The sequence below is a fragment of the Mytilus galloprovincialis genome, chromosome 9, assembly GCF_965363235.1.
Source record: "Mytilus galloprovincialis chromosome 9, xbMytGall1.hap1.1, whole genome shotgun sequence".
Lineage (NCBI taxonomy): Eukaryota > Metazoa > Mollusca > Bivalvia > Mytilida > Mytilidae > Mytilus > Mytilus galloprovincialis.
Genome location: NC_134846.1, coordinates 51,684,159 through 51,790,259, shown reverse-complemented (window position 1 = coordinate 51,790,259; position 106,101 = coordinate 51,684,159). Strand labels below are relative to the sequence as shown.

The following is a 106,101-nucleotide window of genomic DNA, read 5'->3' as shown; positions in this document are numbered from 1 at the left end:
CAAGTATGGACAAAACATTCAAGCGTGATACAGCTCTGAATTTGGATTGTGATCAAATTTTTGACATTACATGGTTTTTTTTTACACAAAACAAATGTCAAGATTTTACAAATCAATTAAAAATTTCTTCTTCAAACTTTTTAAATCTAAAATTAAATAGTTGACACAGCATAGGTTTCTGACACAGAATGAATGTTACGTCTAATGAACTTTTTTTTTTTTTGCCTTTTGAGCAATTCACTATGCTGTTGAATATTAATCCTCTCAAAAAAATGTTTGAAGAAATTTTCTTTTTATTTATGAAATCTGAAATGAGAAAAATTTAAACCCCCCCCCTTTTTTTTCACATCCCTGTTTCCCTTTTTCCAAAACTGATATCAATTCAAATTTCTAATGAAGTTTGCAACAATAACTACTCTTTTAAATACATCATAAAATATTAAAATGTAAAATAAAGTGCTTGTTATCACTGAATGGTAAAGATTGGTTGGTAGTAAAAGTGAATATACATTGTTTATTGTATAAAACAATAAAAAAAACTTCATCAGCAACATTTTATATTGGCAAATTTCCAATGAAGTTATTTACATAAAGTTATTGGCAAATAAAAATAGAAAATGACATCATAGTCATGTCTGGCAAATGTCCAACATACATTATCTAAAAACATTTTAGATAAGATAAGGAAAAAAAGCTTCATCAGCAACATTTTATATTGGCAAATTTCCAATGAAGTTATTTACATAAAGTTATTGGCAAATAAAAATAGAAAATGACATCATAGTCATGTCTGGCAAATTTCCAACATATATTATCAACTACTATTCTATACAAAGAAAGATAACTCCAATTGAAAATTAATTGCTATTGCACAATATTGTGCAATTAGATATTTCATGCTATTGTGCAATACTGTGCAATTGAACATTTCTTGCTATTGCACAATACTTGATATGGAATCCTGATTTGGACCAACTTGAAAACTGGGCCCATAATCAAAAATCAAAGTACATATTTAGATAAAGCATATCAAATAAGCCCAAGAATTTACTTTTTGTTAAAATTAAACTTAGTTTAATTTTGGACGCTTTGGACCTTAATGTAGACCAATTTGAAAACTGGACCAAAAATTAAGAATCTACATACACAGTTAGATTTGGCATATCAAAGAACCCATTTATTCAATTTTTGATGAAATCAAACAAAGTTTAATTTTGGACCCCCATTTGGACCAACTTGAAAACTAGGCCAATAATTAAAAATCTAAGTACATTTTTAAATTCAGCATATCAAAGAACCCCAAGGATTCAATTTTTGTTAAAATCAAACTAAGTTTAATTTTGGACCCTTTGGACCTTAATGTAGACCAATTTGAAAACGGGACCAAAAATTAAGAATCTACATACATAGTTAGATTCGGCATATCAAAGAACCCCAATTATTCAATTTTTGATGAAATCACACAAAGTTCAATTTTGGACCCTTTGGGCCCCTTATTCCTAAACTGTTAGGACCAAAACTCCCAAAATCAAACCCAACCTTCCTTTTATGGTCATAAACCTTGTGTTTAAATTTCATAGATTTCTATTTACTTATACTAAAGTTATGGTGCAAAAACCAAAAATAATGCTTATTTGGGCCCCTTTTTGGCCCCTAATTATAAACTGTTGTGACCTCAACTCCAAAAATCAATCCCAACCTTCCTTTTGTGGTCATAAACCTTGTGTTAAAATTTCATTGATTTCTATTTTCTTATACTAAAGTTATTGTGCGAAAACCAAGAAAATGCTTATTTGGGCCCTTTTTGGCCCCTAATTCCTAAAATGTTGGGACCAAAACTCCCAAAATCAATCCCAACCTTCCTTTTGTGGTCATAAATCTTGTGTTAAAATTTCATTGATTTCTATTCACTTTTACTAAAGTTAGAGTGCGAAAACTAAAAGTATTCGGACGACGACGATGACGCAGACGACGACGACGACGTGCAGACGACGACGCCAACGTGATAGCAATATACGACCAAAAAATTAAAATTTTTGCGGTCGTATAAAAATTATCCAAAGCTAAACATTCCAGGAGGAATTCAGCTGCTTATGTTCTGAAGTTTCTGTCTTTCATATTTCTATTGTCCTTGACCTCATTTCATGGTTCTGTGACTTGTGATTTTATTTTAGCTCACCCGGTCCGTCGTCCTCGTTCACTTTTTACATTTTGAACTTCTTCTAGAGAACAACTGAATGGAATGGTACCAAACATGTCATAAATGTTTCTTATGAGGTGCTGACCAGGTGTTGTTACTTTGTAGCTGATCCATCATCCAAGATAGCCAACAGCAGGGGACTTAGTTTAACATGGGACCCAGTAGGAAATACATAAAAGTGTCTTCTTTTAGAGAACAACTGAATGGAATGAAGCCAAACATAGCATGAATGCTCCTTATATGGTGCTGACCAAGTGTTGTTACTTTGTAGTCAATCCATCATTCAAGATGGCTGCCAGCGTAGGACTTAGTTTAACATAAGACCCTACGGGAAATATTAACTAGAGGCTCTAAAGAGCCTGTGTCGCTCACCTTGGTCTATGTGAATATTAAACAAAGGAAGCAGATGGATTCATGACAAAATTGTGTTTTGGTGATGGTGATGTGTTTGTACATCTTACTTTGCTGAACATTCTTGCTGCTTACAATTATCTCTATCTATAATGAACTTGGCCTAGTAGTTTCAGTGGAAAATGTTAGTTAAAATTTACAAATTTTATGAAAATTGTTGAAAATTGACTATAAAGGACAATAACTCCTTAGGGTTCAATTGACTGTTTCCGTCATGTTGACTTATTTGTAAATCTTACTTTGCTTAACATTATTGATGTTTACAGTTTACCTCTATCTATAATAATATTCAAGATAATAACCAAAAACAGCAAAATTTCCTTCAAATTATCAATTCAGGGGCAGCAACCCAACAACGGGTTGTCAGATTCATCTGAAAATTTCAGGGCAGATAGATCTTGACCTGATAAACAATTTTACCCCCAGTCAGATTTGCTCTAAAGGCTGCGGTTTCAGAGTTATAAGCCAAAATCTACATTTTACCCCTATGTTCTATTTTTAGCCATGGTGGCCATCTTGGTTGGTTGGCCGGGTCACCGGACACAATTTTTAAACTAGATACCCCAATGATGGTTGTGGCCAAGTTTGGTTTAATTTGGCCCAGTAGTTTCAGAGGAGAAGATTTTTGTAAAAGATAACTAAGATTTACGAAAAATGGTTAAAAATTGACTATAAAGGGCAATAACTCCTAAAGGGATCAACAGACCATTTTGGTCTTGTTAACTTATTTGTAGATCTTACTTTGCTGAACATTTTTGCTGTTTACAGTTTATCTCTATCTATAATAATATTCCAGATAATAACCAAAAACAGCAAAATTTCCTTAAAATTACCAATTCAAGGGCAGCAACCTATCAACGGGTTGTCCAATTCATCTCAAAATTTCAGGGCAGATAGATCTTGACCTGATAAACAATTTTACACGATGTCAGATTTGCTCTAAATGCTTTGGTTTTTGAGTGATAAGCCAAAAACTGCATTTTACCCCTATGTTCTATTTTTAGCCATGGCGGCCATCTTGGTGGGTTGGCCGGGTCACCAGACACAATTTTTAAACTAGATAACCCAATGATGATTGTGGCCAAGTTTGGTTTAATTTGGCCCAGTAGTTTCAGAGGAGAAGATTTTTGTAAAAGATGACTAAGATTTACGAAAAATGGTTAAAAATTGACTATAAAGGGCAATAACTCCTAAAGGGGTCAACAGACCATTTTGGTCCTGTTGACTTATTTGTAGATCTTACTTTGCTGAACATTTTTGCTGTTTACAGTTTATCTCTATCTATGATAATATTCAAAATAATAACCAAAAACAGCAAAATTTCCTTAAAATTACCAATTCAGGGGCAGCAACCTATCAACGGGTTGTCTGATCATCTCAAAATTTTACAGCAGATAGATCTTGACCTGATTAACAGTTTTACCGCATGTCAGATTTGCTCTAAATGCTTTGGTTTTTGAGTTATAAGCCAAAAACTGCATTTTACCCCTATGTTCTATTTTTATCCATGGTGGCCATGTTTTTTGATGAAATGGGAATTAAAACACTAACTTTATTCTAGATACCCTAGGAATCAATCAGATGAATTTTGGTTTGAATTGGTTCGGTAGTTTCAGAGGAGAAGATCTTTGAAATAGTTTACGACAACGACGACGACGGACGCCAAGTGATGGCAAAAGCTCACATTTCCTTTTAGGAAAGGTGAGCTAAAAATGTCTTCTTTTAGAGTATCACTGAATGGAATGAAACCAAACATAGCATAGCACCAATCCATCATTCAAGATGGCCGCCAGCAGTGGACTTAGTTTAACATAGGACCCTACAGGAAATACATACAAATGTCTTCTTTTAGAGAACCACAGAATGGAATGAGATCAAACATAGCATGAATGTTACTTATGAGGTGCTGACCAAGTGTTGTTACTTTGTAGCTGATCCATCTTCCAAGATGGGTGCCAGCAAGGGACTTAGTTTAAAACAGGACCCTATGGGAAATAGTGTACATAGATAATGTCTTCCTGAAGAGAACCACAGAATAGAATGAAACCAAACATAGCATGAATGTTCCCTATAAGGTGCTGACCAAGTGCTGTTACTTTGTAGCTTTGAATTATATCTTTTTTTATGATTTCAAAAAACCGAGTCAAGTCAGGTGAGCAACACATGTTCTTGAGAGCCTCTAGTTTTTTGTAATGTAAAATTTTCACATATAACAATTAATAGGATAACTTTATTTGGTACATTTGTTCCTTGCAAGGTTTATGTGTGTCAGACAGGGTTATCCTGTCCCCAACCTCATTGCATGGATTAGTATATTAAATGTATTGAATGATTTTAAAGTATCTGTCCAACTGGCAAGTTTTATCTGACCATGATCTCAATTTCACGGTCCATATAATTTGACAATGTTTTGTTTTGTGGTTTGGTATATTTCTCATATATTATAAGAGGGTAGTAATGCCTTTAAACGTCAGGCGTCAATCAGTCATTTTCGGCTACCGTTGCATCAAATTGGTTAAAATTTTACCGTGATTCGTCAAAATATCCTTATCGAGACTCATCATAGGTCTCAAATAATTATCGTTACCATCATTTTTGGAAAAAAATGAACGCGATTGGTCAAAATCAGTTGATGTTTTTATCTTCTAAAAGATCGTGTACATTTTATCGTCATACTCTATAAATTACTGTCAATGTCATTTGGAAAAAAGTTTTACCGTTAAATCGTCATGAAGGTACCCCCATTACGACCCACTTATAAGGAATAGTTACTATATTTTTGTGAATGAAATAATTGTAAAGTGTACATGTCTGTCAGGTAGGTTTGATAAGACCTTGACCTTATTTTCATGGTTCATTGGTCAATGTTAAGTTTTTATGGTTTTGTCAATACAATAGGTCAAATATATTCGTGTATTGAATGATTGTAACATCTTGCAAGAGTTCATATGACCTTGACCTCATTTTCGTGGTTTACTGCTCATTTTTATATCTACTCAATTGTTGAGATTTTTTATATGCAACTGAAGACAATAGTGCAAACAATATAAGGGATGACATCAAAAGTTCAATGTAGGATAAAAAACTTAATTCACATAGTTTTTTCACTGACCCTCACCCCTCCCTCTTAACTTAATTCGGGAAAAATTGATTTACCCATAGGGATATATGTAAAAATCGATTTTAGATATACAAAACTTGCAGAATTTTAACCCCCCCACCCCCAAACTATTTGATTTAAGTTTTTTATCCTACATCGATCTTTTGATGTCGTCCCTAAGAAATAACTAAAAACAAAGAACTAAATTCTTATATTTTAATTTATATTCAATATGATATGATCACTCTTCTGTAGACAATATTAAAACATATGTAGCACCATGAATTACAAAGTAAGATCCACATTGATTGGACCAGAGAAATAACATTGTCATGACAACATTTCATAATATATCTAATCACAGTCTTGCTTTTATTGTTTAAATATAAATATCATTCTTTGGTTTAGATAAAAATGATGATTCTATTAAATAAAAGTAATTTTATTTCAATATAATTTTAATACAATGTAATATTTAATAAATAAAATGGTTTTTTTTGGCAAGAATATAAGAAAAATATAAAGAATCCCTTTAAAAAATGTTCTTAGAGTTATAATGATTAAGATTAAATACATGAATATAGAAATGTATTAACTATAAACTTTCGATTGATTATGAAAATACTACATGTTCTGTTGAAAAGTTGAGTATTGTATTCAATATAAAATATTTCTTGTTCAGAAGATACATTAAGCAGTTCATATGGCACTAATACAGGTTCCACAGAATAATAAATAAGATGAATCTCAAGGTTCACTGCCATCATATCATTTTATACAGTAGCTGATTTTCTCCTCATTTCAAAAATAATTTTAAAAAGTAACCTACAGTGTTTAAAGACAAACCTAGATAAGTAACTACATAAATTAGAACTGAGTCTTTAAAAGCATTTAAGATCAACTATAAAATGTCCAAACAAACAACAAACAGCTCAACTAACAACATAGATAATAACAGCACTAAAATTGCAACGAATATTGACCTAATTGAAATCTTCCTTCAACTGCAAGGAGGCCCATTTCTGTGTGACTTTAAGCCTTAAGATATTGTTCCAATTAAAATCTACTGCTTTATGTAGTTTTCCCTTTACCATTATTTCCGAATTTTTGCATTTTATATAGTTATCATATACTTTTTTTCTTTACAAGAGACAATTCATTAGAAATACATATTAATAGTGAAAAACACACATTTTGCTTTCGACCTTGGAGAGGTTTGATTGATTGCTGGTTGCTTAATGTCCAGTGGCAAATATTTCATGCATGTTCAGGACCTTAGAGAGGGTTCTCACTTGCAGTGTAAAGAGGTTAAGTATGACAAGCCTCTGAAAATACAGGCATCAATTTAAAATGTCAAAACTTTGCTTTAAATAAAGAGCTAAAATTAAAAGCTAGCGAAAATAATTGCTATCAAAATGCAACTTTTAATCAAGATGCTACACTGACAGTGGTTATTCGAAAGGTGCAAAGTAAGCTAGACAAAAATTATAAATTAATTCATTGAAAGAGATCAAGAACAAATCCAAACTCTTTCAAATCCTCGGAATGAAATCTATCATTTCTATCAGTAAAGCAGTTAACCAAATAAACCATCAGCACCTGAAACAAAAACAGACAATATAAGTATGAAATGTATACATGTACTTTAATTTTTTAATAACAAACAACTGAATTTTTTGTTTATTAAAGAAACAAAATGTGTAGATACGAGGGCAAGACTATGGACAGGTTTCCTCCATACTTAGTTCATTTGTTTTTTTCAAAGATCTTGATAATAAAAAAAAAACAGATGCTCCACAGGGCACAGCTTTATACGACTGCAGAGGTTGAACCCTAAACAGTTGGGGCAAGTACGGACACAACATTCAAGCAGGACTCAGCTCTAAATTTGGATTGTGATTAAATAGTTGACACAGCATAGGGTTCTCACACAGAATGAATGTGGTCTAATAAACTTAATATTTGTTTTTTGCCTTTGAGCAATTCACTATGCTGTTGAATATTAATCCTCTCAAAAAATGTTTGAAGAAATTTTCTTTTTATTTATGAAATCTGAAATGAGAAAAATTGAACCCCCCCCCCACAATTTTTTTTTCACATCCCCCTTTCCCTTATTCCAAAACTGATCTCAATTCAAATTACTAATGGAGTTTGCAACAATAACTACTCATTTAAATACATCATAAAATATTAAAATCTAAAAAAAGTGCTTGTTATCACTGAATGGTAAAGATTGTTTTAATTTATCAGTTGGTAGTAAAAGTGAATATACATTGTATATTGTATAAAACAATGATTTAAGTTGATTCAACTACTATTCTGGACAAAGAAAGATAACTCCAATTGAAAATTTCTTGCTATTGCGCAATATTCTGCAATTAGATATTTCTTACTATTGCGCAATACTGTGCAATTGAAAATACTTGCTATTGCACAATACTGTGTAATTGAAGATTTCTTGCTATTGCGCAATACTGTGCAATTGAAAATTTCTTGCTATTGCACAATACTGTGCAATTGAACATTTCTTGCTATTGCACAATACTTAATATAATAATTTTGGATCCTGATTTGGACCAACTTGAAAACTGGGCCCATAATCAAAAATCTAGTTACATGTTTAGATTCAGCATATCAAAGAAGCCCAAGAATTCAATTTTTGTTAAAATCAAACTTAGTTTAATTTTGGACCCTCTGGGCCCCTTATTCCTAAACTGTTGGGACCAAAACTCCCAAAATCAATCCCAACCTTACTTTTATGGTCATAAACCTTGTGTTTAAATTTCATAGATTTCTATTTACTTATACTAATGTTATGGTGCGAAAACCAAGAAAAATACTTATTTGGGCCCCTTTTTGGCCCCCAATTCCTAAACTGTTGGGATCTCAACTCCCAAAATCAATCCCAACCTTCCTTTCATGTTCATAAAATTTGTGTTTAAATTTCATAGATTTCTATTTACTTAAACTAAAGTTATAGTGCGAAAACCAAAAGTATTCAGACAACGATGACGATGCTGACGCCAACGTGATACCAATATACGACCAAAAAATTTTCAATTTTTGCAGTCATATAAAAATCTTTTTTTTTTTATTTTTGCCATGGGTTTCTTCTGAAGCACTAAGATCACTCCCGTCTTTTTAGGTGGGGTTAGTATCGCTGTCTTTAGTTTCTCTATGTTGTGTTTTGTGGGTCTTTTTGTCTCATTGCTTTTTGCTAAGGTGTTGACAGTTTGCTTTTCGACCTATGAGTTTGAATATTTCTTTGGTATCTTTTGCCTTTCTTTTACTTATAAATTTTTTTTCTGTCAGATCAACTATATACCTTCTTTACTGCTTATCTTAATATCTATTGGTTAAGGATTTGTGAAAAATCTGTAAATTTTTCCTTACAAGATTTGTCGAAAATTAAATGGTTTCGCTAGTGTGCTAGTAAAAAATCAATTGCCAAAATCTTTTGATGGCTTTAATTTTAAGTTTTTTCAAGGACCAATAAATCTTTGAAAATTCTAAATAATTTATGCTTATAAATATATAATGTAAATATTAATAACTACCAATGCTATTAGATCATATAAGCGTATCTCAATGAATTACAGGTGGTACTCCAACAATTGTATAGTTATTTCTTGCTGCAAAAATGTTTCTAGGCTTAGGGTTTACAATCATGCTATGAAATCGATGCTTCAAACATGATGAATTGGATGAAAACGTCCTAGGTTTATAATGATATATCTTCAAACATCAAACTGTTTAGTAATGAACTACAGATAACAAAGGTAGCTTCTTGATATAAAAAAAATCCACAGAAACTGAACAGAACTTATCATGAAAACTTCCTAAAATTTACTAGTAAATAGGTGATTTATTTGGGCCACTTTTACTTAAACTTGATAAAAACTTATTTCTTTTTTTTATTTGATGTCTAAAACTCATTTTAGAACATGAGATCTTGAATCCACTAGAACTGACTTCTAAGTTGCACTAATACCCTTTCATTCTGAATGAAGGTAAAAATTAAGGAATAAATTTTGATAATACAATGTATAAATTTTGACTTTTTTGAGGTTTTTAATGGTTGCAGATGAATGTGCATCCAACATAAATGCGAATAATAAACTTAATAGCCTGGAATAATCCTAACAATAATGCTGCAAGTTTTATGTAAATTTTTTGTAGATACTATAAAACTATTTAGGAGAAGTTGCGATTACAAAAACAAGTGGGAATTTCTTTAACATCAAAGATTCATATTTGGATAAACCTAGCACCCAAACTCAGTTTGAGTAAAGGAAAAAGGAGTAAAAGTACTAAAACAACAGCAGAAATATATGACATGTACATAATTCACTCTCTATTTACTTTAGTAATAAATAAGCAGAGTAGTGGTTAAAACAAACAAAGTCTAATAGATTGCACACACATGCATTCATTACCATGTATGACTAAAATGTGGACCTTTACCTGAAAATGAAGTAATATTAAGTCGTATGGACTTCTCCCATTGATATGTATATATTTATTTTTACCCAATTTCATTTAAATGACATGAAAAAAAACAATCAAACTCATTAACATTGACTGATACTTGCAAGACCTTCATAATGAAGAGCAAATTTTACATTTTATTTAACATAAAATCTTAAAATCATATAAATGCCACTCATGAAGGAGTGCTTTTAAAATGTCTTAATCAACCATGTTTCAATCTCTTCCCTTTTACAAATACTGGTAAACTGAAATTTAATAAAAAAAACTTTTATGTCTGCAGTTTAGAATATCTTTTACTACACCTACACTTGAAACAAGCAGACTTCCACAAGACCACTAAAGGCAGTCTTCTGTCTTTCTATTAAATACCTGTTTAATTTACCTGGTATCTAGAATTGATTCTTTCATGTAAACTTTCTATTAATTCAATATACTTACTTCGAAACTTTAAAGAATTTTTTAGGTTTGTGAAACCAATGTACTTCAAAAAATTTGGATTTTGATTTGCGTTTTTCTTCTGACGATGACGTAGGTTCACCTTCAGATCCTGAGGATAATGGTCTTGGACTTTTTCCTGAGTAGCCTGAATCTGCCTCGCTATCCTTTCTGCCTTGAATTTGTTCTGAGGCTTGCAAGGACAAACCAAGGTCAAAAGATAGCATACTTTGTTGACAAAGAGCCCCAATGGTCTCTTTTTTCACTTTACCAGGTTTCTGTCCTATATGAAGTTTAACTTCTGTTGAATGTTTTGAGCTTGATGCTTGAGATGTTGAAGGTGAACCCTCATGATGATGGAAAATTTGGTGAGATGTACTTCTACTTTTATTCCAAGGTTGAATGGTCACAAGTACTTCTTGTTTCTCCATTGGACTTTTGACCCCCTGATCTGCAGCAGAATCACAAGTTGTAGTAGTTGCTGCCCTTTCCCTGTAAGATTGCTGGAGATCAGTGGGGTCCTCTTCCTGCACAGTCAGAAGAGGCATGGAGGAATAATTAATTGAAGAACTAACAGAAGTTTCCGGATGATAAGTTATTTCTGTGGCACCGGTGATACTAGTCAATGTTGATGTAGATGAAGATGAATCGTATGATACACTTTGAGAAGTTCTATCTTTGGATTTAGAAGTCACTATATGTGTTTTATGAGGAGATTCTGAATCAGATAAAGCACGTTCAGGTGTATTCCGAGCACTACCACTATCAAACACTTCGGCTAATTTTTTCACTTTTTTAGGAATTCCATTTGTGACATCTTTTAATGGAGATGATTGTGATCGAGTTTGGGGGGGTTGGTCGGCAGGAGAAGATAGTTTTTTCACAATTTGTTGAACAAATTCTGATCTTCCCTGGGGCGAGTCTGAACGATATGAGACATAATGTTTAGGAGTAGAATCCCCTGTGACTAGTATATCTGGTGTACCTTCACGAGATAATCGCTTCACTATTGCCTGGACATAGCCTTCGGCAATATTTTCCTTATCATGACTTTTCTGTCTTTCCATTAAAAATTTCCTTGATTCATCCGTCTTATATTTTTGAAGGATTCTACTCATATAAGCGGAATGACCCTTCCTGTAACGTTTACTTTCTTCCAAAAGTTCGTCCGCTGGTTTGATTCGATGTCCTGTATATGAGACAGTTCTGACCTTTGGCCAGTTAAAAGTTTTATCTGAAACTGGAGCCGTGTTCCTAGGAGATGTAGGAGAAGTCCTCTGTAATGTTCTATGACACAATTTAGGTGACAGTGTAATGGTTTCCCTATGTATTTCCTGATGAGCATCTTGTGATTGTTGATCATCAGAATGTTTTGTTAGTTTAGGTAACAGTGTAATCGTTTCCCTATGTATTTCTTGATGGGGAGCCTCAGGTGAAGGTCGATCATCAAGTTTTGTAACTCTGACAGGAATTTTCATTCTTTTATACTCTGTTGGTGTTCCCTCAACAAAAACACTATCGCTACCAACAGATATACCACTTTCACGTTTGACTTTGGTTTCATCTTTCGTCTCGTTTGCAGCATGAATCTGAAGCTCTAGTTCAGACAGTTCCATACTATTTTCTTTTTCCAATTTTCCTTTTGTCTTAGATCGGGGAATAAGAAGTTCTGGAAATTTGGCTTCTGATTTGTGAACTTTAGGTTCAGATTCAGCTTTCCTACTAGAATCGTCACTATCCTCCTGCCTAGTACTTCTTGGCACATTTAACTCCTGTTGTGAAATATCACGAGGTAGATTAATGTTTGCAGTGGGTAATTTAATTGTCAATGATATTTCCACGCCTTTCTCTCCTTTCATTACTTGTCTATCCCTAGCATTATCAGGAAGGACACGGACAGCATCTTCCTGTTCTTGATCTATAAACGGAATTTCCAAAGATAATTCTTTATGTAATTGTGTTTTATGTCTTTTTTGCTGTTGTCGCATTGGTAAGTAAATACAACTTTTATGTTGGATTTCTATTGGAGATTCGGGAGGTTCAACTGATTGAAAATCTAAAGATTCTTTATGTTGTTCATCTGAAAATATAGAAAAGTTATTATTAGAAAAAAATCAACATATTGCTTATAAAGAATAGATAATATTTTTGTATACTTGAATTGTTTTCATCTTTTGTCATACTAAATACTTGCATTATTTAGATTGGAAGATAATACCATGTCAGGTCAATAAACACTATTCAGTTTATTTTCAATATCTACTATTGATCTATATATTTTCCTAAGTATCTATTTTCTCTGACAAGATGGACAACAACATTAAAGATTTAAAAGACAAATGCAGATTATTTTGCACCGATACAATTTCCATTAAAAGCCTGCAAGAATAGTACTTACTCAAACAATAGTTCATATATAATTATAAAGCCTTGGAGGTGCACAATAGCATTATAAGGTTAAGAATATGAGCATGCTTAAATAAATGGTAGAGTTGCCAATTAAAAAATAGAACCTTCAAATAAAGCAATGTCAATTAACAAGATCTCAATTTAAGATTCATGGTACAAGTACATGTCATGGGGTGACACTAGTTTCTTTACCCCATTGTTATCAATGTGTTCTGTTGTAGCAGGTTATAACAACCAATGATTTACCTGAGTCTGGAGTGTCCATTACATCATCTGATTCTATGGTTGGTTGGGTTGGCTCTTTCCTGCCTTTGGCAAATCTTTTGTAAGGTGGAATACATTCAGCTTCTTGGCCCTCGACCTGAAATTAATATTTATATTTTTAACAACTTTAACACTTTATTTCCATTTCAACTTTAAGCTTGGTTTGTGGTATTTTTGATTTATTGTGCTTAACATTACAATCAATGACAAATATTTCAAGCATATGATAATATTTTACTTATACAGTGAACTGTGGAAACTCTTTAATTTAAAGTGTTTTGTCCTGTTTTAAAAGTGTACAAAAAGCTTACCTAACGATACACAGGTTTTTTTTTAAACTTTAATGTTTTTTTACAATCTTAGACCATATATGTACAGAAAAATACTTAGTAATCATTGAAATAACAATACCAGCTTTGAACAAGTACCGTTTGTTTTGGTGTTTTTTTTTTGTACAATGAAACATTGAAGAAAGCTTTAATAAGTACAGCAGTATGGTGACACATTGTCAATACTAATAGTATAATAATTTTTCTCCTTATATACATACTTCTTCCCCTTTCAGTTTTTAATATCTGAATTACTCAGCTGCTACTTTCATTCTAAACAAAATGTTGACACTTTTTAATTGTTTAAAAGGATCAACTACATAAGATAATTAAAAATAACAGAAAACAAATCTAAAATAAAAAAAGTTTGATAGATGGATGCTGTTGTAATCAGAAAAAGCAATAATTCTAAGTACTTCATTTGATTTCTTTATTTATTGCAGACATTGATTATACTTACATGAAGTTAGAGAAAGCTGTTTTCTCCTGATGCAGCATTAACAGAAATAACACATAACGTTTACACTTTTCCTCAGTCATATATTTAAAACTATACAATAATCTAAATTTATAAAAACTCTTTCCATTTTTTTCCCCTTGTCCAAAAAATGTAAAATGAAATGGCAATCATAGTTGAGTTACTCCCCTTTCTATGAAAACTTGGTTTTTCCTCTAATAAAGTGTTAAATTACCATAAATACAAATGTTGAATTTTTTTTAACTTCTGAAATTATAATTACAGAAAACTAGATTATTAGTTATAGAAATTATTTTCACAGCTGATTTATTAATTTTTTTTTTTCCAAATTAAACTAATGACATTATTTAAAAGGTCCTCTATACTTACAACTCTGCTTTCCATTCCTCCATAAGTATTCCACCTTTTGATTGGTGTACCTTTTCTTGCATGTTGTTTATGCCAGTTGAGTTCTGTCTCACGCCTAGCGATATCAGCTTGTAACAGCAGATTGTTAGCTTCCTGTAGCAACAACTGACGTTTCATTGACACTATTTCTTTATTTCTTTCAAGTTGACTCAAACGAAGGTTAGTTAACTACAAGAGAGAGAAAAATAACATATTCTATGTGCTGTGAAAGAAATTACGATGCTAGCAGTGTATTTTGTATAAGTTTCATAAAATTTGGTTGAGGCAAACTAAATTTGAAGAATGAAAACCAAACTTGGGACGTACATATGTAAGAAAAAGGGTAAAACTTAATGCTCCCTCCCCTTTGGCAAGGGCATAAAATTTGTTTTGAATTATGCTAAAATAAATAAAGAATATGCTCATGGGACACAGATTATGCTCCCACTTGCATATGATGTTATAAAGGGACAGGCTGTTTAGGACATTTTACACTAAATTCATTGGATGTTGGATGTGTACGGATTGATAGTTTAGTCTTAGTTGCATGATTTTTTTATTAGTTGTTAGTGGCTTTGAACTAGCTGTCAGATAACTGCCAGTACTCTCAGATCTGTTCATTGTGTCTATTTTTGTCGGGATGTATAAGTACCGGGCCACGTCCACTTGTATTTTTGTCCATCTGATGAGTTAAGCCTTTTTCAACTGATTTTTATAGTTCGTTCTTATGTTGTACTGTTATACCACTGTCCCAGGTTAGGGAAGGGTTGTGATCCCGCTAATATGTTTAACCCCGCCACATTATTTATGTATTTGCAAGTCCCAAGTCAGGAGCCTGTAATTCAGTGGTTGTCATTTGTTTATGTGTTACATATTTGGTTTTCGTTTTTTTTTTTTTTTTAACATAAATAAGGCTGTTAGTTTACTCGTTTGAATTGTTTTACATTGTCTTATCGGGGCCTTTTATAGCTGACTATGCAGTATGGGCTTTGCTCATTGTTAAAGGCCGTACGGTGACCTATAGTTGTTAATGTCTGCGTCATTTTGGTCTTTTGTGGATAGTTGTCTCATTGGCAATCATACCACATCTTCTTTTTTATATAACTCAAGAAAGGTAATCATGTCTCCACCCAAATTAGTACTTGATCTGAGTTATGTGGTAATAAGCATTCTTATTAAGTTTCATAACTTTTGATTCAAGTACACTTAAGTTAGAGAATGGAATCAAACAATTCTGCAATTATTCCATTTGTAAAGGGACATAACTCTAGAGCAGTAAAAGTGACGCCACCAAATTTATAACTAGATTTGTCTTTTGTGGAAATAAGCATTGAGTATAAAATTCATAACATTTGGTTGAGACAAACTATAGTTGGAGAATGGAAATGAAAATTCAGCAATTTTTCTTTTTGTAAAGGGGCATAACTCTAGAAAGGTAAAATGGACACCATACAAATTCAATCCTGATTTATGTTTTGTGGTATTAAGCATTGTTTATAAGTTTCATAACATTTGGTTTTGATAAACTAAAATTAAAGAACTGAAATTAATTTTGGATCCTAGACAGACAAGGGTAAAACTTAAAACTCCCTCCGCTACGACAAATGCATATAACACCTGTTCGTATAAAAAAACCTTTGCATCATCCCCCCACAAAAGATAAATGATCTATGTGTAATTTGATTTTCCTTTAATACATTGATGCACTAAAAACATTCTCACTTGGCTGCAAGTAGTTTAAGCGAAGAAGACTGTCCAAATGGAAAAAAATGCTATTTCTGGCTTATATTATATAATACCATTATCAAATTAGTGACTTACACTTTGAAATTGAAAACAATAATTTTGTTATAGATTTTTGTGGTCTGCTTATGTGTTATTCATTAATGTACTGTAAAGTAGTAGAAGAAAATATGACTTATAGGTGCCGATTTCACCGATACAAAGATTTATTGATTGATTGTTATTTGCTTAACACCAAAACTGATGATATAATCATAAAGTTGACTTTTATTACAGAATCAATATGGTCAATGTTTATTTTTGCAGTAGGAAATTGATAGTACAGATATAATCTGATGTAAGAGAATTTTATTATTACTTCTCCCTTACAATTATGAGGCATGTGACCACATTGATTGATTGACTGTTGGTGTTGAACACCAGTTTCAGCTCTCTTGGCAATGTGATAGAGGACAGTTTTATTTGTGGGGAAGGCAGGGAGAACTTAGATATTTGGCAGGATAACAAGCAATCTTATTCAATTAGGATTGGAGTCAATCATATTTTGCCATGAGAGAGGGGGGTAGGAGAGGTCCTGATCCCAGAATTCCTGGGTTTAAAAACACGAAATCCCAAGGTCCCGAATTTAAATTAATTTAAATCCCTACATCCATAAATTTGAAAAAAGAATTCCCAGATCCAGAAAGGGTTTAAATCTGAAATCCTGAGCTTAAAAAGACACCCGATCCAGGAGTCCTGACAAAGGTCCTATCCCCCCTCACGAGAGGGATTTGAACTCTCAACCTCAGTGTTGACGGGCTAATGATCACTGTTGATAAAGTATATACAGCCAGCATTATGATACAAAAGATGTGAAACAATGTCCTAACTATAGATACAGAATTTGGTTAGAAGTTTTGAAAACACAATTTTATATTCAAAATCCTAATTAGACAAGTGCTTATTCAAACTAGTAGTTTTAAATTATAGTCAATATAGTCAATAAACAAACAAAAAACCAGGAAAAAATGCTATTTATATATTAAAAAGTTCTTAGCAGTTTGCTATTGGTAAAACAAACCAAAAAATAATTTGTTTACTTATGATTTTGCTGTAAAATGCACTTGCTATTGATAAAAATTTTATTCAGTTACTAAAACACCTTGCTTTCATCAGACGAGTACTCCTTTATACTTTTCATTCAGTTAAATATTATAGCATCAGTTCATATGGAACATTTGCTATCACATGATTTTCATTTGAATATAGCATGTAAAATATGTCCATAATGAAATAATTGCTTTATATGTAGAAAAGAGAATTCCATGCCAAAACATAGTTACCATCAACATCAACGAATCAATGGTTTGCTAATTTAATTTTGATTTCGATATATTTATTAACAATGCTATCAGTATTGTTTACATTCTATAATCAAAACTCAATAATTTCTATGCAATGCTGAAATGATTATTGAAGGTTCTTTTGATTTAATCATAACTTTTCATCCCGTTTTGTGTACTGTCTTTTGAAGAAGGAGAAAAATCAATGATAATGTTATACATATAACATATTTGTAATCAGGAAATGAACCCTTTTAAGAGATGTTATTTATCAAAAGTGAATTATTTGTAAAAATAATGTGAGTACTCTTCTGAAATGATAGTAAAATTCTATTGTACAATAAAGAAACTTTCAGAAGCTGTGAATGAACTCGCATACTATCAGTATGTAACTAGATGTGTCACAGCGACACGAATGGCCCCGTCTCAGAAGGTTGAAAAATCTGCAATTTCAATATTACATGTGGATACAAACATGATGGTAGTCTCACATATCAAAAATCAGTAAATCTGGAGGGGTATAGAAAAAAAGTCTGTATAACTGTATCAACAATTTTCAAAGTTGTAAAACCCTTAATTTTGGCAAAAATAAACGGAGTGTAACGAAACTTAAACTTGATCTGTAACTTATCATGGTTAGCTCAGAAACCAAAAATCAGCCCAATATCTGAAAGCATTTAGAAAAAAGGGCCGCATAACTGTGATTTTAAAAAATTTATCAAAGTCCAAAGCACGTAATTACAGAAAAAAATAAGCCGAGCAGAACAAATCTTAAACTAATCTGTAACTCATCATGGGTAACTTACATACCAAAAATCAGACCAATATCTGAAAGCGTTTAGAAAAACATCTGTATAACTGTGATTTTCAACAATTTATCAAAGTCCATAGCTCGTAATATCAACAAAAATTACCCAAGCTGAACAAAACTTAAACTGTATCTGTAACTCATATTGGTTAACTTACATGCCAAAAATCATCCCAATATCTGAAAGCGTTTAGAAAAAAGTCTGTATAACTGTGATTTTCAACAATTTATCAAAGTCCAAAGCCTGTAATTTCGGTAAAAATTAGCGGAGCGGAACAAAACTTAAACTTGATCTGTAACTCATCATGGTTAACTCACATACCAAAAATCAGCCCAATATCTGAAGGCGTTTAGAAAAAAACTCTGTATAATTGTTTGTCGCGGAATGACGGAATGACAGACAAGAGTCTATATGGCACAGACAACTTCATTGTGGGGCCATAAAAATTAAAAATTACAAACATAAAAGAGAGATGTGGTATGATTGCAAATTAGACAACCATCCACAAGAGACCAAAGTACATGGATGTTAAACAACAGCCTAACTGATGATGATCAATAAATGAAAAAACAAGAATGTGTTCTAAGTACACGGATGCCCCACTTGCACTATCATTTTCCATGTTCAATGGACCGTAAAATTGGGTAAAAAATTTAATTTGGCAGTAAAATTAGAAAGATCATACCATATGGAACATGTTTAATAAGTTTCAAGTTGTTTGGTCTTCAACTTCATCAAAAAATACCTTGACCAAAAACTTTAACCTGAAACTCCCACTTTCATTTTCTATGTTCAGTGGACCGTGAAATTGGGGTCAAAAGTCTAATTTGGCTTTAAAATTAGAAAGACCATATCATAGGCAACAAGTGTACTAAGTGTCAAGTTGATTGGACTTCAGCTTCATCAAAAAGTACCATGACCAAAAACTTTAACCTGAAACTTGCACTTTCATTTTCTATGTTCAGTGGACTGTGAAATTGGGGTCAAAAGTCTAATTTGGCTTTAAAATTAGAAAGATCATATCATAAGCAACAAGTGTACTAAGTTTCAAGTTGATCATCAAAAACTACCTTGACCAAAAACTTTAACCTGAAACGGGACGAACGAACAGACGAACGAACGGACGAACGGATGCACAGACCAGAAAACATAATGCCCCTCTACTATCGTAGGTGGGGCATAAAATTCAAAGGAAACAGTGCTAAGCATTACTTGTAATTTGCAGAAATAGTCATTTGATGGACAGATACGGTGAATGTTTCAACTTCTCCTACAATACCAACCTAAAGATACGATGAATGTTTCAACTTCTCCTACAATAAGAACCTAAAGATACAGTGAATGTTTCCACTTCTCCTACAATACCAACCTAACATTTGATGGACAGATACGGTGAATGTTTCCACTTCTCCTACAATACCAACCTAAACATTTGATGGACAGATACGGTGAATGTTTCCACTTCTCCTACAATACCAAGCTAAACATTTGATGGACAGATACGGTGAATGTTTCCACTTCTCCTACAATACCAACCTAAACATTTGATGGACAGATACCGTGAATGTTTCCACTTCTCCTACAATACCAACCTAAACATTTGATGGACAGATAAGGTGAATGTTTCCACTTCTCCTACAATACCAACCTGAACATTTGATGGACAGATACAGTGAATGTTTCCACTTTTCCTACAATACCAACCTAAACATTTGATGGACAGATACCGTGAATGTTTCCACTTCTCCTACAATACCAACCTAATCATTTGATGGACAGATAAGGTGAATGTTTCCACTTCTCCTACAATACCAACCTAAACATTTGATGGACAGATACGGTGAATGTTTCCACTTCTCCTACAATACCAACCAAAACATTTGATGGACAGATACGGTGAATGTTTCCACTTCTCCTACAATACCAACCTGAACATTTGATGGACAGATACGGTGAATGTTTCCACTTCTCCTACAATACCAACCTAAACATTTGATGGACAGATACGATGAATGTTTCCACTTCTACAATACCAACCTGAACTTGTAACTGCATGGCTTGGCTGTACAATTTTTCAAAAGTATAAAGTGCTGACGATTTCTGTGTTAATTCCTCTGTAAATAGATAACAGAGTGTCTAATGTCTAAATAATAACTTACAAAATGATAGTATACAATATTTTATTCTAATATATTCAAATATATATTAAATCCATTGTTTTAATCTCTAATGAACAAGCCAAATAAAAGTGAGATTATGTAGTAAGTGTTAATACATTTATGCCTTCTGGAGATAATATTCTTCTTACTTCAATGTTTTTTTTTAATTCCATTTGTGTTACTCTGCTGAATTGAAATAAGTTAACCAACAATGAGCAACCTTGACAGCTCTATCAGTGTTTCTTCCATATGCTTTCGTCAGTGTAAATATAGGTATTCAGAGATCAACATATGGAAATTGTACTACATGTAATAGGAGATAAACATATTCATGATTAATGTGGTACCTAACACTACAGGGAGATAACTCTGTAAAGTCAGCTTAACGTTTTAATTACGTTGTGTTGTAAAGGGAATATTAAGTTTCTCAATGATCAAAATTGGTGTTTGTCAAACTGCTATATAACCAGTGTAATTTTTCTGACAAAACGGTTGGTTCAAAATTTTTGAAATTTTATATTTTTGTTAAAGGGTCAAAGCAAATACTTTGACAAAATTTTATGAAAATTAAACGAGCCAAATTAATTTTAGTGAAAGTGTTGGGTACCACCTTAAATTCTGTAAGTCTGAAAAAATATATACTCATTTCAAATCTAATATAGGATTTTTTATGGAGAACAACATATCACCAAACCTGTTTGTGAAGCTTTATACAACATCAATCTCATCTTTTCTAAAAGTTCTACCAAACGTGTCGTGACCTTTTCTTCTCCTTCTATACTCTGCCATTTACACATCTGAAGTAAAAAGTTATAAGGAAAATTAAAGAAATGTACCACTTTTGTGCCAATAGTTTTCACTAAAAACATATGCATGTACTTTTTTCTGTGTTTTTATAATATCTTTTTCAATGTTATGTCATATTTTGTATGAACCATGCAGATACAGTACTTATCTAAGGATGATTTTTTAACTTCCACTTTTAATTTCCATTTAAAATGAATCAACCAAAAATTTTGATTTGTCTAAAGTATTGCTTTTAAAAAGTATGTCTAATAACAAAATTGATGAGGCAAAATACACCTATTTCAGCTGATCATTTTCATTGAAAATACAATGTATATTCTTTATCAACTAAATGTTCATATTTCTTTTCTGTTAATTTTTTTTCAGTGTAATGCAGGCCTTTGTGATTTTAGTCACAATTTTGCCATGAGAGTTTTGTTATATATAAATTTGACCGGTGTGAAATTCTGAGCCTAATTTGAACTGGACTTACAGCAGCACTTTCCATTTTTTGAGCCAGGTTGTCACCAAAACTCTGCAACTCATGGATTTTCAACTCAAGCTCTGCGAGTTTGCTACTCATTTCTTGTGTTAATTTTGGCACCTGGGCAGTTGTTCCACCTGCAAGAATTTCTTTCTTATATTGGTCTGTAGGAAGACACACATTCAAGAAACTATTAGTAAATTAGTAGTGTGTTATAAAAGATAGGTGCTCAAATGAAAAAAATATCTATGATTAGACAAGATAAATAAAGAATATATGCATGTGTGAAAATTGTGCAAAGTAAAAACTTGGTAAGATGTGTTAGTATTTAGAAAAATAAATAATGAAAAGCAAGCAAATAAAAAGATATAATTTCTATCATCAATAATAAATAGTCAGGCCATTCATTAGGAGGCGGTACCCGGTACTTTTACCCTCTTATGCTACTGATAAGTACCGCCTGAATTCAGGAATTTTTATATAAGATGTTCATTGAATACATTGTAAAGTACCACCTACAAATAGGAATGTACCGGTCAACACGAAAGATAATGAAACCCCTGAATAGTTCACATTCAATTGTTGCAATAAATAAGATAAACTGTGTCTGGCCTGTATGTAGTGTTGATAGTAAAATGCAAATGTTGAAATAAAAGCAGCATTACATTAACATGCAAACTATGCATAACCTTCATAGTCAAAGAACCATGACTTCAAGGTACAGCCTCAATAATCTCTGTGAATACACCAGTGCTATAGCAACTGTATAACAATATTAAACTGACCAAATCAGAAACTTTAACATGTAAACAATGCAGAAGTTTCAAAGTCAATTAACCAGGGGACATGGCCCTATAATCTCCATGGAAATGAATGTGTTAATGCTAATACAGCTGCTTACCAAACAAAACTATTTTGGCTCCCTTTTACTGTGGATTTATTTGTATTCCTTGGATACCAATTTTATTCCTTGGATACCAATTTTAATGGATTTCGTGGATACAGGGGAACAAATGACAAATTTTTCTATATGCTTATATGGAGACTTTTGCTAAACTATGAAATTAAATATCCACAAACATGCAAGTTTTCCCTAATCCATGAAAATTGATACCCACGGAAATGAATGAATGGACCATATCACAAACTTAAAATTTAAAATAGTATTAACGTCAATATACCATGACAAAAATGCAAGGCGAAATAATCTCTACAGTAATGAGATGTGCTAATACTATTACAACTGCATATAAAATACTATTGACCTATCATTAGTTGTAATAAAAAACTAAAAAATGGTTGACCACTCCGTAGGAAAGAGCATGCCAAAGTCTAGTCTCTGCAACTTTGTGTACCAAGTCTAACCAGATGCTCCGCAGGGCGCAGCTTTATACAACCACAGAGTTTGAACCCTGAACATTGGAGCAAGTATGGACTCAACATTCAAGCTTGATACAGCTCTGAATTTGGATTGTGATTAAATAGTTGACACAACACAGGTTTCTGACACATAATGAATGTGGTCTAAGAACTTAAACTTTAAAACTTTAAATTTCAAATTGGACATTACCTATTATGGTCCAATATCCAAAATCTAAATACATGGTTAGATTCAGCATATCATAGAACCCCAAGAATTCAATTTTTGATGAAATCAAATAAAGTTCAATTTTTGACCCTTTAGACCTTAATATGGACCAATCTGATAACCGGGTCCAAACATCAAAAATCTAAATATATGGTTAGATTAAGCATATATCAAAGAACCCCATATATACAATTTTTGTTGAAATCAAACAAAGTTTAATTTTAGACCACCATTTGGACCAACTTGAAAACTGGGCCCGTAATAAAAAATCTAAGTACATGTTTAGATTCAGCATATCAAAAAACCCCAAGAATCCAATTTTTGTTGAAATCAAACAAAGTTTAATTTTGGACCCCAATTTGGACCAACTTGAGAACTGGGCCAATAATCAAAAATCTAAGTACATGTTTAGATTCAGCATATCAAAAAACCCCAAGAATCCAATTTTTGTTGAAATCAAACAAAGTTTAATTTTGGACCCCGATTTGGACCAACTTGAAAACTGGGCCAATAATCAAAAATCTAAGTACATGTTTAGATTCAGCATATCAAAGAACCCCAAGAATTCAATGTTTGTTAAAATCAAACTTAAGTTTAATTTTGGACCCTTTGGACCTTAATGTAGGCCAATTTGAAAATGGGACCAAAAATTAAGAATCTACATACACAGTTAGATTTGGCATATCAAAGAACCCCAATTATTCAATTTTTGAAAAATTCAAACAAAGTTTAATTTTGGACCCTTTGGGCCCCTTTTTCCTAAACTGTTGGGACCAAAACTCCCAAAATCAATCCCAACCTTCCTTTTATGGTCATATTGAACCTTGTGTTTAAGTTTCATAGATTTCTATTTACTTATACTTAAGCTACGGTGCGAAAACCAAAAAAAATGCTTATTTGGGTCCCTTTTTGGCCCCTAATTCCTAAACTATTGAGACCTAAAATCAATCCTGACCTTCCTTTTGTGTTCATAAACCTTGTGTTTAAATTTCATTGATTTCTATTTACATATGCTAAAGTTATTGTGCGAAAACCAAGAATAATGCTTATTTGGGCCCTTTTTTGGGCCCTAATTCCTAAACTGTTGGGACCAAAACTCCCAAAATCAATCCCAACTTTTCTTTAGTGGTCATAAACCTTGTGTCAAAATTTCATAGATTTCTATTTACTTAAACTAAAGTTATAGTGCAAAAACCAAGAAAATGCTTATTTGGGCCTTTTTTGGCCCCTAATTCCCAAACTGTTGGGACCAAAACTTCCAAAATCAATCTCAACCTTCCTTTTATGGTCATAAACCTTGTGTTTAAATTTTATAGATTTATATTCACTTATACTAAAGTTATAGTGCGAAAACCAAAAGTCTTTGGATGCCGAAAACGGACGCCGACGCCAATGTGATACCAATATACGACCAAAAAATTTATTTTTGTGGTCATGTAAAAATGCTTCATCTTTTTCTTTAACATTTGTAGGCTAGTTTCCAGGTGTTAAATGTGTCAGTTCCACAGAATGACTAACCTATTTCTTTGGAATGTTGAACTCTAGCACTATTAACTTTTTCATTGAGATCTTGGACTTCCTCTTGCAGAGCTTCATATTCTAGTTCTTTGGCATGGAGTTCTTCTACTAATGACACATTGGCTGTCTCCAAACTTTAAATAATACAAGTAATCTTATATTAAAACATGATCACTAAAACTTTCACTATGATTTTGGCTGCTTGTTTTTCAAATTGCATAATTTTAAAATAATAATTTACGATTGATGGTTTGTTGGTGAAACTCCACTCTGAGCACGCTTGGTTATATCATAGAGGTTAGTTTTTTTAATGGTGAAGGAAGCCAAGTAAAACCAAAAGAACCACTGATCACTTATCATTATTTTTTGTACAATGGATAAAGGTCTAAGGTAATAGACTTTATATATATGGTCATTTCAGATGTATGGATGACTCTTTGACAAGAAAAGTTTGTTCTTTTATGAATTCATCAAGAAATTTGAGTTCTGTGTAGCCATTGAAAATCAGTGATTTGATCTGTGATAGCTCAAATTGAAACTCAGGCTATAAATTTTCACATTTCACATTCTGAGAGCAATGTGTAATACATATATTAAATAGCAAACTTTGTGAATTATTTTTGTGGTTTAATTTTTGGTCTCACACAAATATCCCTATCTTTTTGATAAATTCCACATAGGGATACAATTTATGTTAAGGGGTTATTTCACACTGGGTTGATAAACAGCAATTGTTACCTTTTGATATTGTTTTCTGTCATACTCTCCATAGTAATGGATGTATTATCATCAAAACTAGCATCTGATGACCTTGCACCAGGTGAGGTCTCCTCTGGGGAATCTAAACAAGGCTGTAAGGTCAAAGGTGGTGGTTTTTGACCTTTGACCGTCTTAGGTTCATTCCATGCCAGTTCATCATCACTGTCCTTTTGTCCAGAATAGTCTGCTTGCTGTAAATGATCTGCATGTCGAAGCTGTGATTCATAATATGTTGCCATAGAAACCGAAGAAATCCCTTTACGCATTTCCCATTCATGTAATTTTCTGGCAAAGTCAGTAGTCACTTTGTATTCTGCAAGGGGAGCTAAAATTGGGCTTTTGACCTTGGCATCCATATCAGGTTGACTCAAACGACCTTTCATTTTTTCAATTCTTGCCTCCCTTTCCAACGCTCTCAATCGTTCTTTTTCAATTTTCATTTTTTCTTTTTCTAATTTTTGTTGTTCTATTTCCACACGTCTCATTTCTCTTCCTCTCATTTTGCCAAGTTTTTCTCGATCTTTCTCAATTTTGGACTTTCTGGATTTTTGGCGATCTTCTTTTTTCATCAGTCTTCCTCCACTATCTTTACGATCAAGTGTTGGACTGGTACCATCCTTCCTATACTTCCGCCTTTCCCATTCTTCCATTTTACGGGAAAAACTATCTGACAACTTTTTTTGCATGTCATCTACATTGATTGATTGTAACGAGATCTCTAACGGAGTTGAGGTCCCGTCAGGTGACACGTCACGTGACACTGGGAGATCAGTTTCCGATTTTTCTTCTAGAAACAATTTCTTGGATGAGGTGGCTACAATACAAAGATATCATAGTTTGAAATACTACATGACGTGGTTATAGAAATTTATTTTACCGCAATGAAATTGTAAATTAAGCAGTTCTAATCAATAAAGATTACCCAGTACTGTTTGATTATTAAACTTCACAAAGTATCAAACAACAAATCTTACGTAACAAGAGTTCGGCAAAATTGAATTTGTAAGGGAATCAACCAAAGCAAACATTAATTGAATGACCATTTATCTTCTTTCGCAACGTGCCTTAAAGCTAATCAGTTATTTCCCACGCTCAAAAGAGGAAAGCTGTCACTTCAGAACAATACAATAATGACAACTTAATAATCTTTCTAAATATGCTATGATAAATTAAACAAGTGTTTTAATGTAAATGAAAGGAAACATATATGTTTTATTATTATCTGGTTAAAACCTCTCAATGCTAGCACTTAAGCACCCTTTATTGACCATACAAAAATCATATTCCCAACTAATAAGAATAAACTTTAAGAAGCTGGTCCAGAATATCTCCATGAAAATGAGACATGGTAATGCTTTTACAACTGCATACAAAATGTTATTAATTTGAAATTAGTAACAAAGATTTTGATGCACAGCCCCTGCAATGGCATTCATAAGTCTTCCCATTTAATTCTGTCAAAATGAGACAAAAATATGTTGACACATCAGAATGATAAAGATCGGTAAACAATCCAAACAGGTCATACAAAATGACAAAAGTTTTCTTTTTTGAATGTGCACTTATAGAATGTGATAATCTTCTCATCTGCCTGCATTTATATAAATATCAGAAAATATCATATAGCTATCCAAATAATTATGTCACATTCAATAACCTACATGTATAAGTATGCATTTTATATTGTACATTTCATACATATTTACATTTAATGCTTTTGGATCTTTCCCAATCATCCATCTTCTTTTGAAATTCGGGAGAAACGGGTCCAAAACTATCAGATGAAAACACTCCATCACTAACATCACTGGAATCCGCTGAAAAAAACAAGTTTTAACAAAGTTTAATTTTTGTTTTACAAAAAAATGAATGAGTATACAATTTACATCTGAAACTGTAAGGAGGTCACAATGACCCTTTATCTCTGAGCTTTTTTGTATAAAAGCCAAAATGTATTCTTCATTCTGACATAATTTTCTGCAACAAAAACCAATATGTACCAGTATTTAGACATTTCATTCAATCATATAGAACATACAATATTCACTCTTGTTTCAAGATATATATAAAATTCCATACAATTCAATGGAGATCTATTTGGTACCAACATTTATTCTACTAAAAGCCTGCAAGGTCAGTACTTGTGTCCAAATAATAAATATAGATATACCATAAATTAATCCTGCAGGAAATCAAATTCTAATTTACTAAGTCCTGCTACAACTAAAAGATGTGTAGTAAAATTACACTGAATAATGTGTGCTATAACGAAGATTATTGGTCACAATGATCAGGTGTAATATTTTTGCATAAAAGGAATATAAACGCTGCAGCCAAAATGGGCTATACTTTAGAGCTTATCTAAAGTGTGTCCCTAAAAATGTCTACTATATGCTATTTACATTTTGGTTTGCAACTTTTTACTGGTAGCTCAGGCCTGTAGCCAGGAATTTCCAAAGGGGGGTTATTTGGTCTCAAAAACTCGACTTTAACAGTCACAATTTGAACAGAATGTTGACTTTAATAGTCATCATTTGTTTTCAAGGGAGGGGAGGGGGGTTCATTCGAACCCCCCTGGCTACGGGTATGTAGCTTACAACTTTCAATTATCCAACAGTCCTAAATTACCAGTAGTCAACTGTCTGTTTGACCTTTTTAATATATGCTTCCATCCTTTTACCTTACTGTCTTTTCAAGCTTAGTCCATTCTCCTATGTTTGTGATCTAGTGATTTCAGTTTCATATTCAAACAAATTATACATTCACTAGTAACTAAAATTATAGCTGACTATGAGGTATGAGGTTTGCTCATTGTTGAAGCCTGTACAGTGACCTATAGTTGTTACCTTCTATATCATTTGGTCTCTGGTGGAGAGTTGTGTCATTGCCACATCTTCTTATTTTTCGATTAAACTGCTCAAATTCTATTTTTAATTGTGTACCTTTCAAGACTGCTGATGGTGATCGTTTAGTCTTTAAATCTTCCCATTGTTGCATTTTCTTTGAGAATTCATCAGACATGCCACCTAAATTAAGATGAATGGACATTAAATAACATAGTTTTATTATGTGGGTTTTTTAACAAATGCATTTGACGGACAAGTTAGTAAGGAAGCATAGTTAAGAGAATTTTTTCCCCCAAATGATTGCAAATATTGATCAATTCCTTTTCTCTAATCTAGTTAATAGCAATGCTTTCATCAGTTAATCGTTTACCAAAATATTTTTTCTATAAGATTTCAATTCATACTCTAGTGGAGAAATTTAACTGGTTGTCACTAACATAATAAAGGCTAACTTGGGAGAAAATCAAATTCTATTTCGTGAAAATTCAATTAAAGCTAGTATCTACCAGATGTAATAAGGAAAATCAGTTTTATTTTAATTTGGCATAGTAAGGAAAAGGTTGCAAAAAAGTACAATATGCTGGCTAAAATTCTACTTTCAGTTAATATAACAATCTTACAATTTGTACACGTTAGATAATATAAAGATTTGATCACTGTAAAGAGTATGATACAATATTTCGCTACTTTAAAGAGTTGAATATTTTCACTCCTAACAAATTGCTTGCTGATCGAGCATTTCAAATATTGAAAGAAATATCATATCATACTGAATACAAAGTTGGAATGACTTTCTCTAATGATTTTAAACACTATGCTAGGTTTTATTATCGTCACATACATTAACATATAGATATAAATGAGCAAATAAAGGGGAAGGCTAAAAAAAAAATCATGAATAACAATGCATGTTGTAATTTAATTTTGACCTATAAAGAACTGATAATAACCATTAAACATGTTGATTGTAAAAAAAAAGTTTACAACAAGTATTAGAGTAATATTCTGGCTAAAAATTTGAGAAAATTTTCTATAGTTTACATAGTTAGAAAACCATAATTCATCAGAAAATATCTCCACCCTTACAAAAAAGTCCTCTTCTCACAGCTCTTATCAGCCAAACAACTTTTTAATAAATAAATAGAAATGGGACACACTCAGATAATGCCCCAGCTAGCACATAACGTTATATATAATAGGGACATAACTCAAGAACAGTAAAAGTGACACGACCCAAACTTAAACTTGATCTGAGTTTTGTGGTAATAAGCATTGTGTATAAGATTCATAAAATTTCGTTGAGACAAACATACAGTAAATTGTAAAATGGAAACCAATTTAAGGATGTATGGACGTACATGGACATCCTGCCTGAAGGATGAACAGACAAGGGTAAAACTTAATGCCCCCAAAGCTACAATGGAAAATAACTGAAATCAGATAAAGAACTGGAAACAAATTATCACTGCAGCTCAAGCAATTGTGCATTTCCAGTTTATGATGTGGGCAACAGATATATAATCTTGTGATGTATCTGGATCTAAGTCTGTAATTCAATGCTTTAGAATGACTCAATTGCCAATACATGTCCAATGCAGTATATCATCATCTCATTTAGTTCTCGGAATTACATTTATATTGACTTACATAACAATTATTACTTGAAGCCCACACATCTTTGCACTTTTACTTTTTTACAGAATTATTTAGTCATCTTCATAAAAACAGAATTCATGAAAACAGCCTAAATGAAGTTTGCTGCCAAAAAGTTCAATACTGTAAATTTAGAAATTATTGCGTGCATTTATTATTGCGATTTTGTCATTATAGACTTAAATGCTATTTAATTTTTTACGATTTTGAGAAAAACCCTGTTTAATTCATATAAAATATTTCAAAATGTGAGTTTAAATTATTGTGTTTACAACTCTGTCGCATTTTTCGCAGTAATAAAAACCTCGCAATAATTTCTGAATTTACCGTACTTTTCTGTTCTCATACTTATTATAACATTGTAGTTTTAGTTATATTAAAGATGCAAGGTTAAGAGATTAATTAATAGTTTTGTTGTCTATATATTGTCAGAGATATAACATTACCCATAAGTGTAGATGGAGCTTAGGCCCAAATCAGGAAAATTGAACTAAAGTGTAAGGTATTACTGAAAGTTATTTTTTTGTTGATTTTTTTCTTTTTACTTTAAGTCACTGATTGATTGTTGATGTTTAACTGAACTTTCTGCACTTTAAGCTATATTGTGGCTGTCTGTTTTTCTTGTTGGAGGAAGCGAGGGTGCCCAGAGAGAACCATGACCACCAGAAAGAAAATTGCCAAAACTAGCTAATTACTGGTAAGATTGGAGTCTAGTGTACCTGCCATGTGGGGTTCAATATCACCTTAGTGTTTGAAGGCCAGTGATACAGTAGTTTAACTTGTAGACGACTACCCACAGAGGCCCCAGAAAATATATCTATACTTTAGCATATTTTGGATTTTTACTTTTGGCTGATTTTCTATTTCAAAAGAACAATTTATGCAAATTTCAGAAGAAAAATTTATGCAAATGTTTTTTTCTGTAGGACAATGCATTTTACAAATTTGGCCGATAAAGAAAAAGGAGTTATTCCATTTTCATTAATAATTTCTGTTCTATATAATACCTTGTTTTTTTCTAAACTACTTGACCTAACACTAACTATCTGTTGTAACAAACCACACAAGATTACGTACTACACCCAACATTCTGTACAGAATTTGGCACCTAGCTCTCACCACAAAAAGATTAACTATTAAGTCACGATTATACATCCAAAATACATTATTTTCTCTATTTCTCTGTATTTTACATCATAATTTGCACATATGATAAATTTTTGCATAATTATGATTCATATTGTGTCACACAAGTTCTGTCTTACAATAATCATACATTATAGAACATCCATTAATATGAAATATAAAAGATAAACTGCATGTATTACAAATTCTCTATCTTTATACAACTGCAACAAACCTTGAAGTATTCATAAGATCTATGCTTAACTAGGCTACATCACTGCTTATCAAAGAATACAGGACTATATCAAGCAAAATAGATTTTTAAATAATACCCCCTTTTTAGATATAGTGTAAATCTTTGAAATAAAACAAATGAAATGCATGTTAAAGCTTATACAGGTACAGATTGATATCTATCAACTTTAAAAATCATCCATCTCCTACCAGTTTCATTTACATAAATTTGGTGGAAATAACTGTCAAATAAAGGATTATTATGAGGCACAAATAACATTCTTAACTAAAACTGAAATCTTATAGTTACAAACTGAATGATTTCCTGAAAATTGAACCAGTCAAAATCAAGAACTTCCTACACCATCATCTACGATTTCATATTTTTGATTAACAACAATCAATCTTTAGTTATCCCATTTCTAGAACTTGCAAGAGTTGTCTCTCTTACCAGAGATTGTATTTTTCATTTTATCAATTTAAGGCCATTCTAGAATCAAAATCACACAAAAAATGTTCAACTTTATTTAAAACTAAAGAATCTTCAAAGTATCTATTCACTTAATTAGAAATAAATAAATGGAAAGAAAAATGAGCTAACTGCTTAAAAGGGTAGTAACTCTTAATTCTGAATGTGAATATATTTTTCTATCTAAATCAACATTTTATCACTCTGTTTATTTCAGCAATTTCATAGTTTTAAAACCTTGACAATTTAATAAGTTTTCAATATCTTTTTCTTCAATTTCTAACACGTCGATATATATAAAATGTATTTTAAAAGCCACCTACCATCACTTTCATTACTTTTTTTGGCTGATCTACATCCACAAGGAGGCCAACAGAAGGAACCAAAAAATCCTTGCATTATGACAACTTGACAAAGAAAGGCACAAATACTTCAAATCTTTACAATTCTAATACATTTGTGTACTAGAAAAATCCTTTTCTATAATTTGTTATGCCTCTAGCAAATAAAACATATTTATTTGAAGTCCATGGACCAATCATATAAACCAATCAATAAAGAATTTACATTACGAAACAGTAAATCGTAGAATAATTATTACAACTTTATGAAGACGGATAAAACCTTCCATATGATATTTGTCCCTCTTTAATCAATATGTGATTGCTAATTTATTTCAAATCCGACAAAAAAAACTTGCTTTATGGCCCAAACAATTATTGTTGCTGATCGTATTTCTTCCATTCTGAGCTAAATAATTTCCATATCAAACGATTCCAGAAAAACCAATTACTCAACAGAAGAGTTTTATGACAAGTCTTTTGCAGTTGCTTTTAGCTTTACGAAGAAAGCTAAAAACAGAAATGTCTAAAGGTTATTCATATAACTTGATTTAAAGCCACTTTTTTGGTATTGCAATTATAAAGATGCAATTAAATTGCTCAATTCATTCATATTTATACATTTCCATAAATGTAGATTAAAGTTATGATAAATAAACTTTTAATGTTAAACTGAACCCTGCCATAAGTTCATAATGACCATAATGTGTAATGAAGTAAAAAATAAAGTAATGACATTAAAGAAAAATTGATTATGATTGCAAAGATTCATACTTAATATTTGAAAGTCTGTGTGTCATGGTCAGTCTTCATTAAACAAACTGCAATCAGATATAAGGTCTTACTTGAATAATCTCAACAAGTGTGCTTTGTATAGAAACTGACCTAATTACAAACATTTATTGTGAATCTCTAGGCAACGAAAATGTAGTCAATCAAAATTGACCAAAGTTAGACAAATATGAATGCAGGACTGTTGACTTTATTGAGCAGACCCTCACTTGAAAATTCAAATGTTAATTGGTTTAAAGTTTGACTTCATATTTTCCAATATAAACATGAAATATTTGTGACTGCAAATCACATTGCATAGTCAAACTTGACTGATTCTAGTTATAAATGTATGATGACAGGAATTCACATTCTTTTATTTTTTTCTTGACAAACAAACTGTACCAGGAATTATCTCCCCTTACAAGTGTTTATTTCATGTTTATATCATATTTACATCACTTCTAATTAAAAAGTCAATCAAACCCATCAGACCACACTGATTATAAGATAAACAAATTAACTTCTTTGGCTCCTCTTCAAAATTTGTAAAATATGATTCATACAATACACAACTGAAGAATTTAGAACAAGTTCGTTTTTTCTGGAATACAAGACTCCATTATACTTAAAGAAAATCTAACTTGCATAATCAAAGACTGAACAGTTGCAAGAATTCAATATCATGAAAATCATGAAATGAGTTAAGAGTAACATAAAGATGCTGTAGTGCAGAAAGCAAACCACAAAATATATTGTTTCAAGGAAAAATCAAGTTTTCTATTTTAAATCATAAGGGCTTTGAAAATTTTCTTTGGCATTAGTTATAGAATACTGAAAAGTTATCTAGATGCTTAATGCTGTAATGTTTGAGTCCTGACTTATACACTATATACTAGAAATCTGAAACTCTTTTCAAGGTCAACATTTGTAGTATAAAAAAAATAATTAAATAACTGATGAAACCTTTTAAACAAATACATGTACTGTCATTCATTGCTTTGAAGACAGCATACTATCATAAACATTGCAAATATTGGGGCAAACACAGGACTCTATTAAGTTATTTAAAGGAATTCATGGTAATTTATATTACAGAAAATCTTTTTTCTTTAAATGGGTTTTTAAAATTACAGATCCTTGCCTTAAATATAGATTTTACTGTATGATCTACAAAACAGGTTTGTTACTTATAACACTGAACAGTACATTTCATAACACATTCATATTATGTAACAGATCAGAAACATTCCATCTTTTGTCTTAACTGACTTTACTTATTAGATATAGAACACAATATATATGTCTCAGACTGACATTAATTTGTCTCTTTGAAGAATCAAGGATTGTTTCAGTAAAAAACAATAGTTTGACTTTTCAGTACTGGATAAATAGATCTCACAGAGATAACTTCCAAAATAGCACTTGTCAAACTATAAAATGTCCAATTTACATAGATCCTAACCAAGTAATCGGTAGATTCCAAATCTAATAATATTTTAATAATATCAAACTATAAATTGCCTTCAGACCTTGAAACCTATTTATTACATTTTTTGCTGACAACATGGCATACAGTTGTATCAAAGTATGACAATTCTTGATTCAACTTTTTTAATTTTCATACTTATTAGCTGCCATTGAGTTTCATATAGAACTTTGACCTTTAATATTAAAAAAGGCTAGATTATATTACTTTCTAAATTGAAGCACTTTTAACAAACCAGAACTTTTGATGCCAATAGATATAGGAAGATGTGGTATGAGTGCCAATTAGACAACTCTCAATCCAAATAACAATTTATAAAAGTAAACAATTATAGGTCAAGGTACGGCCTCCAACATGGAGCCTTGGTTCACACCGAACAACAAGCTATAAAGGGCCCCAAAATTACAAGTGTAAAACCATTCAAACGGGAAAACCAATGGTCTAATCTATATAAACTAGAGGCTCTAAAGAGCCTGTGTCGCTCACCTTGGTATATCTGCATATTAAACAAAGGACACAGATGGTTTCATGACAAAATTGTATTTTAGTGATTGTGATGTGTTTGTAGATTTACTTTACTGAACATTCTTGATGCTTACAATTCTCTATCTATAATGAACTTGGTCCAGTAGTTTCAGTGGAAATTATGTTGTAAAAAATTTATGAAAATTGTTAACCAGATGCTCCGCAGGGCGTAGCTTTATACGACCGCAGAGGTTGAACCCTGAACGGTTGGGGCAAGTATGGACACAACATTCAAGCTGGATTCAGCTCTAAATTTGGATTGTGATTAAATAGTTGACACATCATAGGTTTCTGACACAGAATGAATGTGTTCTAATGAACTTAAAATTTTTGTTTTCTCTTAGAGCAATTCACTATGCTGTTGAATATTAATCCTCTCAAAAAAATGTTTGAAGAAATTTTCTTTTTTATTTATGAAATTTCAAATGAGAAAAATTGAACCCAATTTTTTTAATCACATCCCCCTTTCCCTTATTCCAAAACTAATCTCAATTAAAATTTCTAATGGAGTTTGCAACAATAACTACTCATTTAAATACATCATAAAATATTAAGATGTAAAAAAAACTGCTTGTTATCACTGAATGGTAAAGATTATTTTAATTTATCAGTTGGTAGTAAAAAGTGAATATACATTGTATATTGTATATAACAAAGATTTAAGTTGATTCTGGACAAAGAAAGATAACTCCAATTAAAAAAAAATCTTGCTATTGCACAATATTTTGCAATTAGATATTTCTTGCTTACTATTCTGGACAAAGAAAGATAACTCTAATTAAAAAAAAATTTGCTATTTCACAATATTGTGCAATTAGATATTTCTTGCCATTGCGCAATACTGTGCAATTGAAAAGACTTGCTATTGCACAATACTTAATATAATAATTTTAGATCCTGATTTGGACCAACTTGAAAACTGGGCCCATAATAAAAAATCTAAGTACATTTTTGGATTCAGCATATCAAAGAACCCCAAGATTTCAATTTTTGTTAAAATCAGACTAAGTTTAATTTTGGACCCTTTGGACTTTAGTGTAGACCAATTTGAAAACAGGACCAAAAATGAAGAATCTACATACACAGTTAGATTTGGTATATCAAAGAACCCCATTTATTCAATTTTTGATGAAATCAAACAAAGTTTAATTTTGGACCCCGATTTGGACCAACTTGAAAACTGGGCCAATAATCAAGAATCTAAGTACATTTTTAGATTCAGCATATCAAAGAACCTAACTGATTCATTTTTTGTCAAAATCAAACTTAGTTTAATTTTGGACCCTTTGGACCTTAATGTAGACCAATTTGAAAACGGGACCAAAAGTTAAGAATCTACATACACAGTCATGACAGTTAGATTCGGCATATCAAAGAACCCCAATTATTCAATTTTGATGAAATCAAACAAAGTTTAATTTTGGACCCTTTGGGCCCCTTATTCTGTTGGGACCAAAACTCCCAAAATCAATACCAACTTCCTTTTATGGTCATAAACCTTGTGTTTAAATTTCATAGATTTCTATTTACTTATACTAACGTTATGGTGCGAAAACCAAGAAAAATGCTTATTTGGGTCCCTTTTTGGCCCCTAATTCCTAAACTGTTGGGACCTAAACTCCCAAAATTAATACCAACCTTCCTTTTGTAGTCATTAACATTGTGTTTAAATTTCATTGATTTCTATTAACTTAAACTAAAGTTATTGTGCGAAAACCAAGAATAATGCTTATTTGGGCCCTTTTTTGGCCCCTAATTCCTAAACTGTTGAAACCAAAACTCCCAAAATCAATCCCAACCTTTCTTTTGTGGTCATAAACCTTGTGTCAAAATTTCATAGATTTCTATTGACTTAAACTAAAGTTATAGTGCGAAAACCAAGAAAATGCTTATTTGGGCCCTTTTTGGCCCCTAATTCCTAAAATGTTGGGACCAAAACTCCCAAAATTAATACCAACCTTCCTTTTGTGGTCATAAACCTTGTGTTAAAATTTCATAGATTTCCATTCACTTTTACTAAAGTTAGAGTGCGAAAACTAAAAGTATTCGGACGACGACGACGACGCAGACGAGGACGCCAACGTAATAGCAATATACGACGAAAAATTTTTCAAATTTTGCGGTCGTATAAAAATTGATTATAAAGGGCAATAACTCCTTACGGGGTCAATTGACCACTTTGCTGTAAATTATTGCTGTTTACAGTTTATCTCTATCTATAATAATATTCAAGATAATAACCAAAAGCTGAAATTTTTTCTTAAAATTACCAATTCAGGGGTAGCAACCCAAAAACTGGTTGCCTATTATGGTCTGAAAATTTAAGGGCAGAAATTGACATAATGAACAATTTTGTTTTTCGAAAGATTAGCTTGAAATGCTTTGGGTTTAGATAGATGAGCCAAGAACTGCATTTTACCCTATGTACTATTATTAGCCATGATAGCCATCTTGAATTGTGAGCGGGATCATCAAACACAATTTTTAAACAACATACCCTAATGATGATTGTTTACAACTTTGGTTAAATTCATCTTAGTAGTTTCCGAGGAGAAGATTTTTGTAAAAGATAACAAATTTACGAAAAATTGTTAAAAATTGACTGTAAAAGGGTAATAAGTCCTTAAGGGGTCAACAGACCATCTTAGTCATGCTGACTTATTTGTAGATCTTACTTTGCTGAACATTATTGCTGTTTACAGTTTATCTTTATCTATAATAATTTTCAAGATAATAACCAAAAACGGCAAAATTTCCTTAAAATTACCAATTAAGGGCAGCAACCCAACAACAAGTTGTCCGATCTATCTTAAAATTTCAGGGCAGATAGATATTAACTTGATAAACAATTTTACCCCGTCAAATTTGCTGTAAATGTTTTGGTTACAGAGTTATAAGCCAAAATCTACATTTTACCCCTATGTTCTATTTTTACCCATGAGGGCCATCTTGGTTGGTTGGCCGGGTCAGTGGACACATTTTTAAACTATAGATACCCCAATGATGATTGTGGCCTAGTTTGGTTAAATTTGGCCCAGTAGTTTCAGAGGAGAAGATTTTTGTAAAAGTTAACGACGACAGACGCCAAGTGATAAGAAAAGCTCACTTGACTTGGCCCTTTGGGTCAGGTGAGCTAAAAAATGAAAAACGGGAAACATGTATAAATTACATAAACAAACGACAACTACTGTACATCAGATTCCTGACTTAGGACAGGTGCAAACATTTGCAGCGGGATTAAATGTTTTATGGTACAAAACCTTCTCCCTTTTACTGAGACAATAGTATAACTTCACAACATAGGAAAACACACGATAAAATATCAATTGGAAGGCTTAAATCAATCAAAAAGGCTGGAAATTAATTTAGGTCAAACTAAAAATAAAAAAGTGTTATATAATGGGACATAGCAGTATTTTTGGACACTGACTATTGAGGCATTTTTGATAGCTAAAAAAAACAGCATGTCTATGCATGTACAAAGTTATCAGTAAAATTCAGAATTAGCAAAAGAGCATTTAAATGTAACTTTTAGCGGTATGTGTAATGATGGTTGTTGCTGCTTCATTGGCATATAACAAAAATCTTCCCTTATTCATATCTCAGAGATTCAAATAACTTCTAGATTTTCACTGATGTGCAATTTCCTACTTTATCTAATACCATTACTTTCTGCATGAGTGAAATATATATCAGAAGCAAAATTAAATTTCATTTTTTTAATTTAACTTTTGATGGTAAATCTGCAGAATACTCCAACCCACACACTTCTCTTTGTCATGATGAACAAATTATACAGAAATTATTTTTATAAGCTCTTTTAAATTGTCCAGGATTCTCAATTTATACAATTATTTGAATACCAGAATATATTTTTATTTGAAAATCAATATTCATTGTAAGATATAACTGATCTTAAAGTCAAATGATTCAACTTGTTTGACATCAAGAAAACGGCTATCAAAATGCCATTAATGGCCATCTCCAATCATTTGAATATTTACAAGAAGATTATTTGGAGATTTGGTAGTATTTTATAGAAGGTTAATCATCCAATATGTAGCTTTCGATATACAACTTGATGGATTTTCTACTTTCATAGCTACGTACTTAGTATTATAGCTGGATTCTTCTTTAAAGCATGAAGATTACATAAGGTTTATCCAAATATAGCATTTGGTATGCATTTAAAAACATAAAACTTTATTCCTGTAACAAAAAAACACTTATTCAAAAAATACTGATTTCTATATAAACACTGTCAAACATAGAATACTTTTATTTCACAATTTCATCTCTGACATTTTTTTGACAAGTACAGATATCATTACAATTTTGTATTGCAAGAGAACTACTAGTACAAACTACATCCTTGAATTTTTAACATGGGGATCTTATCAGAAGTGACTAGGAAAACAACATGATTGCAACCATCAAAATCTCAAAATCTAAAGCTTGCAGTTTGGACAATATCCCTAATGCGCCTTGAAATGAGGAACTCAAAAGTCACATGTAAACAAAAAATCTCTGTGTAGTGATATTTGACACTTTTCTATGATAAACAAGTGACTGAGCTTAACCATTGTGTTAATTTAGAAAGTAGAGGAACACAGAATAAATGTGTAAAATCTATGGACCTATTAAATGTGTTCAAAGTATTAAATTTTCAATGAACTTATTGTGTTAATAATGGGATTTTTTACCACGAGGAGCTGCATCACAAAAGGACACTCGGGTTTGCTAATTTACGGAAAAAGTAATCTCACTTCGTACCCCGAAAATTTAACCACATATGTGAAAATGTCTCAGCTTTGAAATGAGCCATCACACATATCCCACATATCCAAGTTAACGATATGGACTGAGCAACAGAAGAAAACGTTACCATTATCGCCTATGGAGAAACTAATACGCATCTTGACCCAGTTATTACCAAAGTATGAAGTCTAATTGACATCTATGATTTAACTTTCATTTCAGTAAGCAACTAGGTAAACATGGTAAAGCAAAATAATCAGTGATATTGGAGCTGAATAGCAGACATTATAATAGTCTAAGAGAGAAAACATAGTGGTTGTGGATATGTGTTGGATATAAAATAAGACAACATTCATAAGATTTCTGGGAAATTAACCTGTATCAAGACTTGATTGATGATTCTCTTCCTGATCCCTAACAGAAGATTATAAAAGATGACCTAAAACCATTGAGGAGAAGACCTATAAAATATCTATTTTATTTATAGAATTGCTCCAATAATTCATTTGGTAACAATATGTAACAACACTATTATTTCATGGGTGTTCATTGACCTAGAATTCCCATTAGGTCACACAGTAAACCTTTGGATTATGCCTTTATCTGCATCTAAAATAATTCAGTTTTCCATATAGTCAAATAGGTGGGAAATGTGGAATGGGTTTTGCTTATTGTTGAAGATGGGTATTACATCTTTGCTGTGACCCATAGTTGTAACCTTCTATGTCATTTAGTATCTGGTGGTGAGTTATCTAACCATACCTCATCTTCTTATTTTTTATAAGATATTTTGAGGAAATGAACACATAAAAATTGATTATGTAGTAGTATGTTTCTCACATATTGTATCATTTTTTGTCCTTATCAATTAATGCATTAAATAGCATAGATACATGTAGGCCAACATCAAATCATTAAAATTTGTCATGTTACCACTTATTCTTGACATGAGCATGTAATGTATTGGAAGCAATAACATTTTATGTTCTTTCTACAAAAACATGGAATGAATGGTGACCTGAACTTCTACAAATGATTTTAAATGACTAAGAAAAAATTATCCATATCTTTACCCAGTGACACACACAAGTCTCAACAACATTGATAATTCAGAGTTTTGAAAAAGTGGGAAATGCATAAACATAACCTTTGCATTTTTGCCCAAAAAAATAGTTGCAATACTACATACAATTTGGTAAAATTTTTAAAGCCATATGAAACTTCTTCTTTAAAAACAAAAAGTTGAACATGTCACCCCCAGTTTTTAATGGGGTTCGGGTTGCTCAGTCTTCAGTTTTCTATGTGTTATTTTTGTGTACAATTGTTTGTCTATTGGTCTTTTTCTTCTGTAGCTATGGTTGTTTGTTTATTTTCGATATATGAGTTTGAATCTCTCTGGTATCTTTTGCCCCTCTTGCTTGAATGTCTAAGTTTTACTATAAGTTATAACAAAAGCACGCCACTCATTCATTGACTTTCTTCAGTTTATTATTTGCAAATACCTGTTTCGTATGTAGTGACCTTGACCAGGAGTTAGGTTGAAATTGGTTCAGTAATATGACAAGAAAGTGGTTCAGTAATATCACAAGAAAGATCTTTGAAAAAGTTTATGAAGAATGAATACTAATAGATGAAAAATGATGGAAAAAAGCTCACTTGACAATTTAGGGGAGGTAAACTAAAAATAATTAAAAATTTCAATTATTTATCTGTCATTATCTGTTAACAAACTATGGTCAAAATCAATATGCATATTTCACATTTGAAGTGTTACATCTTCGACCTAGTTTAAAACTGATGCAATTATTCAACATATATTCACATACTAAATATTAATGTGCTCTAGTAACTGAATTTTTTATATGTTAAAAGTTCTGCATAAAAATCTTAATATTATATGAAAAGGCTTTGTAATCTATCTTTTCATTTTACCCTAAGGTTATCTACTCTTAGACCCTGATGACCTGATAATATTAAAGGTATATGATTTTTTCTGACTTAATATCGGATATTGCAGAGTTTAAAATATATATTGATAGACTAATTTGTATAAAAATTCTAGTCGAGACCCTTGATTTTGAATACTAAAAAGGCCTACATTTTCATACAAGTATGGTAAGGTTTTCCATGGATACATGTACTTTGTTTTGCGCTATTTAGCCCACTTTCTTGCAATTTTGTTTCCTGATTTGCAAATTTACTTGATATTGTAAAATAAGAAACTTTCCAAGTTTTAAACTTTTTCGACAATTCGTATTCCCTGTATTTTTCTTTCACTACAGTCGTAAAAAATAAATATCTAAAAATTAGTTGGTTTACAGTAATTTTAAGACATCAACAGGATTAGGTCAAGGATGACACACCTTTGGAATCACACAAAAAATATGCATGAATGAAAAAAATCATGCATTTTCTACCATTATGTTATGTCTAACAATACGATTAAAAAATTTACAAAAAAAATTAACATCCCCAAGCAAATACATAGTGCAAATTCAACTGGAGATACAATACATCATTACATGTGAAAACAACTATTTGTGAAAGTGATCCATGCAAAATTTGTGCTAAGTCACTCATGTTTTATTACTTTCAAAACTTGAGAGAAAAAATATATAAATTAAAATACAACTGCTATGAAAAAAAGGTTTCAATTAATAATTCTTGCTGAAAATATATTACCGCATTTTAGAAACCTTTTTGTATACAATGAAAGTACTTGTTTATAAAATATTTCAACATTGTAAGTACATGACCTATAGCCTACATTATGGGAAAATATAGATATAGATGCATGGTCAGTGTCCTAACTCATGGAAAAATACAGATTTGAAAAGCATATACTAACTACTGTTAATTAAAAACTGACTACCAAAAACAATACATGTACAATTAAATACAACTCTCTAAGAATATTATTTCTGACAAGACATAACATATACAATTTTACATACAGCATAAATCTTTCAAAAAACAAAAACAAAAAATGAATTAAACTATGATAAAAAAAATACATTGTAAAACCTCAAGGCGATATATTATTTCTTTTTTTATGATTTATTCTGATGTCTTTTGAACATTTGACATGCAGGAAATTGGAGGTTATAGTGAATATTGTCAAACAAAAATAAGTGCAAGGGAAAACAAGATCATATGTTGAATATAAGGAAGTTATAGTTTGAAAAACATAAGTAACATGCGAAAACTTGTAGATATCTTCAAATGACTTCATGCTGATCCAAGAATTCCTCATGCTTAATTAATTTTCCGATATACTTTTTTTTTGTCTTACTCACCCATCAACGACAAGACATCAATACTTGTTCCCATATGAGAAATCCATGTAGGTGGTAATTTGGAATCTATAGACTTTTGTCTCAGCGTCAGTGGAGATGTTTTTGGCGTTGATCTTCCCAAAGGCCCTTCTTCGTCATCAAAATCATATCCTTCGACCTTTAAATCATCTGCTTCGCTATGGGCGCTGGAACGTTTAGAAAGTTTTCTTTTCACACTGTGTTTACTCACCATGTACTTCATCTTGCTGAGTTTGGATCGATGTAATTTTTTGGGTGTTTTTGGTATTTCTGGAACATGAATTACCTCCCCCGTGGATGATCTCCCTTTGTAACTTGATGATCTTCTCAAATTCAAATATTCTTCCATTTCAGCAAGATCTTTCTCCTCTGATTCACTGTTGTTTTCATGTTCTAGAAGAGATGGACTGGACTTTCTTCTAGGAATGGGGACTTGCAACAAATTATCTTCGTTTTCTTCTTTACCTGCAGAACTTTTCAAAACTATAACTTCCTTATTTTCAATAATTGATACTGGGTCCACGAGATTCATTTCGTCTTCGTGTTCCTCAAGCCATTCTGGGGGTCCCATCCAAATTTCTGAGTCTAGATCGGCAAAATTTAATTTACTTGTAGGAGAACTCCCTGATTCACCCCCCTGTTGAGCATTAGATAAAGTGACCTCACCTGTGGATTTGCGTTGTCCTTCACCAGTATCAGCCTCTACACCACTTCCAACACCACTATCGACAGAACGATTTTCTATGCTGGTCACAGGAACTGACAGTTCTTTAGTACTTCCTGCACGAACATTTCCTCCAATTTTTCCTAGAGATTTAAAACTAAATCCAATATCTTCTGGAAGCTTTTTAGTTGATAACACTTTTTTAATCCAGGTCCAATTAGAAATTTTTGACTTTCGCTTTGCTGCGGGTGACTTTGACATTTTCCGATCCATTTTTCCATTAGTATGATAAATTCCTTCTTGACTATCATCTTCACCTGATTGTTCCATTATGTCGGACGGTATTTCAAGAGATCCTGTGGAAAAACTACGTTTGTGAATCTGAGCATGTTTAGGACGTTTTGGACTAGTGTCTGAAGACGATTCTAACGACTCACACGAATCTAATACATCAATGTCTTCAGCACTGGGTAATCTTGGTCGAAAAGTCCTTGATCTTTCTTTAGGAGATCGTTTAAGTTTTGATTTCACTGGCAGTGAATGATAACCTGATGGGATTGTAATTTCAGTTTCTACAGCGCTCTTAGCCTGCAAGAGAGTTTTGGTACTTTCCAAATAATCACATTTTTTCTTTAATTTGGAATTTTCATCTTTAAGGGTAGATAACTGTTCCATCAATTTCACTAAATTATCTAAATGATCTAATCCAACACTTTGACGTAAATGACTTGGACTAGTAGAACGGTCCTTTTTTACTTTTGGAACCAAAGATTTAGCTTGCTCTTGAAATGTCTTTCCTTGCTCTTCAAAAAATTCCAGTACATTTTCATGCTGACCATCTTCAATTTTAAGTGGAAATCTTGACCTACTTTCTTGATCACTTTGATCATCTGACCTTTCCTTCTTTTCCTTGCCATGTCCTTGAATGTCTATGACCTTGGAAACAACAACGCTACCTTCTGCACCAAGTGCCTTTGGATATTCTTTACCCACAATTCTCTCAGCATCTGAATCTTTCCGTTGATCAGTGTCTGTCACAGCAGATGACAGAGACTGGTCAAAGGGTGAAAAGGTCATCTTGATTTCTCTTCTTTCCAGCTGAACCGAAGGAATGACCTTTCTTTCCGTCTGCTCAACACTGACATACAAGTGTTCACGATTATCTTCATCTGGAGGTTTTTTCGCTGCCATTTAAAGACAGCCACATGGGTCTACATTTGACCTGAAAAGATAAAATAAAATTTAACAATACATTTAATAAACAGCACAATAACTTACACTAATTTACACTGAAGAGAGACAAACTTAGTTGTCTTTTCCACAAATTATTATGGTTTATATTTGACCTGCTGTATATCTTCAATTCGTTACAGTATAATGTACTTTCAATTTATTATTTTAATGATAATCCATGAAGGCTTAATCCTTAACCTAACAGAGATAACTTTGTCAGTTTTAAAATTTTTTGCACTTTAATGTTACTTTGGCAATAATATTTATATTCTCTAAAAGTCTTTTGCATGTTAGATAAGCTTAACTAAATTCAAATACCCATAAAACTGACCAGTTTAAAAATATTCTAGATAAACCCTCAATCTTCAAAAAGAAATGTTTATATAGAAATATGAACCACAATTTAGTTAAATGTCCCTGTCTAATGGATTAAATTCATTCTTTTTTTAGACCTGGAAGGCAGAAATTGTCATATTGGTCCCATTTGTAAGGTCAACAAAGTCCATTACACTAACAGTTTTATTTGACAAATGGTCATTAGTTTATGTCTATACATTGACCAAGAGTTCATTTCATAGACTTGTTATAATTGAATTTTTCATCCTCAATAAGTCATTATCTATGAGAGCTTGTATAAATTTGAAAGTCAAATGAAGCAAAGATTTATTTTATCCAATCTACCGCTATTTTTTTCCTTTCTTATTCTCTTAATTGATTATTCCAACTTTAAGCACAAGATAATTTTAAACTACTTTTAGTCAAATGAATAAATATCAAGCTTGCCATAAAAGAGATATTTATGTGGAGGCCTTTCATTAGTACAAGAAAACCTTGCCAAATTTGTATTCTGATATTTCTATCAAGTGAAAAGATTTAAGTTGAGATTTTTGGCATTGGTGGCCTACGGCTGTTGTCTGCTCTTTGGTAGGGTTGTTGTCTCTTGGACATATTCCCCATTTCAATTCTCAATATTATTATTTTTTCTGTCTAAATTTTTGTTTGACAATGATGATTTCTCTCTTCTTTTGAACTTATGCTTTTTTGATTTCCCTCCAATTTAAAACAAATATATATTTAAATTTTTTCTTCTTCTTCAAAATGATAAGCTTCAAAATGATAAGCATATAAAGTTTCAACAGAAAATTTAAAGTAAACACAAGACATATACAATACAACTTTAATATAGTAACATTTCCATAAGCAATTTGACATTAAGCAACCAACAATCAATCAACATATGACCTTTCTGTATCAGAAATATTTGTACTCAAGAAACCACCAAACATATATATAGTTCAACAACATTATTGCACATTCACACATTAATAATGTTATGACAGACTAAGTATTGACAGTGTTTTGACCACAAATATTTTGATATAATAGGATGATCTTATGAGAAGACCATACTCTATTTGTTTATCATCTACTAAACAGTGTAATATTCTTTTATGTAAATAATAGTGGGATTTAAGTAAATACTTAATAACACTTCATAGTTTATTGTCCCTGTTTTCATTCATCATTATCTTTCATAATGGTATGAACTTTTGATATTTTCTTCAAATAATGATGTTTTTTTATGTTCAATCAACAGGAATTTACCAAAAAAGATGCAATATCTTGTTTTGATATCATAGGCGGATCGAGTGGGGCCCCCTTTTGTGGGAAAATTTGGTTGATTATATAGGGAATCCCTGAAGGATGACTGAAGAGGGCCCCCTTAGGTCAGTCATCGGGCCACCTTTATGAAAAGTTCTGGATCCGCCACAGAATATAACCTGTCCTAAGTCAGGAGCCATTAATTCAGTGGTTTGACATTCATTGCTGGAGATCATATTTGTTTTTGTTCATTGTTTTGTACATGATTTAGGCTATAAGTTTTTCTTGTTTGATTTGCTTAACATTTGTCATTTCAGGCCATGTTAAAGCTGACTATACAGTATAAGTTTTGCTCATTGTTGGAGGCCATACAGCAAACTATATTTGTTAACTTCTATTTCAATTGGTTGCTGGATGAGAGTTGTCTCACAGTATAAGTTTTGCTCATTGTTGGAGGCCATACAGCAAACTATATTTGTTAACTTCTATTTCAATTGGTTGCTGGATGAGAGTTGTCTCATTGGTAATCATACCACATCTTCTTATTTATAAAAGAATGCCTTACAACAATTATTCAGACAAATTTCAAATCAATGTGGTATGCAGTATTCTGACAAAGAATTTCAATATAACAGCTAGTGGTTATATATTACTATAATATCATATAATGAAATTATCAAAACGATATTGACAATAGTTACATAACCTGAAATATATCACACAAAGTCCATAATCTTTAATAATTTCAAACCTACTAAGTAAGACCTGAAATTGTCACAGAAACCATAAAAAAGATATTATGTATGATAATGGTTCTAATTGTCTAACACAACTATTGAATTAGAAATTCTTTGTGTCTTTTGTCTCTACCCTTAATGGGTAGTAAAAACCTCTGTGGAATTATTTATTTCCTAAAACTTTAAAACTAAAATGGTCCATCTAATTTTATCAAACTTTAACATAAAATGCACACTCAATCAGCTGTACATTTTCAAAATGCTACAGTTCAAATAATTTCCATTTCTTTAACTGCAAGACAAAAGTAATCTATTTTGATATAAATCATGACCCAATTGAGAATTCTTTTTTACCAAAATAATTTTCTTCCTACAAAATATATATTCTTAATCAAACACTTTAGACAGTTTCAGGCTTTCCAATGTACTTTCAAAACCAATTTCACAGAAAGAATGACGAATGTTTATCATTAAGACATACTAAATGTCTGTTTCAACAATTCAAATTTGTAAAATAACAGGTCCATAAAATAAAGATGTGTATTGCCCAGACTATAAAGATCAATGTCAAATCTTTAGTAATTCAAAGTTGATCTTTGGATACTTAACTAGTCAGTATTTCATGATTTCATCTAGAAAAAGTCTAATCAAGATAGATTACTGAGTGAGTGAGTCTTTATAGGGTAAAATACAAATGATTCAAACTCAGTCGTTTTATAAAATTGATTTATAAATCCTTGAAAATGTTGTATTAAACAGAGTTTATGCTCTGTAAACGTGCTTCTCCATATTTAATTCTCATTTGTTTAAATCAGAGAATTAAACAAAATAAATTGATCTTTTTTCTTTGTTTAGAGTGCATCCACAAAACTGGCCTCTATCAGAACTATTGGCTTTTAACCAGCAAAAAACGCTACAGATATCAATTTATATTTAGAAAATCTTGAAAATCACCCACTTCACAGGGGGGGCGGAGGCAGGTCAAAGCTCAAAATTAAAAAAATAAACTCTCCTTTTTCATCTACAGGTACTAAATACCAATTTATCATTGTATAAGTTCCTTTCATTCATATTTTTTGCACAATACAACCTTACATGTTGGTTAGCTAATTAATTTCATCCATCATTGAATGTTGATTGTAAGAAATGTACTCTAAAAAAATATGAAAAAAACAAAAAAGTTAATATTCTGCTGCAAAACTCCCTATAATTCCCATGAGAAAATGGAGAAAACTAACTGAATTATTTTTTTAGTTTTCAAATACTGAAGATATGTTCATGAATAAATTTATTGTTTTTTGTTTACTTTTTTTTCAATTGCAAAATTAAGACCTCATGACCAATTACTACAAGAGATACCAAAAATATGACGGTTGTATAAAAACTGAGTTCACTAAAAGTTAAACATCAACGAACTGGACATGACAAATAAATTCCTCATCCATAGTAGAGTAGAAATTTACTATGTATGGACCAATTAATGTACCGTAAATAGAAAGAAAAAATGTGGAAAAAAATGACAAGCTTACCATGGTAGGTGTATTCAGGTTTGAATGACACATGAAACTTACATGGTGACATAGATGTCACTGTCTTGTCCATCATAAAATAGATAATAATTCTCACGTTATTAATTAACACAAAGATAGGGTGACAATCATGGCCTAGTTATTACCAAATTTGTGTTATGCTTCAAATAAATAGCTATTAAAACATTTGACTGCATCAATAAAATATCTTGTTTTTAAGCAATTAAATTTCCACTCAAATAAATACCCAGCAATTTATAAAAGACAAATAAATATGTGAGTCACTATGACTGAATTCATAGGACATTTATTACTTTTCCAGATGTGTTCATATATATGACCAAATATGACCCCAGTCTAACCTCAGATTACTTTTAAACAGACCTTGTGTAGAATTTGAAAGAGACATAATCATGCAGAAAATTTAGGTCAAACGGATCCATTTTTTTGAAAATTGCTACAATATGTTTCATAAAATATATTTATATTCTTGATCAATTTCAACAGTCCATAGCTTTGTATAGAAGAGTGCAAAATCTAACAATATGCAAAACTCAAATAATGTGTACAGCAAATAATTTTAGATGCAAATTTCATTTGATTCCTGCATTTTGATAGGTCAATAGTATTATAAATGAATATTTCAGGATTTAACAAAACTCACAATTATTATGTCATCGTTTAGTTCCCAAACTCTTACAAAATGATAGTGGGTCGAAACTATACACGCCCATAAAATGAATTGAATTCTTAAACTAAAAGGTTACATAACTTGAAAATTGTAAACAGAGTTGAAACTACATGAGATATATGCATAATTTTGCATAATTGAAAGTTACAAGATCCTATATTTTGTAAAAAATTGACAAGAATCATAATACAGCCAATTGTGGTGGATCCAGAACTTTTCATAAGGGAGGGGGGCGCTGACTGACCTAAGGGGGGGCCCCCGCTCCAGTCATGCTTCAGTGATTCCCTATATAATCAACCAAACTTTCCCCCTCCCCCTGAATCTGCCTATGGGCAATATGCACATCCTTGCTATCTTGTAGAATATTCTTCAACAAAAAGAAGTTTAGTTACTTACTAAGGAGTCTATCAAACAATATCATATCTACCCAAAATTTAAAAAAGTTTGAACCCTATGAAAAATAAAGAAAACGCATGCAGCTAAGTGACAATTTAGGATCTGAACAAATTATTCTAAAAATAAAAGGTTGTACAAGTAACATTGAAGTTTGAACAATTTTAAAGTCCTTGGTTTGACCAAACCAAGATAAAAATCCATGACTGACCTTCATTACTTGAGGTTGATATGGTCATAATGCTTGAATAAAAACCATGAAGGTTTATTGTCAATGACATGACAACCTAACAACACAAGTTATCCAACTTGACACCTTAAGGTCGCTTAATGGTAGTTCAACAACTGTCACACCATGCCAAGATCTCAACTGTTCCAAATGGGCAAGTTGGGAATTGATCAAAAGCAAACAGATACCCTAAATACTTAAAACTTATTTCCTTTCCACAAAATCATGAAGAAGCAATTTACAACCACTGTCAAGAGACTCAAGACTAAGGAGACTCTTGGCTTGGGATAGGAACATGGATGGCAAACACTCCCCTTCTTATATATCGATGTGTTGAAAAACAATTTAGTTAAAACACGAAAATTCAAAGCAGGATCTACACTTAGGAGCTCTTATAGAATACAAAAATACAAAACATAATACCATAGCACAGACTGCTAACACTTATAGCTGTCGCTGACAGAGGTAAAAAAAGTACTAATAATCCGTTGATTATGAAACCACACTTTTTGTCACTCTAATGTCAGCCACTGTACTTTTTAATATCTATCACTTAGCAATATCCTGAACAGAAGAAGTAAAAGAAAAACATAGTCCATAGTTCAAAATAAATTGTGTTTGCACCAGTGCTTTGATAGTATGTCATTAATAGTAGCTCCCCATGCAACTAATATAAAATTAAAATGTCATTAAAATTGACTTCTATCACATGAAATTGCTTGTAGGTAGAAATAAATTCATTTACAATTGAACAGGACAACAAAATCATCATGAGTAATTAATGATGAAATTGACAACCATATCTGTCCATCAAACCTGCAGCAATGTCAAATATCACCTGCCTCTTAATTAACAGTGTTAATTTCACAGGTAGTTACAACTAGCTGGTGGTTATAATAGATTTATGAACATATGTACAATATATTATATAATTAATCATAATTTTGGCATTCCCTTGTTTTATTGGGGAACAAAAGATCATCCTATCCACAACTTACAAAAAAAGCAATTACTATGAACAGTCATAAATAATCATTGTAAGTCCATTTGTCTGTTACATGAATTATTGCTAATTTTTCGCTGTACTTTTATGTGTTTTTCAGTGCATATGACCTACTGCACTTGGAATGTACAGGTCTCGTGTATAGGTTGACAAGCATTTTTTTCTGATGAAAAATTATGCATTATAAAAGCAAATGTGGGGTCTACCTCAAAGAGACACAGTTAATAAGATTTATTATCATTTTTAACCACTTTTAATTGGTGTTAGTTTGTAAGACAACTATATCCTTGATCTTAACACCTCACTTACATATATTCATATCGGTAAAATTGAGAATGGAGATGGGGAATGTGTCAAAGAGACAACAACCCTACCAAAGAGCAGACAACAGCCAAAGTCCACCAAAGGAGGCAGACTTGAAGCTAGCCCCTAAACAAAAGTGTGTACTAGTTCAGTGAAAATGGATATCATACTTAACTCCAAAACATATAAATGAATTAAAATTCAAAATCTTATAAGACTAACAAAGTCAAGGGGCTCCTGACTTGGGACAGGGGCAAAAATGCTGCAGGTTATAAACAGGTGAAGAGAGATCTCAACCCTTCCACCTATACCTCTAATTAGATATAAGAAGATGTGGTATGAGTGTTAATGAGACAACTCTCCATCCAAGTCACAACTTATAAAAGTAAACCATCATAGTTCAAAGAATGGTCTTCAATATGGAGCCGTAGCTCATACCGAACAGCAACCTATATAGGGCCAAAACAATTACTAGGGTAAAACCATTCAAATGGGAAAACCAATGGTCTATAGAAAAAATGAACTACAGGCTCTCAGGAGCCTGTATCACTCACCTGACTCTACCTGGTTTTTTGAAATCATATAAAAAAAGATAAAATTTGGCTGTAAAGTAACAACACTTGGCCAGCACCTCATTGGGAAAGGAACATTTATGCCAGGGGCGGATCCATGATTTCCAGTTACAGGGGGGCGCAAATTTTATTTTTTTTAAATTTTGGAGGTTTTTTTAGGTAAAATTATTGAAATATTCTTCTACAGGGGTGAAATGTAGGTATCTCGAACTATTGTGTGTTAAAATTAGCGAGGAATTAAAGTTTCACGCTGAAACCGCCTTAATCCACACCTGACAACAATCTACAGATAGACGGGCGGTCAGAAGGACGCAAAGTGAGACAAGACAGATCACAATTGCTCACCTGACCAATATATTTTTCAAACGAAAAGTTCTACTTTTACCAGCGATTTTTAATTGTCCTTTCATACTATCTGTTTTTTACTTTTTTTATTTTCAGAGGTCGTGCCAGACTTTACTGTGTTCGCCACAAACTACTTAAATCAAAATGAGATGCATTTACGCAGTTATATTTATTTTCTTGGGATCACAAGCATACAGTAATACGGTACAGAATTCGGCTAAATATTTAGGTTGCAAGTGAGAAATAAATATAGACACAGAGATACAAATTAATAAACTAACCTTTCGCTTGAAACAGTATTTCTATCTTTTATTACGGATATTATAAAAGAATCTCACCTGCGGACTGTTTTCTTGACCGTGTCATGATGAAATTGTGAAAGTGAGTAAGGGATGTTTTAGAACTTCGATTATCAAACAAATTGATTATAAAAACCGCAAATACAATGCACCCGTAACATTTGTTTTTACTTTAACTGCTAAAAACCTATTATATTTGTCATTAAACGCAGCTCCGCGTTTGACACCTTCCTTTGAAATTATTTATAGAACTTTAATAAAGCATAGGTCAGTTGATTAGTAATCACGTTGATTCTGTTAAACTGACTGTTTTATATACTTTGAATGTTAAAAAAGATTTAAATGTTTAATGGTCTCTTCTGATATTTTAATATGTTGAAGTCAACCCATGCTTTGCAAATTTTAGGGGGGCGCACGCCCGCCACGCCCCCACCTAAATCCGCCCCTGTATGCTTTGTTTGGTTTCATTCAATTCAGTCTGGTTCTCTAAAAGATGAAATTTTTATGTATTTCCGGTAGGGTCCTATGTTAAACTAAGCCCCCTGCTGGCAGCCATCTTGGATGATGGATCAGCTTTAAGGTAACAACACTTGGTTAGCATCTCATCAGGAACATTCATGCTACGTTTGGTTTCATTCCATTAAGTGGTTCTCCAAAAGAAGAAACTTGAATGTATTTCCCATAGGGTCCTTTGTTAAATTAAGTCCTGCCACTGGTGGCCATCTTGGACGTTGGATTGGCGACAAAGTAACAACACTTGGTCAACACCTCATAAGGAACATTCATGCCATGTTTGGTTTCATTCCATCCAGTGGTTCTCTAGAAGAAGTTCAAAATGTAAAAAGTTAACGCCGATGCCGGACGCCAAGTGATGAGAAAAGCTCACTTGGCCCTTCTGGCCAGGTGAGCTAAAAACGAGAAACACTAATGAACCACATCAACAAACGACAACTTTTGAACATCAGACTTCTGATTTGGATTTAAATGTTCTAATGGTACCAAACCTTCATCCTTATCTGGAATAATAGTGTAGCATTAGAACATAGAAATACACACTATACTATTCTCATAAACCTCAACTGAAAAATAAAAGGATGAACTTCAATATATCCTACTTTATTCATAATGGGAAAGAGACAAATATATTCAATATTAAAGAACATGAAATACCCATCAAACAATTTATTGTGTCTCTTGCCAATTACTTGAAACCCTGCATTGACCACTAGATGTCTAATATTTGGTTATTTATAAGGCTTTCCAATATTTTAACATTTTTGTGGTTATCCTAAGTTTTGACATCTTATTCATTCTTATTCACCTAACAAGATGATCTTCCAAAGTGTCACAGGCTGAAAAGTATCTAGAATCAGTGAATGCTGCTAAGAGAGGCTGAGACCCCTCAAAAAAAAAAACAAAAAAAAACATCCCATCTTTTACAGCATAGTATAATATATTTCTAGACATAATCTTTGATAAATCAACATCAGTAAAAGAAAATTAAGAGCAAATAAAGATGAAACATACACCAGCATTAATTTTTTTTTCATAAAATTAATAAAAAATAAAACATTTTATCCAGTATAAAGTTTACAAATTTCTTACCTGCGTTTTGAAAATAACATGATTGTGATTACACAATCAAAGATCTGACTCAAGCATTTCCTTACATCTGTTTTATTACCAAAACATGCCTTACTGAGGATGTGGCTTGGCCTTGTGGCTTATAAGGTCAACTTTCATTTTATGACCTCAGATATTAAACTTAGGGAGGAGAGCTATATAGTATCGATTTCTTTTATACTGACCATTCATAAAATTGGTTGAAATTTACATTTTTCACTTTAATCAAATTTTCAGGTGTTTACAGGTAACTAAATCAAAGATATTTACATCTATTTACAGGTAGAGATGTTAATGAAATTGATTAAGAATTCTATCCAGATACAATATATGTTTGATATCTCTTTAAATTGGTTTGTCAGGCAATATAGTTATTTTATCTCTCCAATAATAAGGAGAAAGGAATTCCTTATATGATGGGGTGCAGTGAGGTTTTTACATACCATGACAGTGCATGTATTTGTTGAGGATTTTCTAATACATTTTGTACTGACTATTTGTTGTTTTTTTTAAATTGTTTGTGGGTTTTTCAATTTGTAATCTTAACTGAGTCATGAGTACAATTTGCTTTTACAGTCTTTGGACCTATTTATTCCACGAATAATTTACTAACATTAAAAAATACTTCATTCTTTTAATAACATAGAAAAGAATGTAGTTGGAAAATTATGACATTTTAAAAAATATTTTATTAAGTTTGAAATTGTATAGTCAATTTAAGTTATAAGCATATTTTCATTTGAACTGAAAAATTTCTTAAACAAGATAATTAAATCAATGATTAACCAACTTTATTATCTTTATTGAACAAGAGTCTCTTACATTAGCCTAGGATAGGAGGAGAAATAGTTCTGGTTTGTTTTTTTGTTTATATTCATGAATGAGTCAATGATATGTACTTAAGCTTATCAATTCACACCAATTATACTAATTTAAGGTGTAGTCCTAAACTATTTGTTAAGTAGTCACATTGTCTTGTTATAATTACTCCATCATTACTGTAATAACATAAACAAAGGTATTATGAATTGCAAGTATTGTTAAATGAATTTGATAATGACTTCAAAGAGAATAATTAAATGTTTTTATATCATCTACAATTTACATGGCATCTTACTTGTTATATGTCATAAGTATTAAGACTGTAGTTAAGTTCAACTTCCTACTGCATTGAAATGCTGTCAAGGACGTATATTTTAATAATATAAATCATTAATGCTGTATATCAATCAATTCAATCATACAAAAAAATTGAGTTATCTCCCCTAGAATAAAAAAAATTGTACCTGTATATTCTACATTGAATTAATCCATAATCCATTTATCCCAACAACTGTACGAAAAATGAACTTTCCATCAAAATGAATCTACACTCACTTTTCTGACTAATTATCGATCATACTAAATATTCCATCAAAACGATATATATTTTTTTTTGTTCAATTAATTCAATTCTTTTAAATGTGACAATACCACATGGTACATATTTTGAATTAAGATATTTTATGAAGAGATATGACATCTATGATAACAAGATATCAGTCAGAAAAACAGCTTGTCATAGCCTGAAGCTTCAAATTAATGTCCAATTTCATCGAGTTGGGTCATAATACAATTGTAAAGTGAGGTAAAAGGAGCTCCAGCGATCACATAATTAAAATTTTACTTTTCATAACAGGATGTGTTGGAAATTAATAAATGCTACAAAAAGTAAGTGTAGAGGAAATGATTCTTTCCTTTTGAAGACCGTTGGCTACTAATTACTTCCTTAAATTGAAAGCGTTTCAATTAAAAGAGGAAAACTACTCTCAAAAAAGGTGCTTCTGAATTATATATGGAATAGTAAATATTTCATATATAGAAATTTTATTATAATAGGTAGAAAGTTCATGCAGTTGAATTAGGTCTGGATAAACCTGTTGTAGGATGAAAGTTTTACTTATTATCACCAATTCTAACATGACGTCCTTCAAACGCTTTCAAAACACACCCGTGGTAAAATATGAATATATTGTTTGGGTTGTTCCGATCGTACTCCCACGTCTTTCGCTTTTTTTATGAATTAGCAACCCGACGTAATAGAACGTTGACGTCAGAATATAGACATTTTACGGGAAAATACATGCTTGTGAAACCGAAAATCATCACAAGGAAACTTAAGCAAACGATGCTGAAATGTGTTATAAGCCATTTTTTGTATACATATAAAACATTTAAGTACAATTATCATTTAGATTCATCCTAACCTATCTCAATACGTTATTGTAAATAGTTTAAGTGTCTCACTTATTCAGTTTGCTCCCTCCTTTTACGTCAATAAAATAGTGCGTTTATTTATGGGAACGGCAAATAATGTCTTCACCTAGAGCGCTTCGATTCAAAACAATTGCCGTATTTGTCCTATTAGAATCGAAATAATTCATGGGGCTTGAATATATTGTGATTTTACCAGGGGTTGTCCCTTTATGCCGATCTTAACCAATGCATGATTAGTATGAAAATATCCTAAATTCAGTAATATTTGAGGAAAAGACATATCAATTTCACTTAATTTGCGGAAGGCGACATAATCTGAATTTTAGCCTTTTAAAGAAATGCATATTCTTAGATGTTCTGATAAGTTGCAAAAAGTTTATAGTAAAAAATTGATATATGTAAAATAAAATGAATCCACCTCATTCAAGAAGCATGTTTCATGCACACTGAAGTTTCTATTAGTGCAATGCCACTGCTGGTTGACTGGCATTCAAGAGAGTATACAATATATAGCTATAGCCTATACTGACGTCAAACTGGCATGATCTAGATGATTCACTTTAATCATAAATTAATTTTCAGTTTAAGTATTATGTTTGAATTAAAACAGGGCTATTAAATCCCTTAGAGAAAGTTTATGATGGTTTTGGCTGTCCAAGCTGTTTAAGCCCTTTTTTGGCTTAAATGTTCTTGATGGCCTCACAAATGCAAAAATACAATTTGCCCAGTGGCTTGTGATACAATACAGGCATGATTTAAACTAGATATCATTGAGATGGGAGCCATCTCTGTGGGCCCCGCTGTCAATAACGTGGGGTAAATAAGTTGTATGGATAATCTGATATGAAGCATTATTTGAAGTTATTACATAGTCTCATGTGTGATTTTGATCTAAGATTTTAAGTTAAAACTGATAAATATTCTCATCTTACTTTCATAGTATAATAGTGATATGACTGCATGATGTGAACTCATTGTTTACTACTCTAAGGTGACTTCTGGATATATGGATTGATGTTTGAACAATATGTTTAAAGGTGCTGCCAAATTGATATTTGTCACATATTTTTAGAATTATGCCTTCAATATATTATGACCCACCAAGTATAAAGTATGAAATATTAATGGTTCTCGAGAGGTAGAGCGGACACAATTTGTTAAGAACAACGAACGGATGGACAGACCGACAGACTGATCTTAGACCTAGGATGCATACATTATGACACATTCTCTTGTGTTGGTTAATATATATGTTAAGTTGAAAATGTTTGTCAGGTATAAAGTATGAAATAATAACAGCTGTCCTCTCAAAATAAAAATGTGTATCAAATTTGTTAGCGATGGACAGACCAACAGACAGACAGACCTTTGACCTAGGAAGTGGTACATACATCATGACACACCCTCTGGTGTTGGTTAAAATGGATGTCAAGTATAATATTTGAAATCATAACGGTTCTCAAGATATAGAGCGGACACAATCTTCACCACAGGACACAGGGTTGTCAACTGAAACCAAAGTTTTTTTGACGTTGACCTTTGACCTAGGAAGTTGTACATACATCATGACACGCCCTCTGGTGGTGGTTAAAATGTATGACAAGTATATACTTTGAAATCATAACGATTATCTAGATATGGAGCGGACACGATCTTCACCACAGGACACAGGATTGTCAACTCGAAACCAAAGTTTTTGACCTTGACCTTTGACCTAGGAAGTTGTACATACATCATGACACACCCTCTGGTGGTTGTTAAAATGGATGTCAAGTATAAACTTTGAAATCATAATGGTTATCTAGATATGGAGCGGACACGATCTTCACCACAGGACACGGGGTTGTCAACTGAAACCAAAGTTTTTGACCTTGACCTTTGACCTAGGAAGTTGTACATACAACATGACACACCCTCTGGTGTTGGTTAATAATCATGTTAAGTATTAAGTATGAAATCATAACGGTTCTCTAGATATGGAGCGGACACGAAAGTGTTACGGACGGACAGACGGACGGACGGACAGACGGACGGACAGACTGATCACTATAGGGCGACCCGCCGTCGGCGGGGCCCTAATAAATTCAGATAGCAAACTTTTAATTTATAAATCATGTCATTAAAGGTATACTAAAATTTGGATTCCACAATTTCACTCTGGCAAAAATAGCATGCCTTATAATAATAGCTGTTCTGGCTGTGTTGATCATAGTGTCAAATATTAAATAGATTGACAGTTTCCAAAAGTTATGGTCTTTAACCTTCCTCCAATAAAAGATAAGCACTTAAAACTGGTTACATACATTTATACTAATTTTCAATTCAGCCTCATAATAATTTTATAATAATTCTTACAAGTCTAAGAAACTACCTCCATTTCTATACATGACATGGTATTCTACATAAATGAAAAGCTAATATGCAGTTCCCCAAAGGAATGTATAGTGCAATGTACCTGATTCCTACAATAATATTCCTTTACTATCGGTACAAAGGAATAAAATCACTGCAGATTTATACATTATCATTCAATCATAAAGCATGTAACTGCAAAATACAGAAATCTGCAGTAATACATGCCTATGCTGCATTTGTATATTTGAGAGGCAGAAAGGGGGAATAAAAAATATGGAGCCTACTAGAGAAAACAAGAAAAAAGGCATTTTGCCATCTTTCCCAAACAATCTATCTTTTTGCCTTTTTTTTCATAAATCTAATTGCGCTAGGGGGGTAGGAACCTATCAGAAATGATTCAGCAGTGAGGAATGTTCACATGAAGAGATAAAATGCAGGTTTATATATAAACCATCAGTCACTTACAGACAGACTTTATCAACAGAATCGTAGATAATTTGTAATAATTTACAGTTCTATAGTGTAAACAGAATGTCATCTCTATACTACAAGATTATCATACCTTGTATGATCAGAGAATCATAGAATCAACGGACAAATCAGTAATTAAGGAGTACTTGTAGATTACAGGCACAAAATGTTCTTTGTTTGTAGTAACATAGTATATTACATTATTTGCATATGTAGAACACCACGAAAAAAATTCTAGAAGGCATCAATGTTTTGGACAAACATATTTCTTAATATAATGAAAGCAATTTGTAATTTTTATTATCTATCATATAAAATATCAAAAAGACAGAGTCAATAAACATGAATACAAAGTTCTTGCCAACAAACACTTGACCTATTTCGCTGTGACCTACTTATTGAATTCTTTGATGCTGCAATTTCAATATTATTTCTTATACAGTACATATATTCTTATAAAACACATCACCACCGAAAAAAAAAGGTTAAAAGCAACAAAAGAATACAGGATGACAACTAGTAGACAACAATGCCCTGCCTTTTATAATACAAAATACGGTTTCATTGATATTGCAATACATCAAACAATATGAATGTTTCTTTTGACATAAATTTTCCAATCTTACGAAATACTTACAGATTTATCAAACTAGCTTTTGGAACTTTAAATGAAGTTTGTCTATTTTCCCTTGGGAAAAAATCAAGGAGAAATTCTGAGAAAAACGACTTCATATGATGTATAACTCAACTGAATTCTCTCAGGCACACATTATATGCTAAGCTCAGGTTCTCTCCCCTTATTCAAAGTGTTGGAAAACAGGATCAAAATATCCCAACAGATCCAAAAGAGCTCACACATTGCAAGTCGTTTAAGACTAAATGTGAGATGAACAGTTTTAAGTTCATCTTTCAACACATTGGAAAAATTCAAGGAGTCAGTAGGAATTGTTGCCTGGCAGATCCAAAAAGTGCTCATTTAACTAAACACAGCTAAGTTACTGACTAAATATAGGGTCAAAATAACATGCAGTTAAGTAGAAAATTTGTTGGTTGGGCAATTGGTCAAACAGATAAACAACCAAACAGTGGAACAAGTGAATGTAATATAGCCCTCACTATGAGAGAAGGCTATAATATAATTGATATTTTACCATACATTAGGAGGAATGGTTATCAGAGAAAACTTTCAAGAACAAAGCTGATGATGCAACACTATATGCCCCAGGCCCGTAGCCAGGAATTTCCAAAGGGGGGTTATTTGGCCTCAAAAACTTGACTTTAACAGTCACAATTCGAACAGAACGTTGACTTTAACAGTCATTATTCGTTTTCAAGGGGGGGGGGGTTCGTTCAAACCCCCCGAACCCCCTGGCTACGGGTATATGCCCCTTCAATTGAAATAGGTGGTGCATAAAAAAGAAAGAAAAGATGCAAAGTATAGTGAAATCTAGTACATGTTCAGCATTGTGACTAAACACAATCAGTAGAAGTATGAAAAACAAACAAAAATTGATCACATAAACCTATAAATTGACATCAAAGATCTCTTTATACCTCTTGTTAATAAAGTGGCCATGTGTTTTATTTTTTTGTAGGTTAATGATCTCATGTATTTTAAGGACTTTAACTGTGTTTAATCATAAAGTCATTAGATTTCCTTTTTTAAGCTTGGCTATCATCTATTTTTATCTCTGTCTTAACCAATTATGATTGAAATATGTAGAGCTCAAACTAGGAACATACAATTATACATGTATGTGTCATTCATGCATGACCTTCAGTAAATCAAAAGATACATCACACATTTTTTTTTAAATTAAGGTTACAATATTTTATACAGTACATGTATTCTAACATTCAGATACCATGTAAATGATATAAAAAAAAACTTTCGTTTAATTTAAAGTGAATCGTTCTTTATTTTACTAGTATAGAGCACAAAATTAAAAAAAAAATGTTATTTTCTGTGTCATTTAATCTCTTTTGGAGAGGTGTCTCATTGGCAATCATACCCCATTTTCTTTTTATATATCATTTGAATGTGACCAATCTCCTTGATTTTTCTGCTCTCATTAAATTAAATATAAATCGTGATCAATGCCAAATGGTTTGTATGCTATTGATATATATATATATATAATGCATGATTCCCATTACATATTCAACTTACTACTAAGATAGGTGGATTTTTTAACCATAAAATTCAAAATTCAAAATTTTTCAGGAAGAATTTTCTTTTGTTTTCATGACCTTTAATCTCTGTGATCAGGAATACATATATATATATATATAAACAAGTCATTTTTATACATGTGCATGTAAAACAAATTTCTTTGTAGAAGGGTCTAAATACAGCACAAACAACATTTTCCAAAAGACCAAAAAAGTGAAGAAGTATATTTAAACAAAACGCATTTGACTAACAGGTCGAACAACTGATGTTCTTTACCCCTGCTGACTGCCATTGGCGATTGCCAAATAAAATTGATCACAAGATGTAACAAAATGGATCTTAATATAAATCTAATACTAAACAGAAAACAATTAACTTGTGGCCACAATGTTATGCCACAAACATAAGGTGTTAATATTTTTTTGTACACGTTTGGTATATATATAGTATTGTCTGTCCTAAATTTATTGTGATGTAAGGTTGCTGTCTCATTGACCTTTTTTCCCCAATACATGTATTAGAATTTGAAGTATACCTTTCATTGTTGGTCTCAGTTGATGCAGACATGGATTCATTCATACATGGTCATTCCTATGGTACAGACACTCAACACTCCTTTATAAACCTGTAAATAAAAATAAAACTATTAAATGCCAGACATTGATTAACTTGTCCTAGACCAAAAGGGCATGAATGTGATTTAACCCCCCTACTATCCTTCTCACAAATTTTATGAGAAACACACAATTGAGATACAAAGTACAAATGTATACATCTATATTCAAAAACATCAAAATAGTGATATATGAGGGCAAATTATCCAATGTCTGACCAGGAAGATACCTGAGGGTAAGATTTCCAATGTCTGACCAGGCAGATCAACCTGAGGATAAGATTTCAAATGTTTGACCTGGCAGATACCTGAGGGTAATATTTCAAATGTTTGACCAGGCAGATACCTGAGGGTAAGATTTGCAATGTCTGACCTGGCAGATACCTGAGGGTAAGATTTCCAATGTCTGAACAGGCAGATACTTAAGGGTAAGATTTGCAATGTCTGACCAGGCAGATACCTGAGGGTAAGATATCTGATACCTGGCAGATATGTGAGGGTAAGATTTCCTATATTTGACCTGGCAGATACCTAAGGGTAAGATCTCCAATGTCTGACTAGGCAGATACCTGAGGGTAAGATTTCCAATGTCTGACCTGGCAGATACCTGAGTGTAAGATATCTGATGGTAAGATTTCCTATACTTGACCTGACAGATACATAAGGGTAAGATATCTGATGTCTGACCTGGCAGATATCTGAGGGTAAGATTTCCTATATTTGACCTGGCAGATACATTAGGGTTAGATTTCAAATGTTTGACCTGGCAAAAATCTGAGGGTAAAATTTCCTATATTTGACCTGGCAGATACCTGAGGGTAAGATTTTCTATATTTGACCTGGCAGATACATGAGAGTAAGATATCTGATGTCTGACCTGGCAGATACCTGAGGGTAAGATTTCCAATGTCTGACCTGGTAGATACATGAGGGTAAGATTTCCTATATTTGACCTGGCAGATACCTGAGGGTAAGATTTCCAATGTATGACCAGGCAGATACATGTACCTGAGTGTAAGAATTTCAATGTCTGACCAGGCAGATACCTGAGGGTAAGATTCCCTATATTTGACCTTGCAGATACATGAGAGTAAGATATCTGATGTCTGACCTGGCAGATACCTGAGGGTAAGATTTCCAATGTCTGACCTGGTAGATACATGAGGGTAAGATTTCCTATATTTGACCTGGCAGATACATGAGGGTAAGATATCTGATGTCTGACCTGGCAGATATCTGAGGGTAAGATTTCCGATATTTGACCTGGCAGATACCTGAGGGTAAGATTTCTAATGTTTCTAATGTATGACCAGGCAGATACCCGAGGGTAAGATTTCCAATGTCTGACCTGGTAGATACCTGAGGGTAAGATTTCCTATATTTGACCTGGCAGATACATGAGGGTAAGATATCTGATGTCTGACCTGGCAGATATCTGAGGGTAAGATTTCCAATATTTGACCTGGCAGATACCTGAGGGTACGATTTCCAATGTATGACCAGGCAGATGCATGTACCTGAGTGCAAGACTTTCAATGTCTGACCAGGCAGATACTTGAGGGTAAGATTTCCAATGTCTGACCAGGCAGATCAACCTGAGGATAAGATTTCTGATGTATTACTAAGGCAGAGACAGGAATATCCATAGCAACAATGCAGTATTTAGTAAAGTAGCCCTTTATTCCATTTTTGTGCATCTTTTGTCTGGATTTCCGTCTTAAACTTTACCATCCAAATGTAATTTCCCTCAATAATAGCAAATTTTGGGTAAATTCCAGTGAGATAACTATCCAACAACACAAATAACAAAAACAGACATCTCTAGGTCACCATTATTCAACGATGGAAAAGCGCCAACATTGTAAAACAAGTTCTAAATCATCATGAGTTTACAAAATCAATACCAAAATCTCGAAAAGCCAAAACAAATAGTAACAGGAAGTGGGGGCGGTGCATGATCAAAGAAAAATGAAATTTCACTAAAATCCAGTCATCGAAATAAAAAAATTATGATGACTACCCTTTTTGTAGATGACGCCATGATTTGCTTTGGAAAACCATTAAAAAAAAAATGCAATCCTATAAAGTACTTACTTAATCAGGTTTCTTTGAAATTTAGTGACTAGTTTAGAAGTAGTTGCAGATACATTTGTACAAAGTGACCAGACAAATTTACAGATGATCAATTGTATCATCATATACTGGGGTACACACCTTTCAGCTAAAAACTTTAGGGTACAATCAGCAAGGTTCTGTCGAAATATAACTCTTCAAGTTACTAAAAGCAAGCCTAGAGTTCTAAGTTTGTGCAACAAGAAAGCATTTATTTGTACTCTTTATATTTGGCATTTTGGTACTTAGATGATGCAGTCTACAGTCTAGCTAAAAACAGAAGGAATCAACTAATAATTGGACAGGTGCAATATCCTCCCTGAGCCATTACCTATTAAAATAGTTCATAATTAGTTAATCATAATTTCAACAGTGGGGTATATACACCTGCCAAAACACAACTTTCAAGCTATGACCTACATATGTAAAATTTTGTTCTGGCATTTCTGATCAAAGCTCTTAAATTAAGCGCAAACATTTAGTAAAAATAGCTGCCGATCTTATCTTCCTACAAAAACAGTACATCCAACACCCAGGTTACGACTTCTTACTACAAACACTGGATTGTTTGGTGGAATGCCAATATTATCATTGCTGCAAATTACACAACCTAATCATTGCATAAATGAAGGAATCAGGGATCATTATATACACATAAATCAGCCACATGTGTTAGTTCTAGAAATTACACATTTCATCAGATTATTCTGACATGTGTCAATGCTGGACCTATTGCATGTACAGAAAAATGCAATTTAAAGAATATATTACCTTTATGTACCAGTATTATGCAAGACTTGATGACATTCCAGAAAAAAATGAGATTTTGTGTGTCTCTGTATAAAACATCACATGTTATCTGTAAAATCCTCATATTTAATCTAGCAACAATCTAGTCACGAAATAATTCCAGTCTTGCTGCTTTTTGGATTTTAAAACAAGCATTCAAACATATTAATCACATCAAAAGAATTAATGCAATTGCTAGTAGTGACACATCAGCTAGAGTCAGATTAGGGGTAAATTCAGTAAATAAATATACGTCATCAGGGACCGCCCATTTAGGGGAGAGCTTTCTGTCTAAAAGTGAAGTCATGTGCTCTTCTGATTGGTAGATAATGTTTGTAATTAATATTTTATGGTAGATGAATCAAAACTAGAGTTGAAAAAAAATAAAAAATAAATGCTGAATGTACTATTTTTTTTCCCTACAGGGTTGAAAAGTAATGGGGGTCAGTATAGGAATTCAGTGCGAATCTACATTGTTTGTAAACAAGGCAATGTGAATGCCCAAAAATGCCGCATGACCCTATGTTTTTATTGTTGCAAAAGATAGGGCTTCATTTGTACTTTCATGAATGATATATGAAAGTTTTTAATTTCTAAAGGTAAATCAGGTATAAATTTATTTCCACACATAGATTAGCATTAAAGTCAATGGGAGATTTTTTACTGAATTTACCCCTATAGGAAAATATGCACTTTTTCACTGTACTTGTCCAAGGCCACACAATAATCACAAAACTCATTTCCTGTAAATGTTAATGTAATGGAAGGATTTTGGAACCTTTTGAAGTTGCTTTTTACACAAATTTCTATCTTTAACTGCGGCTATCCAGGATGCACTCAGTGTACTGTGAGAGAAGCATGGAGTATATGGTAAAAATCAGTTTTTGTGTCCAGATTGAAAGAAACAATAGAAATTACACTTGAGAGTTATGATATCAATGAAAGGCATAAATATTCTCCCCATTTACATCATATTTTGCACATATTTCTCCTCATAATGTATAAAATCATATGAAAAAAATGGATTACCTCCCTTTGACATAGTGTGTTTTTTTTTAAGCTGTGTTCCCCATGTTAAGTTGTAGAACAAGTGTTTAATAAGCACTTTTCTAGTATTTTAACACTCGAATAATCTAACCGCATGAAGGTATTCATTTATTTTTACATAACGCATTGCGTTTCTTTATTTAAAGAATATACTAGAAAACTTTTCATGATTACAAGTCCTTCATCTATGAAACAAGTGTTGAAATGTTTGTAATTGGATTTTTATGTTAAATAATGGCTTTTAAATATTCTAAATTGTTACTTGAATCTCCCAAATGTAAAGTTTGGTCATACCTAATCTTATTTTTTCATATTTGGCACTTTTTTCTACTTCAGTTCTGGCTGTCTAGTTTTGGCGAAGAACCCATCCTGATGTTGGGGTAACAGGAATTTCTGCAGAGTGATTGTCAAAGACATTTTGTGAAATTTACAAGTAATTAAAACACAGATTTAGTATAATGAAACATAATTGTTGTTTTATTTGGTATGATACGGCTTAAAAAAGCCTTTGAAAAGTCTTTTTGTGGTCTTTTCATGGTATTTAATCAAAAACCTCCATATAAGGAAAAATCTAACTAAGAGTACACCAAGACTTTAGTTTCTAGATGTACTTGCAATACTGGTCAAAACAAACACAGAAAACAATTCATATTTATTAAACATAGTATTTTACACCATTCTTTTAAAAACAGTCAATGCGCAACTTTATATACCAAATATACATTGGCCGCAGTATGGGCTGTAGTATAAATTTTGCTCTATCTTTACAAATTCAGCATTTATGAAGGTTGTATTGAAACTGGAACTTGGAAATTGGATACATTACATGTTTATTACAAAAAAAGTTGGAAAAGAAGTAAAAAAGTCCCTTATAGGGGTAAATTCAGTAAATAAATATACGTCATCAGGGACCGCCCATTTAGGGGAGAGCTTTCTGTCTAAAAGTGAAGTCATGTGCTCTTCTGATTGGTAGATAATGTTTGTAATTAATATTTTATGGTAGATGAATCAAAACTAGAGTTGAAAAAAAATAAAAAATAAATGCTGAATGTACTATTTTTTTTCCCTACAGGGTTGAAAAGTAATGGGGGTCAGTATAGGAATTCAGTGCGAATCTACATTGTTTGTAAACAAGGCAATGTGAATGCCCAAAAATGCCGCATGACCCTATGTTTTTATTGTTGCAAAAGATAGGGCTTCATTTGTACTTTCATGAATGATATATGAAAGTTTTTAATTTCTAAAGGTAAATCAGGTATAAATTTATTTCCACACATAGATTAGCATTAAAGTCAATGGGAGATTTTTTACTGAATTTACCCCATTAAGGGGAAGCCTCCCTCCCCCTTCTCTTATGGAGCTACATATATTGTTAATGCATGACTTTTTACATGATTTTTTCCTAACATTCAGGGGTGGATCCAGCCATTTTAAAAAAGGGGGTCCCATCCCAGGAGAAAGGGAGGGTTCCAACTATATGTTCCCATTCAAATGCATTGATCGCCAAAAAAAAAATAGGGTCAAAACCTTGGAACCCTCCCACTGGATCTGCCACTGACATTGCATAGTTTAACCTTCGCAAACCTCCCTCTTTCAAAATCCTGATCTGCATCTGCAGTGTTCTGCACAACTACAATTCCTGACAAAATGGTTGATTTTTTTAGAAGTATTTTAAATCAAATCAAAATTAAGCTGCAACTCCCTTTTCAAGATGGAATTCCTGGAATCCCACTTTCAAAAAATTTCTAGATCTGCAAACTGTCTGTTGTCCTACCTTCACCACCAATGAACTGGTTTAGTGTCTAAGATAGGTCTAACTTCATCAATGAAACAATAATGTAACATCTTTAATTCATTCTTTAATTAACAATAAAAAAAAGTCCCATAATGCATCTGGAATAGTAATAAAATGATTAATAAACCAGGAAGCAGGCTGCAATAAGAAGATGTGTATTTCTACCTCTGACATATCATGATTTAAGAACAAATGCTCCTATCATCATTAATGATTCAGACTTGCACTATCATCAATGCTTAGTTCTGTGCCATATGTATTTCCCATATAAAACTGCTTTATTGCTTACCATTTACCAAATGTTTAAAATTGTTTCATATCTAACAATTCTGCTACTTTGTTTCTCTTTGATGGGTGTTCCTTTTTTTAATTTCATGTGCTGTTGCAGATTTAGGGGCCCAGGCCCCCAGGGTTTCACACCTTCCCCCTTAATGGAGCTACATTTATGGTAAATCTAGACTTTTTAGTGGTTCCACTTTAAACTTTTTCTAGTTTGCAGATCCCCTCTTTTCCAAAATTCTGGCTCAGCATCCGATGTGTACCAGTCTTTCATAAAAAAAATTAAAAAGCCAGACTATGATCAAAAGAATCCACTTCAAAGCAAATAGATGCACCATAGATGCACACCACTAGTTCAAGATCTGAAAATAGTAAACAAAATCGAAAAAGGTTGCCATCATTTTCTTCTAAAATCAAAAAGAGAAATTCAAACTAGCTCATAAAAATTTAATATCCTTACCAGTGTCATACTTCGAATAATTACAAATTATATCCAAATAGTACACCAAGATAAAAGTCATCTCAGAATTACCCAAGTTACTCAAGTTACGCCATCATGGAATGCATTGTAGCATTCTCTTCATTACTCCACATAAATGTATGCTACAGTTACATCTTATCAGAAAAACATGCACATTCAAGGACTTGCAAATCTATTTACATGTTCTGGATGGCTCTTCTAAATACATAAATGTAATAACTTTTAATCTACATAAATTATATCAACAATGCTTATCTAAACAATATTTCATCTCAATGTAATATAAACTGATTAATTTCAGAAATGTACTGGTTGAGGAGATAAAAAGAATGTAAGAAATATGTTGATGGTACTTAAGCTATTATGCAGACACTTTTGCATATAAACATTTTGGAATATTCAGAAAGTAAAGCCCAATGCAGTGGCGGTTCCATGGGTGTTCCTGGAATTGGACAACTAAGGTTATACCCCCCCCCCCTTTTAAAAATGGCTGGATCTGTGCTTGCAATATTCACCCATAGGTATTCAAATACAGAAAAATTGTGAATCATTGTTTTGATATATATAATACTGAGAAAAAGAAGGAATAAAGACAGCTGTTCCCTGACCTCCAAGCAAAAACCTTAAGGCTAGAAAGGGGCAGAATAGTCCAAATGGGCAATGAATTAGTCACAAGGTTGACAAACAAAATCATCAAGCCAAAAGATGAACATGTGTGCATTGTTTTTCTTACCTACCAGTCTGAGGGACAGCTGTTCAATAGCACTGCTGAAGTATAAAGGGACATAACCTGTGAACAGGGAACAGTGGTGAAATTGACACCATCCAAATTTGTATTTATTCTGTTTTTGGTGGTAATTAGCACTGTATAAGTCATAAGTTACACTTTTGATAGTACAGACATACAGACAAAAATGCACCCTTTTGCCAAAGAAGGGGCCACAAAAAAATATGGACCAGGATTTATAGCCAAAACTCTATTATTTTACACAAGGTCAAAGTCAACTTCAGGTGATATGGAACACAGCACATTGCAGTAAGGTTGTTTACCAACAGTATAAAATTTAAAGGTTTGGGTGAAGAAATATATGCTTGACCAAAGATTTATAAGCTAATTTCCCCCCAAATCAAAGGTAAAACTGTTAAATGTGGGGGGCAAGGGGTTTAACTGTTATGCTGTTATGGGGTAATTTAAATTCTTTGTTATCTGTTATTCTGAAAATATATTTACTGTTAGCTGTTATTGTCTTATTCCTTGTTAGCTGTTATAGGACTATTATTTTTACTGTTAGCTATTATTGTCTTATTCCTTGTTAGCTGTTATAGGACTATTATTTTTATTATTATCTGTTAGGCCAATTAAAATTAATTGATAGATTTTCATCCCCGCCCGCCCCTCTGAAATCGCCCCGCCCCGATTTTTTTTATTTTATAAAATTTACGATTTCCGGATTTTGTTCATTCCCGTTACCGGTAACCGTTAAAATTTCGTTTCATTCAATGCTTCCTGTTTCAAATTTCGGTTTTGTACCTCGAGTAAATCTAACCAAAATGATTAAGCCGACCTTTCCGCTGCTCTATGATGTCAACATCATCTTCCGAGAGTAAAGATTGATAACGAGAATGACATGAAATATTGGTGTTACGAGAAAAACGCTGTTTCCAAGAATGCAAATGATCCAAATCGCGGTATGTCACAAATTTCTGTGATTAGAAAACTGCGGACTTTTTTATTTATGCAATGACTTTGTCTCAGGAAATTTAAACTGTAAATGATACCCAAAGCACAAGATTCGTGGAAACCATTGATACAGAAAACATGACTGAATTATAGATATTGAAAGACAAGCACGAACTTGTCAGATTTATGACCTTTTATTGAATTTAAAAAGTCGACTAACATACGCATTTTATTTATGCAAGCCCTTTGATTTTACCCATGGCTGTCTTTTTATGTTGACAAACAGCAAATGTCCAAATACACCCAAAAAGACTCATTAAACAACAACTTTTTTTATTATTAAGTTCATGTTTTACATGATGATTATATTTTCATCTTGCATATAAAGTACCAACCTTATTATTTTCAACACTCTCTGAGTTTTCATTTTATTCTGTACTCATAATACAGTGGCGGATCCAGGGGGGGGGGTCCGGGGGTGCGCACCCCCCCTTTATTTTTGCCGATCAATGCATTTGTATCGGGACATATGTTTTGCACCCCCCTTTGCCCTGGGTTAGCACCCCCCCTTTCGAAAATTCCTGCATCCGCCCCTGTAATAATTGTGTTGCATTCCAATGCATTTGCTTCATTTTATGGTAATACAAACCATTGTTTAGAAACCAAAATACATTTTGTGTAGGTACATGTAGTATAACTGGAGAGAGTATTTCTCACACGTTTTTGTTGTTAAGTTTTTAAAGCCGCAATTAGATATATTTATTTAAGGATTTGAAATATTATGTAAGATTCCTCATACTTGTGTACTGTATACATGATATAAGCTTATTATTACACTTGCATATATGAAGAACTCGTCACAAAAGGGTTTCATATGAAATAAAATTTAAAAAATAAAATCCTCCCACCCGCCCCATTATTTTCAAAAATTTGGATGAAAATCTACTAATTAATTTTAGTTGGCCTTATTGTGAGATTGTATTTTCTGTTAACTGTTGGAAATTGGAATGTTAGCATTTTAACAGCCAATCTTAAGTAGAAATTGAAGAAAATTGAACATTGTGATTAGGATGGAGAGTTGTCTCATTGCATTGGTGGATCCAGGGGGTTCCGTGGGTTGGAACCCCCCTTTTTTTTGGCCGATCAATGCATTTGAATGGGGACATATAGTTGGAACACCCCCCCCCCCCCCCCCCTTTTTAAAATGGTTGGATCCGCCCCTGCATTGGCACTCATACCACATTTTCTTATTATCACTATTGGGGTCTTTCCACTGGTGATATGGAGGTCACGTATTTGCAGAAGGATTCCAGTAACATACATCGCATAAACATATTAAAAACAGTCGGGTTCAGGACCATTCCAGTATACATTATTATTATTCTTTGTAATAAATTCCATTGTCTGTGCCATGCTTTTAGATGTATAATTTTGTACAAAAAAAATAGATACAAATTATAGTTTGTTTTTTTACTTTGTACACATTTGTCTTACAAATTATGATTTGTATTTTGACTTTGTACACATTTTTTGTACAAATTATAATTTGTAAAAATAGCAATTTGTATAAAATTTGTATAAAATTCACTTATAACTTTTACAATAACTAATCATATAGATTTTGTTTTAAAAATAGCATTGAAACACCGTATATAATTTTAATTCAATGACCAAATAATAAACTTTATGTTGTAATGCTACACCACTGTTCAAAGTTAGGCACCAACTAGCATTTTTAACCCCGCCACATTCTGTATGTGCCTGTCCCAAGTCAGGATCATGTAATTCAGTTGTTGTTTTGTCTATTATTTTGAAGATAAATTAGGCTGTTAAATTTCTCGTTTGAATTGTTTTTCGTTTGCCATTTCAAGGCCTTTTATTTCCGACTATGCAATATTGGTTTGCTCATAGTTAACGGTGGTATGGTGAGCTATAGTTGTTAATTTCAGTGTCTTTTTGTCTCTTTTGGAGAGATGTCTCATTGGCAATCATACCACATCTCCTTTAATACTTATTTACAAAATACCAAAATAGTATATATGTATCCTCAGAGTATGTATCATTTGTTAGAGATGTGAGTGAAATATTGCCTTTGGGAATTACACAACATCTTTTGCTTTTAGCATTCACATTTAGAAGTGCTTCTCCTCCTCTTTGTATTTACACGAAAGAGAACCCTGACTATCAATTTTTCAAAATCTTTTTAAATGGTTCACATAGTGATAAGTGAAGCTCAAAAACTGTTGCCGCAAATAAAGATGTGTCTTTAACAGCTTCAGATATTTAATTTCTCGACAAAATATCCTTAAAATAAGTGAATATATATATATGTCTCTATTAAGGCCTAGCCAGATCCATACAACCAGTTATATAATAAGATCTACTGACAGTACTATATTGGTCCTGGACCGGACTGATTTTAAGATTCCATTTACTGTTATCTGTTATTGTTCCTTTTCAATTCCTTGTTATCTGTTTTAAGCATAATCAATTTACTGTTTTGCTGTAATTGGAACCCCCCTTGCCCCCCTCTTAAATTGTACAGATAATTTCTGTATCTACTTGTACTTTTATGCTGTTTGTACTTTTGTTGATGTAGATAAAACATGTAAACAAGATGTAAAGTATTACCGACACCTACTGTCACAAATATCAGTCATCATTCAATTACCATGCAATAAATCTACAGAGTGTTTTCATTGTACTTTATAACAGGAGCATGTCTTTAAAGACAATTCAAATTCATGTCCCATCATCAGGAATACTGTAAGTTCGGAAATTATTGTGAGGTTGTAAAAAATGCAACAGGGTTATCATCACAATAATTAAAACTCGCATTTTTAATTTTTTTACATGAATCAAACAGGATTTTTCTGAATATCACAAAAATTAAAATTACATTTTAGTCTAAAATGACAAAATCGCAATAATAAATGCACACTTTAAATGCATGAAACAATTTCTAAATTTACAAAATATATAAACATCTCTTTCCTCTCCTAATACTTCGATGCTTTGTTTTTTGTTATATAAGAGCCTCCCTTTTTTCAGAATAAAGATAACCTGCTGATCATTTATACTTGTCACATGTCCCCTAACTGCTTTCTTTTTTTAGATATAAGCCAAAACCTGCATTTCCCCCTATTTTCTACCTTCAGCCATGGCTTTCATGTTTCTAGGAAAAGAATACAAAAAAAAACTTTATTTTATCATAATAACCCTGAGGATCTTTCAGCCAAAGTTTGGTTGAAATTGCCACAGTTGTTTCATAGTACAAGAGCTTTGGAAATGCTTACACCATAGGTATGGCAAAAGCTAATGTTGCCTTCAAGACATTTTTAGTCCTATTAAACTATCATCTGTACACAACTTATTCATTCTAAAATTATTAAGAAAAATGTTGATGCCAGGACAGTCTGTCTAAATCAAACTACTTCATGAGGGACTTACATAACTGGATATATCCCAACTATGCCACACTTTTGTCAGAATATTATATCACAACTTCGTGCATTCTCTACAAATATTCAAGAAGAAATCTTCTCTAACAAGTATTTCTTGTAACAGACGCACTTACATGCCAATGTGAACTTGTTACTATGTTAACATGGTATATAAAAACTACAAGCAAACTTAAAACTGTTCTTAATTATCAAGTTGTATTATTTTGGAGATGCTCCCTTTATTTTTTATTATTTCAGTAAAGTGAGGCAAAGATCCAATAATTTTGATGAACAGCTGAGCAGGTAGTTGTGTGTATATATATCGATGATAATGATGCTTTTATGCTGACGTAGGTTTCTTCTGCTTGTAACATCCACTTTACCATGTCTGAGACTAACTAAGAATCTAAAAATTACTAAGAAGTCAAAAATTTTAAACATTTTTTCCTTTTTTCAATTACACAAAACTGATTTCTTATAATTAATGCAGGTTTTTATACTTTTAATTGAGTCATTTCAATAGATGGTTAAAGAAAGTTTAAATTTGGCCAGTCATGAATCAAATCCACTGACTAAGTTAATATTGAATGAAACAGAGATATTTTTCATCTGGGTGTAATTTTAATTAAATCTAAATGGCAACACCATGTAAAAATGTAAAAGTTTCAATGTCAATGATGAACCATGTCGGGTGGCACCAAATAAATGTCCTGGAAATGTTATTTGCCAGGCAAATACAGCAGCATACCACATATCATAGAACTGCCATGAATAGACTGTTTTTACTGACCCAAACACAAACTTATACATTAAAACTATGCAAAAGTAAACAATTCAATGTAACAAGATGGTAGTCTGAATAATCTCTTTGGAAATGATATGTTTCAATGCTTAATACAATTGATTACTAAATATCATTGACTGTCACTTATCATTTCCCTTTGAACTGATCTTATCACTTCAGCAATTCCCCCCCCCCCCCCCTTTTTCCTCCTTTCCTACCAATTTTAGAGCTGGAATCAGCAGGCCAAGTTTCATTTCATTGAAGCACTCTTGAATAAAGTATTATTAATTAACTACACTGTTATTGGACTTAACATGATGAAAACTGCCTATGCAATATAATGTGTAAACTAGGCCAATACAGATTTTTTTCTGTATTGGCCGAGTTATTCTATATTGGCCGAGTTGACACAAGTGCAGGAATTCGGAACGTCTCTAGATTTTACATCGAAAGTCACGATAAACACAAACTGAAAGTAAACAGTTGTTTTGAAGACGCAGTTGTCATTTTTTTAATAGTGATCTTAAACATGCTGAAAATGTCAGTATGGCATACATTTCAGGCGAAAGACGGTCACATTCATTTAAAAGGTATTTTGAAAGCAGACGATAGAACTATTTCAGGTTTGGGGAACGAGTAGATTATCACAAAGTTCATTTCTTGACGACCTCATAATTTCACGATTGTACACATCGATTTTAAATTAGTTTCTGCATAACACATGCAATGGCAGTACCTTTCCAATTACTATTTATGTGTTGCGTCTAAATTTAAGTTGTAACACTTTATAGTGACTGAAAAGGGTAGAAAAATTCATCAGATGAGAAAATGCTGAAGACACCTGGAAACAGCACCAGATCATTATGTATTGCATCTAATACAAAGAAACAAACTGAGATTTGGATAGTTCCACTTCAAGGTAAAAATATTTATCTCTTGAAATGATATTAAGAAAATATTGTAACACTGTAGTTAATTAATAAAGATATTATTACGTGTATTTCTGTATTGGCCTTGTTATTGGTCCTCGGCCAGCTGTATTGGCCTTCGGCTTCGCCTCAGGCCAATACAGCAAGCCTCGGACCAATAACAAGGCCAATACAGAAATACTTACGTAATAATATCATAATATAGATTCAATCATTTCAAATCTAGTAGAGTATATAAGAAATGTGGATAGCAACTGGCATATAATGTATATACTCTATTTCATTTTTTTAACCTAATCAACATATTTACTAAAAGCCCCAAGATGATAAAATCAAAATCTATCATCTTTGGCCAAATGAGCTAAAAAAAAAACATCATTCATATACCATCACATTCCTGGCTTGTTTTTATCATGAGATCTAAAGTACCATCTTTCATTTCTTGATACATCTAACAAATTTCTATCATGCCCTGCCTACAATAATGAGGAGCATTATGTTTTCTGGTCTGTCCGTTCATCTGTCCTGTATTAAGCTGAAGTATTTGGTTATGGTAGTTTACCGTTAATTTTTGTCACATTTTTGCAACCCCCTCCCCTCTTGGTCTGCTACTGTGATCTTTAAAATTTCATATACCACAATATAATTTTAACTTTAAAAACAAATATGAGGTTGTGACATCCAAAATTCTGGACTTTTAAAAGTTTATTACTGAATCTGCTAGTAATAATTACAAAGAATTATATATACACATGTAAATTAAATGAAACAAAACCAAATATGGTTGGGTTAAAGAATAGAATAATGAAATACCAATTTCTCGAATATTATATTGCAGAGAAAAATAATAGAGTCCAAGTGTGTGAAAAATTTGGGTCTCCTTTACATGTCATATTTCATTAATTATTGTTTCATATAAATGAGAAATTTTCTTTTTCTTTTTTATATATATCATGCCTGTTATATTAAGGTATATAGGAAATTTTTTTTCTGAGACAAGTGCCTGTGATATTATGAGCAAAAAATTTTTTTTGTCTTTAAAATATTTTTTTTTTTAAATGTACCGGTAAGTCAAGATACATATTGTAGCAAAACAAATGAGTGGAAAGTATTTGTATTGTATGAGAGAAAGTCAGAGAGCGAGGGAATATTACCAAATAAAACTTATATGAAACCTTAAGGTGGCACCTAACACCTTAACTAAAATTAATTTGGCTGTTTAATTTTCTTAAAATTTTGACAAAGTATTTACTTTGGCCCTTTGACAAAAATATAAAAATTTCAAAAAATTTGAACCAACCGTTTAATCAGAAAAATTACACTGGTTATATAGCAGTTTGACAAACACTTACTTTGATCATTGAGCAGCTTAATATTCCCTTAAGAACACAAAGTTATTAAAACGTTCTGCTGATTTTACAGAGTTATCTCCCTGTAGTGTTAGGTACCACTTTAAGTACTATACATGTAAAAATCAATTTGTCAGTGATATAAATTGTATACTTATTTTCTAAATGTAACCCCTTGATACCATTGTCAGGTGGTATTGTATGGGTACATGTATGTTAAATCCTGACTATTGAAAAACAAATAAAAAATCTGGACTCATAATAAAATACTTTTATCTTCATCCCAGTATGCCAAAAAAGATTTCAGAATATCAAGAAAATGAACAGCTTCGCCATGAGCTCATGATACCCCCTTGCTTTTTCATGGAATAAAGTTCAATAACTTCTCAATGTCATACCAGAAATTTATAAAAAAAGAAGTTATTGTCTGAAAACAAGAAAATCCTTCTATGTTAATGAATAAAAACCCCATAACTTGGAAATGCAAAATCTAAAATTTATAAAAATCGAAAAGGGAGCTCACTTCAATATACATAAACAATTTACCAAAGTTTCATGCAAATTGGTTTAAGTGTTTTTGAATTATTGTCTGACATGTTGATTTTGGACAGACAGACAATGGTATACCATAGTACAGGCGTATAAAAAGGATAGTTTTAGTAAATGTGTTTTCCTATGCCGATTGGTTAAACAAAATTGTTTCCAACTTTGGTCAACTATTGAGCTAATAGCATGAATATTTAAGTCTGAAGTTGGCGTCACTATGATTACAGCTGACTCTAAAATGTGAATTATTCAAATATTCACAGATTTATAGTTATATTTATCATTGTGACAACTGTCAGCATGTTCAGAGGAGACTCTCAGCACTTAAAACTATCAAGTATGTCAGGTGATCTACTTGTGCATGTCAGAAGCAATGTGTAAAACAAAAACAAAGTCGATAATTTGCTAAGTGAAAAATAATTCGATTCAATCATATAATAAAAGAAGAATGTGTTTGATGATAGGCATAGGCGGATCGAGGGGGACTCTGGGGGGTCTGGGCCTGGCCCCCCCCCCCTTTTTCGTGGGAAAAATTTGGTTGATTATATAGGGAATCACTGGAAAGATCTGGATCCGCCACTGATAGGAATCCCCCCACTCAAGCTATACAACTTTCAAACCATAAAGGGACATAACTCTAGAACAGTTAGTGACTTACTTCCCTAATTTGAACTCAGTCTGCAAGTTTTGGTTCTGAGTTTTGGAGTTTAAAATTTAGATGAGCAACTTAAAGTTTGAGTGCTGAAACAAAATTTGGACAGACAGAAGGATGGACATATGGAACACTTAACACCCTCTTTGCCTTAAGTGGCAGGAGCACAAAAATGAAGTGCTCAATGGCTTTATTTGGTGACAACCATTCAAAATTTAAAGAATTTCTTATAAAAAAAAAAACAACAGTATATTCAAATGTGTAAAAAAGAAGATATGATTGCCAATGAGACAGCTCGTCACAGGAGACCAAATGACACAGAAATTACAATTATAAGTCTCCTTAATATTGTGCTGCATGTGCACAGTAGGAGTGCAGACCTATGTAAAATTCCCAGAGTAAAATGCACTTATGTAAGATATGGATTAGATGGCTAGTTGAATTCTAATGAAAGCAAAAGATGGAATTTAGAAGACCTATGACAAACAAACTGAGACATTTGTGATTAAAAAATATGGCATTATATCAAGTGGCATAACTGAAGAGTTATATAATAGTTGTCTCAATGAAACACTACTGGCTTTAGGTAGTTCTCAACATAGTGTGAAAATCTGCAAAGGCTTTATTGACTCAACCATAGTAAAAGCAAAACAAATGAAACCTTCAATTTGGCTACTAACTACATAGATGTAAGTTACAAAACTCAGGCACTGCAAAAAGTATTTGTATTAGTTCAACTTAACATATACTGTAAATTCAGAAATTATTGCGACGTTTTTATTATTGCGAAAAATGCGACAGGGTTATAATGGCAATAATTAAAACTCACATTTTGAGAGACTGTATATGAATTAAACAGGATTTATCTCAATATCGAAAAAATTCAAATCACATTTTAGTCTAAAATGACAAAATTGCAATAATAAATGCAAGCAATAATTTCTGAATTTAAAGTAGTCAGTTGTCCCTTGAATAGTTCAACACTTTTACAATGAATTGCAGTGGCGGGGTTCTGGGGGTTTGAAACCCCCCCTTTTTTTCTCAATAATCAATGCATTTCAATGGGGACATATAGTTGGAACCCCCTTTTTAAAAATGGCTGGATCCCCCCCTGAATTGATTGAGGGTATGCAGTTACAGAACCCTCTTATTTTTCATTTTCATAACTAAGCAACTAGACATATTGAACTATGTCAAAGACAAAACTAATACATCATGTACATATTTAATGGTTTTAATAAAATCTTCAAATAAAATGAAATTATCTAACAGTAAACTAGCGAAGCGTGCAACCTCAAATTCAATTATTATTGCAGAATCATTGCGCTTAGTCATATATCAGGAACTACATAAATATTAAAACCAAAAAATATATCCTAATTTCAAGGCTAACAGTATGAGAGATAAAATGGCAAATGTATAATAATAATTTAATGCCCCACCCCCTCCTTTCCATTGTATTATGGTTGTGGCATAAACATCCATTTCAACAAACTAGTCTATATCAACCAGGTCTAACCGTCTTACAAGTTTGTATTTTATGAAAATATAAGGATAGGGAAAGAAACAATTTCATATAAACAAAATATGATAATCATACGAGTGTCTGTTCGTTTGTTACACAACATTCAGTAAGAACACACATAAAGAGCCCTTCCAATTTACTAATAAGATTTCCAGCCTTCAGAAAAACAGTTTCTATATATCAATGTGTTTATACATACGGAGGTGAAACCTTCATTATGGTTTTCTCATCATTGTCTATATCTAATGTACAACTTTCCACCTTTCTTACCAAAAAAGTCAATTAAAACATGTCAAAACACATCAATTAAAGAATAAAAAATAAATACTTACTGCAGTAGTTCAACTTTCACTTTCAAAAACTTTTCCGATGCTTTAAATTGAAAGAATTGTGGGTGCAGAATGATTATATCCCCAGAGTTTTTCTTCTTCAGGTAGCCGTTTACACCATTACAGCCAAGCTCTGTGTTGATGATGATAAGGCAGGGAAACCTGACACTTTCTTTAACAAATGAACCATATAACACATGCCATTTCTATGTTGTTAGATTTGGGTTAATTAAGGTCACTTGTGAATTAACTACTTAATGATTAATGTAAAATGGGGAAGCTGGAATTTATTATTTAAAGAATTTTGTGAATTTTTCGCTCTTCTTTGGATTTCTTGATTGTTTGGAAACATATACACTCTTTGAAAACAAATAATCTCTACTCTGGGGGTAACCAAATGGATGAATCATAATGTGAAATAAACCTTTTCAAACCTACATTTGTATATATGTGTATCTTTTGATCACATATGTTCTAGTTTTTTTTATCACTGAACTGATACTAGCTGTATATTAAATCGGCTTTTCAACATTATAGGAACATTCCAAAAATTAATCTCTCTCTAATCCTTTTCATAAATTCATCATAGATATATACCACAGTGGCGGATCCAGCCATTTAAAAAACGGGAGGGAGGGGGGGGGGGGTCCCAACCCAGGACAAAGGGGGGGGGGGGGGTTCCAACTATATGTTCCCATTCAAATGCATTGATTGGCCAAAACAAAACCCGGACTTACACAATATTTCCAAGAACAGAGGCAGATTTGGAGGGTAAAATTTGGTTGATTATATATATAGGGAATCATTGAAGCATGACTGAAGCAGGCCCCCTCTTAGACAGTCTGTGGGCCCCAACTTCTTATAATTTCTGGATCATAATAGACATTGTTAGGGTCACATTTAGGGTAAACAATTAAATATCCCCCAAAAAAATTGCATGATTTAAAATGGCCAAATGTTACAAAGTTAAAAGCTTATGGTATCTCACGAGTGGCAACATTCTTAGTGTTATGCACTTCAACCTTGTGCTTTTTACTTTGAACTAACAAATCTTGCACAATATAGAAATATCATATATACCATAGGTATAGGCAAGATTTTGGGTGCAAGATGAGCTAATAACAGAGGTTCCTTGGTTCAGTCTCATATAAAACAGTATGGAGTTAATTGATAACCTTACTGTCAAATACCAACCAAGTTATCAAGTATTGTTAATGCACCAAGACTACTTTCTCTCAAAACAAAATAAAACAAAAATATGTATCCTTAAGAACAGTGACAATATGGGCTCATAAAAAGACTTTCAATGACAATATGCAGTGAAATGTGGAAACTGGATCAAAACCCAATTTTGGCAAAGTTTTCCAAATCTTTTTTCTTTCCCTAGAGGTCTTTGAAAAAATCTGCTGGTCCTCATTATTATTTTTTATTGAAAAAATACAAAACATTTGTTGATCTTTTGCAAAATAGACAAACATTTTGTTAGTCCTTCGCAAAATTTTGGTGGTCAAAACCTTTAGATCACCACTTTTTGAGAAATCTGATTTTGGTATATAATTTTAAATATTAAAATAATGATGAATGTATGTACTAAGCTTCAATCTGATGTAATGTGACAACTTCATAGTAAGAATTAAAACAAGAGTGCACACACTGAAATCTCGCCTTCTTTACTAATCATTGATATTATGTTGATAGTCCTAAGTATAAAGCGTTATTACAACTGTCACATAAACTTAACATTAAACAAGATAGTTAAACAAAGACCAATGAACCATGAAAATGAGGTCAAGGTCAGATGAACCATGCCAGGCAGGCTAACAATGCTTCCATACAACAAATATAGTTGACCTATTACTTATAGTTTAAGAAAAATAGACCAAAACACAAAAACTTAACACTGTCCAATGAACCGTGCAATTGAGGTCATGGTCAAATAAAACCTGCGGGACTGACATATAGATCATAATATATTTCCATACACCAAATATAGTTGACCTTTGGCATATAATATTAGATAAAAAGATCAAAACTTAAAAACTTAACTTTGACCACTGAACCATGAAAATGAGGTCAAGGTCAGATGACATCTGCCTGCTAGACATGTACACCTTACAATCATTCCATACAACAAATATAGTAGACCTATTGCATAAAGTATGAGAAAAACAGACCAAAACACAAAAATTTAACTATAACCACTGAACCATGAAAATGAGGTCAAGGTCAGATGACACCTGCCAGTTGGACATGTACACCTTCCAGTCCTTCCATACACCAAATATACTAGCCCTATTGCTTATAGTATCTGAGATATGGACTTGACCACCAAAACTTAACCTTGTTCACTGATCCATGAAATGAGGTCGAGGTCAAGTGAAAACTGTCTGACGGGCATGAGGACCTTGCAAGGTACGCACATACCAAATATAGTTATCCTATTACTTATAATAAGAGAGAATTCAACGTTACAAAAATTCTGAACTTTTTTTTCAAGTGGTCACTGAACCATGAAAATGAGGTCAAGGACATTGGACATGTGACTGACGGAAACTTCGTAACATGAGGCATCTATATACAAAAAATGAAGCATCCAGGTCTTCCACCTTCTAAAATATATAGCTTTTAAGAAGTGAGCTAACACCGCCGCCGCCGCCGAAGCGGCCGCCGCCAGATCACTATCCCTATGTCGAGCTTTCTGCAACAAAAGTTGCAGGCTCGACAAAAAACTAGATGTGTCAAAGCGACACGAATTGCCCGTTTCAAAAAGTTGAAAAATCTGCAATTTCAATAACACATGTGGACACAAACATGATGGTAGTCTCACATATCAAACATCAGCTCAAAATCTGGAGGCATATAGAAAAAAAGTCTGTTTAACTGTGATTTTTAACAATTTTCAAAGTTGTAAACCCTTAATTTTGGCAAAAATTAGCGGAGCGGAAGTCAACTTAAACTTGATCTGTAACTCATCAGGATTAACTCACATACCAAAAATCAGCCCAATATCTGAAAGGGTTCAGAAAAAAAGTCTGTACAACTATGATTTTTAACAATTTATTAAAGTCTGTAATTTCAGCAAAAATTAGCTGAGCAGAACAAACCTTTAACTTGATCTGTAACTCATCATGGTTAACTCACATACCAAAAATCAGCCCAATATCTGAAGGCGTTTAAAAAAGAACTCCGTTTAATGGTTTGATGCGGAATGACGGAATGACAGAATGACGAAATTACGGAATTTCGGAATTTTCGGAATTTCGGACAAGGGTAAAACTATGTGGCACCGACAACTTTGTTGAAGGGGCATAAAAAGAAAGCTTTAACATGCTACCAGCTGGACAGACCGATGAACGGTGAGGAGGGCATTTAAAGCTCAAGCTACACTCATTTTACAGTACAAAGTACTTCTCTGTCGAGTTCTCTATACATCACACTACACTGAGTTTTTTTATTGTCAAACAAGAAATGTTCAAAGGATACTTAGAACTTAAATGTAAACACAATTTATAAAGTATGTTACAACAGAATCTGGCATACTGGATGAGAAATAATGTGTTGATAGTTCAATTTGAAATCTTTTACTACAATAGTGCCAGTGAGAAGTCCCATATGTGCTGTACTTTTTCGGTACTTGACATTATTCCAGAATTGCACTCAAAACATCAAAATTTTCAAATTATAGCGCTATCTATGTTCTACATATTCTGTACCTTGTTGACACCCATGTTTTATGAAAGTTTAAAACTACAAATTAAGCACTGAAAAAACAATAAATTTCAAGAAACACCTAGGTGGCCTACATAATCAAATGAAAGACAAATCCTAATAATTTTAAAATGTGCTCTAGATATGTGGACTGACAAAGTATTATTAATGTATTATTGATTAGATAATCTAGATTATAATTGCAAGAATAACATTAATTAATCATGCTTAAAGCATTTGTCATTGTAACCTTCCTAATATAATTTCTATTTGTGAAAACAGGTTAATATGGTCCTTTTTTATGAGATCTGTATTACCAAGATTCCTAATATAATGACAAATTGTCCTTTTTGACTTTTCTTGTTTAGAGAACAATTATGTCACTCAAATTAACAAGAATGTGTCCCCAGTACACGGATGCCCCATCCCCACTTTCATTTTCTATGTTCAGTGGACTGTTAAAATGTGGTAAAATCTCTAATTTGGCATTAAAATTAGAAAGATCATTAGATAAAGAACATGTGTAGTCAGTTTCAAGTTGATTGGACTTCAACTTCATTAAAAACTACCTCAACCAAAAACTTTAACCTGAAGCGGGACAGAGGGATGAACGGACGAACAGAAGGAAAGACGGACGAATGAACCAGAAAACATAATGCCCATAAATGGGGCATAAAAATCTAGGTTAAATTGACCCAATTCTTTAATTCATCTTCATAAGTGGCTGAGAAGTACCATCTAATAAATGACTTTAATTTTTCAGATATGGAAACCACAATCAACCTCACTTCAATTTAATGACATCAACCTTTCTAGAAAATATGAAATTTCAAAAAAAGTCCAGCTTTCATGTGTTCTGTGGTTAAAAATAACCTTATGTGCTTATAGTTTCAATCAATATACTTAAATATAAAGTACAGTTAAAAAATCTTCACTCACAAAACTTGTTGCTTGCTTTTAGTGGGGACATGTTGGTAAGATCACTGGCTGGGCCAATAAAAGATATTTGTCATACAAACATCCTGTGGATGTAAAAATCAGAAAAAAAGTATTTTATGTATTCCAGAAAATAGATATATTACCCTAAGAGCTGGTACATCAAAAATTTTACTCAGCATGTCATTTTAGAATAAATGTGTATACTTAGCTAGTACATGCATATTCATATGAAAATTATATTGTTTTATTTTCTCTCCAAAATGCTATGCAAACCAGCCGAACAAATTGTAATCAGCCATCATATTAAATAAAGGAGAAGTTGAACAGAAAAACATGTCCAACGATGAAAAATAAAATAACACAGAATTTAGAGAATTCTTGACTTCTTGAGAAAAAAATACATCAAAAAAAGAAACAAACCATACTTGGTTGGACAGCTTGTACGGCAAGGGTCAAAACCAAAAGTTATTTGTTTTAAAAAAAAATGGTAATAATTGCCTACCGGTATGTGTACTGACTTTTCCCTTTTGGTAGGCATGTGTACTGACTTTTTCCCTTTTAGGACACTGCATTAATCTCATAAATTGTTTGTGTTGAATAACTTGAAAGTTATGGTTCTATGCTAGTCTTCGGTAATTAAAGGATATAAAAGGCTACTCTGTTGAAGTGTACTGATTGATATTTTCTATCGTGGAAAACATGGCTCTATTTGTTAGTTGAAACCTAGCTTCAAGTAACTGTGAACACTAAAATGGGTCAAACTTAAGCAAGGGGTCCGTCATCTTTGCTAACCAAGGCTTATGATCCAATCCACTCCTCTTCATCCTTTTCAGAATAATCCAAGATTTGTGATTACAATGCTGATCCGTCTATGGGTATACAAAAGTCACCCCCATTTCGACATCCTCATTTTTTACCAACTGTAGCATTTGAACTCTCTTCAGTATGGAAGTGTAAAAACTATTGTGTGTAGTGTTTTCAAATTTCTTGAAGCAGAAACTGAAAAAAATATTTTTTGGCAATCTAACATTTGTGCTAGAAACATACCAAGGAACTCAAATTAGTTGATTGAGAACTTTAAAATTGCTGCTAAATATTGTCTTATGTTTTGGGGATGAAGGCTTGTTGTGCAATCAGCACATGGTAATTGTTTATTTACGTTTACTACAATAACAAATGGTCATCTTCAAGGTGCTTTAAGACGGGATCCAGTCAGTTACAACTGCAACTAATGAGAATCATTACCTCTTGGAACCAAATCTGATCCTAATCTGCCAAGCGTGGAGAGGAGGGGATTGGATTGTAACCCATGGATCCTAATCTGCCAAGCGTGGAGAGGAGGGGATTAAATTGTAACCCATGGATCCTAATCTGCCAAGCATGGAGAGGAGGGGATTGGATTGTAACCCATGGATCCTAATCTGCCAAGCGTGGAGAGGAGGGGATTGCATTGTAACCCATGACTAGCAGATTTGAGTCTGTTATTCAGTGGATATCCTTGGTTGCATTCTGCCATAATTGTTTAAGCATAAATCAGAGTTTGTTTTCACTTTTAAATTGTTTCTATATTGTATTCCAAAAAATATTAAAGCTTTCTGTATATGGTATGAGATTTCTTAATTTTTGATGGCCTCTATGTCACATAGAGACCAAAATTGTTTTCTACCTTGTCACTTGATCTTTGCTGGATAGTGGTCTCAGTATAATGAAATGACACCCTCCAAAAAATATTATTAAAAGGGAATTTTAGGAATGTAAGCATCAAGCAGACAAAAACTACTTATAAGTGATACAATTCTACTACTTAGATATGCATTTTTCCAAAATGCACAGAAATTGTTATCTGGGTAAAAGATGATGGAGTAATAATTATGAATTTCATGAGGCAATCTTTCAAGTCAATTGTAAACAGTAATTTGGCAGACGTTTGTTGCTAAGGTAGTTAACTGCAGCAGACAATATCTCCAGGCACAATAAATTTCTGTTTCTATTGGAATGTGTCCTATGTAGAAGAGATTGGGAATGCATTTATTGAGAGTAAATTGATTTATCATTTTGCACAATGCACAAATCACCATGTTCCCTTTGATGGTGAACTATAGAAGGTGAACTGAGGCATGGGTTTAATCAGAAATTTGATGATTTGATGAAAATATGATTAATTCATTACTTATCTTAAACAGAAGAAAGGTGAAAGTTGAGAGAAAAAATCATATACACCTATCACTATAACAGATGATGTGCCAACTTTAGAACTGTGAGAAAGTTTGATAAGTATAAATAACTCAAGGTATTAGATGTGTTTTATAAAGATATTACAATTAATGTAGTAGATGTGTTTTATAAAGATATTACAATTAATGTATTTGACATTCTACAAATGATAAGGAAATTATGGCATGTATAACATAATTGTTGAGGGTCCATTTTTGGAATTTTTCTATCCCCAAACATTAGCTAATCCTTGAAAATATAATGTTCATGTAATAACTCCCACTCAAAATAAAACTAACATATCTGCCAAACCTTTTGTCTGTGTCACTCTAAAAGGTTCCTGGTTAGATTCCCGTTAAGGATGGAAATTTCAGGAACTCAATTTTCGGCTCTCCCTTGACACCATCTGCGAGTATGTTCTTGAGGAAAAGATTATAGTCTGTCGGAAGGGGACGATAAATGGCTGACCCGTGTTAAGAGAGAGCCATATCTCTTGCACGTTAAAGACACCCTTGTAGATTTCGAAAAAGAGTAGGCTAATGCCGCTACAAGGCAGCACTCGCACCCGCAAAGTGGAAAAGGATTAGTATAAGTTGCAAAACTTGTTTCCCAATCCACTATAAATAAATATGTTTAAACTAAACTCTAAACTAAAAATCAGTATCAAGCAACTTCCAGCAGACCTGAAGCAATAATTTATAAATATCCTTGCCTAGTCAATCATAATTTTCAACAATGTCATGGACCCTTTATGAAAACTGCAGACTTAAAACTTCAAGCATGAAAAGGCTGACCTAATTGTATACAATAGTTTCAAAGACAACTCTCAATATTTAATATGGGCCCCTTTTGAATTTATTCAAATGCATACACATTGTGAGGTGCACATCTGCAAGAAAATATGAAGGCAATTGTGTGGAAGTGGGTCCATTTAACAATCACTATACTCATAGCCAGATTTGCACTTCATGTTACATGGCTAAAACCAAATATAAAATCATGATTCAGCAATTTAAATTCAAAATCTTATAATTCAAATGTGTATTTTTCATGTAAAATGGGAGATAACTCAATAGCAAGTTTTTTAAAATCAGCAAGGACAGATCAGTAATTGGCCCAAAATTTTTATCATTTCTATTATTTTTTTAGAAAGTTAATTAGTCATTCTGTTAGTTACCAAAACATATTTTTTCTTTATATAGAATTTATGCAAAGATGAAATTTGGGAATACATCAATGAGACAGCAACCTAACTACATAAAAAACCTAGACATATTGAGGATATAACAATGTCTTAAATAATTGACATTTGTTCATACAATACGTCAAGTTTAAAATCGTCCAGAAATTCGAAAGGTATGAAACAATCAATGATCTGCCATTCACACCAAATTTCCCCGAAATGACAAAAGACTGAAGATATTCCTGATTTTTGCGACAGGCACATGAACATGTGACATAAGCTAAACATCGATTTTCATTTCTCAATCTTTCCCCCTTTATATTATCAGTTTTAACATACAAGCACAAATATTCAAGTCTTACTCAATGAAAAATGCTCTCGAGAGCAGGCTTCCCATTGATAATCACAGTTTATTAAGAATAATGATTGGTTGCTTTTATATTTGGTGTTTACTGCTTCTTTTAGCGCCATTTGCTATTTTAGGGCAGCCAGGTTTTAATGATGGAGGAAGCCAGAGTGTTCTGAGAGAACCATTGGCCTCAGGCAGGAAAACTGGCTATCCTGGTCAATAAGATTTGAGGCAAAATCCACTGTGATGTATATGCTAAGTTTGAACTGACAGCTTCAGTGATGACAAGCCTGTGATACATAAAACATCAACCAATAAACACTTTTTTATATATGTTCCAGTGTTACTTACCATTTCTATTTTGTTTCTGTCACTACATCTTTGTAAGCACATATATCTGGAAAAAAGTAACAACAATGTAATCTAAGACTCAATACACGTATAAGTGATGTTTGCTTTAATTTTCTTGGAATATAACCAACTGTTACACATGCATAAATTGAAAAGAAAATGTTTTCACAGATTAAATAATTAAACCCCCAGATTTTCAGACAGTCATTCTCTGCAAGATTATTCAAATGTTTTCTTCTTTCTCATTTTCGATAATTTCTGACTTTTAACTTATGTATAATCAAATGCTCCTTTTTACCTAGACTACTCTTGTAACACAATTGTGACAGGAAGAGGGTTTTATTACACAATTTATACATGAGTCAACTTCAATTATTAACAACTTGAAGAAACATCTTCTTTTTAAAGGTTTTAATAACCAAAATCCAATGCTTAAGCAAAAATTTATTTGTTAAAGGGCAATAACTTAGATAAAATTTTGTTCTTAAAATTGTTTTCATAAAAAACAAATGCAGGTTTATGAAATTCTCACATAATTTCTTACAGGGGCATAATTTTCTTAAAAGTATTTTATCAGTGCTTATTTTCAACTGGTCCTCATCTTAGATATAAATTTCATAAAAATCTGACAAGAATTAAGTTGGAAGCTGAAAATGCTAACAATGCATTATTTCATGTAAACTCCAATATCACAAAAATAGATCATCAGCACTGATTTTCAGACTTGTGAAAAAGAATGCTGATTTAAACCATTGATACAAGTTTCATATGAATTTGACAAGAAATGTAGGTGCAATTTGCAGTATAATTAGCATTTCCAGACATAACTTCTGTAAAAATAGTTGATTAATTGGCACAGATTTTTTTTATCTGTCGAGACATTATTTGCACTTATATACATTATCAAAAATAAAAGAAACTGCCAATAATGCAGACAAGAGCACTCACAAAATCAAATGCAAGCATAGTACAAAAGTATTTCTATATCACCAGCTTCATGTTGGGGCTTGGGACGTTTTTTTTTTTTTACATTTTTATGTTATTTATTACAACAAGAGTATCAAATACTGTCATTCTGTCATTCTGTAATTTACTTTCCTCATATATATATTTAGTTAGTATGTTTAATTGCTGCTATAGATAACATATGATGCTACAAAATTACTGAAATATCTAAAGTCCTGTTCACAAGGCTCTTTTATTTTGGTCAACAAATTTAACATTGAATAAAATATTATTAATTAATTTTTAGTTTTGTAAGTTGAAGAATTAAATTTTATATCAATCTAAATCAGCCTTTTTACAGTGAACTTGTACTTCCTAAACCCTAAGACTTTCCTTATACATTAGTCTCCTCATGTTACTGGAATCAGAATACACTAAGTAAACAAAGAGTTATCTTTCTTTTTATATCAACAGAAACTGAATGTTACAAATTTGTCAATCAACATCTTATATTTTTTATTACTCATTACCATTATGCCATTAATGCATTGAATTGTTTCTTTTTATCATGTCAGGACATTTTTTATCCAAGGCTTTTAGTCATTGCTGAAGAACGCATAATTGCTTAAATCCACCTCATCTGAAACAGGTTGCAATCATACCACATCTTCTTTTTTATATATGCAAGTTTTCTCATTTGAACTGTTTTACATTTGTCATTTCAGGGTCTTTTATAGCTGACCATGTAGTATGGGTTTTGCTCAATTTTGAAGGCTGTACAGGGACCTTGTTAATTTCTTAAGTCATTTGGTTTTTTCTGGAGAATTTGCAATCATACCACATATTTTATTTTTATATATTAAAGCAACTCAATCATAAATAGTTGCATGTTTAAAAAATTTGTGAATAAAATAAACGGTAGACCTAATAATCTGTCTCTTCATGTTTAATTTTGACATTTCATGTTTCCTATTTATCTTTTTATTTTTAACAGGTGTCCAAAAAAAATACAAAAGGTCAAAATAAGGAAAATAACATATGGGTAGGGTAAAATATGGACACAGGAGACAGAAAAAAATCGGTCTAATCAAACAAATGCCATCAAGATTAACCAAATTCTTAAAAAATCCCAAAAGACCTTCAAGATATGAAAAACAAGAATGTGTCCATAGTACATGAATGCCCCACTTGCACTATCATTTTCTATGTTCAGTGGACCATGAAATTGGGGCCAAAACTTTAATTTGGAATTAAAATTAGAAAGATCATATCATGGGGAACATGTGTACTAAGTTTCAAGTTGATTGGACTTCAACTTCTTCAAAAACTACCTTGACCAAAAACTTTAACCTGAAGCGAACGGATGCACAGATGTACGAACGGACGGACAGAGGCATAGACCAGAAAACATAATGCCCCTCTACTGTCGTAGGTGGGGCATAAAATTGATAAAGTACTTAACCTTAGGACAGGAACATCAATATGTGGAGGGGTTCAACTTATTACTTTTTTTTCTAGACCTTCTACCATCCTTTCAATATTGAATAATTGACAAAAAGGTACATAAAAGAGCAAACATTAAAAAATCAGTACAGGTTTAAAAGAGTATGCAGTAAAAAAAAATATAAAACAAGAATGTGCCCATAGTACACTGATGCTCCACTCGAACTGTTATTTTCTATGTTCAATGAACTGTGAAATTGGGGTAAAAACACTAATTTGGCTCTAAAATTTGAGAGATCATGTCATAGGGAACATGTGTACTAAGTTTAAGTCGATTGGACTTCAACTTCATCAAAAACTACCTTGACCAAAAACTTAAACATGAAGTGGGACAGATTAAGGAACTAACAAACAAATGGATGAACGGACAAACATACAAACAGAAGAACCGATGAACAGACGAAAAGACGAAGGGATGCTAGGACCAGAAAACCTAATGCCCCTCTACTATTGTAGGTGGGACATTAAAACAATATCATGAGAATTGAGTATGTTTCTTTTAAATAGTATTAAAAATGATTCTTTCTTTTTTAAGGTAATTAATGGGAAAATATATTTATTGTATTTATTCTTTCTTTTTTAAGGTAATTAATGGGAAAATATATTTATTGTATTTATTCTTTCTTTTTTAAGGAAATTAATGGGAAAATATATTTATTGTATTTATTCTTTCTTTTTTAAGGTAATTAATGGGAAAATATATTTATTGTATTTATGCACTACAAATTAGTGTATTAATAAAACTTAAAATAATTACAAATTTAAAGCTACCTGTTTACCTTTCAGGTAATACTTGTTCTAAGAAAGCAACTCTTTTAATGCACAACAACCTATGCCTCTTCATATTTATGATTGCATAGTTAACCAATATCAATTTTTTAAACTTTGAAAATAAAAAGATCTAACAATTAAATTTTATGCTGAAACAGTTTTATTTATTTTATTTTATTGAATTATACATTTTGGTCTACGAGTATTTTTTTCCACTAGATATATTTACTACAAGATCAAAGCATACCTATATGATTTCAATTTGTAAGTTCAAGAAGTAAAAAGTAAGTCAATAAAATACTCACTACAGTATTTGGTGGTAGTATAAGTTCCGAAATAAAAAAGTACTCCTATAGTCTACACAAATGTTCTATGTAATACATGTACTGGCTATAATGCACACGACATAAAAAGCATGCTGAGAATGTGCCAACATGTATGATTACTGGTATCAATTTCCACCTAGAGAAGGTTCTATAATTAACTAATTGTTATGACATAATCTCACATGGGAGAGCCTGCTGTGTACTGTCAGTTGATGTAATATAACATGTTCCATTTAATATTCCGTTTCTCTCCCCCTCCGATATGTTTGGTCTCTCTTTTCCCATTGAATTATTTGTGTAACAACTTGTTACACTTGTTTTTGGATCCTTTATGAAAATGTATATTAAATTCTGGATGTATTTCAAATTTTACAATCTCAAGTGACTATTAATATTTGCACCAACTAAACTTAACATTTGGAAAGAAATTTTATTTGTTATCAATTTGTTAGTTAAAGATTATTAAAACATGAATTCAACTCTGAATATGTCAACTGTATGAATCAAAATTGTAATATCTTTTTAAAGATCCAATCCCCATATATATTTATCAACAAAAATTACAAATTCAAATAAAATCAATTATTTTTTTTTTTCTTTCTTACACATGTTTACATTTTATTACATATGGACAAATTTTAACATGATATTATACCTGGTATTAAAATGTATCTATTCCTTTCAACTTTATTTCTAGTTCAACAAGATGCTTAGATGTGAGAAATAGTTATTGCAGGACAGAGTATTAACCTTCTACTTTAGATTTTGCACCTGTGTATGAAAGTTACAGAATTTCAACACCTTGTCTCAGATTTTGTTTATTCTTTTTTTCAGTTCCACAGGTTGGTTCTATATCCACATCAGATTAACATGTTCTTGTCCTAAATAAAGCTGACAGATTGCCTGCATCTTTTCCATCAGCTGTTCTGTATTTTTCTTTCAGAGAGCCAAATCTGTGTTTACTGCTCAAAGGGAGATAAATCCTGACAATTTAGAACTTAACTGCAACAACACTTTTCCCCCTTCTTGACTTAAACAAGAGGATTCAACGAGCTTCTTTCAAAAATTAATTAGAGTGTTTTTCTACCCAAAGTACATTATTCATCAATAATTGGTAAAGATCAGATAGTTGATTCAAAAGATTTTTACTTAAAACAGTTCAAAAGATATAAACAAATTTTGTTCCAATTTCATTCTTTCATTTTTTGCTGTGACCTTGACCTTTGACCTAATAACTTAAAACTCTTTTTTACACTATTTGACCTTCTTCTTCTTCCTTCTTCTTATGGTCATCAGATTTTTGATGATTACTTGACCAATATCAATCAAAGTTTGGCACAAATGTTACACATGCGGTTCAAAATATGTCCTCTGGAATTATAATCATATTTTTGCTAAAATATCTGCCTATCAATAGACATTGAGCTCATGACCTTTGACCTTTGACCTAGTTGCATCAGAATCAAAAGTGGACTTTTTCATTTCTCTTGAGGCAATATTAAACCAAATTGGGTAAACATATTGTTTAAAGTTGAAAAAATATCGTCCTAAAATGGAAATTTGATCTCTGTGAAGAATTTGTCATGTTTATAGGATAGAAAGCACCTGAGTCAGGACTGGCCCAGGAGAAATTGCTTAATAGATGAAAATCCTCAGAAAACTCACACTGGACTTAGAAGCCTTTTGAATTTAAAGGATAATCAATTAAAGTATTACAAATAAAACTTCTGATAAAGCAGATACAATATCATGGAGATTTGATAATAAGAACTTTCTTTGATCTTAAATCAATCATGTATTCTCAGTATAACTCAATTACAAGATTTTAACAAATTTCCTCATAATTATTTCTTGCTTACATGAATAAAACACATCAAACGAACAATTAATTCTCATAGTCTGAAATACTGTTTACAAATCAATCAGCGCAGATTTAATGAGTATAGTTCACCAATGATCAAGGTTGTCTGATCAGAATAGATTCTGCATCAAGCCATACTTGCAAATAAAATGAGAATGGAAACTAGGAATGTGTCAAAGAGACAATAATCAACCAAAGAGCAGAAAACAGTCCAAGGCCATAAACACAGTGAGAAAATGACTTAACCAGAGGCTGGCTTCATCTTGCTCCTAAACTCTTTTCCTCAATGGAGATTACAACTATTTTTCATTGGTCATTTATAATATAACAGGACAATATTGAGCATATATTCCTCAGATCATTCAGTTTTGTAGATCCTTAAATCACTGGAGAGTCAAAAAGTGATCAATCCTTAAATCGTTTCATTTCCATTTTAAATCAAGAGCAAGTACTAACTCCTCAAGTATCTAAATGATGCCCAAGTACTATGATATTCTTATATAAAGAATGTGTCCATAGTTCACAGATGCACGTACACACATATTTTCTGTGATCAGTGGACCTTGAAATCTTGGTCAAAACTCTAATATGCCATTAAAATCAGAAAGATAAGAAACATGTGTACTAAGCTGCAATTTGATTGGACTTCAACTTCATCAAAAACTACCTTGACCAAAAACTTTAACCAAAAACTTAATCCTAGAACTTAAACCAGAAACAGGACAGACGTACGGACAGACGAATGGAAAGAGGAATGGACAACTGAACAAACAAACAGACGAATAGACCGAAAAAAAACATAGAAATAATCCTAAAACTAAAATCTGATAAAGCTTAGTGACAATAGTGGAATATAACACAATCTCTCCTAAAAAGCTAATCAAAACATTTGCAGAGACAGATACCACTATAACATTCCAACACTACTATATCTTGATGCAATCTGGGTAATATCACTTCTGGTAACAAATACATGATATATTCTTTATCTTAGGAATTTATTACTAAATATTAATAACCCTTTGCTATTATAACAATTTATTTGATTATTTTTATTGGCATGGTCTGTTTTTCTCTCTGTCAGAATCATTATATGATCCATAAATAATATTTTGATTGAGATCTGGTATTTACGATAACCTTTCAGTTAGGTTATGATCTATGCAAATGGAGGGAATTGTAAAGAATTGCAATATTCAGTAATTTGATATACCCATAGATATATATAATTGAGTAGGTTCATTACTTATAATCATATCAACAAATGGCATAAGAAATCAAAGCAGATGTGAGGAATAGATAAGGTCAGAGGGTACTTATTTAACTCTGTACAGTTACTATAGCTCAATTTTCAAAGCTTGTATAACAAATCAATAAATGTTATACCATTGTTACATATATCCATTGTTGATTGATTGAGTGTTGGTGTTTTAACACCACTTTAATTTTAAGCGCCACATCTGGGCTATTTCCTAACAGTAATTTTTTATGGAAGGGGGAAGCTGAAGTCCCCAGAGAAAACAACCAACCTTTGACAGGAAAACTGCCAATCAAAGTCAATAAAACTGGAGTCAAGTGTACCCACAAGAGCGGGGTTTCAAACTCACAATCTCAGTGTTGACTGGCTAGTGATTACAGTAGTCGAACAACTTAGACCACTAGGCTACCAAGGTCAAAGTTATTATTTGTAAGTTTCACTCAGAGTGATTTTTGGATGTGTGAAACATCAAATTAGATATTCCTTTCAAAATCATTAATTGAAAGAGATCTCTGAAAGAATATGATTTATTAAAATAGAATGTTTTTCCCTTCCAAGAAAAAACAAGTTTAGGTATTAGTTTAGATGACCATATATGAATGTATTGTGTCCAATGAAAAGTGTCATAAAAAACACTCTTAGAGTAGTGTATAAATTATAGCTCAGACCTAATATGATTCTTATTTAGATATAAGAAAATGTGGTATGAGTGCCAATGACACAATTCTCCATCCAAGTTACAATATGTAAAAGTAAACCATTGTAGGTCACAGTACAGTTTTAAACACAGAGCCTTGGCTCAGCAAGCTAGAAAGGGGACCAAAAATTGATTGGTGTAAAACCATTCAAATAATATATAATATATATTAGAAACTATAATTGCTACTTGAGCAACCTCCAATGTACAATGTGACCTTCAGGTGTCTTGGAGGATTCTAACAACTGGAACTAGTTAGCAGGTAGTATAGATATATCAAGCAGTTACGATTCTATTTCTGACAACTTAATTATACACCACAAATAATCTTATTACTACTATTTTACTACAGAACTAAAGGTTACAACAATGTCTAGACATCTGTAGAAATCAATTGTTTTCTCTATAAACTTACGTATGTAATGAACTTTGATGACTTCATATATACAAGTATTAACATGTGCAGAAATATTGTCAAAAGGAAGGATGATACTATAGAATAAAATTGAGAATGAAAATGGGGAAGTGTCTAATAGACAACATCCTGACTAAAGAGCTGAAAACAGTCAAAGGCCACCAATAGGTCTTCAACACAGCAAGAAAATTATAGGTCAAGTTACTGTCTTCAACATGGAGCCTTGGCTCACTCTGATCAACAAGCTATAAAGGGCCCCAACAAAATTACAAGTGTTAAAACAATCAAAACGGGAAATGCATATTAGACCACACTTGTTTTCCAGAAGTAAATTAGCAAATAAACAGGTACTTCTGATCTAAGCAACAGGGCAAATATGCTCTCCTTTTCAAATTTCATATTCAACCACCAGGTAACAGCTAGCCCCTTCTCTTTTTATGGTAAATTCTTCAATTTCAAGCATTCTTTGACTTGAGTTCAAATAAAGTGATAATTATTTTATTTCTAAACTATAATCTATCCTTGAACTTGTGCTTAAAAATTCAACATCCCTTTAAATGCATATTATAGCACACTAGTCCCCAAAGTCTGTTACTGTAGTACAAAAAAACAGGTACTAAATCTGATCTAAGCAACAGGGCAAATATTCCCTTCTTTTCAAAGGAGTAGGTGAGGTAAGGGCCGATTATGGCCTCAAATTTCAAGTTCATCTGACGAAAGATTTTGGACACTTTTTAAACACTTAAGTGTCTATTTCAGTTGATTCAATTAGTTTATGTGAAATATTTTGACTTAAAAACGCTCCGATTCAGGCTTTTTTTGAAAAATCTATCAAAGATGCCAAAAAATGTAACTTTTTAGATGGTTTTTTGTCAAAAATGAAAGTGGCCGCATCCGTGTTCATCCTCAACCTTTATATATGTTATGTATTATCATCAAATACAACTTAAATTTTAATATTAAGAATGAACACAAATGCGGCCACTTTCATTTAAGACGGAACCGTCAAAAATTTAACTAAAATGCTAAAATTGTGAAGATTTCAGTAATTTAGCATGAGTTAAAGATGCCAGTACCCGATATATGTGCATTGTATTGTCAAAAACAGCCCATATCTATGTAGCAGAAGCATTCTACTTTCCAATAAATAACTAAGTTTACATAACAATTTTGTAAAACTGCTATATTTTGGGGCCAAAAAGGGGTCTTACTGGACTTACTCCTTTCATATTTTTTTATTACTCAAAAGTTACTATAAACAAGGGTTCTACAGTGATTTCAGATCCTTAAGCTTTCATTTGGTACCATTACCTAATATGTTACTTATTGACAAAATTACACCTATGAGAAGGCAAATGCAAAGTGCTTTAAAGCACTGAAGGATAAAGATTGTTTTAATTTATCAGTGGGAAGTAAAATAAAATATTGCATTGGTTGTAGTTGATTTAACTGCAATTCAAAACAAAGAAAGATAACTGAAATTTAATAGAAAAAGTTAAGATGACTAAAACAATGACATCATTTATATTTTTAGAACAGATATTAGATGCACCTTGCAAAAGTTATGTCATTTTCTTGACTAGTGTAACATCATTTTGTGCCTTGAATATCTGAGCATATATTACATTAATAAATTTCTGGAAATTCTCATGGATAGAATATATAGAATGTTGTGATCAATGCACTATATTTTGTGTATCAAAAGGTAGTGATAAGCCTTGGAAGATTTAGATATCAAGTCAATCCCATAAGGTTTCGATAGCATTTCATGCAATCTTTACCTAAAAATTATATTTTGTTTAAAATATGCACTACTTTCTTATGCATGTCCTTTTTGACTTGGTTAAAATGACAAACTAGTAGTTCTAAATCTTCAACAGAATGCAAAAGAAACCATAGAATTATACTGGAAACTTACCCAGGACACAATTGAAAGATCACATCTCCTTAGCTAAAGTAACATAATACCATACTTTAGTACGTATCAGTATATAAATATGGTATTTTTACATTTGGCTGCTAGCTCTTATTTCATACATGCATAAAAATCTGCAGTATTGGTTAACCCAGATACACCAGATGCACAAGAAACATATTTGATGCACATACAAAACAAAGGAAGGAAACAGTTTGACATTAAGACACAGATTTATGGGATGAGCAGAAAACATCAAAGAAGGCTTTACCTATTTGCAATTCTTTGTAGATCAGCAATCTTGACTTTGTTTTCCTTTTATAATTCTTCTCTACTGACAAAAGGCCAAACTAAATATCCTATTCTATAAATACAATGATAAATACATTACTATGACAAGTACATAGATGGGTTCAAAAGATATCATATTAAACAAAATCTTTGATTAAACTACTACCGCCCTGATTCCATGACAACCATGACAAAAACTCAACAAATGAGGATTTATATCCTATTGACAACACTGGTGAAATTATTGTAAAATTTGATATTTCTCTGGCATGATTCAAATAATTTAAAAGCCTTGAGCCTTGCCCTACAAAATAAATGTGAATGAGGGTCAAGGTCACAATTCATTTTTAGCCTTGGTATCAAGAACTAGAAGCTCTAAAAAGCCTGTGTTGCTCACCTTGGTCTATGTGCATATTCAACAAATGACATTCTCCAAAGTTGTTGATGAGAACATTCACTCCTTTAAAATGTGACATCCTACAAACTATATTGGCAAAAATTGACTTGCTAGTAGATCTTGCCTTGCTGATAATTCCAGTGAATAACATTAAAGGGCAATGACTCCAATTCATGTGACTCAAACTTGTGTCTGATTCATTTGTCATTTTGAGCAATAAAATATGTTTAAACTAACAGGATTAATTTCCTTCATACAGTTTTAATTTAAGATCTCATCTTGCTGATCATTTTCACTTTTTTCAAGTTTCTAGCTATCTAACATAATTTTTAAGATATAATGCAAAAATGCCAAAAAATGGTAAAAATCGTCATCAAAAGGCAATAACTCCATTGTGAGTAGACATTTCTTAATTCTTATATTTAAGCATGAATATAGCTTAATTATGAGGTTGGTTAACACATATAACCCTTCTTTTTTCAAAAATTTGTTACACACAAAACTTGAGGGGTCTTTGCATATCCTAGGACATCTTCACCTGTATTTCACAGCATCTTAATTATTCCAGTGGATGTACAGTCTATATTTACCCCTTTACATCTTATACATCAATTAAATAAGAAAATCTTTTTTCAATTTGTATCATTTATGATCTGTTTGTTCAGAGCACTGACAATGTAAAAAGGTTAGATGAAAATGATACAACCATCCAACTGCAAAACCAATTGCAATCATTATGACACAACGATAATACATAGCTGACAGCTATACAAACAAACTCTAGTCAAAAAGGTGCAAAAAAATGATAACTTCTCTCATGGAAATCCTAAAAACATTTTGCTAATAGGTTTTAAAGCACCTTCCAGAAATACCAAGAGATATAAAAGCGATAAGTAAGTAAAATAATCTAATCTCTTTTGTTAATTCACCTTGTGAATATTTTTTTCCTTTTGCTTCATTTGATACTTCATGCACTGTCTTGTCTAAATAAATATTTATACAAATTATCCTCATCAGCAAAGACTTAAGCTACTCTTAAGATTTTTGCTTTAGATTTCATGCAAAAAATGTCAGAATCTTCCGATTGAGTCCTGATAGTGGTATATTTCGAGAAACTTGCTGACCTGCAAAGATTTTTCTTTTTTAAAGATCAAAAAGAATCAAAAATCAGTACCAATCAGTTCTGACATTGTTTAGTCTTGACTCATATTTCCCTATAACTTAATACATGTACATGTATTTTTTTTAAATAAATACATTTTTTATATCTAAAGTTTTCTTTGAAAAATGATCGAGGAGTATTAAAGATTTTCCTATAGAATGTCAATATTTTTTTTGGGGAAAACTTATTTTCTAAGCAAATCAGTCTGGGCTCAAAATTCAAATTCAAAATAAAAATAAAACAGCTTTCTACTTTTATATTTAGGTTCAAAATTTCATCTATTTCATCAAAGTTGGTATAACAGTTCAAATACATAATATCTGAATTTTTCTTTTATTATCAAGGTCAAAAGGTTAACAAACCCCTGAAAATGTATCTAACCTAAGGACTTTGACCTCAAAATTATCATATTCTTGTTGATAGATCCACTATTTTCTAGAACACTGAAATAAGTACAGAACGGTTACAAGGTGAAAACCCCTGGGAAGATGCTTATTATGATCATCTTAATTATAAGAGATTTCCATTAAGATCACAGAAAACTATGCTAGAATGTGTTAGGTTACTGTATACCGGTCTAATTACTACTGAGTGTTGTTCTGTGTTTAAAAATTCTTTATGATTTACCAAGATAACTGAACTTTCAAGATAGAGAACTTTCTGACCCAATAATATGACTTAGCTGCCCCTCTTTAATATTTCTATTTTTTAAATCTATACATATCAAGAATCTACCCCTCAATCATAACATCTTCATATTCATTGAACCTTGAAATCTGGGTCAAAACTTTACTTTGGCATATTTTTGGGGAAGTTTTTACCACAATGAATATGTTGGTGTGATCAAAAACTATATAATCCAAAACTTCAATCTAACACAGGATGGACAGAGTTACACACTGGAAAACAATGATCCCCTTATTTGATGAGAAATACCTTTCTGTGTGTTGAAAGGGGAACTAGATAAATTTGCAGTATACATCTGGTAACAATATATTACCCTTTTTATGTATTATATCATGCTGTATAATAAATAAAATGTCTCGCTACCAAGCATATCATTTCTTGTGTTTTGTTCCACACCTTTGGCTGAGGAACTTTCAATTGACCTGCCTTCTACCAAATAAATTCAAATACAAAGCAATGGTAGAAAGTTGTTGCATTGGCAATAATACCATACCTCCTTATGTTCATATATTTATATGTGCATTGCTAAAATATAGTATAAAACCATTAAATCCAATTTAAGGAACAAAGAAAGAAGTGCCACTTCAAATATTATTTTGTAAAGTTGATATCAAATATAACATGAAAAAAGATGGAACAACTGAACAGTGTCAAACAGAGGACTTTCACATTCATACGTTTTCCCCATACATTGCAAAAGTCACTACGAATGCTCATGTTATTTTACAGTAAGACTCGACTGTTCATTGATGTCATTTACCCAACTCATACATAACAAAGAAATCAAATTGGTACACATGTATTCTGGTACAAGTATGGTATACATGTGTTCTGGTACAAGAATGGTATACATGTATTCTGGTACAAGTATGGTATACATGTATTCTGGTACAAGTATTTTCATATTTCAAAGGCATGAGGTATTGCTTTTCTTTGTAAATTGTGAAACATTATACATGTAACTTTATCTAGTAAAATGTACATATGAATATAGACTTGTATGTTTCATAATGTATTATAGGATGTTGTAGTAGTTTCTTCTAACTAATATGAGTTACATTAAGTGTGATTTGGAAAATCATAATTATTTCCCTTATTTATATCCTGAACAAAAGACACCAAAAATTTGGTTGAAATCTATGTTCCTCTTGCGAAATCTACACAAATATAAATTTTTTGTTTAATATTTTTAAAATAAAAGCCAATTTATCAGCTTCAATCTATACAATTTGAACTTAATGAATTGTGTTCATTGAAAATGTAAAATAAAACTTTGGTAAATCATATTAAGCTGCAATTTATTTAGATAAAGAATAAAGATTCCCTGTAAATGCACCAAAACTAAACACATGCACATACTCGCAAGAATTTCTCCAAACTTCTATTTTTTGTTTTTTCTAAAAAAAAATTAAAATAAAGTCATTTATGATGGAAACAACACCCATTCTGCACCGTAAGTTGTAGATTTTAGTGGGAGATTACATTTTAATAGTCATTGGTACTGCTATATGCTCAAGACATATATTTCTTTTTTAAATTCAGATCAGCTTTAACAAAGATGCTTTCAATTTGAATGCACTTCTATTTTCTTTCTAATATTGGTAAAAAAAAAAGTAAAATGATACTGAATTCTTTACAAAATATGTTGCTTTTCATATTCATAGATTTAACTTTTAAATTCTGCAATAAGATATTGCTCTTTTTACAACCAAATCATTTTATATTTATAAGCTTTTCATTTTTTTTAGTACTTTTGTAAATATTTGGTTATTTTTCTGAATTATCATCATTCTAGATAAAACATAAATATAAAGGTACAGAAAGGGCAGCAAAGTAATAAAGTTATAAATATAAGAAAAAAGAATGAAAAATTTCTTTTTAAATTTTTGGATTGTAAAAAAGCAATCAATCATCTATTTTTTTTTTATCTGAGAACAAAACATTTCAAATAAATAAAGAACTTACCAGTTCTGGTAAAATCCAAGAAAAGAACCAGTATCTTCCAGGTATAAAAACTACAATAGGGAAAAAAATTCCAATGCAAAAACGTGAGAAAAAATGTATGAACTAATCAGTAAAATGACAAAATATGATAAATCTGAGATGCAATACACAATTTTTGACAATAATCCAGACCAAGAAGATAGTACACCTCTACTTTCACTACTTATCTTGTCTTTGATAACTCATGAATATTCATTGCTGCATTTTCTACAAAATGAGGCTACTAATGGGGAAATGAATTCTTAATGGAAAATATTTTGGATAAGAAAAAAATTGTGCAACATACTGCAAATATGCTTTACCCTGCTACATTCTTTATGTGCTTGTTCAAATTCAGGAGACATTATTCAATGATTGTTGTTGGCTGCTGATTAGCATATTTGTATTTGCTGAATGTTTTAGGCCTTGGGTTTTCTATTTTGAATTTTGATTGTGTCACACTTTGTCATGCTGAGGCATTTTTTAGGTTTTTATAAGGTAGAATTTTTTCTTATTATTGAAGGCTGTACAGTGACTTTTACATTATAGCTGTTTACATCCTAATTCTTTAGTCTGGTAGATAAGTTGTTTCATTGGCAACCATTGTGACAATGCACATTTTCTATTTTCTTACTGGCAACCGTTGTGACAATGCACATTTTCTATTTTCTTACTGGCAACCATTGTGACAATGCACATTTTCTATTTTCTTACAAGTATGTACTACTAAAATATGATTACCTTGTGCTCAGGCCATTCATTAGGAGGCGGTACCCGGTACTTTTACCCTCCTATGCTATTGACAAGTACCGCCTAAATGTAGGAAATTTTATATAAGCTATTCATGGAATAAATTGAAAAGTACCACCTAGAAATGTGGAAAGTACCAGGCAACATGAAAGATAATGAAACCCCTGTGTGCTGGACAACTATTTATGTGTCTATTTCCTCTTCACTTACTTGTAATGTTATTAGTTGTTTCAGTTTATATCAAATTAACTTCAGAGGCAGCTACATAAGGGAGGAGGCCAGGTGCCTAGGGCTCTGGTCCCCCTTTTGTGGGTAAAATTCGGTTAATTATTTTGGGAATCACTGAAGCATGACTGGAGTAGGCCCCCTCGTAGGTAGTCAGTGGGCCATCCTTATGAAAATTTCTGGATCAGCCACTGTTTATAAAGTGTTTCATTTCTTATAAATTTGAAATTCCAACAACAGTTTCCAAATACTGTGGATTCAATTATTTTCCAGGTTTGAGAGAAAAATCATATTTCTGTAGATATTATAATTTGTAGTCTTGTTCAAAATATTCTTATTTGAATATTCACCTATAGAAAAACTTTCATTTTGTTAAAAATTTGAATTCTAGGTTGTCCATTACTCACATATCAGTGAAAATTGGTAGCTCACAAATAAAAATTAATCCAAGGTAGTGGATTTAGAAATTTAGGGACACAATGACCAAATCCTTTCAACTTTGCCGCTATATGTATTCAGAGTTCTTTATCTTCTAATTTAAATCAATCTCAAAGTTTACTAACCTTCTGTTTATTGAACTAAAAAAGATCCCCATTTTGGCCTCTTTTTTTAAATAAGGAAGGATGGATTACAGGTGGTCTAAGGACTAATTAAATCTCTACCAATTAGTTCTAGATACCTGTATATGATAAACAGATATTACAACACCTGATTAACATTATGTTTACATCATACAATCGATGTTTTTTTTTCCTGCCAATTTGTTTTTGATTTGTTTTTCTTTTCACTAGTTCTGTTCAACCATTTATTAAGCTAATTTATGTATGATGATATAAACACTTATCTTTTTTAGTGGAAAGAGAAAATGATCCTTATCTATAGAATATACAATAGTTTTAACAATATATCTTACATGCCACTGAATGAACATCATTTGAACTCTGGAAGGTTGTTGTCTCATTGGCAATCATACCATATCTCCTTATTCATGTTTTTTACATATTGGAATTATAATCATCAATATGCTGTTTTCATGGAATGAAAATTTTAGAGGAAATTGTTTTGAGGCATTTATTAAAATTACCCTTTGAATTTTACTGCATGATAAGACATTAAAAAAACTTGTGAAATTGTCTTGCCTCTTATTTATGCATATACTAAATGAGTGTCAGATTCAATCTTCAAACCCCGTTCATATATGTAGTAAAAATGATTATCAACATATATTTTTAACCTATATATTATAAAATCAAACACACCTAGAAAAATCCAATTGCATGAGTTCGCTATCTATATAGAAGCCCAGGTGGTCTTGTGGTCTAGCGGGACAGCTACAGTGCAGGCGATTTGGTGTCACAATATCTCAGTAGCATGGGTTCGAATTCCAGCGAGGGAAAAACAAAAAATTTGCGAATAATTATATTTATAAGTACGTCTGAGTCAGTGACAACTCTTCAACAGATTTATCCATCGGATCACCAGCAATGATGGCGATACATGGCTGTGTACATTATGTATATACAACTCGTCTAAACATCAACCCAACAATGTTAGATCTGTAAATCTCAATCTATGAACCATTGAAAATTGCCTAAATTTGGTCAGATTGTTCATGAAAAAACACATTTCTGTGCATAAAAAAAAATTTTATGTGATAGAATTTTGAAATAAATTGTGAGAAGATAGGTTTCATAATATGTTGAACTGCGACTGTACAATCCAAGATGGCGGTATAACATGAATCTATCTTAATCATAGACCACAGATGCTGCTGACGGTATCTCACTATTGTTAGTAATACGGCTGATGTAGTTTTCATACACATGGATGGTATTAATAAAATTGGACAGAACTTAGCTTAGTTATAACCAAATACAGGACACATAAGTGCTGGATTATCTGCCATAATCATAAATTTCTTTATTTGTAAAATGTAATTTCTCAATATGTAACATGCATTTCTCATTTTTTTTAAATGCAATTGCTTATTTTGTAACATGAACCCATACCGCAGTCATAATTTTTTTTTCATTCGTATGGTTTGTTATTAAGTAGGAAGTTAGTTTTCTCGTTGAAAATGTTATACAGTTTTCATGTCGGAAATTTCATAGCCGACCATACAATATATTTTTTTTCTCATTG

General features: G+C 32.2%; 1 protein-coding gene across 11 annotated transcripts; it reads right to left on the bottom strand.

Annotated features, from left to right (window-relative positions):
- Positions 1 to 5,913: 5,913 nt before the first annotated feature.
- On the bottom strand, positions 5,914 to 105,365 carry LOC143045245 (uncharacterized). 11 transcript variants are annotated; one of them, XM_076217613.1, is made up of 17 exons: positions 105,219 to 105,365; positions 104,523 to 104,638; positions 102,967 to 103,016; positions 88,774 to 88,819; positions 62,211 to 62,300; positions 43,180 to 45,083; positions 28,615 to 28,698; positions 27,379 to 27,489; positions 25,652 to 26,486; positions 24,914 to 25,047; positions 21,817 to 21,971; positions 21,232 to 21,334; positions 20,416 to 20,492; positions 14,487 to 14,693; positions 13,293 to 13,407; positions 10,641 to 12,717; positions 5,914 to 7,310 (listed from the first exon to the last, which is right to left on the bottom strand). In XM_076217613.1, exons 6-17 carry the CDS (start codon positions 45,050 to 45,052, stop codon positions 7,304 to 7,306), a joined length of 5,778 nt encoding a protein of 1,925 aa, XP_076073728.1. In that variant the 5' UTR covers positions 45,053 to 45,083; positions 62,211 to 62,300; positions 88,774 to 88,819; positions 102,967 to 103,016; positions 104,523 to 104,638; positions 105,219 to 105,365; the 3' UTR covers positions 5,914 to 7,303. The 11 variants fall into 11 exon arrangements, with proteins under 11 accessions (XP_076073728.1, XP_076073729.1, XP_076073727.1 ...); XM_076217614.1 differs by lacking the exons at positions 102,967 to 103,016; positions 104,523 to 104,638; positions 105,219 to 105,365 and adding an exon at positions 98,736 to 98,753; XM_076217612.1 differs by lacking the exons at positions 102,967 to 103,016; positions 104,523 to 104,638; positions 105,219 to 105,365 and adding an exon at positions 92,298 to 92,425.
- Between the last annotated feature and the right edge of the window lie 736 nt (positions 105,366 to 106,101).

Coding starts and splice junctions, on each gene's coding strand:
- LOC143045245 (XM_076217613.1), bottom strand. CDS start 45,052: ATGGCAGCGAAAAAACCTCCAGATGAAGATAATCGTGAACACTTGTAT. Junction 27,490..28,614: donor ACCATCAGCAGTCTTGAAAG/GTACACAATTAA, acceptor TGTTTTTTTCAG/CGGATTCCAGTGATGTTAGT. Junction 21,972..24,913: donor TCAACATTCCAAAGAAATAG/GTTAGTCATTCT, acceptor GTCTTCCTACAG/ACCAATATAAGAAAGAAATT.